The sequence below is a fragment of the Topomyia yanbarensis genome, chromosome 3 (genome assembly GCF_030247195.1).
Source record: "Topomyia yanbarensis strain Yona2022 chromosome 3, ASM3024719v1, whole genome shotgun sequence".
Taxonomy (NCBI): Eukaryota; Metazoa; Arthropoda; class Insecta; order Diptera; family Culicidae; genus Topomyia; species Topomyia yanbarensis.
The window spans coordinates 73,257,459-73,401,637 of NC_080672.1; the positions used below are offsets into that span (position 1 = coordinate 73,257,459).

Here is a 144,179-nt window from a genome sequence, read left to right on the forward strand (position 1 = left end):
TAAAATTGTTACCGAAAAAAATGAAACTTTACACGTTTCACGGACACGGAAGACTAAACATTTTCTACAGTCAATAAGATTTTTTTGACGCAAGAGTAATTTGTTAAAAAGGCGTAAAAGTTTCTTCTGGTAGCATTTTCGATAAAAAATGTTCGATTACCATATTTTATACAACAAAACTATCTGAGAACGAGTTACAGGGAATGAATACTACTGTGGGAAAAAATATGCACCGAAAAAAATGTTGTGCGATTTTTAACAAAAACTAAAATTTAAGTTAAAAATTTAAATTCCAAAAAAACTCATTTTTTATTTTTTATATTTTATCAACAAAAACCTAAAGAGAAATAAAACATTTTGAATGTAATTGCATGATGGAGAACTTATCGGTAAAAAAGACTTGGTTGTTTTCATAAAGCTTTCAAATAATTTACAATATCGCCTTGCTGTCAAAATGAATGTTCTATGGGTCTTTTGAAAACCCTTATGTAGTTGATGGACAAACACGTATCACTTATGATAAGGTCGTAATAAAACAAAATAATTGTGTTGTTAAACTAAAATTTAAAATATCTCTCGAACTGCTGCATTTCAGATTTTTTTTGTTATGAGAATTTTGATTTAAAATGGCGCTTTGAATCATATTCAAAATGAAAATTGTATTTTTGACTCCAAATAATATGAATTGTAAAAATATGTCAAAATTTGTTGTCAAGTAAGCTATTTCATTAAAAACTTCTCTATGATCCAAACACACTGAAGTTTCGTTTCAGTTTTTAAAAAGATAAACATTAGAATATTGACATTTTGTGATGGGGTAACGCGAATAACTTTCAAAAAGGGTGTTATTACACGACTTAATTGTTTTTGTTGGAGCAAAATTACAAATATTCCGACAACTATCGCATTTTGGAAGATTTTTGTTAGATGTATTTTGATTTGAAATGATACTTAGAGTTATATTCCGTAATTAAATTACAGTTTTGTATGTCAATTAGTATGAACTTCAAAAACATGTATAAAATTATCGCTAGAAAAACTTTTTTAGCTATAAGATCTATATCATGCAACCACACGCAAATTGTTTCTTTTCTCTTTAGGTTATTGCTTACAAAATATATAAAAAAATAAAGAATGTTTTTTGCAATTTAAATTTTTTAACGTTAATTATCGTTTTTGTTAAAAATGGGACAAAATTGTTTTCAGTGTAATTTTTTTGTGCAGAATTCTCTGTAACTCGTTCTCAAACAGTTTTGCTGTTTAAAATACAGAAATCGAACAAAAATTTTTTGAAATTAATGCACATAGAAACGTCTGCGCCCTTTTGAAAAAATGCTCTTGTATCAAAATAATGCAATCGGTAGAGAATATCATGGAGATTCATAAACCGAACACAACTGCAAAATTTGGTTCGCATCGATGATGGTCATATTTTGCGGTCGGCTGGCTTCTCTTGGAATTCCTCAAAAGAGAAAAATGGAAAAGTTGAAAATTAGAATTTAAAAATGTAAAATTGAAAAAAAAGTTAAAAATTGAAATGGAAAATAAAAAAATGAAAAATAGACATTAATAATTGGAAAATGAAAATCGGTAAATAGAAAGTGACAAATTTAACGTTAAAACATAGCCATATTGAAAAACGATAAATTAGAAAAATTAAAAAAATATATATATCGATTATAGAGGTTTTAACCTTAAGGTCATTCACCTATTCGAGTTAGAAAAATCTCTTATGAAAAATTTCTAACCCTATGTGCGGGATCGGGACTCAAACCTAGGCGCGCTGCAAAAAAAAAAAAATTAAAATGGGATTTCGAGAAAAAAAATGAAAAATTGAAGACAGAAAAATTGAGTATTGGGGAATTGATAATGGAATGGAAAATTGAAACATGGACCATTACGAAAATAAGTGGAAAACTTAAAAGAGCAAAATAGAATATTGAAGAATGGGCATGTACGAAATGGAAGATTGAGAATAAAAAATATGAAAAATGAAAGATTGAAAAATGGAGTTTTGAAAAGCATGTGTTCGAAAAATAAATAACTGAAATGCAACAAAATTACTTAAAGTATCTTAATGCCCGCGGATCATCTCTGAAATGGGTTGAAGTTCGCAAAATGTACATTTACTGCCTAATTAGCTTTTTTTGATTCTCAATGAAATTTAACATGATTTTCCTTAAGTTGAAGTTCCCCTCTGGAATAGAAGAGACAATATAAACTGACGTACTAAGAACCTAATACCTGAAATAAGCAGAAACTTAGTTTACAAAAAATGAAACAGTGATTATCAACTAAAATATGGAAATAGTATTCAAGACTAAACAGTAAATCAATTATAGTAACAATAGTAATAATAATGTGAAATTATCGGGAGAGTATTACTCGAACACGATTCGTAGAACAAGCGAGCTTGTAGAAAATACTTAGAAAATCGGTGAAATTTTAATTGAGTTTTATAAACTCCAGAAAAGCTGCAGAGATGTTCTTTGAACTGTGGAAAAATTACGCAAAAATCTACCACATTTGGGAAGGCACCTCGAATTTCAGGGAGATTATGCGTATTATAGAAAAGATCTTCATATTTCTGCGTATTGCAAGGATGATCCGTGTACTTTAAGAACTTTCTGTAATCATAAAAAATGTTCTGTGAATTAATAGTAGAAATACTCAGCGAATTATACGAATGTTTAGCGAACTGCATGAAAATGGCACAAACGGCCGGATTGTTCGGATAACTTGACCAAATTTCTGAGAATTTTAGCGAAGTTTTGCGAACTTCACAAAAGTTCTTCAGTTATAAAGCAAACTCTTATACCTTCAAAATGTTCCGTGAACTTTATGGATGTTTTGTTAGTTGTCGAGAAGTCTGCAGGCAATTGGAATTTTGTTGACTACATTTCCTAAAGTTTGCTGAGTTTCTTTCAAATCGGAAAAAAATTCCCTGCAATTAATTGAACTTCGTCGAATTTTCCTGTAGTCACTTTCCTAAATTTTGAAAGATATTGAATGAATTTCTTTCAAATGGAGCAGTTGCGTTGCGTTGCGTTGTGACAGTGATTTTGGCGGATTGCATACTGACGTCATCATGTTTGACTGCTGATTATCTAATAAGAGTTGCTTAGGAAGTGGTAAGTAGGAAATCATACCAATCCGACCCATACTAAATCCTCAATAGCATGATAGCCATCATTGCCGGCCGATAAAGGATAAAGGATAAGGTAGACGGAAAGTGTTGATGCTTCACCTACTTAACGGAAGGTAGACGACTCATCAAACTCTTCCATAGGTGTCGTGCAGTTGGTGGTTTGGAAGGGTATAAGATCTAGGATTCGCTCCAAGCAAGCGATGCGACCTGTTAAGCATGGTTTATTATGTAGTAATTTTGTTGATTTTTGAGTACACGATCACTCGAAAAAGAAAAGATGTTGTTTAGTTTTTGGTTCTTTTTAAACTCTGGGTAGTCGGCTACCGAGAGTATCCTATGTTTTCTAAACAAAAGCAATTTGAACTCCACACAGCTGACCGTGGGAGTTTTGCCTAGCAAAGCTAATCTTATCTGCATAATGAGCCGGATCACTATTTATTTCGACAGTATTCAAACAAATCTGGCTATTCCTTCTCTACGATATATTTATTGGGTTGAGGTTGGTAACACGAGATATTATGAATTAAGGAAAGTATTTTCTATTGTCCATAGCGGATTGTTTGTGACATACACGCATACGAACAATAATATCGAACATTGAAGGAAAATACAAAGGATCGTTAACCTGATGCACGGGCTTGTTAGCAATAACGGAACTTGAAATTAGATTCATAAAAACAGACGCGGCGAATTTTCGGTACGTATTAACCCGTGATCATCGATACTAGTTATATTAAAGTCTTATTGAGGCTGATTTCCGAATAACTATTTATTGAGAAAAATATTAATCGAGGGTTGTATATAAACCGAATCTACATAAGGAAACCAAGAAATACTTTTGAGCTGCCCAAAATAACCAGTAACAGTACCGAAAGATCCACTCTGCAAAACCGATACACTAGCAGTTTCACGCACGCGTCGTTTGTCCCCCTTTCCTGTCAGCATACGACCACAAATCCTAGCCGATCTTCACTAATGCCACTCCCGCTCTATTCTATTCTATTCTATTCTATTCTAACCCTTACACAGCCAGTATTGAAAAGCATCCTGGAAAACACTTCAGTTTTTCTGTAGTGTCTTTCTTGTCAACATTAATATTTGAAGCATATTATAATTTATCGCAAATACTGGCCTACTGTGCAGAGTTGGGTTTGAAGATGTTTTAATATTATACGTCAATTGAATTATTCATTTAATGAACAATTCAACCAACGAATCGTTTTGAAACTTGAATGAGGAAGAAACGAGGACAACCGTACCGACCGTTTCAGTTTATAGGGGGTTAGAATAAAACGTTGGGAGTGATTTTGATAAGAAGGTTAATGTCACTCCTTTGGTCCTTTGCGATGGGACAAAGGTTTTTACACCTTGTTCTGGATCATTAAGCCTAGGTTAAAGCGCCTTTACTCGTTCTCCTCCAAACTAGTCCTGACTTCGGACTTAAATCTGAGTCGTCCGAGGTCCGCTCTAATATTTATTACAGCCATATAAAAATGACAATACAGAGCGACTCCAGTCCAAAAACGAAATCAGCATTAGCATGCACCTGTGTCACGCGGTGTGCGAATAGTGTTAATGCTAATGCTAATGCCACTCCTGCTCGAAACGAAACTGAAACAAGCTCCAATCCGTCAACCTGTCGAAGTGAACGAACTGACAGCGATTGGGGATAGAACCCGATCCAGTCCCGAGTTTAAGCAAAAATTGCTAAAGGTGGCCTGTACCCCGGTTGGCACCGCGAGGAGGTAAGAGATAGGAGTTCTGTATCAGAAGTGAATGGCGACATTAATTTGCCTCATGTTGCACGATAATACAGCTTTGCCAACCCGAATTTCTTTCAAATGGAGCAGTGTGCAGAAACTACTCGAACTTAAAGTGGCAGAAGATCTCTATAGTTCACAAAATTTACCTGAATTTTCAGAGTTCTCTTACATAAATTTATTGAAGGTCGTAGAACTTCATCGTAATTCTATGGAACTCTGAATGACAGACAAATTTCCTAAAATTTGTAGTACTTTTTTAAAATTTTACAGTCCTTCAATGAAGTTCCGAGTGCTGACTGCAAATAGCCATACTTCTTTTAATTTTGAAGTAATTTTCCAAGCTTCACATGTAGTTCGCTATACTTTTCTAAAGGGCATTAGGATTATTTAAAATATCCTGAAGCTCGCGAACCATCTTGCAAAACTCCGCAGTTTTCGTAATATCCCTGATGTTAGCGTTATTTTCAAAATTTTTCTTAAGTTTGCAGACTTTCTACATAGTTCTCAAAATTGTCGTTTTGTTCGATTTGTTTAGTAATATAGATCTAAATGTGTTTAAGAATATAGATTTAAAGCTGATTTTTCTTGACCAGTGTAAATCTTGAGGACTTAAGTACGAAGTATGAAATATTTCTGAATCCTAAGAATTGCTCAACTTCTTTGTAGTTTTCAGCATACCCCAGAATTTTGCAATACTTTCCTGGTATTCATGAAATTACGACGAAGTTCGCAGCTCTTCTTTGAAACTCACAGAGCTTCCCTGAGATTTACTGAAGTTTTCAGAGATTGCCTGCGATTCGCTGAACTTTCCACAAGTTTGACTATTTTTCGATCTTCTTCGAAGTTGACAGTGTTTCTCTTGGTTTACAGTACATTTCTAAAGCTAGTATATTTTCCTCCAAGGTCACAATATATCCTTAAAGCTCATTACTTTTTTCCTAAAGATTCCAGGCTTTTCTGGCGTTCACAATACTACCCAGCAGTTCACTTTTTTTTAGAAAATGAATTTACTTGATTTTCGCTTAATACTGAACTTCATAATGCTTCTCTCAAATTCACATAATTTCCCTGAAGTTCGCAATGCTTCACTGAATTTCATAACTTCACTGAAGTTTTGTCGAGTTTTCCAGTTCCTCCCTGTAATTCGTGGAAAATCTTAAGGAAATTGTTCAGAATTTAATAAAGCTTTCCTAATGTTTATATAACTTTCCTGAAGTTCGTTGAACTCTACTTAAATTCATTGAACCTTACAAAACTATTCAAATATTCCTTGAAGTTTGAAGAAATTCTCAGAAGTTTGAAGATCTGAAGTTCGGCAATGTTCATCAGAATGTATTTCTTTGTAAATTTTTTAACACAGTGTACTACCGACTTAACTTCATTTGATTCTGTATTTCAACTCCTAATCCTAATTCACCTATATATTCGAGCGTACACAACAATTTCACCGCTTCATTCACGCCCCTTCGTTTCGATTGCACACCACATTGCTCTCCAAATCGCACTGATGCTCGTCTGGGTTGAACATCATCCCCTCAGAGCACTCCATGACGTTTGGCTTCCCGGAATAGCACAGCACATATTTTCTACACGTTTCCGGATGTTCGAAAAAGTGCAGACCTTCGTCCGGACAGTTGAAACACTCGTCAACCGTAGCCTGATAGCAGGCTTGCAGCGCCTCAATAAACCGGAAACCCGGCGGACAAACCTTCGGGAAGGCGACCCCTTGATAGCAGGTAAAATACTTGTTGCACTGTCGGGGATCATCGACAAAGTGCGTGTCCGTGGGGTGACAGGTGATGTCGTCTGTGTTCACTTCGGCAGTGCTTCCGGCGAGGACCGCCACTAGTAGTGTCAGTTTGAGAGCTGAACCTGTGTGTAATTAAACAAATAGAAGCTTAAAAACAATATTACAAACTAATTCTCTACTAACTGGTCATTGCGTCGTTTGAAAAAAAAAATCCTATAAAAACATTCAGCTATCGCTGTTGCGTATCAACTAACCCGGTTGGGTTACGGCTCGTGTTTTTAATCGTAAAATATCCAATCGGTTATCTGCACTAGATAAAAGGTTATCTTATTTTACTAATAATTGGGTGACAATTTTGATGGGCCATACCATTGCTCGTGTTTGGGTTTCGTCGCGATTATTCATATACAAATACACATACACACAAAACATTGTTTGGTATAAACTTGAAGCTTAACTATACAAATATTGAGCGTGCTTAGTTTCTTCTGGTAAATTACCAAATAGTTCAATACATTGTGTAATTTGTAATATTTTGAGCATTCACTAAATCAATACTGTAGATTTGAAATTATTTGATTAATCTACAAAAGTGGAGTGTAAAACATAAACATATCAATGTTTTGAGTGTACGTTTTATGGACTCCCAAAAAAATTATCATTTGGGAAGCGAGTAGAACGCTGTTATCTTTACACAAAATCCCCCAATCTGTGACTAATATTCGCCATTATTTATAAACAGTTGTTATTTTTAACATAAATTGCACGCGATTTTTCTGTTCCTTCTTTCCGAAAAAATTTGATTGTTTTTCTGTCGATGCCTGGTTTTTAATATTATACTAGAATGGCGAACTGTAATTTTTCTTTATCTTCTTCTACGCACTACCCGCCAAAAGAGACAAGAACTTGCAAGACTGAATTTTTTTAGTCTGATCTTCAACTGTTTGCACGTATGGTGCTACCGGAAAGAGAACACTTGCTGACTCAACGCGATAGTTCGGAAAACCTTAATTACTCTCGCATTTCGTTTTCCGTGCAAAGCCATTGCTCTTAATCAGGGCTGATCTGATTTCTCACAGTTCATTTCTCATTCGTCGTGGTGGTGCGGCGTTTGTGCAACCCGAATTCATTCCTTCGCCAGCATCAGGCAGCCGCTTGTTCGGAACAAATAGAAAAGTGTTCGAGCGTGCGAGATCCAATTAATTTCGGAAATTTTGCCTCTCCGCTATGTACATACAATCATACCTACATGCTGGTTAGAGTATTTTATATATTTCATACAGGTTGGGGGATGAATCGAAAAAAAACTGCTGGGAGATCAATTTGGGTTTTGCAAGATCAGTAAATGCTGGATTGCTAAACAGGCCAAATACGCCGTACTTGCTGCAATGGGTTGTAAGAATTTTAATTTGATTGATTAGTTAGCTGGAATTGTTTTGATGTATATCTATTACTTTCAGTTACCGTTTTTTATAATATCCAGCTGAATTTTTTTCTCCAAATTGGATTTCATTTTTATATTCAATAAATTAGCAAAAGTTCTGTTAGATATTGTAGAAAATGGTGGAAGTGAGTAATATTAAACTATTCATTTTCAATTAATAAATCACAACACAAAGCTGATGTGTATCACATCTGCTGAATTTTTTTTGTGGGATAATACAAACTTGGTCACAAACGCAAACATGCAGTTGCGATCATCCACGCAAATCTACGCCCGTGATCTCGCAAACATGAAAACGCCCCTGTATTTAAGTGAACGTTTTAACTCCTACGAATTTATGAACGCGATTTTAAGTGCGATTATGCCAACGTCCGTTCCCACGCGATCATGAATCGGTCACGTCCGGAGGGTCCTACCCTCTGTAACTGAGCGATTTTTTTCTGTTTTTTTAATTTTTTATAGCGCTTTGAAGTCAACAATCCGATTTTCACTAGTAACATCGTTTATCTTGTTATTGTAATGAAAAAAAAAACAATATTTTTTCAAAAGCTCCCGTAGTTACTTCGGTAGTTATATGAATAAAAACAGTGTAAATTTCAAATCAATTGGTGCAGTATACTTGCAGTTATGATGTACACTCTTTGTGTCGTAAAACAATATTGGAAACGGATTTTTTCATTGAAAATCAAAATAACGGCACGTGATTTGCGCCAACATTCAAGAACCCACACGAAAATGCAAATGACCATATCGAATTTATGCATGCAATGTTTCATACACATATGCGACATACAAGGACCCACGTTATTAAACACATGCAAACGATCGAACCCCTCACGATAATCCATACACACACTTTCGCCCGCGATCTCTTAAACATAAAACCTCCCCGGTGATTAAGTGAACGCTTTAGCGCCTATTAATTTACAAAAGCGTCTCCAGCGCGAACATATAAACGCTCGTTCCCATGCAATTTTAAAATCTCCACGTCCCCACATCTGAACCGTACACTCAATATTAAAATCCGCTGCAATGTGCTTAACCAGTGATTTAGTATGTGATTTCCCGTATCATCCGCAATTGTAGTTAGTGATTTTTTGTTTTCGATTATAGAGCTTTTAACCTTAAGGTCATTCGCCTCTTCGGGTTAGAAAAATCCCTTATGAAAAATATTTTTGCCAGAAATCTGTAACCTTCTTTCATTTCCAAAACATATAGGAGTTTTCTGATAACTAGATCCTTCGATAAAACTTAAACACCATAAAATTTAATAACGCTGACAAAAGAAACGAAGAAAGAAAACGCAATTGTTAAAAAGGAAAACAATGAAATCACAGGAGGTTCAATGTGACTTTATTTGACAACTAGCCTGGTAAATTAGGTAATCAAATAATGTGATTTTCAAAAATATTTTAGGACTTTCATTTAAATTTTGTTCATAAAATTATTTTTGTTAGATTAATTATGTTATCCATTGTATTTATTTTGTTTGTTTTAATATTTTTTAAAATTGCACCAATTTATTCGCTTTGTTAATTTGTTTCTTGGATTCATTTTAGTGATATTGTTTGTTCTACTATTTTATTATTTAATTCATATTTAAAATACTCTTCATTTACCTCGTTTCATATTATTATTTCATTCATGTTTATTATGACAATAATTTATTTTATTACTATTTTTTGTTCCCTATTCACTTTATTTTGGTGTATTATTTATTTATTTATTTCGATTATAGAGTTTTTAACCTTAAGGTCGCCTCGTCGGGTTAGACAAATCTCTAATGAAAAATTTCTAACCCTATGCGCGGTGTCGGGACTCGAACCCAGGTGCGCTGCGTACAAGGCAATCAATTTACCAACTACGCTACACCCACCCCTAGTGTATTATATTTAATTTATTCTATTCATTCCGTTCAAGCAATCAAAATATGCTAAATACTTCTATTCATTTTATTTATTTTAATTATTTTAGTCATGCTGTTAATTTTGCTCCTTTGTGCTAATTATAATAATTTTCTAGTTTACAAATATCATTTATTTAATTTGATTTAATTAATTCAAATGTATATAATAAGCTTATCGATTTACATTAATTTTGATCATTACATTCATTTATTTCATTTACTTGATATTGTTGAATTAACCTACGGTTAAAATACTATAATCGAAATTTAAAAAATCATTCACTTCTTTTTATTTATTGTATTTACTTTATTCATTTTTGTCATTTTATTCATTCACTTCATTTTACACACTTTCGTGCATTTTACAAACTTTTTTTACAATGTTATATCACATTCGCTTTATTAGCAATCATTCTTGTTTGTTAATTTAAGTTTTTTTTAATTATTTTATTAATTAAGTTAAGTAAATTGTTTGATTCAATTAATTCATTTAGTTCATTTTTCTATTTTTGGGTCTATTCTGTTTATTCATTGTAATAATTATATTGGTTTACCTTCTCTTGGTGGTATCCAACGGGCAAAACAGATCGAAATGGTGAGTTAAACGAAACCAATTATGTGAAAAAATCTCCCCCCGAGCCAGGATTTGAACCAGCAATCCTTGGGACTCCGGCCCAATGCACAAATCCTTATGCTATCTCTGCTGGGCTATGATGACGTCCCGGGAAGGTCACACGATTATCGCATTGGCGACAGGGATCATACCCTGCCTTTAAAGCGAGATCACACACAATCGCAGCTGCCACCCAAGCTCTGTCATTTACCCGAAGTCTGATGGATAATGAGCTAAATTTTTACACTAGACGATAATAAAACTGTTGGCTTTGGGAAATTCAACAGATCAAAAGTGTTGGGTGGCAGCTACGATTGTGTATGTGTACGCTTTAGAGGCAAGGTCGATAATGTGGCAGTCATGTGTTCTCTCTGGGACGTCATCATAGCCCAGGGATAGCATTAGGGTTTGTGCATTGGGCCGGAGTCCCAAGGGTTGCAGGTTCGAATCATGCATTTGGGGGATTTTTTTCATAATTGCTTTCGTTTAACTCACTATTTAGATTTGTTTTCCCTGTTACCAGGGTTACCCTGATACCATCAAGAAAGTCTTTAATAAGTCGTTGGCACTTACGTCGAAAACACGAAAAAAGAATTATTTGTGTATTGGTATTATTTATTTCACTAATTTTATTTCTTTCATTCATTTATTTCATCTGCTTATTATTAAATCTGTGGAATTTATTTTAAACGTAATTTTCTTTATATTGTTCTTTCCATCAATTTGTTCTTTTTAAAATGATTTTGATTTTTTTTCTAAATTTTATTCATATTATGCATGCTAGAAATTTTTAAATATTTTCCATTTTACTTATTTTATTCATTACATTAACCTTTTTATTCGCATTTTTTTATTGCTTTGGTTTAAATTATGCTTTCTACACATTTCATTCAGGTTAATTGTTTTATACATATTTAAATATCGCTGTCAATATAATGAATTTCATCATAAAGTACAAAATATACGGCATAAAGCCCTGATATTTTTTACTAATTTTAATAATTGAACTCAATTGAATTTTGTGGTATTTTATTATTGTTACTAGGTAGTAGTTCTATTCGTTATATTTATTTTCTTTATTTACACTTTTCTATTAAATATGTTCATTTTATTCATTTCACGTATTTAATGCAATTTAACTCATTTTCACTATTTCATTATTTTGATTGTTTTATTGGATTTATTTGTGCACTTTGTTCATTCGTTTTGGGGTTTAAAGCATTTTATTTATTTTATTCATTTTATATATTTTATGCATTTTATTTATTTTATATATTTTATTTATTTTATTTATTTTATTTATTTTATTTATTTTATTTATTTTATTTATTTTATTTATTTTATTTATTTTATTTATATTATTTATTTTATTTATTGTATTTATTTTATTTATTTTATCATTTTATTGTATGTATTTATTTTTATTTTATTTATTTTATTAATTTTATTCATAATAATCATTTCACAGTAAAAACCTGTTTTCATACACCCTTATCTTTTTACCCTTTCATGCCGAACATTCTTCCAATATATTTTTCCTTGAAAACGATGAGGTCAACAAACACGAAAAATCTTATTCCATAAAGATAGGTGCTGGGGGTGGGTGGAGCGTAGTTGGTAAATCGATTGCCTTGTACGCAGCGCACCTGGGTTCGAGTCCCGACCCCGCACATTGGGTTAGAAATTTTTCTTAAGAGATTTTTCTAACCCGAAGAGGCGAATGACCTTAAGGTTGAAACCTCTATAATCGAAATAAAAAAAGAAAAGGTGCTTCCTTCGCAGTGCTACAAGCTGTTCGATTTTTACCTTCCAATGCTCAATACAATTATCCTGGAATATTAACAATAGTTCTATTGCGTGGAAAAGGTAGTCGAAAATAGTTTGAATTGATAGGTTTTATCAGTTTTCAATAATATTTTAAAACGAGGATATAATAAAAATTAATTTATCGTCGTCAACGGAAACTGTCCTTGGCAGCACTGCTCCATAGAAGTCCAATCAGACTAATTACAATAAGCTCAGTGCTAAAGCTGATACTTATAATTATTAGTGCTCAATTGAAAGGTAATAGTCACATTTATTAGCCTTACCTGTTTTTGTTAGCAAATCTTGCCCGAATCAAAAGTTAAAAACGTTGTTGTTCATAAACAAGCTGGGCATGAAGAGGTTAATAAACCGACGCAGTTAACATATTCTTCTTTGATTCTTAGACGTATTTATAACATTTTCTGATTATATAATGTAAATTTTCCTTCAAGTGAAAAACCTATTTGTTTTTTAATTTTTTAAAATTTTACATCTTGAAAATAAGAAAAAGTGTGCCCAAGAAATAATTTATTCGAATTGTACTTGGTTTATTTACTTGAGCCCATTAAACGAATTCTCATATAAGGCTTGCAAATTCGGGACAAAAATCTGACAAAATCGGCGGTTGAAAAAATCGAGGCAATCAAAATTGGAGGCTGATACCATCTTTACTGTATTTTACCTATTTAAATAATTTGATTCACTGTTTTCATTTTAGTATTTTTTTCAAATTTCATTCATTTTTTCATTTAATTTATTTTATACTTTTTATTCTTTACATATTTAAATAATTTTATTCATATCTTTTATTTTATTTTCATTATTCCATTAAATAGTTTTATTCATTTGATTCATATCATTCATCTTATGCATTTCTTTCAATTTATTCATTCATTCCTTAATATTATTGCTTTTATTTATTCTATTCATTTTATTCATTTCATTCCTTTTATTCATTTTTTGCCTTTCTCATGGAGAAAGTTTATGCAAACATCGTCAACCTAATCCCGGAGGGTCAAAGATTTTTTTGTGACTAATATAGGTTTTCTGTATTTGAACCGAGGCGTAGTTAGGGGTATGCGATAAGCGGTTACCCCCCACATTACACACCAGCCTTCAAATTTGCCATCTTGAAAATAAAAATATGCCCAAGAAATGATTTACTCGAATTGTAATCATTTGCTTGAGACCATTATACGAATTTTCATATGAGCTTTGCAAATTAGGGTAGAAAATCTGACAAAATCGGCTGTAGAATAAATCGGGGCAGACCAAATCGGAGGCTGATAAAATTGAGTCTTCACTGTATTCATTTTGTTCAAATCATCCATTTTGTTCATTTTACTTATTTCATTCCTTTGATTTACTTTTTGTATTCTTTGTATCTTTGTTTTTTATTGATTTTATGCATTTCTGTGTTTTATTTAGTTCATTCATTTTATTTATTTTATTAATTTTATTATTTTTATTCATTTTATGCATTTTTTTATTTCATTCAGTTTATTTATTTTAATCATTTTGTACATTTTTTAGCTTCATTCATTTTATTTGCATCATTCATTTTATGCATTTAATTCATTTTATTTATTTTGTTTATTTTGTGTTTTTTTTATTTATTTCTTTCTTTTTATTCATATTTGCATTTTTCATTTTATTCATTCCTTAATTTTATTAATTTTAATGTTTTTCTTTATTCATTTCTTCATTATTTCAATCATTTTATTCCTTTTGTTCTTTTTAATCATTGTATTCATATTCATCATTTTATACATTTGTCATTTTATTTTTTTTCATTCAACATATTTCATTCATTTGATTCCCTTTATTCATTTCTATAAGTTGCTTTATTTTCTTAACTTCTTTATTTTATTCGTATCATTAAAATTAATGATACGAATTAAATAAAGAATAAAGAGAATCAAATGAATGAAATAAGTTGAATAGATAAAATAAATAAAACGACTGAAACGTATAAAGTAATGAATATGAATACAATTTGTCGTTTTATTAGTATTATCAATTTGATTACTTTATTTATTTTCTTGATTTTATTTGTTTTATTTGTATTTTACTCATTTCAGTCAATTTGTTTATTTTAGTCATTTTATTTTTGATTGTTTTCATTTGAGTCGTAATATTTATATTCTTCGGGTTATTAGTTTTATTTTTTATCGCTTTTAACGTTTTTCTGTCATTTTGTTACTTTGATATGTTCAATTAATTATCGACATTTTACTCGGGCGTTTTTATCGATCAGAGCTCGAACCTGCGTTTTTCCCTTTTAAGTTGGTTGCATATTTTGTCTGAATTCTGCAAGCTAATTAATAAGCTAATATTGATGGCGGGGTCTAGATTGAATAAATCGGAGTTTTCAACATTATTTCGAATCTATTTGGTTTTTTAAATTATTTATTATCTCATTGAAATATTTCATGGATCGTGAACACTATTTCTTGGATTTTGAATTTCATTCTATAGATGGAACTTTATTCAACTGCGGTCAAATTCAATCAAGTGTCTTGATCGGAATTATCTTGTTTCCTGAACTACTAGCTATGCCAGAATTTACAAGCCTTCCTATCAATTTCATGCTTCCAGTCATTATTTTGGTTCGCTCGACATCACGTTCGTACCCACATCATTGATTTGATTTCATGAATGATATCCATTCCCCATTAACAGTACGACGAAAACCGCTCAACTAACAAGTGATCTCACTGCTCATCGTTGAAACCCGCTCGCTATCGTAGCATTTCGGTGCATCGTTTTCCAGGTACCTGCCTTCGCTACAGCAAACTAAAGGTTACCCATTGTGTGATTTTCCGAAGACGTACTCGGCATTAGATGACCCTTCGTATGTTCATCTACCGTAACCATGATTTTCCGCAATTTGCCTGGTTTCCCTGCTGGGTGGGGAATGGTACCGAATGCAGTTTCTGGCTGGCGATGCACTGTGGTTTCTCGGAAGATTGAACCAGTATCGAATAGGTGGTGTTTTGCAGGTCGGTGGAATTATCCATAGTTAATGGATGGTTGGAATGATGCCTTTTATGTGAAGTTTCTTGACCATATACTGTTCTGAAGTCAGAAATTCTAAAATGGTTGTGTTGGGGGTTTGAATACTAGAAGGTGTCCTCATCCGAGGTTATATTTAGACTTTAAAATTACAACATATGTTGCTGGTCTCGTTTGGAAAAGCAATCCTCACTCCACTTAGTTGTACTCAGGAAGACTCATTTCGATAAATGAGCAACGCAATACAAAAAATTGTCTAAATTTAACACTATGCAAATAAATAATACTGGAACAACATAGCACCCAAGCGGCGATATATTCAAACATATATGAACATCCAGGCATAGAAACGCATTCAAAACGGACCAATTTCAGCAGTTGTTTTGTGTGCACTGCTGCTACACACAATTGGCTTCGGTTCGGTGAGTCACCCATTTTTCATCTCGTTTTTTTTGGTATTTTCGTGCATTATTTCGCTCACTCCAAACTCTTTCGGAAGTGGAACACCAACTGTTTCAACAAACATACGAAAATCGTACCGTACGTTATTCGACTCCACCGCAGAGTGGTGCTGCTCCCGTTAGATTTGTCTGTACGCGAACAAACAGCAGCGCGTATAATATTGCATGCGATGAAAGATAGAATTGGCCAGGGGATTAGGGTGTTGAAATAGAACACCAATGGCCATCAGCCGTTTGTGAAGTGACAGATTTAAGCTGCCGAGATTCGTGATAATATAGTTACTGCATGGATGAAACAATACTGAGATTAACAATTTTATGATGAATCGTTAAAGAAATAATTCGGTTTTTCTCATGAAAAATAAATTCTAGAGAAGGTGTGCGTACGCCAAGTACATTCATCCCTGAAAAATCTACCTCACAAGCGAACAAACCTTTGTCGACGAAGCCTCCCGTTCGGCAATCCATGTAGAGTTTCCACACTCACCAGCGGCATCTTGCGAAAGTGCCTTTTTACTGGCCCCCTCTTTCGAAAATGCATCGAACCATCTTTTAATTACCATCGAAAGCCAATTTGGACCAGTCGGTTAAGCAAAGACCACCTCCCTTCGACAGGGCTCATGATTTGGGAATAGCATTTGATCCGTTATGTACCGGGGGAGCTAGCGTGCCTCAATTCGTAGCTCACGCAAGCGTCGTGTACACTTCTTTAGAGCGTTACTCTAGCAAGCTCGTGGCAGGCTGTTCACGCAAAACCGAAAGTGAAAATCATTTCTCACCAGGTTGGTTTGTAACGAACTACAGATGCTAAATTTAATGGAGCACGATTTTTGCGTGGCGTGAGAGAGAATGCGATGTTCATTCACTGTGCTTAGCGCAATGCGTATTGACTGGATTTTCAGCTAAAACTTCGCACGGTTAAGGTTCAGCTGACCTTTATTTTCATGCAGCAGCTGATCGTTCGGTTTGAGGGAAACCGATTCGAGTGTTGATGTTAATGAGAATACGATGCGCTGTGCACAAGATATTGCTAAGTTTGCTTCGGGAATGAAATGAAAGTCAAGATCTGGGTAACTGGAACCAGAGAATACTAATACCTGTTTTATGCAATTAGGAGCGAATTATCATACATATAAGCGGTCAAAAGCATACTAAATCTTTGCACGTGGTTCCAAAAGGGCTTCCTTATTAAACTTTTTCTTATTTTAAAGTCTTTATTATAAATATGTTAAATTGTTTTTTTTTCGTTAAAAAAAATTCCTTCGTTTGGAAGGTATCAACGCGCAAAGTCGATATGCTTTTTCAATTAACGTCCCGGATTGGAAGAGAACGGCTCAATCGATGTTCATGTTATTGCTATAAATGCGGTAAAAATAGTTCATATTATGGCATAATGACAGCATAAGCAGCAATAAATAATTTTGGCCAGAATTTCACCCCAGTTACTCCTCTGTGCAATGATGGGAAAAGCTAATTCAATATTACGGCGTCATGCAATCACCCCCACGTTATTTTCTCCACACGCTCGGACCTTTCTGTCAATGAGTTGTGTCTTTTCAAGACAATGTTCAATAATTTAAATTATGTGCTTATCATCCTTCCTTTTATCATGAGCTGTTCTTTTTGATTATGTATATATAATATAAAACATTCTATGCATCCGGCTCTATTACGGTACCCTTTGACCCAGACAATCATTAACAGCTTTATCATTTCCGGATATCACGAGGTTTTAAAAACGACAATTAATTGAATGTATGAACACCTACTGCACCAATGGTTTCTACACTGCTTTAAGTCTTGCGGCTTTGACGCATAACCGATTCCAAGGATCAGGTACAGCGCGAACTATTTGTTTAATTTCAATATTGAACAGGAAAAATGGCGGAAATAAACCAAATGTTTAGTAATAAGGGATTCCTCTATTCCAGAGGCCCAAAATTAAACTAGTATTGGGGAAATAAATTGCAAATAGATTTCGACCGTTCGGTCTAACGACCGTTCGGTCTAACGACCGTTCGGTCTAACGACCGTTCGGTCTAACGACCGTTCGGTCTAACGACCGTTCGGTCTAACGACCGTTCGGTCTAACGACCGTCTAACGACCGTCTAACGACCGTTCGGTCTAACGACCGTTCGGTCTAACGACCGTTCGGTCTAACGACCGTTCGGTCTAACGACCGTTCGGTCTAACGACCGTTCGGTCTAACGACCGTTCGGTCTAACGACCGTTCGGTCTAACGACCGTTCGGTCTAACGACCGTTCGGTCTAACGACCGTTCGGTCTAACGACCGTTCGGTCTAACGACCGTTCGGTCTAACGACCGTTCGGTCTAACGACCGTTCGGTCTAACGACCGTTCGGTCTAACGACCGTTCGGTCTAACGACCGTTCGGTCTAACGACCGTTCGGTCTAACGACCGTTCGGTCTAACGACCGTTCGGTCTAACGACCGTTCGGTCTAACGACCGTTCGGTCTAACGACCGTTCGGTCTAACGACCGTTCGGTCTAACGACCGTTCGGTCTAACGACCGTTCGGTCTAACGACCGTTCGGTCTAACGACCGTTCGGTCTAACGACCGTTCGGTCTAACGACCGTTCGGTCTAACGACCGTTCGGTCTAACGACCGTTCGGTCTAACGACCGTTCGGTCTAACGACCGTTCGGTCTAACGACCGTTCGGTCTAACGACCGTTCGGTCTAACGACCGTTCGGTCTAACGACCGTTCGGTCTAACGACCGTTCGGTCTAACGACCGTTCGGTCTAACGACCGTTCGGTCTAACGACCGTTCGGTCTAACGACCGTTCGGTCTAACGACCGTTCGGTCTAACGACCGTTCGGTCTAACGACCGTTCGGTCTAACGACCGTTCGGTCTAACGACCGTTCGGTCTAACGACCGTTCGGTCTAACGACCGTTCGGTCTAACGACCGTTCGGTCTACCGACCGTTCGGTCTACCGACCGTTCGGTCTACCGACCGTTCGGTCTACCGACCGTTCGGTCTAACGACCGTTCGGTCTAACGACCGTTCGGTCTAACGACCGTTCGGTCTAACGACCGTTCGGTCTAACGACCGTTCGGTCTAACGACCGTTCGGTCTAACGACCGTTCGGTCTAACGACCGTTCGGTCTAACGACCGTTCGGTCTAACGACCGTTCGGTCTAACGACCGTTCGGTCTAACGACCGTTCGGTCTAACGACCGTTCGGTCTAACGACCGTTCGGTCTAACGACCGTTCGGTCTAACGACCGTTCGGTCTAACGACCGTTCGGTCTAACGACCGTTCGGTCTAACGACCGTTCGGTCTAACGACCGTTCGGTCTAACGACCGTTCGGTCTAACGACCGTTCGGTCTAACGACCGTTCGGTCTAACGACCGTTCGGTCTAACGACCGTTCGGTCTAACGACCGTTCGGTCTAACGACCGTTCGGTCTAACGACCGTTCGGTCTAACGACCGTTCGGTCTAACGACCGTTCGGTCTAACGACCGTTCGGTCTAACGACCGTTCGGTCTAACGACCGTTCGGTCTAACGACCGTTCGGTCTAACGACCGTTCGGTCTAACGACCGTTCGGTCTAACGACCGTTCGGTCTAACGACCGTTCGGTCTAACGACCGTTCGGTCTAACGACCGTTCGGTCTAACGACCGTTCGGTCTAACGACCGTTCGGTCTAACGACCGTTCGGTCTAACGACCGTTCGGTCTAACGACCGTTCGGTCTAACGACCGTTCGGTCTAACGACCGTTCGGTCTAACGACCGTTCGGTCTAACGACCGTTCGGTTTAACGACCGTTCGGTTTAACGACCGTTCGGTCTAACGACCGTTCGGTGTAACGACCGTTCGGTGTAACGACCGTTCGGTGTAACGACCGTTCGGTCTAACGACCGTTCGGTCCAACGAACGTTCGGTCTAACGACCGTTCGGTCCAACGAACGTTCGGTTTCCATTCCTTAAGGGAGGCGGTCATAAATCTATTCAATGCATTTCTATAGTAAATTTGGGTCGCTGAATTCAAATTTCGCAATAAAAAATCGATTATATCCACCTAACAGTGTGATACGGCCTTTCTTATTACATTAAGGATCAAATAAAAAAAAATTTCCAAATTTTTTTTTAATATTGAATAGTACAAGTAGTGCTGCGCTGGTAAAAAAATGAATAGTTATTCATTGGAAGTTCTCTAAATTTTAGCTTTTGCACCTGAACGCAAATATTATGATATCGTTTTCGAATGGTGTTGCATTGGTGTTGTTCGTAATTATTATAGGAAGTTAACGAAAGAATTTTAAATAAATCGTGTATTTATTCTTTTAAAATTATGGTTATCGTCAATAAAAATGTGTTTTCCTACAATAAAAATTATCCCATAATAAAAAAACCTCCGTTAGCGCACCAGATATTTTAAAATGGCAAAACGAGAAATAGTTTATGATTTCAATTTTATTCGCAAATATTAATCACATTGGGCTTTTTAACGCACTTGAGAACGTAGTTTTAATACGAAGTAAACTGAGACATTAGCCTCGTACATTGAATATTCCGTAGCGACATGTGTTTCCAAGAGAAGTGTCAAAAAATTAATATAACTCAAGTTCTAATGATTCGGTCGATAAGAAATTTTGGGAAAATAATAATTGAGTTATACAGTTTCGATATCAGTAGTAATTATTAACGTATTATTATTTGATAATGTGATATAAAGTTTTTTGTCTTGCATCATCCCGTTGAACATATACAGCATCTTAGATTCTCTAGGCAGTCTGGGCGCAGAGATGCGCGGCTGAATTCTAGTTTAAGTGAAACTGGACAGCCTAACGACCATTTTGAAAAGAATCTCGGGAAGGATATCGAGGGACAAAGTTAGTTTAAGTCATATTTAAATTTTTAGGTTAATTTTTCGATTACATATACCAATAAACCAATTTTTCTGCTCTCCTTAAGCTACAAAAACTGAGTTTTATCATTCAATACATAGCTAATAGAAGTGTTGTCTGAAAAAAATATGAATATTAAAAATTACAGATCGACAAAAAAAAATTCTGGCGAGCAATCGATTATCGATATTATTTACATTATCGGTAACCACCCTATGCATTCTTCTATATACTAAGAATACCAGTTTATTTTTAACAAAATTTATCATGAAACTATAAAATATACATCCAGAATGATGTAATCGCAAGATAAAAACACGCCTTTGCCGAAATATTTTTTTGTATCATTGGCCTATGGGGTGACTACTGTGGTTCGGTCTAACGACCGTTCGGTCTAACGAGCGTTCGGTCTAACGAGCGTTCGGTCTAACGAGTGTTCGGTCTAACGAGTGTTCGGTCTAACGAGCGTTCGGTCTAACGATCGTTCAGTCTAACGACCGTTCGGCGTAATGACTATTCGGCGTAATGACCATTCGGCGTAATGACCATTCGGCGTAATGACCATTCGGCGTAATGACCATTCGGCGTAATGACCATTCGGCGTAATGACCATTTGGCGTAATGACCATTCGGCGTAATGACCATTCGGCGTAATGACCATTCGGCGTAATGACCATTCGGCGTAATGACCATTCGGCGTAATGACCATTCGGCGTAATAACCATTCGGCGTAATGACCATTCGGCGTAATGATCATTCGGCGTAATGACCATTCGGCGTAATGACCATTCGGCGTAATGACCATTCGGCGTAATGACCATTCGGCGTAATGACCATTCGGCGTAATGACCATTCGGCGTAATGACCATTCGGCGCAATGACCATTCGGCGTAATGACCATTCGGCGTAATGACCATTCGGCGCAATGACCATTCGGCGTAATGACCATTCGGCGTAATGACCATTCGACGTAATGACCATTCGGCGTAATGACCATTCGGCGTAATGACCATTCGGCGTAATGACCATTCGGCGTAATGACCATTCGGCGTAATGACCATTCGGCGTAATGACCATTCGGCGTAATGACCATTCGGCGTAATGACCATTCGGCGTAATGACCATTCGGCGTAATGACCATTCGGCGTAATGACCATTCGGCGTAATGACCATTCGGCGTAATGACCATTCGGCGTAATGACCATTCGGCGTAATGACCATTCGGCGTAATGACCATTGGGCGTAATGACCATTGGGCGTAATGACCATTCGGCGTAATGACCATTCGGCGTAATGACCATTCGGCGTAATGACCATTCGGCGTAATGACCATTCGGCGTAATGACCATTCGGCGTAATGACCATTCGGCGTAATGACCATTCGGCGTAATGACCATTCGGCGTAATGACCATTCGGCGTAATGACCATTCGGCGTAATGACCATTCGGCGTAATGACCATTCGGCGTAATGACCATTCGGCGTAATGACCATTCGGCGTAATGACCATTCGGCGTAATGACCATTCGGCGTAATGACCATTCGGCGTAATGACCATTCGGCGTAATGACCATTCGGCGTAATAACCATTCGGCGTAATGACCATTCGGCGTAATGACCATTCAGCGTAATGACCATTCGGCGTAATGACCATTCGGCGTAATGACCATTCGGCGTAATGACCATTCGGCGTAATGACCATTCGGCGTAATGACCATTCGGCGTAATGACCATTCGGCGTAATGACCATTCGGCGTAATGACCATTCGGCGTAATGACCATTGGGCGTAATGACCATTCGGCGTAATGACCATTCGGCGTAATGACCATTCGGCGTAATGACCATTCGGCGTAATGACCATTCGGCGTAATGACCATTCGGCGTAATGACCATTCGGCGTAATGACCATTCGGCGTAATGACCATTCGGCGTAATGACCATTCGGCGTAATGACCATTCGGCGTAATGACCATTCGGCGTAATGACCATTCGGCGTAATGACCATTCGGCGTAATGACCATTCGGCGTAATGACCATTCGGCGTAATGACCATTCGGCGTAATGACCATTCGGCGTAATGACCATTCGGCGTAATGACCATTCGGCGTAATGACCATTCGGCGTAATGACCATTCGGCGTAATAACCATTCGGCGTAATGACCATTCGGCGTAATGACCATTCAGCGTAATGACCATTCGGCGTAATGACCATTCGGCGTAATGACCATTCGGCGTAATGACCATTCGGCGTAATGACCATTCGGCGTAATGACCATTCGGCGTAATGACCATTCGGTGTAATGACCATTCGGCGTAATGACCATTCGGCGTAATGACCATTCGGCGTAATGACCATTCGGCGTAATGACCATTCGGCGTAATGACCATTCGGCGTAATGACCATTCGGCGTATTGACCGTTCGGCGTAATGATCGGTATTCTCGGAACTATCGGTACCGGTATTACCGGTACCACTACCCTAAAAATGACCCCCACTGCGAGCCGAGTCCACAAACACTGTCATTAAGCTGTTGAACATTGTTTGCAAACACAGCCCACAGCAAAAGCCAATCCACGGCAACCGGCCAGTTGGCCACGCCAGTGTGCACAGGTCGACCGTTTGTTTAGGCTGGTGTAGAGTATGAAAAAACACAAAACATATAAAAGGTCCATAAGCCTTCTCGATCTCCTCGATGCACCACTATCGAGCCATAATGCAATAATCATCTTAAAGCAGTTGTCCGAGAGCGGTTCTTTTAAACTGATGCACAGATATGCTTGATAATGCTTGCAATACCGTCAAATCCGTCAACCTAGGGGAGGGATAATACGGGAAGTTGGGGTATTAGGTAATTGATTAAAAAAATGCAGTTTCTAGACTAAATGACAAAGAATATAATATCTCTGAATTTTATCGGTAACGAATCCATTCCTATTTTTGTTCCTAAGAACTTCTTACGTTCAACAAGACACATTTGATGAAAATTGATGAAAGAAAAATAGAGATATATACACGTGAAAATGTTAAAATATGATATGAATGACAATGTACCCTAACCCCAACTTCTCGTATTCTGACAAAAACTGCAAAGGCTCCATTCATTTTCTAATTTTATTTTACATTAGAAAAACTGCAAAATATATATGATTTGCAGCATAGAGCGGAATGGATATTAAGAATAGAGGATTTTTTAGCCTAAATGTTGCAAAACTCCAACTTCCCCTAATTTTCGAGTAGTGTTACTTCAAAAGTTATATCGATTCAGGACCATTGTGCGGCGCCCTCGTATTGGTACCCGATCCTTTATCAGGACCATTAAGCAGCGTTCTTTTGCCATTATCTTTATCCCAATGACTTTTATCTGAAACTAACTTGTCACAGTCTTGATATACATTTGACTAGAATGCATAATGATCAACATCTAAGTATTAAGCAAGATTGAAATAACAAATTATTTATTACGACTGCAGCACTTTCCATAGAATAATAATTACCATCAGAAGGCCACTCCTTTTCCGGACAGAAAGAGGTTCTCATTGACAATTCCGCTTAGCACCTCAACCGATTTCATTCAACCGATCGATCGTTTGATTAATGGAAGTATAGAAAAATTAATAGTTCCGTCGATCCTACACGTAGAACAATTTTCCCATTTTGGAAAGGTACCTACACGCTTCGAATAGTGCAAAATTTGCATCCAATATACAAAACCGATCTCCACCAGAGTTTTTGTTTTCTATTACAACCGATGGGCGTGGGATACGCGGTACAAACCTTCCACCACCGCCCACACCGATTAGCATTTAATTGCACTCGATCAAGTTTTGAAGCCAAGAGCTAATCATGTCGATTCGATTGAATCAATTTTTAACCGCTCCAAAGCTCACGTTCACTTTCGCCTGAACGATCACGCTTATAGAAAGAGATCACACGGTCCATCACACAAATGCCGTTGATTTTTTCAAACTTAACATAATGCTCACTTTTAGTGCGGTTAATCAAATTTCGGTCCACAAACTCGGACGGCAAGCTAATTGCAACATATTGGTCCGTTCCGTTGTCTCGCTATCCGCGAATAGCGCGACCGTCGATCAAAACAGATCCAGCGAAAAAATGAACACGGTCCAGTGAAACCGTAATCGAAAGTTTTCAACAATTCAACATGGCGCGATGAATGCTGGCTGACTGAATTGCTTTCAGAGGTAAATGTACCTAGTAGATGCCGACTACAGACCCACCGGTGGTCGTCGTCCCCGTTAACTCGGTTATGGAAGCCAGCATCAGCTAGCTTTTAACGGTGTTGTAATAATCACACCAGCAAATCATTACTTGTTTACAAAGGTGTAAATTCAATTGAAGTGAAAGTGGTTGCAATTTTAGAGTAGGACTTTGGTAGTAGGTTCGTGTTTGAGATACCGATCCAGATTCGTCGATTTGGAGTTATTCGAATGGTAAACACATTTTTCGCAGGCACCGCTGGTTATGGACTGCCGGTGAGTGAACTGAGATTGTCGGCCACGGCCCGGCAAGGTCGTTGAATGCATTTCTCTACATATTTAGTGCCACACTGTCGATGGGTTGCGCATGCCATGGCACAACTGACAGGTTTTGCTTGACGTGGTACATTGTTGTGAAACGGTTGTCTAGTAATGAAGGTTGCACTAGTAATGGTTCCAATGGCGACTGTAATGTACTATTTTAAAGCTGGATATTTCTTTAGGTGGATGTGAGCTCAAAAAATGTACCACTAAATATCGATGTCTGGAAAGGAATTTCCTAAATGCTGAAACCGTATTTAAATTTGGTCTACATAAATTGTTTCGGGTCATCGATTTTAATCAAATTAATAGCGTTTCTAAACGAAATCCAAACCATCACCAGCATCATGCATTGCACCACGCGTTTTTGATTTATGAACCGCCATCCAGTGCATATGCCGATGACGCTTATGATTGATAGCCAACACGTTCCGTTATTTCACCAGCAGCACCGTTGTTTTTGGCTGAGCGCGGATCCCAGCAACATACCGGTTGATATGCTGTGTCGTCTCGGGGCAACGGAAGAACCAGGCAAAGCGATGCACTTTTGGTCACTATCATCCCGGACGACGGGTGCATGCATGGCTTTGGCTTGTATCAGAGTCACATTTTCGACGGGTGGTATCAACCTGTTTGATGACGATATGCAGCGTTATGCTGGTTTGACAAGTGACCCACTTAACCCCGTGATGGTAAATGGCAAAGGCGACGGCGCTGCTGCTGCTGCAGTAAGTTTGTTGCCTGCGCGGTTCGAATATAACTATGCAGTAACGTGAAAGATGTAAGGAAAGTCAAGGTGGCTTTTAACGCTCTCAGCGGGTGCCACTTAAGTGACTTGTGGTAGAAGTTCTGAAAATTGTTACTTAACCATCCGTGTTATTGATCTTAATTCTATGTTCTGTTCAGACGATAATGGGGAAAGAAATATGCTTCAAATATATGTTTGCTATAAACAGCTTACATTTGTGATCCCCAGGAAAGAAAAAAAATTCAAAAATCTCAATCGGCTCCGCCGATTCTTTTCCACCTCTTCCACTTCAAATCGAACAAATCTAGTCACCGAAGTGTTTGAAGTTTGCATGAAACTTTTGGACAATTTATAGGGATTCACTTAATTAGTTGTGTCACGGTTGCTTCAAATATATCAATAACCGAATCAACCGTAACACAATGACGTTCCTAATACAAAGCAAATTATAATTTTCAAAAAAGCAGTTAGGGAAAGTGAAATTAGTGCTAATGCTGAGGATACTTTCCGCTTACTAAATTGGACATTTACGGTGTTCTCAGAAACACATAGAAGACAAACAAACGTAGACTATTATTCCTATGAAGAAGACACTATAAATTGTCGAAACGTCGGAAAACATAAACACACATCGTTTGTGCTGCATTATGAGACTGAAATAGCCGAAAATTCACTGAAAAATACACAAAAAAAGTCGACAGGCTTAATTGTTTGAATTTTATCGCCATCATCTTCATCGTGGCGGAACATTTTGAGTATTCCGAATCATGACCGCTTTTCTCCAATCTCGTTGGATGCCCGCCACACGCGCATCTTCCTCGATTGTACAGGGTCAGCAGGTGCGGGGTCTGTCCCGAAATCGACGGAGCTCTTTCCGGATTTGTGCTTTAGCTGATCTCTGTTCCGGTATTCGCGCTACATGGCCAGCCCACTGTAGTCTGCAGGGCTGTCTTCCAAAGGGCCCCTGAGAGACAGTAACCTACCGTACCGCATCGATTTCTCGGAACCAACACCATTCGGACTGCCTCACTGTATCTCAACTACTATGTACTTTGTCTTGGCAGAATTTATAGTTAGTCCAAGAATTGCCTTTTTAAACGGCACAAAGGCCTCTACCACTGCTCTGCGATCAACGCCAATGAAAATAATATCGTCCGCGTAGCCAAGGAGTATGAGATCACCATGATGATGGTTCTGTTTCCTTCTGATCGTCATATCACACCGTCGAGCGCAATGTTAACCTATAGATTAGACAGTGCAGTGCCCTGCTTTAATCCACTTATAATGTTACGAACTGCATCTATTTTGACGCTTGATTTTGACCAATCCTGCATCATACGAATCATGTTAATCAGATTTGCTGGTGAGCCATTTTCCAGAATTATCTGTTGCGTTTAATTGAATCATACGCTGCTTCGAAATCTAGAAATAGATGGTGGATCCGTAGGTTATGTTGTCGGAAATTACCCACATTATTCGATCTTGACCATTGAAAACGTTTTTGAACATTTATCCCACTTTTAAAGTTCAAATTCTTTGGCTTCGTTTACAAATTATATAAGAAAATAATCTATAGAGCTTTAAAAACTGTTCTATATGGATTCTCTTTGTTTGTAGACTGGAATGACATTTGTTAGATTACTTATGTTTCTGAATTTTCAATATGTCATCAAACTTATATTAAATTTTAGCATTTTCAAAAAATCAACGATTTTCATAAAAAAAACAAACCGAATTTTTGGCTACGCTACTGAACTATCGATGCATAACGATCATTATTTCTGTTTTTCAGACTGCGCCTGTTGGTGGGTTTTGAGAAGAACGGTCAACGACAGACCAGATGTTTACTCTGTTCAGAGTAAACATCTGGTCTGTCGTTGACCGTTCTTCTCAAAACCCACCAACAGGCGCAGTCTGAAAAACAGAAATAATGATCGTTATGCATCGATAATTCAGTAGCGTAGCCAAAAATTCGGTTTGTTTTTTTTTATGAAAATCGTTGATTTTTTGAAAATGCTAAAATTTAATATAAGTTTGATGACATATTGAAAATTCAGAAACATAAGTAATCTAACAAATGTCATTCCAGTCTACAAACAAAGAGAATCCATATAGAACAGTTTTTAAAGCTCTATAGATTATTTTCTTATATAATTTGTAAACGAAGCCAAAGAATTTGAACTTTAAAAGTGGGATAAATGTTCAAAAACGTTTTCAATGGTCAAGATCGAATAATTTCGGAATCATCAACTTTGAAGATTTAACAACTTCGAAAATGTTTTCCAACATAAAACAGCGAATCTTTTGATATATAAACTTTAGTGATTAATTATCATAGAAATAATTATGGAGAATTAACTTTTCAAAATTAATAAGAGACTTGGTGCCTCCAGCAAAGTTGTTGATAATGTCATTTTAAATAATTTTGTTGAAAACATGAATGCAGCATATCGAACTATAAAACAATATTCAGGAAAAAAAAATTTAAAGTCAGCTCTCTTCAATATAACTTTTTTGTTAGCTTCAGAGACTCACCTTGATTGCAATGTGATTTTTTTTATGAACCGCAGAAGAGATTTACTAAAGACAGTAATATCAGAATAACTTGTTTTAAAGATTTTCTCTTACATATTGTCTACTATATTTCGATACTCTAAATATATGGAGTTTTCCTGTTTTCAACAAAGTTGTTTGAAATAGCATGTTTGAAAACTTTGCTAAAGGCATTGAGCCTTGAGCTGAATTGGCTTGAAGAATAAATTCTCTATAATTACTTCTAGGAGCATTCACCGCCAAAATTATTTTAGCAGAAGATGTGCTGTTTTACATTGTAAAATTCTTCAATTATACTTAACATCGAAATTTGACAGATTCGAATGAATGTGATCGTGACTGTGAAAAGCTATCGAGCATTTATTAGACTATTCTCCACTACATATTCAAGCTCACAACTTGACAACGAGTCCTAGTACCTAGTACACGAAATTTTATTATTCCCTTCAATTCAGCACTCAAATGTACACCATTAATAGCAATTAACTTGAAATATATTAATTTTTTATTAATTCTAATCCAGCTTAGAAGCTATTCATCTTATTGATATTACAATAAAAATCGAATGCTCAAATTCAAAAATCCAATTATGACATGCTGGAGACAGAAAACGTCATTTTTCATTATTATATGCATCTACTTTCCCAAATGTTATTCTCCTAATTAAAGTCATTGAGTTTTGCTCTCACTACGCATTTATAATAAAATACATTTTCAGCACATATTTAAAGACAAACTTAGCTGTTCAAACTTTGCTACCCATTCGAAAAATTGTTCCTTATCCATCTTTTGGAATATCTTCTCAACAAAGAGCTCACAATAATTTAGACACTTATTTTATTTGATATTGATGTAATTTGACAAGTATGGGATCTCAACTAAGAGATAAGTTACAAGATCCCCTTCCCACAATTTTCCAAAAGTTCTCATGCTGCTTAAACCAATAGGTTCTCAATGTAGTGTTCAGACAATATTCTTCCAAAAATATTTTGCTTAATATTTAGTTAAATTAGTCAGCATCAATATTTTTTTCAATCCAATTTATTTTGGTTTGGGGGGTTATAACCCCTGTGCGTGATATAGTTCACAGAACCAGATATCGCCAATGAGTCTTATTTTTATGATCCAGTTCATATTGTCACGTTATTCTGAGTAAAAATAATAGATCACGATAAAATGAAGAATCACTCTACTCATGACTAAATTATTACGATAACGTGAATAGAAATTACAAACATCGGATCGTGATCTTGAAATCATGAACTTTAATCCCGCTAACATCATGACAGTTCGCAAGAATCGCAAATAAGCTCTTGAAATCCTGAACAACGTTTGACTGTCGACTGTGTATTCCCAAATCATGAACAAGAATCACAACAAAAACTAAACATGTCCAGGCAACAACAACAGTAACCAAACCAAACATTCTAAAGTAACGCCATGTATATATTCTGTGCGAACTGGTTTTTATAAAACACAAATAGTTTCATAAATACGAGGTTTATTACTCATGATTTCAGGAACTTGGTTACGGCTTTCGTAAATCGTTCAGTTCGTGACCTCACGAATTTATGTACGGATTTTTTCGTGTAGGATGAATATTCCTTTCTCATCTTCCAACTTGCACAACTTCTTTAACCCGTTCATAACCAACTTTTTTCTAGTGCATGTATGGTTTCAAAACTGTTTTTCCATGAAAACGGTGGGGTTTAAAAACACAATAAACCTTTTTTTATAAAGATATATGCTTCCCTCGCAGTGCTAGAAGCTGCTCAATTTTTACCTTCCAATGGTCAATATAATTCTCCTAGAGTATTTACAATAGTCCAATTACGTGGGAACGTAACCAAAGGCAGTCTAAATCGATAATTTTTATCAGTTTTCGATGATATTACAACATAACGGAAATATATGAAAAATTTATTTTCCGTCGTCAACGTAAACTCTGTCTGGCAGCACTGCTCCATCGGAATCCAATGAGACTAATTACAATAACTTCAGTTCCAGAGCTGATCCTTGTAACAGTTAATGCTCAAATGAAAGGCAATAGTAACATTTACTAACCTTACTTGTTTTTGTGAGCAAATATTGCATCATTCAAAAGTTGTAGATGTTTAAAAACGTTGTTGTCCACAAAAAACATGGGCATGGGGTTAATATTCAAAACTTTCAAGACTACAGCGGATATATTTTTCCAGCAATATGCTGCCAAAATATTCTAAATTCCAGAAGAAGGCTTCGAACAATTAGTGCCCGTAGAAAAACCATGATAATCGGAAGATATGTAGGCTTTTCCATGAATCAGAAGATAGATAGTAAATGATCGATTCAAGCAATATCTATTTAGCATTAATGGTCGTTTATCAAGGGAATTTTATGAAAAGTTATGTGACTATTTTGTGGATTTTACCCCTTCTCGCAGGTATACAGTGCGGGGGGAAATTGACGATATGATCAAACATCTAGGTCTGCCAATACAAACAATTTAATAAGCATTTGAATGATATTTTTAGTATATTTGATTGTGTCGGTTTATTTTGAGAATTTCATATGACTATTATTGAAATCGCATCCGATTTAAATAAAATTTAAGTTTGTATAGGCCAGACCAAACATTTCCGAAAAAAAACCCTTGTCATCTTTACACTGTACTGTTGCTACTTCCTCCGGAATTGCAGGAATCGACACGAACGATTAAAGTAGCTGAAGATACTTTTTAGCCATCTGGCAACTAGGGATATTTTACTCTCCACTTGTACCACATATTTGTGAAGAGTGGTTCAACCACCTTTGCAAATCACATGCAAATTTATTTCTGGAATTTGATCCACTCCTGCACTTCTGACGACATCGTAAGTTACCACTGTAGCCAAATACTTTTTGATTATGTACTAATGACTTAACAATGAAATTACAAGCAATTTTGAATACCCTTCAATAAGAGTTTTTATTATTTATCCATCGAGGGGTGGGCGAAGCGTATTGGTAAATCGATTGCCTTGTAGGCAGCGCACCTGGGTTCGAGTCCCGATCCGGCACATAGGGTTAGAAATTTTTCATAAGAGATTTTTCTAACCCGAAGAGGCGAATGACCGTAAGGTTAAAACCTCTATAATCGAAATAAAAAAAAAATATCCATCGTAGTAGTACAGGTTTATATGAGTAAACCAACTCTTCAACGCGTATCTACGGAACTAGAAATCCAAATTACATTAAATTCAATAGGATTGTATGCGGCTAATGCACGTTTCGTATGATAATGAGCATGTTAAAATCGATATAACTGTCTTTGAGAACCGATTGGGAAATTACTTCGTCCAGAGCCGGTGAAGGTGGCTAATATTTAGTAAGAAACATTCATATAGGCAACAAGTGACCCAGAACTACAAAGCAAGCAATTTGGCACGCATTTTAACAACATTTTTTCCTTTTTCTATGTGATCTAGAAAAGGAACGACGGCTCCGGTGGTTGAGTGGTAAGCGTGACCGCCACTCATTCCAGTTGGCCTGGGTTCAATTCCAGCCGAGGTCGTTGAGATTTTTCTGAGGTGAAAAAATCTGTGGTCACATCTTCCTTCGGAAGGGAAGTAAAGCCGTTGGTCCCCGGTCCATGAAATTGGTGGATCGATATCTAGTCCAGGTAGTGGAATCACCTCTCTGGCGTCGGTAAAGAAGAAGTATATCCAACTTCTATACTCTACTAACAAAAATATCCTCCTCCCGTAATACTTGTGGAGTGCGCAGTAGTATATACGGCCTCTAGCAAAAAGCAAGTATCGGACTAACCATTCCTTCCCTTTCCTTCCGAGATCTACGTTCGGGCCTGGCCGGCGCCGGTATTGATCAGAAACACTTTAGGATTACCAGGAGTTGCACATTGAAAGATGTTTCTAATCCCAAGCATAATTATCTACTGATTCCCTGTGCAACTTCAGCTAGTCCCGATCGATAACGGAGTAGCAGCCAGGGGTGGTCGCACAAGCTCAAGCTCAAGCTCTATGTGATCTAGAAAGGGAAGTCTAATCGGTTTGAAATTCAATAGCAGCCAGCCAGGACATTGTACATTTTGTCCGAGAATGTTAATGTACTCTTCAACTCGTAACTCCGGAACTGGAAGTCGGATCGAAATGAAATTCAACAGCATGCAACCGATGGTAATATTGTACCTTTCATTTGGGGCTTAGTTAGTAAAAATTGGTTCAGCCTTTTCTAAGAACGCACAAACTCTCGCACACAGTCATTTTTCGATCTCAACGAACTGAGTCGAATAGTATATGAGACACGTCCCTCCGGTATTTTGAACAATTGCACAACTTTTGCATATGAGAGTCAAAATTTTAAAAAATGCTCAATCTTCCTATAAACCAATCGCAGTTTCCCGTCATATTCCTTTTACTTCCGAAAAAACAAAGTTTTGAATTTGTGGTCGATTTGTTGTTATGATTTAGGAGCTTCCGAAAAAAAGGTTTTTAGCTTGTGGTGCATTAATAAGACATATTAACGATATCCCAAAAGTAATCAAATGTAACGAAGTTCTTCATAATCATATTCTCCTCCGCTTCGGTTGGAAGGAGGTGTAGCTTCAGCCGAACGCAAAAAAAAATCTCTTCTGCTCGTCCCGTTCCAAGATGTGCAAATTTCTACAAAATTGCTTCCGGGCATGGGAACCTCGTACGGAACGGGTTTATAGCAGGAAATCCAACCACCTCACAATGGTTCTGTGTCGAACAAATACCCCGTCGTGGTGTGGTATCTCCAATGAAAATACGTTTCTCACCGCCACGGTCCGTTTGGCCGCGTTTCAGATTTTCCTCCGATGCGCGTCGCCAGCGCCAGCCCATCAGGGTCTATTAGACGCAGGGTGCGTTCTGTTGTGCCTTGAAAGAATCAACCAAGACCCACCACCGCAGCCGTCTGGTATAAGTTGTGGGGTGCCTGAAATCTCGGCATTCTTCGTTCCGACTGGGTGCTTCGGTAAACAATTAAGTTGCTGCACATACAGCCGTGAGGTGAGCCGGCGCGGGCATTCGATTGAGGTTTGACTCGATCGTTGCCAATTGGCGCTGCGAGTAACAACAACAATGCAAGACAGGTGGATGACTGGAACCGGCTGTGGTGGGTTGCGTCCGTCTTATATGCAGGCCAAGGTGAAGAAGCGGAAAGCTGAAAGCTAAAAGAAGCAATTATCAGGTTATCATCCGTTGATTCCGCGATTCGCTTTGGTCAGGTGGACAGTAAATACAACGCGGAGCTTGGTACGTAGTGTTGCTAGTTGTTTTGGTAGAGTACAAAATTAATTTATGTATGTATGTACAATGTACATGTCTGTCACTTCACATAATTGTAGTTTGTTAAGAGTAGTTATTCAATTTCATGTTCTTGTATGAATGAGCCATTATTGAATGTTTAATATTGCAGAACTCTTTCGTCGGCTTGATTTTAGAGCCCACTAGTGTTTATATTAGTATCATAATTTCCATTGCCAATTTCTCGCATAGTCTAGAGTTGAAACTTGTTTTAAAAGAAACAAGATGATCTTTAAACACGTTTTAACTCCATGGTGGGGAGGTAGCATGATTTTGAGTTAAAAAATTACCGCGTCGCATACCCCAAGCAGTGACCAAAATATTCTATTTGATAAAATACTGGGCACGTTCACTCCTAATGCTAATTCTTGATTTTGATTTCGTCTGTTAACATTATTCAGGCCATTTGGAATGCTGTTTCTATTTTAGTACCGTCACTATTAAAACACTAGATCTGTAATTGTTTTTCTTATGAAATTGATTTCCGCTAATGAAATGTTGCTAGTGAAAGTAATATTTGATAGCAAATATGTAATTGAATATTCCTGTAACCCCTTGTCAAACAATATTTACGAAAAATTGTCAACGCTTATCAATATAGTCTGGTTGCGACTACCTTTTTAACTCATTCTGACCATTTGAAATGGATGACAGTAGTTATAAAAATTACCGGATCTTTTAACACTACAAAGAAAGCTCTGGATTTGAATAGTGTTTTGAGTCCGTGATTCTAAGTTATTCACGGAGGACTAATTTTGAACCCTACAAATTCGAGGAAAACAGGCACGAAAGGATAACTATACTCCTAACAAATTCTGCTACCAGAAATTCAATTGGTGGGTCACCTATATTGGAATCTTGTTTGAAATAGCTCGCTATACTGTCCAACATTTCTTAGAACATATACCCAAAAGAACCGGTTTTTGACAAACGGTAACACAGTCAAAGTTTGCTCAATCAATCCTAAACTCACGCAAATCAGCAACGAAAATAACCAATCATTAACGTTCTTTCTACGATACAAACAAAAATTCACTACGAATTTGCATTGCCTCAGTGTCGACTTCTGTTGGCAGACAGAGTGAGATAGCCTTTAACCGGATCTCAGTCGTAATATGCATTCACCACTGTACCGAGCAGGCGATGGCAGCCATTGAGCATGTGGGTGGTTTCGGGTGGAAAATGTTCGTTCGTTTTACCTAAGTACGGACCTGAGCGGAAGAGAGAAAGAGAAGACTATTGTCACGCTGTCGTGACCAGCGTTGAGATGTTCATTTTCCGATTGCAGAAAAAGACAGGTAATCGGTAGTTCATTCGATTCGTTGTTAAGCCCCGGTTGCACTAGTTGTTATTTTTCGTACAGGGTGGCCATACATATTGTTTTATTGATAGTTGTACCCGTTTCTAACTTCTAAGGGCAAGAGTAATCACTGAACAATTAATTTTTTGATTTTTAATGTTCGACACGGACTTCTTATAGTAGATTAATCATTAAACTGCAGGCAACAATTGGTTTCCAGGCTAACAAAAAATAAAACCATAAATTAATGTGCATTTTTCCGAGTAAAAATAGTATTGAAAATAAAAATTTTAATGTTTAAATAAATACTTCTATTTTACTGAAAAAGTCGATTTACTGTAAACGTCATTAAAATATGTTTTTTTTAATTTTAGCATAACATTAGACTTTGCTGTACAGTCTCGGGCCATATTAATATATTTAAGAAACAGTTTTTTTCAAAACTGTTTTGTCGCTAGTCGAATAGATGTTTTCCGTTTTGAATGAGAATTTAGATTTAGATATTCTTTCAGAAATTTTAGCCGAAATCAACTGCATTCGATTGATTTATAAAAAGATATAGGTCATTCCTTTGAATTCGACGTTATTCACCAACGAAATGAAATTTCCGTATTGCTACGTATTGTTAGTCTTTTTTGTAGAAAATGTTGAAATAAAATTTTTCTTTCAGAAACTGTAGCTGAAATCAATTACAATCTATTGGTACATAAAATAGTATAGGCTATCTCTTAGCATTCGACATTATTTGCCAACTACATGAAATTTCTGTACATCTACGTATTCCTCGCTGTGTGCAAAGTTTATCCTGCGTTTTTCATCACGCTGTGCGATTTGAAACTTTCCATCTACATGATCGAGTATGCAATGCGGGTGGGTTTTGGATTGAGTTCAACACGGTGATTATGTGTGCTGCTCGTGAGTTGCGTTGGGATAAATTAATTTATTTTCCGTTTGTGTGTGCGTTGGGTTGATACTGATCTTTACGTTGGTTTGTAGGTACGTAGGTTATTGAGCCTAGTGACACACACGTTTCGTATTTCCAATATATGTGATGCTTCATGCATTTTATCACTAAGGTATCTGACAATTGGATTTGCGCCCACCGAACTGCGGATGTTAGTTGGATATATTGGCGGGCGAGGAGATTGAGTTATGTTAGAGCAGTTTCAGTTTCAGTCTGTTTCAAAAAGTTTCGAAGCTGATCCATAGCGATTCTTGGTAGTCAATCCACAATTAATGCCATCCGACCAAGAGAAAGCAATGATTGGTTTTTATTGTTATCACAGGTTTGCAAGCATTAGTATTTTATACCAATCAAATTTCTTAGGGTATATTCAGCAGCGTAGTGTTAAACATGGGAGTTGTGGAAGTGAAACGAAAACAATCGCATCCCCAGCAGCCGGATTTGATTGATTATTATGAACAGTTTTGTTTCGAACTTTAAAACTGATGTACGGTCATGTTCCTTTCATTGTTTCATTTGAAACAAGTGTGAAACTGAGTTTTGAATATATAGGGAATATTCAGCACATTCACTCAGGTTCGATAGATTGGAGAAAATAATTTCGAGTCCAGTAACAACCCAAGGACAGCTTCTAAAGCGGTTCAGTTTTAGATCCGTTTTAGAATTTTGACATCTCTAACATAAAACTAAAATCTTCAAAACTAGAAATTACTCCCCCAGCATTAGTTTGAGCGGGTGTTCTTTTTAGTTTAAAATTCATGCCACGTCATGTTTTAAGCTTTACTGGATCAGAGGGTTGTATAGCATATCGAAGCAAATGGGAACATGAGAGTAAGCTATACCGTAACGTAGGACGTTTTTACCGCAGACTGCATCTCCAACCTTGAAATGGGGTGATAGTTTCGATAGGTTACAATTTATTCGCGAATTATAGTATACGCTCTAGCAAAAAGCAACATTTCCATTGTCACCGTGGTCGTGTCCTGTACACCACTTTTTAATTTTAATTAATTTAAATCCAAATTTCGATGATTTCTCAACGAGAATTCAAAAAGGAATCAAGAAATTCAAAATGAATCTAGATAGTGTGCGTGAACCTTGCAGAGATAATTGTCTTTTATTTTAGAGAAATAGTTTCATTTTTACCACATAAGTAAAAGTAAAAATATATTTGGGACGAACTTGCGTCCATTTTTGTTGTAAATAATACTACTATTATAATAGGTACAGTCCTTGCAAATAATGTCCTGAAAAAAATGTTCATATTTTAAAAGTGCTTGCATATTCCACAACACGCAATGATATTTTTTATATTAAAAAAAATCACCCCAACCAACTTATTTGGAAATTCCGGTGACAATTTACGGCGAAAATTAGAAGGGATGTGGTTATGGTTTTAAGCTTAAGGTTATATGACGAATATTTGAAAAATTCTTAACTTCTTAGTGTTTACTGAATCTTTCTTATCACACACCATAATTTTATAAACTAAATACAATATTGTGTTTCCCTACGATTTAGGAACAATTTGATATAATAATAGACGAATTTCGCGCCAACTCGAACAAATGTTGGCTGCGCCCTCTCAGATTTTAATGAAACTTTCTGTACATGATCACTTTGTCACAAAAAGCCACTTTGCATATTTTGTTTTTCAAAAAATGATCTAGACTGCCTTTTGAAAAGGGCCAAACTTTTTTTTACCATTTTTTTCAAATGGCTATAGGCTAAAAATGACAAATCCTGCAAAAAATGTTGTAGGAGTGATTTTCACAAAATTAGTCAAATTTTTGAATAAAAATATTGAAAAAATTCTTCATTGACTCTTACACTGAAAAAATCGATTTTAAAAAGTCGATTTACAAAAAAACATTTGTTATTTGGATGAAATTTTGTTGCAAGATAGGTAATTATTCTCCCTACCTACCGTCAAAAATTCAAGTTGAACACTTTCAAGGAAATAAAGTTATTTGAATAAAACTTTTCCTTGTCCAAACTGATTTTTTTTAGTGAATTTTTATCGAAAACTAAACCAATGAAAGTCATAATCATCTCAGAATCCATTTTTCCAGCTGGTTGTTGCCTGATACATGCAAAAAGTATCAGTAACGAATTTGGTATATATCCATAACAAACTTGAATGAAGACTGGAAGATTGGAAGACTGGAAGATTGGAAGATTGGAAGACTAAAAGACTGGAAGACTGGAACGCTGTAAGACTGGAAGACAAGAGGACTGGAAGACTTGAAAACTGCAGTTTATTTGTTCCTCTCAAAACTGATAAATTTATTTAAACAATTGACAAACTTTTCTTTAATTTATTTTATGTCTGATGGAGCAGCAGCACAATACAAAAATAAGAAAAACTTTGCAAGCTTGTGTAGATTCCAGTCAAAGTATGAATTAAGCGCAGAATGGCATTTGGTTGCAGCATCCCATGGAAAAGGACCCTGTGATGCTATTAGTGGCACTCTCAAGCGAATGGTAAAAAGAGCCAGTCTTGCTCGCGACTATGGAAATGCCATAACCAGACTGGGCTGTTGAACGAACTGATAAAAATATCACAAAATTAATTTTCTGCTACATATTCACTGAACAGTACAACAAAATGTCAGAAGAACTCTAAAAGCTGTATAATAACGCCAAAACAATATCTGAAACTCAAAAATTCCACAGTTTTGTGCCTATTCCTGGGGGCAAAGTAGAGACGAAAAGGTATTCTAATTCAGAAGATGAACCAAAAATATTTTCCTTGTATAGAAATAATATAAAATAGCATGCATGAAGATAGTTTTAAGAGAAATGTAATATATAAAAATAAATAAATAATTATGTTAAATTCAATACATATTGTTGTGATAGTTATTTCTTTCTCTGATTCTTCTTCAGCACTTAACTAGAAAATAAAAAAAGTAATAATGGAATATTTGTTTAACGACATAAACACTTTTCAATGGGATTCTTGATTAAGGGGTTACCTTTTAGTGATAAAAATGTCAAGAAAGTTTGAATTTACGCAAATGAATAAAGCAATGATTTCATTACATCAAACTTATAATATTTTGGTAGTACATTTTTCAGTAAAATGAACAAGGATATGTTTATAAAAATAAATTGATAATTGGCGGAGTTATTGCTTTTTCCCCGAAACCCTTTTTTATTTAAGGGGTGTGCGGTGATCACGGAGACCAATAGAACATCTAAAATCCCAAAACTCAAAAAATACATTAGTATATGAGTATTCCTCGTACCTTAACGATTAGTTGAATAAATTTCTGCAATAGTTCCTGCATTCGAGAACGTTTTTAGTAAAAAATCGCTGTTTCAAGCTTAAAAATTGTATTAAAAAATTCTTTTCCATGAAACCAAAATTTACGAATAAAAAAGGAATGGTTAAAGTGCAAAAAAATTAATTATGATCAATTGAAAAAAAATTAAGAAAATGGATTGAGTAGTTTTTCGGCAATCGTGATCACGGAAAAACCATTTTTAGTAAAGCGACATTTCGAGATAATCGAGTTTAAAAATTTCAAACTACCACTGCTTTTGTTAGACGAAGCGCGCTTGGAAGCGCTGTAATTTTCAATCTATTTTTCGGATTTTTATGAAAATTTGGGAAAACATTCTCAAGGAGTTGTACTTTCTGATAAAGTAATAAAATCGATTTCATGAAAAATGAAAAAGTAGTTAACTTCTTAATAGAAATATGCTTAGTTGCTAAATTTGACAATATCTTCTCACAAACTGAGTTTTATTGGATTCTGAGATGATTATGACTTTCTTCGGTTTAGTTTTGGATAAAAATACACAGAAGAAAAAAATTCAGTTTGGACAAGGAAAAGTTTTTTTCAAATAACTTTTTTCCTTAAAAGTGCCCAACTTGAATTTTTGACGGTAGGTAGGGAACATTATTATTTATCTTGGAACAAAATTTCATCCAAATCAAAAATGGGGTTTTATTATAAATCGACTTTAAATTTTTAAAATAGATTTTTTTCAGTGTAGGAGTCAATAAAGAATTTTTTCAATATTTTTATTCGAAAGTTTGACTAATTTTGTGAAAACCACTCCTACAACATTTTTTTGTTGGATTTGCCATTTTTAGGCTATAGCCATTTGAAAAAAAATGGTAAAAAAAGTTTGACCCTTTTCAAAAGACAGTCTAGATCATTTTTGAAAAAACAAAATATGCAAAGTGGCTTTTTGTGACAAAGTCTTCATGTACAGAAAGTTTCATTAGAATCTGAGAGGGTTCTGCCAACACTGAATACGATTTGGCGCGAAATTCGTCAATATCCATAGGTAATATGTTGAACTGTTGAGTAAATATGTTACTTTTCAAATCGCAAAGAATTTCAACCAACCGTGTGCAACGTACATTGTGAAAATCATCAAATCACTTAGAAATCACCCTGGGTTTCTGCGGACCCCCACGGTTAAGCATCAATTTTGTATGCTATTAATAAACATATTGATAGCATACAAAATCGATGTTTATCCGATTCAGTTAGTTACGAAACAAGACTTGTAATTTCAATATGCCCCCTAGGGGTCCGCGGATCCCAGGTTTAGAATCACTGGTCTAAACCTTAAAAAACAATAGAGATGTTTGAAAATCTTCTATCTACTGCATACATAACAAGTTCTGAAGTTCTAAGGATTTCACTGGTTGAAATTGGTTGACGAATGGCCCGATTTGGCTCATTTTGTCTGTACTGATTTTCAATTATCTTTTGCCTTTCTCATATGCAAAGGATATGCAACCACTCAGTTCGTCGAGATCAGCAAATGTCTGGATGTGTGTGTATGTATTTTCTAATCTCACTCATTTTTCACACTCCCAAAAACGCGACGCGAGACAGGACACAACACTTATTATCCTTACCTTTTCGTCGACCGGTTTCGGACTCGATGTTGCCCATCTACAGAACCACCCCGTCCATCACTCATACCCTCCTTACTCTCAACCCCATCATCTTTATGCCATCGCTATATCACAAGGCATCCCATTCGTTCGTAGGTTTTCACCCTCCTCACCGCATGACAAAATTAGTTAGCAGGAAGACAACATTAAACTGATGCTGATTAGGTATGATATTTTTTGTTTCAAGTGTTTCTCCGTCAACACGTAGCCCATCAGGTTTCTTGCTGGCGAGCCATTGTGTGAAAGTGCAAAGTGTACTAAGAATGTACTAGATATTTTCACAATTGAAACGAACATAACCAGCCATGGAATCATAGTTTGAAGAAATGAGAAAGGCACAACCACCACTAGGATTAAAACAAGTTTTTTTTCAATTTCTTCGGTTGTTCGCCATTGTTTTTTATCACCGTTTTGTCAAAGGTATACTTACCCAATGGTGATGAAAAATTTGAAATCGGTGAGCAAATAGTTAAGATAGCGTTCCCTTTTTTCGCTGACTTTATTTTATTCTTTTTACTATAACGTACGGTAGGGAACTTTATTCTTCTATTTTTAGAATTTTTAATGCGTGTTTACAAAGGACTTACTTTGTGAAGACAGATTTAAATTCGATATATGACCGCTCAAAATAAGCGTTCGCACTTTTTTGACCCCCTTGGTATTCCGAGTGTTATGAACGGTCACCATACCAGTATATGCTTTTTCCATGTATATTTTGACAACTTACCATACAAGAGCTATACAGTTTATGGTGAAGAGTATATTTTAGAGTTAGCAACCAGCCCTCGACAGTGTCTAGATATTTCTCGATATTGATGTTGACATTGGCTCCAGCATTTGTACCGAATTGGATCAGAGATTTTTTCTAATCCGAAAAATGGCGAATGACTTCAAGGTGAAAATTTCTGTAGTCGAAATAAAAAAGGATAATTGCTACCAGGTGCTCTAATATGGTTCACTGAATTGACGGCGATCACCTAATTTTTATCGGTTATTTATTTAAATGTTAACAGAAGTATTACTTATTTATTCGAATGGATTTTTGGTTTGTTTTCCCGTATAAATAAATATCATTCCAGATACCTTTTGAACTATTGCCAAATTATTAAAACACCATAATGCTTTCAGTTACCATTTCCATAATCTTCCGAATATCCTATATTGCATACTACATACATAATACATTGTACTTTTGTGCTAGAGGTTAATACTGCTCTGGTGGTCTTTGTTAGTTGAATATCGGTTTACCATGCTTCATAAACCTAAAGATGACCATGATCAAAAACCTCGTCTTACAGTATTACGGCGACAGCTCAATTAGATAAAGTGGCATCCCACTTAGTGTGTCAACCAAGTTTCATTCAAAAACTGGCATATAAGAAAATAAAACTTCATCAATCCTTAGAATTCAACAGGTGAAATAATAATCAGGCGTCGCGTGATCTAAAATATGTATACTATAAATCTTTTTTTATTACATACATCGATAAAGCTCATTTTCGTGATTGCAGCAATGTTTTTTCCAACTCAGGAAACGTGAAAACAAAATTTAAATTTAAAATAAAGAAATATGTTGACAGTCTGGATTTGACACTATCAGAAGCATTTGATGCCCTGTCAGAAAAAAATGCATACATGTTTTCCCGGTTTTCCCGCAGGGTGATTTTTATTTGACATAAACACTATCCAATGCATATAGTTTTTTTTTCATTTTGGGTGTTGTCTTGATAGGCCAGATGTAAACAACCGCAGTTTTATTATGTATGGTTGACAAGTTTACATAAGATTTATTTTAAATAACAAAAAAATCGATTCTACGTATTATAACGATTTTTTTTTGAAATAATGTTATTTTATGTACATTGGACCTAAAATTTATCGAATGGAACGGAAAACTATATATAGCTTAATGAACCAATTCTCAAATGCTATGTTGTCAAAATGTGTATGTTAAAAATCATATTCTGGTATGGTGACTGTTCTTAACAACCTGTTCTTTGTATGATCGAGTGTGGAAAAACGATAATGCATATGTTCGATATCATACCAGGCAATGGTTATTGCATCTTTGGACGAACCATATTGGATATGGTTTCTAAACGTTCTAATGGTTGGCATATGTTACACATTTATGCGGGGGGCCAGGTCCACAAGCTTCTTGTTTTTGTGAGTCGCCTATACACACTTGTGCGATGGCAAAATAATTTCAACCACTCACTCAACGTCTTTGGCCTGTAATATAACATTGGTGCGCAGGTTATAAGTACAATAAATGCATTGTTCTCAGATTCCTGTCGGTATCGTAGTGAATACACGCTCACCCCGATTTCGCCCAAACTTGAGGCAAAATAAACTAGTGTAGATCGGTAGGCGTTGCGTAATCCCTATCGATGTCAGAGCTGCCATTTATACAGATTTATCTGTATTGTACAGATTTTAAGCGCAGTTACAGACCTGATACATAATACAGATTTAATACAGATTTTCAATACACAATACACATTTGAATAGATTTTTTTGAAATTTTAATTGGAAACATTTTGGCGGTTCCTCCCTGCTGCCGTGTTCATTAACAATAATCTATTAATAAATTAATTGTTGTTAGGTGATCCATGCACTGTTTATATTCAACAATATTAAAAACTGATTAGTAGGAAAATGTACAAGTTGCTTTAAAGTACTCATTTAAAATTCGTTTTTAATGTTTGAATTTATAGTCACAATACTTCAACTTTTAAATGTGAATTAATTACTAAGCTTCCTTTTCTTCATTGAACACAGACAAATACGGATTTTTTCTTAAGGATTTTCTACAAAATTATCTAGCAGCTCTGATCGATATTTCAACTGCAAACCTTGTGACCACGGCTTTATATTTTAACTCAATTCATTCGAGGAGTTCATTTGTGACAACACTTTGGGTAGGGTAGTGGTACCTCAAACAACTTTGGCTGGGGTATTTATTTTATTAGCCTCGATGCAGATGGTTTATTTTCCTAATTGAATTGCCATTGCTTAATATTTAATTTGGCGCGTCTTCTAAAAACACAACCCAACAACAGGTACACCACTCACCGGTATAATGCTATTCCCATAGCAGCACGCATCTTTCTTCTACTACCAACGCAGGCGGCGAGACGTTCATTTCACGCTCCACCGGTGACGATGCTCCGATCAACAGCAGGAGAATGGTAAACGTGAGTGTTCATCAGAGCGTTTCGACGTCGCTACACGGCCATGCTTCCTCGCCCGACTGTGTGACTGGGTGTGTGTGTGGTTGTGTAGGGCGTCCGTGTGTTTCCTGGTTGCTTCGGGTTTACTCGCTGTTAGGGACCATTCATAAATTACGTAACGCAAAAATTGCCCAAAATTGACTCCCCCCTCCCCCCATGTAACAAATTGTCACAAATTTTTTCATCCCCCCCTCCCCTGTTACGTAACAAATTCCAAGAAAAAAAAAATTTTCTTCGATGAAAACATGTTACGTAACGATCTAGTTAACACCCCCTCCCCCCTATGTCACAACTTGTCACATCTTGTCGTACCCCCTCTCCCCCCTAAAAGCGTTACGTAATTTATGAATGGTCCCTTAGTAGACACGCTATAGAGAGGTGTTCGACATTGCCGCCGGGAGGGTACGATATCTACAACTGGCTGTTTGTTCATCAGTTTTACGCCGGGTTCCGTTTCGATCGGAAGTTTTTCCTGTATAGTTGTCGTTGATATCGTCGTGGAGAGTGTTTTTAGAAGATTTGGGGGGCAAAGTGCATCCCAGTTCTTAAACAGCTCCAAGATTCCCACCTTAGTTTTGAGTATTGGTGACGCACGGAAAGAAATCGCGCGCACCAATTGTGTCACTTGATTTGGGCTCAAGGATAGAGGAATCCTTCTATGAGGAATTAGAGGGAGTGAGTGCAGTGCGGTTCGGCGGTGATTTGTACGAGAAAAAATCGATTAGGACTGTCGTGTAGAGAGGTGAAGCGAGAAGTGAGTTCGCTGCGGGGGGAACCGTGGGAATTCGTCCCGAGTGTGGCGTGAAGCCAATTGTGATAAGCATTGTGCGAGGGGTGGGGAATGGGGTATTTTCCCGATGAATCATGCATGCTTGATGCGGGCGAAAATAGCCAACAAACATAAACAAACCATAAAAAGGTTCACCGTGGAGGCGAACAACAAAACAGCAATAAGCGAAGGTTAGGAATTTGCTTCGGGAAGGGAAAGCGTGCACCGTCTGGATAGTTATGTAAAACGTGTTTGTTGCACTCCTGGGTGTGATCGCTACAGATGAACTCGGAAGCGACTGTCTCATTTTGATCGAATTTGAAGTGATTTTATGAATCAATTTGTAAGTCAAAGTATCTATTACGGGCGGATGTAATAGATGCCAGTCAATTGCTCTGTTTTGAACGTAAAAGGAACTGCACATAAGGAAGAGGTCGAGGTATGAGTAGATAGACAAGTAGCAATTGAAAATGCCTTTCAGATACATATAGGAAGTGGACGTTGATGAGAGGGTTGAAGACTGAGCGAGATCAACAACAGCAAGCGGCAATCGTACCTGTTTGTCAATGTGTTTCCTACCACTATCTACTGGTTAGTAGTAGTTCAATAGTAGATGGTTAGGTTCGTTAGATGACCGTCAGAGACAAGCCCCTCTCCGCATCAGCATGCTGGTGGCCGATTGCACGTGAATAGCCGAGGAAAGCGCAAAGTCGCAATTTGCATCGCCGTTGTGGTGGATCTATCGCCATCATGAGTGTGTTTTGGGATTATGATTTGATTATTGTGTTGTGTGTCTGTATTTGCTTCCTGCGGTTTTGGGTTAATTTTGCTATGGCGAATGCTGGGATGGTTTGGATGGTTGAGATTGATTATAGTGGAAAGGATTAACGATTTGTCACATCCCATTGCCGCCAATTAAATACGAATTATGGGTATGCTTTAGTCAAAATTTTACTCGTCGCAACATTCAGGATACGTCGAGCAATTTGTTGTACTGAACCTCACATCTCGTACTTGCCAGGGTAGTTTGTATGCTTTTTGACAGTATTTAAAAAAAAATCTGAGGATGTTAAAAGAGATATTGGAGTGAAACTTTTTGTATTTTTTTTTGTTAAAGCGTCAATCGGTATGCAGGATTGTGTCTGTTCTGATGACCTGAAATCAAGAATTAAATAATCATTTTACTTGATACTGCAACAAGATCATGATAGCTCATTTTTTTAGAATTTAGCTTTTTCACAAAAGGGTGGACAGTTTTTTAAAAAGTTTATTTTTCCCACGTTTTCGTTCTTTATGCAGTAGTTAATTAGCAAAATATGATTTGCCAAAAGTGAACGATTCGGGCGTTGTCATCTGTCGATATGAAATTTATCTGCAATTCTACAGGGTGCTTGGTACATGTTTAGGAACCTCTCGAGGGCTGATTGACTGTCATATTTGGAAAAAAATCGTTCTACACATACCATCAAATCTTAACCGTTACAGAGTTATTGAGCTTTTTGCGTTGAAATCTTATTTGCCTTAAAATACCGCTAACTCAAAAGGTATACTTTGTAATTCAAATCTTTACGGTCCATTGGGAAGGTAAGAAAATTTCCCATTGAGTGATGCCCTCACATGTTTCAGCTAATGAGTTTAAGTAACCTTTTCTAAGTAATTTTTTAAAAATTTAACAATTTTGATCGGTTTTTCGTTCATTTCTTGAAAATCTTAAAAGTTAACATCACCATTATAATAATTCAGATTGTTTGTCTTGAAGAACTGCATAATTCGTTCTTTGACATGATACACTTATCTTTTATTGCTTTCATGTGATTGAGTTATTCAACTTTAATATTTGCCGGCGAAACACTTTTTCCCCGAGTGGGTAGTAAGATTCGGAGATATTTCTACTCGTAGTGACGACAGTTCGGACATGGTGTATGTAAGTGAAAGTGAAAATTCCCAGATAATACCTGGTGGCTATTTGGAAATACCCTTTGTTAACGGGCTGTGCGACTGACGGCTCACCGAAAATGTGTTTGTTGACTAGTTGACTAGCACTACAAATGTTCCACAGTTAAGTACCAGTTACTCTATTCTTTTAAATTTCGTTGCCTTAATTTTCTTTTTCCTCCGATAAAACCTTCTTTGCGCGGGTACTGAAGCCCACATCATAGTGTTTACTAATGAGAAGGTATCTCCGACAACAGACAGCCCCTCTAGCTCAATGGAGGTCGATTTGAGTATTTATCTGATAGCAAAATAATGCTGATAAATCTTCTTTTCCATATAAATTATATTCATCTAATGCAACAAGCCCCTGGAGGTCTACTTCTGGACCTAATATAACCCATTTAACATCATCGGTATATCGCGTAAACTAACTAAACAACACTCGGCCGTGCACGAAGAAGTATCTGGCCTACGTACCCGCCTGGGAAGTAGAGATTGATGGTGTAGTCTCCGACAGGGGTCTTAATTGCGAAATATGGGGTTGGCTCCTTCCAGAACCCTTTGCTTCAGTCAGTGAAAATTCCGAGTTGCGAGCAATGGCGTTCTTCCAAACTTTGTTCTTTTGAACCGGGCTCGTCTTCATGTTCGCCTTTTTGTGCCTCAGGGCATGCCGTCATTGAGAACAATTGGACCATACAGCTACCCAGTGTAGAAACCTAGAAACTACGACTAATTTCTACGCTCCCTTGTCCACTAAAGAGCGAGAGTCTGACAATTCTATTGAGGAAACAGGTTCTAATGTGCCTATAAAATTTCGAAAAAAGAAATTCATTCCCTCTCCTAAGCTACATCGTAAAGGCCTGAGAGTGTCCTTTGATGGGTGCTATTACTAAACCGAAGTAAGTGGCTCCTCGTCTCGGAAATCTTAGAAACTAATAGGAATTTCCTCATGAGACATCAAAAACTCCATGTGTTCCTATATTTCATTCCCATGGATTTTTTAGGTTTAACACGAAGTAATTGGTTAACTTCCGATTTAGATCTTCCACAATTTTAACATTATACGCCAGAACCGAGTTAATCCTATCATATCCATATATCTATAAGATATTGAAGTTGTCGGTTGTCAAGTCCGAGTCAAAGGCATACATTGCTCCCATATAGATCGCACCTCAGCTGATTCAAGAATACTTCAACTCCCACGGTATGCTAAACCCTAAAAAATTTTTTTGGCTGATTTTTGTATGGAAAATGTCAAAAAGCATGATAAAGTAAGCTTACCCTATTCATAGGGTTGTTCTTAGCTTTATTGTGCATAGTTTAGAGAGTTAAAAAAGTGCCTGTTCGTAAATTTTGGTTTGCACCTTTCTTTCTTATATGTAGTTGAAGTTGGTGTAAAAAAATGTAAAAATCTCCAATTACTTTGAAACAAATGAGTATTTTTACAAACAGTCTTCGACAATATTATGTAGTTTTGTTAGCTACAGATTTGTCTAGAACATAGTTTGCACGAAAAATCACAATGAAAAAGTTATATTAAAAAAACTAGATTTAAGGGAGTTGCCATAGAAAACGCCATATAAATGGATAACCTTTACTCCTACAAGCTCAAGTTCTTAAACTAAATTGTTAACTATGAGCATTCCAAAAACTTTGTCGAAGACATCATCTTTCTATCTCGTCAATTAAAAGGTTAATTTTTTTAGTTCGATCATAGTAAGCCATGCCTAATTTCAATTGTTATCAGATTATGGGGAATATTCATACGAACAATTCCTCCAGAGGCATCCTGTGAATAAATTCGATGGTTTCGCCTCTAGTGAAGTTCACGTTTTCGGCGTTTCCGACCACTGAGGGTTGTATTTACGTTGATAACCGATCTATCTTACTGCTTGATTTTCCCGACAATTTCAATATGATCATGACTACTTCACCACCGCGGCTAAGTGCGTTGGATTTATCTTTGTAGTCGACGAAACGAGATCTGGCGCGAACAGCAGTGGACGGTCTCCCACTCAGAATTGTACGCGAAAAGGTCGTATAGGGACTTTTTAAATGTAGGATCGCCTGATTTTTTTTTCCGAATATACGCAACGTTTGAAACGCAAATGAAAAACTTAAAGAATGTTGAAAACAAGGTTATTGTCATCGTCGACGGATTATCAAGAGAAATAATGTTTCATCTGGTGCCTAGGTCCTACGTTGTGTATTCCATTCAATCGTTGATCGGAATACACGGAACCAAGAATCCCTTTTTGGCGACAACAGCATTCCATATAGATCTACACTCAAACAATTGATGTTTCGCGATGAAATGATAATACTTTATTTAAATGTAATGATTGCTCTTTGAACACACAAATTTATCTGACAGCAAAAATTCTCGCGCTAAGCATTGTAGTGCGCATATCACTGTAGCGTTCGTTAGATGATTACAGCTATGTATCGCTTCTATGCTAATCATTATGACAGTAGTGGTAAGGGTAATCATAAAAGAGGCTGTGCTCCCCACAAAACTGATGGTTTATATCTACCCTTCAACAACCATATCCACATCGTTACAGTTCCAAGGAGGCTCTCCATTCGATCGAGCATGCATTTTCAGGGGAAAACATGGGAGTTCCTTAGTTCTTTATCTGAAATCATTCTTCAGTATTTCTTGTCAGAGAACGCTCGAAAATTGACATATTTGTTGGAACAATGGAAGTTTGGGAATCCCGAAGGCACAAACTAGCCTTGGTTCAAAGGGATGGATAAGGTTCGCGACTTCATTTGGATGATATCTCAGGTCATGTCTAGTCATTATACGTTGGATGAGCATCTTCGGTGTAGTGGAGAGCGGTCTCTGCGCTTATGGTGACGATTATCGCAACATTAAACATGTTGTCTGGTCGTGCGCCTAGTGCCCTAGCGCCAAACTTCCATTAAACGAATCTCTTCGGCCTCGTTTCAGTTCTAAATGTGCTAGCTAGCCTTGATCTCCTTATACGTCTCTCATATTCAGATTTTTAAATACAATAGATATCAATTTAGTTATCTCTTCTCATATGGCTGATATGCTAACAGTTACCTGGAAATCTGGTCCCAAAAGATTTGCCCAGCAGATCCAAGGAGGGCACTCGGCGATCCAGTTCATGATGTCCTGTAGTATTCTTCCGTTTGCCAAAAAGATGCAAGTTTAATTTCTTCTTTTCCGTAACATTGTTGTCCACCCTCTCTTCACTTTCCCTGATACGGTCTATGCTCCTCTGAAGTTCAAATCAATTCCTCTTGTGTATATCTTTTGTCTTCCATACAATAAGTCTAATAGTGTTTCTTCTTGTTTAAAATAATAGTACATGCTAAAAAATAACAAACTATATATCTAGTCACTGAAAATTTTTCTAACCATTTCTTTTAACCTGAATAAAAATGCACTAATATTTTTCTCTTGTCGATCTGAATTTTGAATTTTGAGATGTAGATGTGTCAAAATATATTCCCCTTGGTATTACTAAAAAATAAGTTGAAATTTTAAACAAATCCTTATCTTCAAGAAATTTAAATTGTAAGCCAAAAGAAATTTGTATCTCAAAAAAAAAAAAAATGAAATTATTATGCATCGAGAATTTCAGACGCATGCATTTTGTCCGCAAGACAAACATGCGGTTAATTTCAGGTTTTAGTTTGTTCCAAACTTTGGAGTGGGTATTTCCCCTCTCGGTTATTTTCGAGTGGGCAGTACTACCCAAGGGATCCGCCGGCCCTGCCAAATGTAACGTAACGATACATTTTGTTGATTAATAATTAGAATAGTTACAAAACTCTCCAAAAAAACTCAAATTTTGAGTTATTTTACTAGTAAAAAGCCATTCAGTACACTTAACTAAAAGATATTTGTACTTACATTGATAGAAAATTTTCTCAGCTTTCCAATGAAACCTTGGAAATAACGATATAAAGCATATTCTTTAGATTAGTCTTTTAAGCACTTGCAAGTCGATTACAGGACACGTTTAGTAAGGAAATTACAAAGAAATGAGAAGAAATAGGAATATGATGTTCAAGAACAAATTATGAATCGTCCCGAAACCCAACTTTGGATAACAGATATTGCTATAATCATACTTCATTATTTTGAGAAAATTAACGAAAACCTCCTCAAGAACACTAACTTTTAACTACTTTACAACTAAAAGGTAATTAAAACTAATTAACTGAAAAATATGAGAACACCATCCAATAGGAAATTTTCTCACCTTTAGAAGGGAACCAAAAGATTTAAAATACAAAGAATGCTGTTTGAGTTGCAAGTATTTTTAGACAAATAAGTTTTTTACACAAAAACGGTAACGGTTGAGATTTGATGGTATGAGTAGAACGATTTTTTTCATGAACCAAACACCCTGTATGAAATTTATTAATCCCTTTTGAGGGCTTGTTTCTATGGTTCCCTAGATTAGTACCATGCAAATTAGAAAAAAACGATATTTTCACCCTCGCGTTAAAATTTCAAACCCCTTCCCCTCTTAATTTAAACTATTCGGTCATGTCTCTGAATCGGTTGCTTGGCCTTTTATAATAACAGAAAAATCTCAACGTCTGCACACAGTGTGGCATAATGCTACTTTCGGCGAACAAAATCTCTATCGCTCTGGGTATCTTGGAGGTTTAATGTCTTTGAGAAAGCACATTGGGTAGAATTGAGCATTATTTTGACAACTTTGATTTTTATTTTGGTGAGTATCAACTGATCTGCATCAGTTATATTGTTCGACAGCGTTCGGACAAAGGTCGTAAAAGCTCCACTCGATTCTTGAGTTTTTTTTGTTCGAAAAGGTTGAAGAACTGCTTATAGCCTTTGGTTATTGTGTAAATATGTTATGATCTCTTAGTTACCGAAATAAATAATATTTCTCTCAGGCCCTGATGATGATCCAACAGTGGGATCGAAACGTGGGCGAAGATCACACAGTAATTGACGCAATCGCTTTATCGATTAAAAAACCATACCACATCCGTATATTTTCAACAGTCGCTACGCACCTCTATTCAATTGAATTAAAAACTGTTGCTAGAATCCATTACTAGTCGCTAGCAGCTGGACAAAAATATTTTCTAAAAGGTTTTTTTTAATTTTTTTTTTGCAAGATGGAATTAAACACACAAAAAATCGTCAAAAACAATTATTTGTTTATTTTGCTAGGGTCTCAAACATGACGTATCAAGAAATAGAAGGCGACGAAAATATTTAATGTTAAGATTTATGCCGAAACGTCTCTTAGGTAAATCCCAAGCGTACTAAAATCGCTGTGGACTTCTTCCAAAAGTTGTGCCGGCCGGAAAATGCTGCACATCAGCCATCTTGTTACAAGGTTATTTGTAAGAATATTTTTGTGCTTCTCACTCAGTTCTATAAATTTCATTTCACAGGTTCACTATTCTTCTCTTTAATGTGCCAAGGAAAATTTCAGAAATTGCCTTATTACTTATGAAACTTTCTACCGAATAATCTTTTGCTCGTTTTTAACCTAAATGGTTTCGTGTAAAATGCGAATGATCGTGTTTTTGCAATGTGATCTTAAATAAACTTTCGAACCGATTGTCCGGCGGATCGCATTTCTCTTATCCGATCATTCTCCACCAATGCAATGTATTTCCCAGGCATTCCGTCGTCATGAATTATACCATGCTGCCTTCATCCAATCTCTGCTGCAAGAAACGACGATGCATTTTCTGGCAATTAGAAAACATCGTTTTTCTTCCCCACTGACAGCACAGTTCCCGCTACCGGTCGGTTGCAACTGATGCTTTACCCAAACTTAATCACTTCGCCTACCCTGCCACGTGCCCGGCCCACCAGCCGTGGGACGTTGCCGTCGTCGCAGCGCGCGAAACAGTTTGAAGACGTGCCAAATTTAGCGATGATCTCCACCCAACCGGTATCTATCGGCATTAAAATCCAAACAATATGCTTTCCCCTGCGGTCGTCGAAGATGCTATACGTACGGAAAACTGGATTTCGACTCAACCGGGAACCGGGTCCCGTACGCGCATCCACATACCGGAATTATCAAGTTTATCAAAACCTGTTCTGGTTAAAATGTCAAAGCGTGTCAGAATCGGGCGGTGGTCCCGTCATCAGTTCAGATCTCTCTTCAACCGGGCGGATATTTTATCACGGGTAGAAGAGTTTTATGAGCTCCCCTGCATAATTGTCAATGGCGGAGTACCGCCTGCCTATGTATGTTGCTTTACATTCAGAGAAACTGTCGGTCCGTAACTTGTCTCCAACGAGCGTAGAAATTTCATAATCATGCAAACTACATAGGAGGTAGTACACTAAGGCTGCGTGTCATTGGAAAATGTTGGTGCCCGGTGGTGGAGGGAAAGACAATAGAAAAAGGTATTAAAAGTTGCTTGAAGCGTGGAATAGCGTAACGGGCAGCTTTGATTAAATATTTTGTGAGGGCAGTCAAGTTGAGCAACCGGAAGTGAGGGAAAAGTGTGCTGAAGAGTTGGCACTTTTTAGAGTTTTAACGGATTCATTGAATGTTTTTTATAAACCGCAGGTGTTATTTTTTTAGGAAAAAGGTAATGAATATAAAGCAGTTTAAACTAACACTAGGTCAGCAAGTTATTCTACTGTCAGTACAGTATCGGAATGATGTTAATTGAAGGAGTTTGAAGGCTAGGATTACATTGGTGTGGCTCAACAGCACAGCACTTTTTGAGTTCCTTTTATGGTCCCAAAGAACTAAGTAAATTTTGGGGGGATTGGTTGCTTCTCGGATTTGCGCATTGCGTTCGAAGTTGTCCGACTTTTGTTAGAAGGTCCGCCACTGTGCGCCGGCTAGTGGTAAGTTGCTACTTGTTGGTGGCAATTCAAAACAACACATTGAAAACTTTACTTGTATGCCAGTTCTCAGTTATTTTATGTCATAGGGCAGAATACTGCGTATCATTATCACTAATTTCAAATGGCGGTAAAAAGTTTTGGTTAGGTATATTCTTGTAGATCATACTTTTTTCAACATTTTTGATAATATTTTAAAGTGTACCGTAATGCCGATAAGTCTCCCTTTCGATACAAATTATATCAATCTTATACAATATGGGTGGTCTAATTCCGGGTTAACGATGAGCCATTTAATGTCATCGACATCTCGAATGATCTGACTAAACAATACTCGATCGTGATCGATATCATCACGGTCCGACCAGATGAACGTATGTTATGTGTGAGCGACCTTGTACAGGTAAATCTGATTGCACGTTGTGAGTTTTTTTACGAAGAAGGATCTTGTCTATGTACCCGCTAGGGCAGTAGAGATTGATAGTGTGGAGTCCGACAGGGGTCTTAATTGCGAAGATCTGCTGATATGAGGGGTTGGCTCCTTCAAGAGCCCTTTGCTTCAGTTTGTGAAAATTCTGGATTGCAAGCAATAGCGTTCAGCTAAAAATCGAGGAGTATTAGAAAACAAGTTATTTTCCATCAGCCTCATTCTGGGATTTTCGCCGGATCAGCTCTTCCAAACTTTGTTCTTTTGAACTGGGCTCATCTACCTGTCCGCCTATTTGTGTCGCGAGGCATTAACTACATATCCATTGTAGAAACACGGCACGGCGTGCAGGGCCGGCGGAACACGTGGGTAGTATGGGTAGTATTACCCACTCGAAAATAACCGAGGGAGGAATTACCCACTCTGAAGTTTGGAACAAACCAAAACCTGAGATAACCCACGTTGTATTGCTTTACAATTAAAATTTCTTGAAAATATGGGATAATACTTAGGATTTGTTTGTAATTTGAAAATATTTTTTATATTAAAACTAAGGGGAATATATTTTGACACATCTACTTTTTAAAACAAGGAATTCCGATCGATATACAAAAAAAATTAATGCAATTTTTTTTAGACTAAAGGATGCAGTTAGAAAAACTTTTAAATACTAGATGTACAATTTGTATTTTTTAACAAGAACTACTATTTGATTAAAAGTTGAAATAAGGAAAAACGCGATTAGGCTTTTTATAAAGAAGGCAAAAAACACGTACAAGAGGGATTGATTCCAACATAAGAGCAGCAAAGACCATAGCGGACATATAGGGGAGGTCAAGAATAGCCAGCACATTGCGGACTGAAACGAGGCCGAGGGGATTTTTTTAACGGAACACCAGGCGCACGGCCAGAAAACATGTTAAATGTCGCGATAACCGTCACCACAAGCGCAGAGACCGCCCTCCACAACCCAAATACGTTGGAGATGTGCATTTAACCTATATCGATTGGACATGACCCGAGATATCATCCGAAGGAAGTCACGACGAATGCGAGTTTCATGGTACACAAATTCATTTACAATTTCAAATATTTCCCCATCTAGCACCACTACGACTACGGTACCCACGTTGTTTACCAGCGACTTCGTTTTCCGGTATTAATCATGACAGAGTATCGTCCTGCTTCAATCCATTCGAAGCATGTTGAAATTTCACCCGCATTTGCTATAGTTCATTTCGTTTCACTGAATCGTACGCTGTCTTGAAATCTATGAACAGATAATGCGTCTGGAAGTTGTACTCCCGGAATTTATCAAGGATTTGTCTCAGCGTAAACATTTGATCCATCGTTCATCGACCCTCATGAAAGCCGGCTTGATATTCGCCGACGAAGCACTCCTCAAGCGATCTCAATCTGTTGAACGGAATATTGGATAAGATTTTGTAGGCCGAATTAAGAAGGGTTATTCCTCGGTAATTATCGCACTCCAGTCTGTGCCCTTTCATAAAGAGAGGGCAAATAAGGCCGTCTAGCCAGCTAGCAGGTATTTCTTCTTCCTCCCATATTTTCGACATAATATGGTGTAGAACTTGACTTGCCGCTTAAGAAGTTCAGCCGGGAGCTGGTCCTACCCCGCAGCTTTGTTATTTTCAGCTCCTTGATAGTATTTCTAATCCGATTAGAATAATAGCACATTTTGATACACAAAAACGCTCCTCCATAGTGTTTTCGTGGCCCTGGCGAATAATATTAAAATACCAGAAGATCTACGTCGGATGTTAACCAGGTTTTACACAATATAAATGCATTCTGTAAAACCTAGGAAAATAATAGGACTGAAATATAGAGACTTGGAATTTTTAATGTCCCAAGAGGAATATCCGAGATCATGGTCCACTTACCCAGGACCGATCAAGGGACACTTTCAGGCCTTTACGAGGAAACTTAGAAGAAGAAAAAAATATCAGAATCACGTGAACAGGGGAGCATAGAAATTAGTCGTGGTCGGTGCCGTATCCCTTTTTTAGAATTTCTTTTCGAAGTATTTCTTAAAAGAACGCTTCAGTTTTTCCCCGTATAATTTATATGTGGGATATGTCGATAGTTCATGCGGAGTCTCTCCACAAACTTTTCATGATTCTCTCCGCATTTTCCATGCCTTGTTTCTACAATGAGTAACTCTATGACCTCATTGTTTGAAAAAAAAAAAAAGAACAAAGTTTGGAAGAACAGCTCCGGCAAAAGGTTCAAAATGAGTCTCAAGGAAAATAAATTGTTTTCTTATACTCCTCGATGTTTGCTGGACGCACTTGTTTGCATAACAGGTTTTTTACTGGCTGAAGCAAAGGGGCTCTGGAACGAGCCAACCCCACATTTCGTAATTAAGGCCCTGCTCGGAGACAACACCATTAATCTCTACTTGCCGGGCGGGAACGTATACGAAATACTTCTTCGTACACGACTGAGTGTTTTTTAGTTAGATCGCGTGATATATCGATGATGTTAAATGGCTTATTTTTGGTCCGGATGTAGACCATCCAGGACCATCCATATTTGATGGATATAATTTGTATTGAAAAGGAGACTTTAGAGATCGGTTTTATTTTCGCTATGGGAGAAATATTCAAAACGACCTCCACTAATCCTGAAAGGATGTCGGTCGTCGAAGATACCTTCCAATTAGTTAATACTATCTTTCGGGCTTCAGTACCCACGAAAAGAAGGTTTTATCTAAGTAATTGTTACTTAGCTGTGGAACATTTGTAGTATCAGTAATCAACAAACACTTTTTCGCTGAGCCGTCAATCATATAGCCCGTTAACAAAGGGTGTTTCCAAATGGTCAATATCTGCTGGCAGGGAATTTTCATTTTCACTTACTCACGCCATGCCTAAACTTTCGTCAGTCACTTCGAATCTTATTATCCACTCCGGAAAAAAATGTTCTGCCGGTCCTGACGGCGTGGAAAATACGGAAAGAATCACGAAAAGTCTTCTTACTGTGTTGAGAATCCGCATGATCTTCCGACATATTTCGCGAACAAATTATGCAGGGAAAAACTAATGCATTATCGCTCCGAAAAGAGGGTTACGTCACCGGCCACGACTAGTTTCTACGCTCCCTTGTTCACTAATGAAGAGTGTCTGATAATCCCATTGAGGGAACATCTTCTAATGCGCCTACAAATTTTCGATAATATCCTGACTCCTGCGTGTAGAAGACAAAAGGTCAAGTCACCGGGAAGCTCCAGTGTAAAAAAATCAGTTTTTTTGTCAATTTTTTTAGAAAGATGGGTGAAGCGAATTTATCGAAACTTTTGTAGATTATACTACATCATTTCAACAATATTCTGTAATTTCTTAATGCAAAAATATCAACTAGCGACTCGGTGACGACGCTTTTTGTGGAACGTCTCTGGAAAAACACGATTTGCGGTGTTAACTGCCATTCAAAAATTACTTGACCGATTTATTTCAAACTTTGCATACACATTTTATGTAAAAAATGCCTAATTCCTACGTTGAGTTTTTGGGATAATTTTTCAATTAAGGGGGCTTTTTACTCGCAACACGGCGAAATTTTTGTTGAAAAACAGCAATTCCGCCATTTTATTTTTTATTAAATTTTTATTGAAAAACAGCGATTGCGCCATTTTATTAGTAAAAACCGATTTAATCCACCTATCAGTGAGATGAGACATTTCTTACGCATATCACTGTTGTATTATTCATTAGTTTGCCGATCACACCCGAAGTTGGCAAGCACTAGATGAAAGATAAGCACAGTTTCGAGTCCTACACGAATAACACTTCGAATAAACTGAATAAGCTAAAGAAAAATAATAAAACAAAAAAAAATAATTATGCAGCAAAAATTTAATTTTAAAGAGAATTAAAAAAAAAGTTATTCATAAAATGGATATAATGATTAACATGATTCAAATTAATAAAATAAATAAATCAAATTAGCTCAAATGGAAATTAGACAATATTAAAAAGGTTACGAAATCAAGAGAGTCAATTAAATTGTTTCAAGATAACAAACTGTCATACAATAACAAAGAGAACTGACTAAACCGAATCGATAGAATGAAGAAACCGAACAAAACATATGAACTGGGAAAAACTAACAAGTTAATTAATTGATTAAAGTAAATAAAATAAATAATATGGATAAAATTAACCTTTTCATGCCTAATATGTTTCTAGCACATATAAGATTCCAAAACCGTTTTTCTTAAAAGTGTTACAGTAAAGAAACACAAAAAGCCTGTTTTGATCAAGATAGATGCTTCTCTAGCAGTGTTAGAAGATGCTGAAGTTTTACATACCAATCCTTAATATACATCTCCTGCAACATTTTCAATAGTTCCATTGGGCAGGAAAGGTAGCCGAAAGCGGTCCAAATTGATAAGATTTATCAGTTTCCAAAAATATTTGAAGACAACGAAGATATATAAAAATATAATTTTTCACAGACAACTGAAAATGTTTCTGGCAGCATTGCTCCAGTGGAATCCAATCAGAACAATTGCAATAAATTCAGTTCTACGGATATTTCTTGTAACTAGTAGCGCTCAAATAAACGGTGATAGTCACAATTATTAGTTTTACTTTTTTGTGAGGAAATCTTGTCTAACCCCAAAGTTATAGCTGTTTGAAAACGTTGTAACAGGGTAAACACAGGTTTAATAAAATCTATAAAATGAATAGAATGAACAAAATAATTAAATGAAGAAAGTGATAAAATGAATAAAAATACTTTCTGTCTATACATTAGAATAGAATTAATAGAAAAATTAATAGAAAAATTATATTGCGTCTAATTAATGTTCTAGATGAAATGAATAAAATGAATGATAGAGTTACATTAGTCAGATTATTAAAATGAATAAAATGTGTGAACCGGAAAATATGATAAAATTGCATAATACGCAAAAAGTGAATAAAATAAGTTAAATGAATGATTCGAATAAGATGCATGAGATAAAAAACTGATCGGATTGCATACAAAGAATGAAATGAATACAATAGATAAAATTAGGTCAAATAAATAAAATGAATAAAAAGAATGCTGTATGAAAAAAATCATTAAAATGAAATGATTTTATATTTAAAATTAGTCAAATATTTTAAATGAAAAACATAAACAAAACGAATATAATCCATGAAATCCATCCACTGGAAAAATGAGCATATAGAATAAAATTTAAAGAAATTTATTTAAATGAAGTAAATGAATAAAACGAATTTCACGAATTTCATAATATTCTGAAATGTTTGTGAAAATCCGATTGCAAAGAGCATGTTTTCGTTCTTCTTTTCTTGACGGCGTTGTTTTTACTTTATTTATGGGCCTTAATTAGTCATCAGGAATTTTGATTTTTGGAATTAAAAGATATCTTTTTGGTCACAGATTTCTGAAAAAATGATTTTTGTACAGAATAGAATTTTCAGGGCCAGTATTTTGACACCTAATTGGAAATAGTAAACTGAGATAAGGTCATCTGTGAATAATATTCATTTGCATTGAAGTATCTAGAAAAGAGTGTCGAGTGTCTAGGCTATGTGGGCAATTATATTATTGTCGATGGCATAAAAGCCGTACATTCAGTCGATTACAATGAAGTCTCTTTCCATCCATCCTTATCACTTGAGAATTTTCGTTTCATTCGGAATTCTCGTTCGGGAGATATGGGTTAATGAGTCCTTTACAAAAAAATACCATGACAAAGAAGCGGTTCGAACTACCAGAATAAGTATTTAAATTCATCGAAAATCTAGTGGCCATTGAAAGTATCCCTGGACCGCTTTTAGACACAAACATTCTTGAAATTACAAGTGAGGAATGGCAAATGATGGTTAGTGCTGTAACATTATTTTTTATATATAAGGCGAAATTTTGATTCCTTACATCTTTATTATCAATATTTCAACTGATAATTTTTACGCCATAATTAGTATAACATAAATCTTTCAAAGGAAGATAAATTTTCACTAGAATTTTGTTATTCTAAAATACAGATGCTCATGGTGATGTTACGAGTATAATATGAATATGAATTATATTAGAAATCTATTTTCTCACTACTAAGAGAATTACTTGGTGATGTGTGTATTCATATACCATCCAACGTCTATCTCACGACCAGAGTCGGAAAATGTTTTTTTCATTTGCCAAAATCAGGCGAAACTGACGAAAGAACGAAGCTTCTTTCCATACCACTAGCACTTTGCGAAATTGAAAATGAGACAACGGGCTAGGACAAAGCAAGCATGTAGCAGAGCGTTTTCATTATTCTCTCCGCACGCTCTTTTTCGCTTTGAGATTCAGAATGATATTGGTAACTTCGATATTGAACTTACTGCTGGGGAAACGAAAATACACTAGCAATGATATTTATTTGTCGATGCTCGATTCTGTAGATTTGCAAGCTAATGATGGTATTGTAAGACGGAAGCCTGATCGGTGTGCATATAACTCATTTTAACTATGTTCTAGTTGCATTATTAGATGCACATTGCATTAATTTCATTTAATGAATGAGAATCGCAAATTACTGAGCATGCATCAAAACGAACTTGTTACTTCGGATTGTCATAGGAAAACGAAAGTCGCTGCTGCTGCTACTCGTTTTCGTAGAATCGAGAAAGGAGGGGACATCGCCTTTATTGTTTTATTTTTTCATGCATTTAGCGACGAAAGAGGCAGGGAAAGGACGAAGATGAATTCTCTCGTTCATTGAATAGGTATGAGAATTTTAGGCTCTGCTCACGACTGAACGCATTGTCCAATCCAACGGGTAAATCAACTCCGGACAAATTTTCACTTTGAAGTGAATTTACACATTATTTGAAATGAACTTGCGTATTAATTTTTGAGAAATAGTTAATTTTCGGAATCCAATTCCTTGAATCACGCAGATGTGTTTTCATACCCGGATATTCAAAATCGGTTTAGTTTTGCCCCTAAAACACCAGTAAAGCAATACTCTGTATGAAATGATTTCATTTTTAGTTATTGAAAATTAGTAAGCGAAGATTAAAAATACAAAATGTTTAATATCTCCGCAGTTCGTGAACGGATATTTACAAGCTTTCTCATTTCGTACACATAACACGATTGCATTGCTTCGTTCAAAAGTTATTTGCTTTAAACCCTTTGTGTTTTGACTAAATCATTCATATCTCAGAAAGTAAACAACATATCGAAAAACAAAAATAGTAGTGCCAAATGGCCAAACGTTGGGCCTTTCTTTTGAAACTAATTTTGTTAAGATCGGTTCAGCGGTTGCTGAGATAATTACATGACATTAGTCCACAGACATACCCACACACACACACCCACATACAAACATTGTCCCAATTTGTCGAGTTGAGTCGATTGGTATATGAGACTCGGCCCTCCGGGCCTCGGAAAAACTTTTCAAAGTTTGAGCGAGTCCTATACATTTGTTTTGTAAGAAATGTAAAATCCCTTTAATTGAAAAATTATCTAAAAAACTCAACGTAGGGGTTAGACATTTTTTACATAGAATGTGTATGTTAAGTTTGAAATAAATCGGCCAAGTAATTTTTGAATGGCAGTTAACACCGCAAATCGTGTTTTCCAGAGACGTTCCACAAAAAGCTTCATCACCAAGTCGCTTGTAGATATTTTGGCATGAAAAAATTACAGAATTTTATTGAAATGGTGTAGTATAATTTACAAAAGTTTCGATCAATTCGCTTCATCCATCTTTCTAAAAAAATTGACAAATAAGCTGATTTTTTTACGGTGAAACCCTTACCACCGCCCCTCCCCCCCTCCCCTTAAGAAGTTTCAATTGTTCAGCACAGAAATTGGCGAAATTGTTGCACATCGAAGATTTCAGGCGCATGCATTTTGTGCACAAGACACATACGTGTCCAAGGTTTTGGTTTCTTCCAAAGTTTCGAGTGGGTAATTACCCTCTCGGTTATTTTCGAGTGGTTAGTACTACTCATGACACACACATTGGGATCCACATAATTCTCGTAGCGGATGTAGGAATGATGATCATTTGTTTTATTTGCTGCTTGGATTTTTTGCTACAATACTACAATGCACTTTGTGTGTTGGTGGTGCTCGTCTCGACCAGAATAATAAAACGAAATAATTGATTTTTCGACTACTATTTTTTTAAATAATTCAAAGTCCCACTGTGAAAAGTTATAACTCATCTAATTGCCACGATCATTCACTATTGGCTGCCGAATCATCTTACAAATTGGCTGTTTATGAAACGCCACCATTTATCGCTTGATCAATTGTTTCATTCATTACCAAGAGGCGTCCATCGTATTCCTCGGTTCGAATTAATCATGCGAAAGCAACAACGATTGACGTCAGATCGATTTGAACACCATTCGTTTCGGTCCGAAAGAAAACCACCCTATTGCTGCTAACACCCAATCAAACGATTTTCATCAAACAAATTCATTGTAAATCTTTAAATACGAAGCAGCAAAGTCAAACGATTGTTTGTCCGAAAGACGAAAACATATTAATCTTGCATGATGAATTCCCACGATTTGTGCTCACCCTGCCAGTATCAGAGGCGGACTATAAACAAACAAGCAAACAGTTTATCACAAGTCGATGACGTCATTGCTGTGAGAAATAGAAAACGCTGATTGGATGAAATTGGTGGAATAAGGAAACCACGTCGCATTCGGCGAAATGTTTGCGATCCATTTAGGTGAACTGTGGATCCTAGCTCGGAGGCGCGGGGGGAAAGATTTGAGTTCCGTTCGTTTAAACAGTTCAGCTACGGGCAGTGGCGGCGCTAAGGGGGGGGGGGGGCGAAGGGGGCAGCCGCCCCGAGCGGCAAAATTTGGGGGCGGCAAATGCTGCTCAACATAATTATCTATTAGTGATTATCATTGTTCATTAATCGCGATAAACGAAGAGTGTTGATGATCAGAAGTACGACGGATCTGACGGAACACAACAATATATATCTGAACCTGAACCTCAAACTTAACGATCTTAGCAAATCCAAGCGAAAATTGTTTTTAAAAAATTCTTTATTATTAGCTTAACTATTTTTGATAGTTACCAAAAGGAAGAATAAAGGTGAAAGTGCAGTTTATGTCTCACAAATAAGTAACCAGAAAAATTGGATTCTTACTGCTGCAATTGAGAGTAAATTTGATGTTAATTTTTTTCTTATGTTTATATTAACACTGTCTAATTGTGGCAAATATATCCCACACGCTGTACGGCGTTTTATTTAATTTCAATAACGTTTCCAAACTTTTGGGAATTTCCAACACTTACAATTGCAATTGGTTTTTGATAACGGCGAAATCTTTGCACTAACCCCTTTAACTCTCTTGTTACCTACCGTACCAATACTTTGCTATATCAATATGTCGTCTCTAGCTCACTCCGTTAATTTCCGTTTGTCCCCAGCTTCGCAGAGCACGAGGACTCCTCAGGTTCCCTCCATCGTGGTCGACCTACCTTGCTCGTTGTGACTACTTGTGCCAGACTGATTATTTTCAGGAACCATTTTACCCGTTTGTCGTCCGCGACTTTGAGGACGTGCCCAACTCACCACAGCCTCGTATATTCTGCTGTGTGAACAATGGATAGTATAGTCCCAGAGCCACAACGTGATCTTCTGATGCCCTTGGAGGAGTCTCAGTGGTGTGCCCTGAACACCACTGAGACTTTCCTTTTTTGTTCGACTTTTGAACAATAATTGAGTTTGTAATTGAAAATTGCACACTTATCGTGACTTACTTTATGATTTATCTGCACTTAGTTTATAAAGTAAATCAATATATCTAAATATGAAGACTTTTATAAAAGAGCACGAAAAAAAGCACGAAAACTATTTTTTAGAAAATCCTTGGAAAGTGACACGGAAAATCGAAACTATCAATATTGAGTACCAACAGATCACTAAAGTTTGAAGACATGTAAAAAATAACTTCACTGCAGATTTGTTTTTCGAGGTTATGTGCTTGATGCCGAGGGCCGGAGCATTTTTTAAGGAGATATTATGATGGACTGACTTCATCTAAATGTCGGTTTACATAATTGAGATCGACGGTGTCGTTACCGTTTCGATTGCGTGTGACGAAGCGGTTGGTTGTTTCAAGGACCGTTTTCTCCAGTGAGTGAAGATTTTGAATGGAAATCGCACAGTAGCAGTATTGCTGTGTTGGATTTGTTCTTCACAAGGTTTGTACCGCGCGTCATGTTTTGCACTAAATAAAGGCAAATAGGCCATTTTAGTAATACAATCGCGAGTGGCAAGTACGCAGAGAATCAGAGAATTCAAAATTTTTTACGGAAATACTGGAGAAAGCCATGTCTCACCACGACAAATCGTTGTGCTCTCTTGGCTTGGGAAGAGTATGACTCTGACGATCCCCATCGTGAGATATCTGTTACTGCTCCTAAAAACTGTAGTCGAACGCGATTTATTTGTTAAAAACATTTGTTATTAACGGCCGAATATAACAGCTACAGGAAACTCTGAGACAAAGCCGAAGCAAACGGCTCCAGGTTTTGGAAATTTGAGAGGTTCCACCGTTTCAAGAAACATAAAAAAGGGGTTATCTTCTCGCTGATCTAACTTTCTTCATGGTCTTTGCTACAATTTTAAAGAGGTGGCCTGCTTTCCTGCCCATGATCAAATATTTGTCCCTTTTTTGTTGCTATGCAAATATGAAAACGAGCGTTAAGTTTGCAACAATTTTCACTATTTTCAATTGTAAGTCATTGCAGTTCGTTATTTAATCTTCTATCAACTTTAGATTTAATTTCATTTGGTTTTTTTATTATTCTTCAACCATATGATTTCCTTCTGATACTCAATTAGATTCGGTGTTGGGAATCTGTCGTAAGCTGCGCGCGTCCACTATCATCGTCTACTGATTCGCCATTTAGATGTTTGTCATAATACTGTTTCCACCTATCGATCATTTCAAACATATCTCCTGACACATAGCCTTCGCAAGAACGATTCGCCATCTTCCTTGTCTTATTATCGTCTTATAGCTCTATCGCCACGTTATCTGGATCTACCGTATTTTTCGTCCGAATACTGAGTTTTTTTTTCTGATCCGTGCTTGTTTGTATCGTTTCTCGTTCACCCTCATATGGTGCTACATCATTCTCGCCTTTCCCGTTATCTTCTCTTTATCTCAGTAGTGCTACCTGTGGTGCTTCATAAGTTGCTCCAAGAGTACTCACATCGACCTATTCTTCTGTTGGTAATGCCGTCTCCAGCTTCTGCACGTATTTCTGCAGCACCATCGTAGCTGCCAGATGTTGAGCGTCGGCGTCCATGCTCACGAGTGTTGTACTAACGTTTCTGTAGTGTCGTTTGTAACGGAGTGTAGACTGTCCGGTTCGTTCACCGGTTTGTACCTGCTGACCTATGTGGGCGTTTATGTCGCCGTAAATCAGCTTAACATCCCATCGTGAGCAGCTGTAGAAACGCTCCAGATCCGCCTAAAATGCATCTTTGTCTTTCGCTGGTCTCGCTTTGTGTGAGCAGTGAACGTTGAAGATACGGTAGTTGAAGAAATGGGCTTTTGATTGTCACTACACACATTCTCTTGCTGTTACTTGAGCACTATATAACCCAGCTTGTTTGTTGTGCCACCGCTCTGGTAGAATGTGGCTGCTCGATGCTAGCTTTTTCAAACCTTCTGTCCTGCTGAGCAATGCTACGACCCCGAAGTTACGAGTTTACAGCCCGTCGTGCAAAATTCGGTCGATCCCCTGGAAGCCAAGCGACTTACAGTTCTAAATTTCCAACAGCACTTTTTTCGTAGCATTACTTAATTAATCTGATCTGTACGCAAAGCTGTGTTTCCAGACGGCTTATTACAGCTGCACAAAACTCCTATCAGGTCGAAGGCTTTTAATTTCACTACGATAATTCCGGGTGACGATAGCCCACAGTTTATCCGTTGTGTGTCCAACAAAAAGAAAACAGGCCGACCCGGGTACCCGCAAATTCAAAAGTTTGTAGCTTTGTCAATTTTTGATTGATTTAGGACACTTTTGGATGTTTTGAATTCAGGAATTCATCCACTTTTAGAAACAGTGAAATTGAACACGACGAATATATCTGGTTAATCACGCCAATCCAGATTTCCGGAAGGATATTCCAGTACTGAAAAACAATTTGGATTTATTACGGAGGGTTCTTATCGTTGAGGGATCATATGACGATTTGACCTAGGAACGGTCACTCACTGGATTGGAACTTACCTCCAGAAATCCAAATAACCGTGAACCAGATGCATTTTTACAGATTCTAAAAGTGGTTGAGTTCTGGAATTCAAAACATCCAAATGTGTCTATATTGGAGAAAAAATGCCATAGCTACGAGTATTTCGGTTTTGGGGGTACTCGGGTACCCTGCCGGGCTGTTACGGGTTAAAAAAATCCAAAAGCTCTTCCTCAAACCCCCGATCACCGGATCATTAGTTTTTTCCCACAAAAGTAATGCTTGGTATTATTCTAAGATGTCACTAAGTTGCAATTTCCCGTTTGGGAAAGAGTACTGGAAATTCATGAATTAAAATCTGCAAAGTAGTTCGCTGTCGGACACATATCGGTTAAGTGCGACCTTGTGAACAGAGTTGTAATCTCACTTTGCTCACCGTGATTAATACGCAACACTGCCGCAAAGCTACTTGGTCAAGTTCGAATACGTTTTATTCTGTTGATTCCAAATGGATAAAAAAATGTATTCATTTCATTATTGAAAGTTTAATAAAAAAAAATAAATCGTTTTAAGTGAAATTTATGCACCACCGCAGAAAACTCTATTGATGAGATAGTTTGGTTAGTCAGAAATATGTAAGGGGCGGCAAATTTAACTTTTAGCCCCGAGCGGCAAAAAGCCTAGCGCCGCCACTGGCTACGGGTGAAAGTGACAGCGTTAGCATTTAATATCCATATCTTTCATGGAAGAAAAATTTATATCCACAACCGTTTTATGGCAGAAATTTTAACTGTTATTTATTCAACCGAGCTCTGAATCCTTTTTCCCCCTGAAGACGGTGGCAAAAAGTTTTTTTTTTCCAGACGCTGCTGAAACACAAAAGATTTACTACCATTACCACCGCAGCTGGTGGTCTGTTGGTTTCCGGAAGCGTGTACGGTGACTGCAGTTTAACTGCAAAGTAATTTTCCGCTAAAACCATTTGGCTAATGATGCAGCCAGGGAGCGACTTATTCGAGCTATCCGGGCGAGCGGGGCTTTGTTCCAGCACAGCAGTTCTACGACAGGGCAACCAACTCCTTTTACGTTCCAACAAACTCGCGTACCGCTTACGAGGAGTGACTAACTCTACGATGGTAAACGCGGGAACCGGGATAGCGATGTAGGTGCTTTGTTCGCGTTCTTCTTATGATAATTATACGAGCTCGACAAAGCAGTCTACCGACTGCTGCTGAAACGCTGCTGTTAATGCGGTAGTGAAATTGTACCTGAAACGCACGTGTTATGTTGCAATGTTTTTTTGTTCTTGTCTGATCACGAACTCCGGTTGCCTCTCCCGATAGGGGCAGTGAGCGTCGATTTAGTTTTCGTATTACAAAACTGACCATCTGTGTGACTAACTAAATTGAGACGAACTTTCAGATGATGCAACGTTATTGGCGGTGTTACATTTTGGTCGTACCAATTTAAACCAATTAACTGGTTTGTTCAATATCATAACAACAAGTTTTAAACCACTGAAACCGGTTTCGAAATAGACTGCAGCATACCGTAGCCAATCCAAGCTCGGCAGTACCCGCCCCATAACCGTGACACACTCAAATCAGAGAAGCATTGAAGTACAAATCAACTGTCAGTTTCCAGCAAACTGGAAGTATCATTATTTTTAAATTATGTCTCCCACCTCTGTCCGAATAACAATCATATTCATCATTACGAAATTACATGTAGTAAACACTACATTAAAATATAGTCATGTTTTGCACTGCCTGTAGTTATAGTTATGTTTTAATAAACAACCAATGGTGACATGTTCTTTCGTTTGCATATATGTACACGCAGATGATAACCTCTAGAGAGCTATATAGGTATACCTAGAGCCTACAATACAGTCTGACGATACAACTACATCTAGGCTGGACATTAAGTGACATTTTATGGCGACATCGGCAGGCATTCGGCCGGTACTAATTGCAATCGCACCGAGCGACGGCGGACCCGATGCGACCGTCGCGTCGCTGGATCCCCAACCGAAACGGTGCCTGGTGGAGGTGAACACGAATGTTGTATGAGAATGGGATGTACATATTCTAAAAATACCTGAACATCGTACGTCAACTTGCTGCAGCTTCCTGTCGCACATACATGCACTGTCCTCTCGGCTCGGCTCGGCTGGTGTTGACTTATCAGATCAGCTGCAGCCAGTGACATACAAGAGGAATGTTCCCCCCGGTTGTGGAACAGGTTTGATTTTTTTGCTCATAACGTCTGATGGGATTATCCAGTTGCGATTATTAAAATGCCGTTGTAAAGCCTTATTCAATACTTAACGCGTCGTTGATTTAATATTGAATATTGAAATTGTTAGAAACAGAACAATAGTAAAAAATAGTCGAAAAGCTAGCTTTGTGGTAAATTGTGAAATACTTAAAAATCGATTTGAAATATAAAATAAAATAAAATTCAGATATTGTTTTCGAGAATTGTCCTACTGGAGCTGTAGAGCTAGTGTCTGAATGTGATATTCGTTGTACGGTTCATCAGGATCGCGTGTATTACCGCGAAGGGATCGAGCGTTTGTACGTTAACGTACTCGATCGCACGTGCGTTATCTGTCGCGTGTACTAACGTGTATGTAACTTCGCGTGTATAAATTCGATTTCATGACCGTCAGCCTTTCGCATATTCGCCTGTGTTCTTGGATAATATTGTGCGTACCTGAATCTAATACTTAATTTTCGGTGTACGGTTCAGATGCTACAAGGAAACGATTTTTTACATTTCACTAGAGTTTCCAGTCATGTCGCCATCGAACGTGTAGTCTAATGGATATGAGCTTTATTTTTTGATTGGTCCAACTGAATGTATGGACTTAAGTTGTTAGGCTAGAGGGTAAAGATTTCCGAACGTGACCGAGTCATGATCGTGCGAACGGATGTTTGTGTGTTCGTGTTTTAAACCGCGTTTGTAACTTCGTAAGTACTAAAACGTACACCTTAGTACCGTGGTTTTATCAAGTTTGGGCGATCGTGGGCGTAGGTTTGCGTGGATGATCGCGAAGGGTTCGAGCGTGTGTATGTTAACGCGTTTATCGCGTGTGCTCGCGTGTATGTGACTTCGCGTGTGTAAATTCGATTTTGCGATGCGTGTATTATTTTAAGTTTGTAACGGTCATGCACATATTTACGTATGATCTATGATGGTCGTCCCGCGCGTACCGCCATTCTGTTATTTAGTTTTCGGTGTACGGTTCACATTCTGACAGGGAGTGAGTTACCCTATATCACTAGAGTTCCCTGTTATGTCGCCATGGAACGTGTTCTCCAGTGGATATGAGAGCGCTTTTTTAATTGGTCCAATTGAAGGCGTGGTCATAGACTGCTGGTACCGAGGATAGAGACTTCCGGAAGTGGCCGATGAATGATCACGGGAGTTTGTAGGTTCATACTTAGGACCGCGTTTGAAAATTTATAAGTACTGAGTCGTTCACCTAATCATCGGGATGTTATCATGTTTGCGAGATCGCGGGTGTAGGTTGAGTGGATGATCGAGAAGGGCTCAAGCATTTAGGGATGATCCATAAATGACGTAGCATTTTTTGAGTGATTTTTAACACCCCCCTCCCCCATCGTAGCATTTCGTCACAAAATTCCATATACCCCCCCTGATAATTACGTAGCTTGACGGTAACGCTCACCCCCCTCGTTGTCCCCGTAAAAGATTTAAAAAAATCAAAAACAATGTTAGTTAGATGAAACGGGCAAGATTGTCGTGACATCAGGTCAACCCCTATTCCCCTTTAAAAAGCTACGTAGCATGACATGACCCCCTACCCCCCCTGTCGTCACACATCATCACAAAATACAAAACTCCCCCCTCCCCCATATAATGCTACGTCATTTATGGATGGTCCCTTATATGTGGATGTTTTTGTCACGTGTATGTGACTTCGCGTGTATAAATTCGATTTTATAACCGTGTGTTCATTCGCACATTCGCGTTAGTTTTTAGACAAATGCGTGGACCGTGAGTCTGATACTTAGTTTTCAGTGTACGGTTCAGATACTAGAAGAGAGTGAGCTCTCCCATATCACTCCTGGAATTTTGGGTCATACCGCTATGGAACGTGTTGTCTAGTGAATATGAGCGTCATTGTTTTATTAGTCCAGCTGAAGGCATTAGTCTAGGCTGCTCGAATCGTGGGTAGATACTTTCGGACGTAACCGATTCATGATCGCGCGAGCGGTTGGTTAATGCTTGAGAAAGCGTTTGTAAATTGATAAGTACTAAAACGTTCACTAAATCAGCGGGGTGTTTTATTGTTGGCAAAATCGCGGTCGTAAATATGTGTCGATGATTGCAATTGCATGTTCGCCTTTGTGACCAGGTTTGTGTTATCGCGAAGGCCACGAGCGTTTGTTCGTTTGGAATGGGAGAGATTGTTAGTGTATATGAGAAAATATGCAATTGATTGTGTTAGTGAGTGTTAATATGAATCTAATTTAAGATATAGTAATTGAAGGAAACATAACATGCCGAATAAAGAAACAAAAAGCAAAGAGATTGATTGGAAATGTAAAAATTGACCGATATTATCTTTGGTATACATGAGTAGTGGAAAAGCAAATGGATAGAAGTACAACAAAAACAGACTAATGAAGTAGAAGAAAAGTACACATGTAACATGCAAACAAAGTACTTGAACTCGTTTAAATGCCAGCAAATGCTACTTATTTAACCCTTTCCTGTCCAACTTTTTTCTAGTGCACGTAGGATTTCAAAGCTATTTTTCCTTGAAAACGGTGGGGTCAAGAAACACGAAAAGACATTTTTCATAAAGATTGGTGCTTCCCTCGCAGTGCTAGAAGCTGCTCAATTTTTACCTTTCAATGCTCAATACACCTCTCCTAGAATATTTACAATAGTCCACTTACGTGGAAAATGTAGCCAAAGGCACACTATATTGATAAGTTTTATCGGTTTTCAATAATATTGAACAATAACGAAGATATATGAAAAAATCATTTTTCGTCGTCAACGTAAACTGTCCCTGGCAGCACTGCTTTATTGGAATCCAATCAGACTAATTGTAATAACTTCAGTTCTAGACATGATCCTTGTAACTGTTAGTACTCAAATGAAAGGCAATGGTCAGGTTTATTAGCCTTACTTGTTTTTGTGAGCAAATCTTGCCTCTATCAAAAGTTATAGCTGTTTAAAAACGTTGTTGTCCACAAACAACATGGGCATGAATGGGTTAACGATAATTGCATTCTGTTAGAATTTCATCATGCTATGCTATGTAAAACAATATGAGAAATAAGATCAACTTTCCCGGGCGGTTCGTCGGATATTGTGCACGCAATTTGCTAGTGCACTTGCCGGCCTTCTTGCGCGGTTGGAACACGTTTGTCCCTACGCCAACTGCATCTTAAGGAGTAATTCACTTTTCCCTTCGGGTATACGTCCACTTAATCGTTGTTATTGCTGTCTTAATGCTGATAACTAGATATTCTTCTTTCATTCTAGTACTTTTAAGCAATTGCTTCCTCGCTGATGGTGCTGGCTATTGATTTGGAGGTATTGGCTGTAGCTTTGGCGGTTATCATTTTATGCCGAACAGTAGCTAGAAATTTGGTTTCCGTTTGTGATTCACCTGTATCGAAGACTGTCGGATTTGTTTGCCGTAGATGAGTGGCAAGACTGAGAGCAAGAGCGGATTAAATATTCACTCTGAGTAAAAAAGGTATACCTTTTATTAAGAGTAAATCCGGTTGAAGTACCAATAAGAGCAAAATTATATAAAACAACCTCAGTGCAAAATTGGATTACCCAAATATACCACTGTTACCTCGAGATTTCATGTTTGCATAATTTCAGATTTTTTTTATTTCGATTATAGAGGTTTAACCTTAAGGTCATTCGCCTCTTCGGGTTAGAAGATTTCAGAATTCATCTATCACGAAACTGGTGAAAATCATCATCAATATGGTCATTTGAAGTGGGCTAGTCAGTAGACGACGGAAATTGATCATTGACTCCATTTTTAAATCCGGTCACAATAAAATGTTAGAAATTTGAAGGTATGGAGTAAATAGATGACGAAAATCCCCGTTTCAAGTTATTTTGAAATCATTGATGGCGTCTTCCGGTTATCTTACATCGCCTACTGAAAACTGACAACTATATTGATGAAATTAGTTTTCAAAATGACATCAGTCATCAATTTTCGCTATCTACTGACACCCTTTAAAATTGAATTCATGATGATGGTGTTCTCATTTTCGTGTTAACCGGAAGCCTTGTAATTGGTCCCCTTATTAGTAATGGTTTACAGTATTTTAAAGTAACCGGAAGTCACCATCTTAGATTTCATTGAAGCGTCAATAATCATTTCAAAGATCAAATTGGTGACTTCCAGCTCAGTCTCATTCTCTTTAAACACAGTAAGGATATTTTCGGATGGGCTTGTGGAGCAGGTGGCGTAAGTCAATGTCTTACGCCGTTTTGGTATCCAAGATGGCGACATCTACTTTCACTGTTTACCCAACAAGCCAAATAACACATTCACATTCCCCAAACAGCAATACTAACACATTCAAATCTTCTCTGCGTCGCATTCATGTTTCTTCAATTCTTATACTATAAATATTAACGCTTCGGATTGTCTGGAAGCGTGTAGCACTTCACTAGTCATTGTATTGTGCATCAAGCGAAGCAAACACAATGTGGATTAAAACTAGTTTCGACTTTCTCTACATCGACACATACGGTATTTGAAGATCGACTCACACTCAGCTAGCTTCAAAGCTGTCGACTTGGAATAGTGGTGGGGTGTTTCGGTCGGTGTTAAATTAAAATTTCTTTTCTATCACGGACCTCAACAGCAAGGTAGCTACTGCACAAAACATGAACATTCCTTCCCGTCATGCACGGAAAGCAAGACTTACGGTTTAGATCCACCGAGGGTACGCATCCATACACTTGTCTGGTTCTAAGCACCAAGTCTGGGCCTGGTTCAGGCCTGGACTTGATAAGGGGAAAAGGGAAATTGGCTAGATCTAGCGACTATTCCGGATCTACGGACTATTCCGGATTTTACGTCACGAAAATGGGACCTTGAACAAAAATCATGAGTTTTATAATTTTTGTTCAATTTGCCTTCAGTAACGGTAGCATAACGTTTTATAAGTGGAAATATTGGTTTTGTTCTGTGAATTTCAGTCATGGTTTCCGCTCTGTCACTACCAAATCGATTTTCTATACGTGAACTAGTTCACAACTTTATGAACATTTTTCATAAAACCAAAGGTTAACTCATGGTGTTATTCATATATTTAGGAACATTAGTTCACAAAATCTGCATACTTCTTGTGAACTATTTTACGAAATTCTGAATTTTATTCGTGAATCCATTCAATCCTCGCGTTCGTTAAATAGTTCACAAAATCATGAAGTTATTTTCATGAATTTGTGATTTCTAGTGAAATAGTGACGACCATGCTTGCCTGTGAAATAAATCACAAAATTATAAAATATTCATGTATACATGAACCAGTTCATGAATCCTAGTATAAGAGCCACGACTTACCAATCGTGATCGTGAAATAGTTCACAAAATTATCAAATATTATTCTTTTTTTAGCATTGAAAATGCTTTACTCCACTATATGGGGCTGGGACTAGGTGTAAAACTAAAATCTAAAATTCGATCCGCGTCACGAAAATGTGGCATAATTTCAAACGACTCTAGCGCTGTTAATTGTTGATGTTGCGTCATTTATATACCAATCGATTCAGAGAAGTCCAACTTAAAAATTAATTGCAACTTTTAATTTGTTTTTCAACTGCACACTATTAAAAATCCGTATTATTGTAAATCCATTGAGAAAATGTAAGGAAACAGACAAAGTTTTCACTTACGTTTTGTTAATTGTTGATAGATTTTCATGATTCAGAAAATTACCAGTAAAAATTGTTTTTAATTTTATCTGTGTATTTTATTAGCACGCTATTGAAAAATCTGTAAATCCACAAAAAAAATAAGGAAAACTTATACAATTTTCACAAATTTGCACAACATTTTCCCTAACACATGCCTCATCTCGACACTTATAAACATCTTACATATTTCATCTCTTGCGTAACGAATGATTTTTTTTAGTCACGTAAAAAAAATCATCACTTGATATAAAAGGAAAGTTTCTGACCGAATTCTTTCATTGCCATACCTACTCTGCTGATAGAACGAGGTAGGTTATCGCTACTGCTGGTAGGATATCTGTTATATCTTTCATTTGATAGGAGCCACGGAAGAGGAGTGTTTGTGTGCACTGGAAGGATATTGCTCGTAGTTCCAAGTGACGATGGCGGAACAAAAGCGAGATGGCGAATTGCTGGTTTACGCAGTGCGTTTAGTCGTGCAGGAAAGGCTCAAATCGTTTCATAGGAGTATCACAAGATAGTTATTAACATTAGCATGGTACAGGCGAAAGAGGGCACTTCTGAGAATGATAAGAAAAATAAAAGGGGTAGTTAAATTTGCATACTGATGGTTTTTAGGAAGGCGTATACGAGGGACATATAGAGGAGATGCCGGATTGCCAGCTCATCTCGGACTGGGACGTTGGTTGGTCTTCCTCGGGCCCGCAGGGTATCCATTACTCGAGAACTGGCGGAACTATACTCGGTGCACGTCCAAACAATGTGCTCGATGTCGTGATAGCCGATACCACTATCTAATGAAAATAGTTTTATTTGTCGTACAAAAGGATGGTCTTCCATCTGTACCAAAAAGTTGATAAAAGAGATCACCTTGTTTTACAAAGAGCTTATTTGACATGAGTTGCGAAAGGGGAATCGTTTCAAAGGATTCTCGTCCCGTATTACCAAACATAGTTATCAGCAAACTGTCTTTATTAGAACGAATACATTATGGAAAAAGAAATCAATCATTTTCTTAATTTGTATTAAATTTGCGCTTGTTAATTCTGTACTTTTACCAGTGAATCATAACATAAACAAACATTCACACATGATGCAAAAATCTCTTTTATTAACTGGTCTTAAATTTGTGCTTGTTAATAATCAATACTGTATCTTTACAAGTGAACAATAATATTAAACATAATGTCGCATTTTCAATGTCGGTGGTCGTGTCTTGTACACAACCTTCTAATTTTTTGTGAACTGGTTCATGATTCCTAGTACAATAGTCACGTCTAACCATTCGTGCTGGTCAAATAGATCACAAATTCATGAAACGTTATTTATAGATTTGTGAACTAGCTTCCTAGCTAGCTGATTCCTAGTACATGATTTACGATCTGTTTTGTGTTCTAGTAATATTCAGAATATATTCCTAATCATTTTCAATTTCATGCAACATGGTAATGTAATTTTCACATAAACTCTTTCACAAAATTTAGGGTATTATTCGTGGATTCATTTTTGTTTCATTCACTTTTTCATGAAATGTCCAGCTGCTAGCGACCAGTAATAGTTACGAGCAGTAGATATTAAAAAAAACTATTATAACCTCGAACATCGTTATTTATTCGATATTGTTCAGTTTGATGTCTTGACAGAAAATGAAAACTGAGCACCACAAATCGTGTTTGCGATATAGTTCACAGAATAAAACTGTTGTTATCATGAACATGAGTCACTTTACTTCACGTGTCAAATACGAAAGTGAGCTAGAATAAAGTATTACGATAACGCGAACAGAAATTACGAAAATCGTGACTATGATCTTGATATGATGAACAGAAATCACACAACTCGTGTCAAAAATGTCAAAAATCGTGACTATGATTCTGAAATCAAGAACATAAATAAACATAAATCTCTACTCGTGACTAAAATATCACGATAATGTGAATAGATATTACGAAAATCATGACAAAGTTCCTGAAATAATGAACATAAATTTCATCACTCGTGATTAAAATATCAAAAATTGTGACCAAGATCTTAAGAACATGAATCACTCTACTCATGTCTACAATATGACCATAACGTGAATAGAAATTCGCGACTAAGATCCCGAAATCATGAACGTAAATCCCGCCAGTCTGACATAAAAATCCGATTGCAAACTCATGAATAAAACAGCATGGTAACGTGATAGGAAATCATAAAAATCACGAAAAAGCTCCTGAAATCATGAACATTGTTTAACTGTCAGCTGTGTATTCAAAAATTATGAACAAGAATCATAACAAGAAAAACATGTTCAAGGAACAACAAGAGTAACCCAACCAAACATTCGAATATAACGCCATGTATATATTTGAGGCGAACTAGTTTTTGGAAACACAAATAGTTTCATGAAAACGAGGCTTATTATTCACAATTTCAAGAATTTGGTCTCGATTTTCGTAAATCGTTTAGTTCACGAAATGGTGATCTTTGTTCATGAATTTATGAACGGATTTTTTCCGTGTATACTTCCTAAATTATTCTTCGCTTTGGATTGTGCAGACAATGTAACTTACAGGTATGTAACACTATAACACACTTTACTAGTGCTAAAAACGTGGCTATGTTATTGGTAAAATGAAGTGCCTGGAATAATCATCCTACATGTATTCAACATTGAAATTCCTCAATTTATGACCACTCATTCAATGAAGCACACTTTTAAGTTAAATAAGCACAACTTTTTGAATTCAAACTTGACCGTACGGAACAAAATTACGCCTCCCCACCGAACAACCTTGAATTACAAATAAACAAACTTTCATCTCGCTTCCAATTTAGAAAACGAACTGATTGTATACGTTTGCTCCCTAATAAACAGCAGCTTCCCGACAACTTCGTGCAAACTGTGAATGAAATCTCACTTCGCCCGCCATTCGACAATGTTCAAGCACAAACACATACACACACACATATTCATAAATAAAACACCCTCCGTGGGTTCGTGTAAACATCAAAACGCAGTGCGGTAGGTTCTTCCGATCAGCTGCTGCTAACTATCAGGAAAAAATGCCACACAAGTTTGAATCCTGTGAGCAAGGTGGATTTGACAGGAAACTTTAAAAAGTTTGCAGTCTCGCTGCTATCCGAAATGAGACTGGATCTTTTTTCTTGTTTTGGGTATAACAATGGAGGACGGGAAAAATCTGAAAATAAAAAATCTAACTTTACACGCTGTTGGTTACCCGGAAAATCGAATCAGCTTCCACCCGAACTGGTGGATTGAAGTGGAAAAGCGGTTGCGATTCGGTTGGTATTCCAGTACGTGCATGTTGAATGGTTTCAGCTTTTCAACGGGATTTGAGGTTAATAACCGCATACCTCTCAACCTTGGCCGCTCGTAGAATCGAATTCTGCCGTCGTCGTCGTCGTCGTTGGTAGACACACTTTTTTATCCGTGTGTCAATTAAAACTAACTGACAATGTACTCAATTGAAAAATAATGGGATTGGAACGTTGTCAGTGCACTCATCTGTTGTTGCAACCTACGACGCGACGTGGGCAATTTCCCTAATGGCGCTCTAGCTAGAGGTATGGTAGGAGGAAAGTGCTCTAGGTTTCTAGCTAATTGAATTGATCAATATCCGCTCCGCGATGAACAGCAGCCAGTGCCCGGTGTGCTGATGATGTTTGTTCTGTGCCAGTCAGGCAAAGCTGCGTTGGGCGGAAACCGGAAGAACAGGCGGCAATTAGCTGCCCAGCAACTAGTTCGTGTAAAAGTTGTATCATTTTTGTAGGTACTGTAGCTACGCTAGGAAATATTTTCTGTTGCACGCGAAGCGCAACATGCTTCTGGCATTTCGTGGAAACGAAGTAGATGTCAAGATGTTTAGATTTTCTGTTGTGAATCGGTCGGTTACACAAGAAGAGTCTTTGGTCTTATTGGTTTCCCAGAATGGCGAATTCAAGCGTTCAAATTACATTGATTCTATACTAAGCTAACTATATATTTTGATTGGCTTTTCTGAATATAAGAAAACGTTCTTTTCAAAGCTCAAATATCCTAAGCTATTACAAAGAATGGGTTTTTGATTCGTCATCATATTACAGGACGGCGATATATTGGAAGGAAACTGAAAGCGTATATGTTCCGGAAAACGATATGCTGTAGCAAGAAATCAGAACAGATGTAGCGGTTGAAAAGGAAAATTCACCAAGAAATCTTGTCATATATGTAGGCTATTGATACTGTACTAAAAATATATACCAAAAAGTTTCTGCTATAGTGCATTAATCCACCTTAGTCCTACTATTGTGATTTCACTACACGTTTCTCCGCTCGTCAAGGAAATCCTGTTTCTTCTTTCAGCACAGACTCTGGATAAAGGTATTTACGTTACTCTTCGTACTACTATACAAACACCCACATCTGGTTCCGTTTATCGAATGCCAATCAGCCGTTCCAACGCTGCTGCCGCCTCCATCCGCTGCATTCACCCAGATTTGGGCTGATGCACTAAAACTGGAAGATGCAGTCCGGTGTATGTTTACTATGCCAGTGGTATGTGCATATATTTACTGGGGATGTTGATAGAATGGACAAGAAGAACCTAACATATGGACGGATTGTAAATTGGATTTCCTTGAATTGGATTTGAGTTGATAATCAAATGGTTACATAAATATCGAACCAACGAAGAATAGTTAAACCCTCTAACTTTAGCTTAATACATAGGTTGCAAATCAATCGCGTTCGTGATGACTTCAAACGATCATCATCATTACTTCTAGGATGTCACTTTGAACAATGAATCGACGCTATTCCTCTTTTTTTCTCAAACTATAGTATGCCGTTAGTTGTACTTTGCCAAAAAATCAACTAATTCTAACATTTTCACTAGTAGCCGCATTTAAAGCAAGTCAGTTCAATACGAAGTCTTTCAAAATCCTAAAAAAGGCCTCACTCCATAACTGGATATCGTACTAAGGCTTTACCTTGCTTCCGCCAAGGGCTTCTCTACTGAGCGGCTTCGTTACCATTCCCGGAACGGATTAGATTCAATCCTGCGATACCTAGCTTCTATAAATTATAGATTCATTTCATTTGCTACACATCACGTGGTGCATTTGGTTATGCAACCAATCTGACCACAGTCCAGTAGAACCAGTGCCGTCCCACACGACAATAATCAGGCTCACGCTAGCCTGTTTTTTTTCCTAGAATTGCATTTCTATTGTTTTCGATGAAACCGATATTGTTCGATGACATGTCAGTACCTACTCCTGTCGAGTGCGGACGGTTGGAAAATTTAGCATTCTAATGGCACATGTAAACGACAAACGTTTGGTAACTAGGGTGAATGATCGCTTTGCGGATTGTGGTGAAAGTAGACATTTTTGATCGAATTTTCCCACCTAAAAGAAATTATTTTTAAAAATTTTACAAAACTTTGGTTTTAAACTGTGAAGTCCCGTTCCAATTATTTTTTTAAAAATTTCTTCACACTGATTTAGTTTAGAACCCCTAATCCCTGCCATCCTTTTATTTGTTCTTCTCCCAAGCCCAGTTCCCAGTTGTTTTTTGAAATTATAAGGCATTACGATAAATTTTTTGAATTTATCATTTTTTTCATATATTTCTAAGTCCTTGGAACTAAAAAAAATGGTTTTAGCGATTTTCGTTTGTTTTGACGCTAGATGTTGATGTTTCATGCTATTTTTTAGACATATTTCGACAAAAAAATTCCGATTTTTAACATTTCATGTCTCACTGGTCCTATGGATTTTTTCGAATATTATGAAATCAATATTCAAACGCCGCACCTCTTTAATGAAGTCCGATTGAGCTAAAAAATTGCACAGATTACTTTTTCGATTTAATAAGCATTTCAATATAAGTTCTTCAAAAGGGGCTAAAAAACTTTTTTTGCTCATTATTCCGCTGCCGAGGAGAGTTTCATGAAAAATACACATTAGTCTACATCTTTATCCTTGGAAGAATCAATTTCAAATGTTTTCTGTGTTGAAATTATAACAAATGAAGAGATATCTGCAAAACAAAAGTTTGTTTACACATTTTATTAGCCCTATTCAAAAGTTGATATGGATTTTATGGAAGAGTTTAAGTGAAAACGTAAGATGACGATTTTCATTGATATCTTCCCTGTTAAACACCACTAGTTCTCCATACAAGCTTTGGTTTTAATTTGTGCAGCCCCGTTCCATTTTTTTCGAAAACGCCAGGGGTTTCCTGAAACTCCAAACTTTTTTTGTTTTATAGTGTTATCCGTTTCAATATAGTGACCCGTTCAATAGATTTGAAAAAGAAGTGATAGATTTTGACCGTTAACCGTTGAAATTTGATTCTTCCATTTCTTGTATTTCTTGCGAGTATACAAAAGCCAAAAAAAATTATTATTTTTATTTGTAATTATAAGTCTTTTGAGTCATATTTGTATTTCAAATTTATTATTTAATTATACATACCTTTCAAATTTTAATCCATGAAAGTTCAGTGTTCACTCTAAAGCTGGAAATTAATAATTAGTGACATCTTAGATCATCATCAAGCATAGCTGTTGGGATATTATTGTCAATTTTAATTGAATACTCCCCTAGGTTTATAGGTTTGATGGTATTGCAAACGTCATCAAGCATATTTCGTGCATCAGTTCTAAAGAACCTCTAACGCACAATTGCTTTAAAATGGTTATTGCATGACGCCTCGGCACTGGTGGTGCATCGAAGAGTCCGAGAGGGTTTATGGGCTTTTTTATGTTTTCTGTTTTTCATACTCTGGACCTGCCCAAACTAACGATCAACCATTAAAGAAATGTGATAATTTTTTAGTTCTAGTGTACAATTATGATTTGAAAGTCGCATGCCTGTCTGTGTATGGGTTCGTCTGAGCATTTGTTACAACTGGGTCAGGGAATGGATGCAGAATATATGATAGAATAATGGAAAATAAATTAAAGTACGATTAGTTTACCGACGCCCGGGAATCATCCATTCCCGATTAGCACAGCACAGCACGATAAAATTCTAACAGAATGCTATTGTCGTTAATGGTAAATCAATATCGTTTGCTGGCATTTATATTAGTTCAAGATGTTTTATTGCATGTTTGTTACATGTGTGCTTTTCTTCTACTTCTTTAGTCCGTTTTTTGTACTTTTAGTAGTTCGCTTTCATTGCTCATGTATACCAAAAATAATATCAGCCAATTTTGCATGCTTTTACTTAATATCCTTGCATCTTTTTTTTTTCTTTATTCGGAATATTATTTTTTTATTACTACTCCCAATCTCTCTCTTTCCAAACGTACAAACGCTCGTGGCGTTCGCCGTAACACAAACCTGGCCACAAACTCTAACATGCAATTAAAATAATCCAAACATACTTACGCCCGCGATTTCGCCAACGTGAAACTCCGGTAAAGTTAACGTTTCAGCTCTTATAAATTTACAAACGCGTGCACCTCCCCGCAACGCCTACTCCCGCGCAACACGTTACCAACATAGTATTACCTTCCTGACACGGGGAAAACGCGAACGGAAAAACACAAAAGTCAGGTTTACGATTCTAGAAAAAGATATATTACTCCTATTTTTTTGTACACATCTGTATAGACTACCCTGCACGCGATTCATTCGCGCCTAATTATTCTACTACTTAAAATTGATCTCGGTTGTTGGCAGCCAGAGGTACGCACAGTACATGGGGCCCAGCCTCGATCGAGTTAATTGAAAAAGGAAAAAAGCCAGCCCCGATTCTAACTCTTCTGAAGTTTATATAGTAAATTTCTTGATTACTTCAGCAAAAATTACAATTATTAACTATCTATCCCTATTTCGCATGCGATTGACATTATATTGTATTGGTGTCGCATGGCTTTCTATCTTTCTCCTTCGTATGTAACTTTTGTGTTAATATATTCCTATTCTCCTCTATCCTAAGGTAACTCTTGCTGTCTTCTATTATTTTCCGAAGATCCCCGAACATGAGTACTTCCTAATTGGTGTAGTGTTAGTGAGCCTTCGGCTCTCGCTAGAATCTCGTGTTCTCCTGTTCTAACTAAAGCTATTCGTAAGTAGTTGAACGCTCTATTTCCCGAACATAATTATGCATTTGTATCGATGCGCTCACAATCATGAAAACGCCACGCCTATGTAAATAATTACTTTAATTAATATTGGCACAGCCAAATTCTATACAATCATAAAAACACCTGCAGCCGGTGTCATTGGAAATCAATTATTTACCGCGGATACCTATAAATAATCATTAATTCTTCGAGCAACACAATGACTCACGTTTGTTATGCTATGTACACCGCGACTTAAGCCGCTGCGTTTGCAAATTCGCTAGTGGCGAGTTCTTTCAGATCAACCTTAGAATTGTTGGTTGCGCAATTTTAGGTGTTTACCATTGTGGGGCTGTTCACGCGGTCTCAAACATTAACTGACCATTCGCGCGATCATGAAACGGCCGGTATGGAACCCCTACTCCTGGTCCCAGCAGCTTACTCATGCCTTCAGTTAGACCAATAAAAAAAATTGGCTCCTATCCAATATACGAATACTTGTCGAAAAAGTATTCTCTACAGCTGTGAAAGTACCAGTACACTTACTTTCTGAACGTGCCTCGTATAAACGCAGTCTCAAGCGGGAACCTTTAAACGCTAATGTTCGCGCGATAATGCATCGGTCACGTTTTAGCAGCCTAGGTCCATGCCTTCAGTTGGACAAAAAATGACACTCATATTCACTAGAGAACGTCGAATGTAGCCAGGGGGTTCTTTCAATGCAGCCAGTCCATTCAAACTATGTGAGGCAAAAAGAGAGAGTATGCGAGACGAACGATAGAATGAACAGAAAAAAGAAAAAGAAAACATCAATCGGCAAGTCCCGTCCCAGGATAACATTAGACTTTTCATAATGACATAACTGGGTACTCTAGTGATATGGGGAAATTTACTCCCTTCTAGCATCTGAACCACACACTAAAAATTGAGTATCAGATGCACGGTCCGCACGCGATCATTTCAGAATACACTCGAATATGCGAATGGCCACACGGTTATAAAATCGAATTTATGCACGCAAAGTCACATGTATGCATATGCGACAAACACGTAAACATACAAACGCTCGAACCTTCACGACCATCCACGCACACCTGTACATACACGCTAGCATACGCGACACACAAACGCCCACGCAATCGAACACGTTAACGTACTAACGCTCGAGCCCTTCGCGATGATACACACGATCATTAAGTTCCTGCGCCTTATCTAAACTGCACAATAAATAACACATTCTGATTCACGGCCCGTTACAATTGGCCTTAAGCAATGTTTTTGTGGGTGACATTTGCTGTCTTGTCTGTCATTGTAGTGAGTATTTGTAACGAGGCGCCCCTCCGAGACCTTAGCTCTACAGCTTTAGTAGGACAACTCTCGTAAAAAAAAATTGAAACTGGCAATATGGGTATGTATATAGGAACATTTGGTGATTTAACCGCGGAACGGACATTCCGGAGTAGGTTTCAGTACACAGTGGTTTAAAATGTGAAAAACCTTCTAAATGATTAGCTAAAGTAATACACTACCTTCAGAAGAATTTATGATAAAAGTCTCTTCTTTCTGTAGAGTTGTAGTAAATTATTCCACAATAAACTTTGCCGAAGGGTGTTATGTCATATCTTTAATAACCTTTCAGATATAGGGTATTGTTTAAGAAAATACCGACGAACCACCCGTACTATGGTTAAAATTGTTGAAGGGGTTAAAATATTCTCAATAGGGAACTGGGAAATGTCGGGCGAACTTCCCCCTATATGCTGCATTACGCAGAGGAACGTTCGGTCTACACACCGAAATTTTTTGGCCTATGATCGACATCATTTTGCCGGATTTTTGTTGGTTGGAGGTTTGGTGAGACTTTCGACTGATGGTAGTTGGTAACATATCGTAATCCCATATCTACAAAGTGGGACCACTTTTGGGAAACGACTTGAGTGACGTCGTGGATACGATAAACTCGTTCTACATCGTACTGTTAAATCGACTAGAAGAACCGTTTGGTGGAGCTGTCTCTAGATAGAACGAAGCTATTAGGCTAAATAAAATACTCTCGAATCGAAAGATCATTTTCAAATGAACTTTTTGAAAACCAGAGATCGTGGTTATGTGACGGACGAAAAAAAATGTGCCTAATCCTCAATCCCGAAAGCATTCCGATAATTAACAGTTTGATTTATTCCCAAACGTGGACGTTCGATCTATGAAGAAGCCAATAGTTTTAGGCCTTTCAGCCTAAGTTCTTTTCTTCTAAAAGCTTTGGAATGGATAATCAGGAACGTTAGCTTAGTTGAATATCTACTGTGCAGAATGCAACATGCATAGCAGTGTCGCTCTGCTTCACGATGTTGTTTACAACATTGAAAAGGCCTTCTCGCTCAAGAAATTTAGCTTGGGTGTATTTTCGAAGTTATTCTGTAAGTGATGCGCGGTTATAAAGTTTCTATCTGTATTTCGGGTTGGACAAACGCAATGCTTAGTAACCGCATTTTTTGCTCGTCACTGAAACAGGCAGAGATAAGGAAGTTGAGTATTTATTATTGTCCTCAGGGTGGCGTTCTGATACCTTTTGCTATGGAGCTTGTTTGCCGATGGCTTGTTCAGTAAACTACGGGTTTGCTGACTATTACCAAATACTAATTGCTTAACTTTGCATCGGAACAATTTTTATGCAACAAGCATTAAGAGCTGTTGAACAGTGGTATCAACAAGTTAAGTTGTCAATTAATCCAAACAAAACTTCAATTATTTTTAACGAAGAAGCGAATAACAACCGAAGTTCGTCTCTTACAGGTGTTTGACTCTGAGCTACTGTGTGCGGATCAAGTCAAGTACGTTATATTGTATTTTGGGCTGAACTGGTCTGCTCACATTGAGTTTAGAGTTAAGAAAGCGTATATGGCCTTTAGGTAGTGCAGACGAGTTTTTGGAAAGACCACGGGTCTCAAACCCAAATTCATTTACACGACAATTGTACGTCCAATACTGTTATACGAATGCATTGCGTGATGACAAAGGGGAGAGGTGATAATGGTCCAGTCAAAACTAAAACATCTGCAAAGAATGGCGCTCATTGCGTTGACTGCTGCTTTACGACAAATCCGACCGCTGCTCTTGAAGCCCTTCTGAATATCAAACCATTATACACACCTTAAACAAGAAGCAGTATCATGCGCAGTGCATACAGATTGCAGGTTACTGGTCTTTGAAAAAGTAACCACGCTGATTTGGCTACCATTCATACACAACTGTTATCACAAATGGTTAGTACCTAAATGACCCTAGCCAATTTTTAGCACTATATAGTTTAAATTTTTGAAACATGAAAAAATCCCAAATTTCGGAAATCGTAAATTTCGACCTATTAAAAATGACCATTAAAGAACAAGAAATGTCGTAATCTATAATATCAAGTAGCGTTGAGAAACGGGGCGGGCATAGCGTAGTTTGTAAATTGTATGCAGTTTATCTGGCTTCGATGCCCAACTCAGCGTATAGCGTTTTTCTAAGAAGAATTTTCTAGCCCGAAAAAAGAGCTGAATGATCATAAGTTTAGGACTTTATAATTAATTAATAGAACTAATAAATATTCTTGTGTGTGATCTCGATCTCGATAGAGGCAATTGTATGATCACTGTAGCCAATGCATAATCATGTGTTAGTGCATCGGGCCGAAGACTCACAGGTTGCTGGTTCGAATCCTGCTTCTTGGCCAATTTTTTTCTCCCAAAATTACTTTCGTTTAATCGTCTGACATTCGCGCTAATACACTGAGTGCACGTCGCTTTGAAAATACAGCGAAATAATTTTAACCCTTTTATGCCTAACTTTTTTCTAGTGCACGTAACGTTTCAAAACTATTTAAAAACGGTTGGGTCAAGTAACATGAAAAGCCTTTTTTCACAAGGATAGGTGCTTCTCTCGCTGGGCTAGAAGCTGCTCAATTTTTACCTTCCAATGCTCAATACAATTCTCTTAGAATATTTACAATAGTCCAATTGCGTGAAAAACGTAGCCAAAGACAGTCTAAATTGATAACTTTATCAGTTTTCGATAATATTGCAACAAAACGAAGATATATGAAAAATGCATTTTCCGTCGTCAACGTAAACTGTCCCTGACAGCACTGCTCCACCGCAATCCAATCAGATTAATTGCAATAACTTCAGTTCTAGAACTAATCCTTGTAACTGTTAATACTCAAATGATAGACAATAGTTACACTTATTAGCCTTACTTGTTTTTGTGAACAAATCTTGCCTCAATCAAAGGTTATAGCTGTTTAAAAACGTTGTTGTCCATAAACAACATGGGCATGAAGGGGTTAAGCACTAATGGTTGTTAGTTCAGTCATTTACGCAACCTCTGGAGGGACTTAACTCGGTCTGTTTTTCCATTGGATTGATAATTGGATCTACCGTATATGTTATTTTTTCCTCAAAAATGAATATTTTTCAAAAATAGACTTTGCGGAAGCTGTAGATGATTTTCTCGAAAATTGATTTGGTTTTCAATAGTGCTTCAAACATGCTATCTTTCATTTTAGAAGCATGACTTTTCGAACAAGTTAAAATTACATCATCTATTTCATATTTCAATAGGGTCGATAAAATAGGGTGCAGCTAAATAAATGGTATAACTGTAGTGTAGTGGAGTTTTCCTGCGTACTCGCCGATGTCATATTTGGCACGTCAAAAATGAGTGCACCTACCGTACGAATACAAGCTTTGACCAAAGCAAACGGACGGTTGGACAGATGTTGTACGATTGGAAAAGAAAATCCGTAGAATTATAACTACCACCCACTTTCGGGATTGAAAATTCGTGTGTGGAAACCTCGTGATACGATGGTCACTTCGCACGTGACCTTTTCCAGCGAAATCTATGCTTGGCATTGGTGTGCCTCTTGGATAACCATACCGTTTAGAGGGAGGGTGAGGCCAAATACCCGTCATTGTCGTTGAATCATCAACGTCGTTTTGCGGTCGATTTGTGGTCGCTGGTTGTTTACTTTGCTTTTCTATCGGCAAGGGTTTGGTATTCGTTTGTCAACAAGCAACTCTCCACCATTATGGGCAATTAATTATTATCGCTGGATTCGCGTGGAATAATCTCCTACCCCGCTCATCCTCTCGCACAACTCAGCTGAAAATTTAAACATTCCTAACCTATCACCCCAAAATAGGCAGCTCAATTATCGATCGATCGTTCGTGGGAAGTGCTCATTCTGAAAAATGAAACATATTAAGTGAAATTAAATAATTAGACCAATCGAGTGGAAAAACGCCAACGCGCGCCGTGTGTGTGAGTGTTTCGCTCGATGTTTTGCCCGAGTAACGAAACGCTGCAAAACCTGACGGAGAAAACGAAACTTCTAGCGCAGAAATGTTCCCAGCAGATCCGGGTGGCAAGCTCCGGTGCAGGTGGTGGTGGTGGTGGTGGATCGGACTCTTCCGAACCAACGGATTTGCAACCACTACAGCAGCCGGCTGTCAAGAACCGAACCGAGAGCGTACCGTCCCAGCATAGTATCGTAAGTTCTGGCCGTGAGCTGGGCTCAAAATCGCTGAGATGTCTTTGTCCGTGCAAAGGAACGCTGAGTAAGATCATTGCCAAGAAGGTCGGCGTGGCGGTCGGGCGGGAACCCCAGCGAAGGACGTCCACCACCCGGTGGTACGTAAAGGTAATACAGATGGCATGTAGACATTGTTGTGTTGTGCTTTGTCGGGTGGGTCAAGTTTTATTTTGTTTTGCGTGGTCCAAATTTTTGCTTTGCTTTTATTACAATAGAACACATTTTTTCATGAAATATTTCAGTAATAGCAAAAGGTAAACAAATTACTAGTACAAATACACTCATCTAAATATTTGAACATTTGAGGATTATCTTGGAAGATCCTCCTTGTCGAAGTTTCACCGCCCGGCTCAAACCATTATCAAGTTCAATTTATTTTCCGAACCGGAAAAGTAATGGCACAGGTGTGAATCACTATACCCGCACACGTTATGCGATTCGAGTTGTGATTGATGCTTCTGTTCTAGATACCGGTGTGGTTTTATTTAGTAAACACCGTGCCGGATGCAACATCGGTTCAAGTTTTTCTACACGCTTTTGAGGGGACTGGCATTGCGTTCTAGCACTTTTTCCCCTCCTCATGGTTGCACATTAAGCTTTGTTGGCGAATCTGGACAGCGTCGGAAGGGTCGGCATACCAGCGGACAGGCAGTTGTCGGTTATTTGTGTCAGTTTATATTTCGGATGTTTGACGGAGAATTGCCAATTCGATGGAAAATGTTTGGCGTCGGAATTGATTGAGGTATGAGCAATTTGTTTTTTGTGGTTGCGATGTAGACTTGGGAAAAATATACTTTTTTCAGGTGTCAAACTTTTCTTAAGTGCACCCTGCTACGGTGGCGTAGATTATGCGATTTTCGCGGATTTGGCGCGTTTTATGTTCTTAATTTGACACATCGTGCGGTTTTAGCGCGAATTCAATTTTAGGCAGTTTTATTTTATCAGAAGTTCTCCTAACATGCTCTTTTATCAATTATTAACTATCACTCCAATGAACAGTGGTCCAGAATGCAAATTTAGCGGGAATTTTGAGATTTTACTAAAACTAAAAAACTTAGCCTTATCAAGTCTTTAGAGAAGTTTTTCGTAATTTGTGAGAACCTTCTTTTTGTTTAAATAACAATCAGGGTGGTTTTAATTAAGACAAGATCAAAAAATAAACTTTTTAATCATTCTAGCTAGAGCCAAACGACCTTCAGCGAAGCTGTAGAATGACAAATTTCGGAAAAAATGGCTGAAGACACGTAAGCTCTATCTGTCATACTTTTCATTTCACAGCAAATTTAAAATCGAAGGTTTGAGTTGTTTCTTAAAAATCAGTTTTATTCAAATAACTTTTGTGGTAATTATTTAAAAATGAAGTTGTCTTCAGTTTTAAATCAAGATTGTTTTAAGGCAAATAATTCACTTCATGACACTACATATCTAACTATTTTCGCTGAAAAGTTATGAGCACTTTTTCACCAAATAAGTGGTTCTTTGAAATAACATTGTGGCAAACAAAAGATGATTCTTTTTCAACTAATGCTATGGTCATGATTTGAGTTATAATTGAGCAAAAAATGGCGAATGCGATATTTTTATAAATTTCATAAAATTAATTTCCAAAAACCAATTTTTTATATATTTTTTGATACATTAAGATATATTATCTTTTGAATAATAGAAGCTAGAGTTTTGATGTGTTAGAAGAAAATGTTCGTCTCTGTACTCAGAAAAACATCTGAAGGATATGTTGTGAAAAAATGAAAACTCGAAAGTTACATAAAAAATTGGTTTTTCATGAATTGACCCTTTGTAATATGCTTAAAATATTTTCACGGTGAACAATATAAAAAATATAGTTATTTTTTTCATGATAAAATATTGCACTTTGCAATACTAATCTTTTATTTATATTCATAGTGGGTAGGGTTATTTTAATTTTTTTTTAAATCAGACAATTAACTTTTTAATGGTTCGAGATAGAGTTTCACTGTCTTCCAGAAAATTGTAGAAAATAATTTTTAAAATACTTTGCCGAAGACATTCTATGTCTTTTCATTTTACAAGAGATTTACCAAAAAAATTAGCGTGTTCCTTGAAAAATGGTTTTCTTTAATTATCTTTTGCCTATTTTAATTTTTCATTAAGATCACTTTAAAAATACTTTCAGATATTTTGAAGGAGAACAATTTGTCTCAGTGTGCCGAACCTCTAGCTTCTCTCGTTAGAAAGTTATAATTACTATTTACAAAAAATAAACCATTTTTTTGACTAAATATTGCATGATATAAAAAATATCGTGTTTGGCATTTGTTTGGTCATCTATACTACAAAGCATGCTATTTCAAGATAATGCTATTTGAAAAAGTTATATTCTATATATAGAAGTCCTCATAACTTTGAAACAATAAAAGTTTAGTAGTTGGTGTTTTAAAGCAAATTATGCGCTTTAATCTTTTTTTAACAAACTGCCTTTTAAGGGAAAAGAAGCAGGAGCGGATCCAGAAAAAATTTCGGAGGGGGTCCGAAATTTCGATATTGAAATGTTCATTTAATAATACGTAATATGTAATTCCCTCATTTAATTAAAATCAGTTTTGGTGGTCGAATCTGGTTTGGAATGATTTTGAATTTATAACAAAAAAAAAACTAGAAACTATTTTAAAATTTCTCAAGAAGTTAAAAAATTTCGGGGGGGTGGTCCGGAAACCCAGAACCGCCCCCCCCCTGGATCCGCCACTGAAAAGAAGCGAATAATATTTTATTTTATTACGAGATTAAAGTTAAGTGGTGCCAGATCGTGCAGTCGTACCTCGATTTAATCATCATTCATATATTCACGAATGCTGACTTTAACGTTGTCGTATTTGACACCGTTCTGGATGTGGTTTCGCTTGATGAACGACTCTGAGTAACATAATAAGTACATTATGTTTGATATGGTCAAGTGTCCTTAAGACAATTTAACCAATAAGCAACGGATATTACAATATCCCTGAAAAAAGACTTCAGAATAAAAATATGAACAATTTCACATAAACAAGGGACTCCCACTTCACTTCGATAGGACAAAGTTCATTCGTGAATCAGGAGGATTAGTAAAAGTATCGCTAAGCTTGCTGTTTCCTGTTATAGGTAATTGGAATGGAGTTTTGGTGACTTTACAAAGCAGTTTCGGTTAAAAACGTCTTGAATGCTTCCCCTTGCAGACTCCCAGGATTATTATTTCATCACACAAAGTGCACAGCAGGCGAAACGTACCAATTGCGAAAAAGAAAATATCAATAATTTAAAGAAAAGAAGAAGAGTGAAATTTCCTTGTCAATTTCGAGTAAAGCCATCAATATGGAGCACTAACAGTCCACTAAAGTTTTGTGAAATTTTAAATATAAGTTGACTGCACATTTGTCTGCAATATCATTATTGCGGTGTTTATCGGTGACGAACGAAGCCTTTTCTCGAGAGATTTTTTGAAAACAGTTGACGCTAGATGTTTGAAGGCGACGGACGGAGTATTTTTCCGGGAGACAGTAAGTCGGTTTACTAAGCAGATTCGTCATCAGACTTCTGCTTCTCGTTCAAAATAATACACATTGAACTCCATCGGACCATATCTGATGTGTAATTGGATCAAAGATCTTCCGCTAAGCATCTCGAAAGTTCGCCCAGATATTCACAGATTTGTGATAGCCTGTCTAAAGAAAGCAATTAACATTACTGGCGACAAGGACCTACATGCCCACCCACGAAGTTGAGATTGACGGTGTGGTTACCCAATCGAGTTTTTTATGTGTTGAAGCAAGGAATTGGTTGTTTTATGGATCTCTTGCTCAAGTGAGCGAAGATTTTGAATGGCAACCGCACAGGACGGGTCAAAATATTATGTTCCTACAAACTCGTATCGAGTGATCTTTAGTGGAACTTTTTGCCCCCTTTGGTGGAGTCTCATATTTGGGCCCCTTTGTTGATTACATTGGTTTGATTTTCGAACAATAATTTGAAAATGGCACACTTATTCTTACTAGTTTTATATGATTCCACTTGTTCTATAATGCAGATCAAGATTAGGCTGTCCAACCCGGCCATCTGCATACTACGGATCTGATCTCAGTAACCAAGCAGAATTTCAAAATTCCGAAAACGTTACTTTGTAGAGATTTTGCAAACAAATATCGTAGCATATCTAACTCAGTTTACCCCAAAATGGTGTTTGTCATAAGATAGCACAACGGCGAGGATTTGTCCCACTTTATATGGGATTTTCTATCTTTTTAGCACTGAATTTCCATCATAAGCAGTGAACAGCTGTAGGATAAGATGATCGAAAAATGATTCCCAGCATTACGAAATCGTTTCTACTTCATGCCACCCTGAGACTCTTTTCCAAATTTGTGCCAAATCAACCAACCGTATCTCTCCCAAGTTACCATAAGAATTAAGACATTGCATAATATTGGATATACATTTGCACTAATGGTGCATAAAGCTGGTATAACGCATACATACTTCAAGGATCTTCTAAGCATGTATGCTTTACATTTACATTTAGTGCCATTATAGAGCAGATATAAAGCCGATATAATGCAATCGTGAAGCTGTGGTTTTATTTGTTATGTAACTCCGACTCCAAAATTATATTTGTCATATTTCATTTCATTTGCAATCTAGCCCAGGCAGCAAAAGCAGCGCATTTACCGTGAAGGACGAGACAAGGTACCTCTGTTCAAGACCTACTAACCTAGGTAATCTCCATAAAACATTAATCATATCGTGTGAAATTCTCTTATATTCATTACAATGAATTAGAAGTCAATAACGGTTCTAAACAATATTTTAATATGTACTCCTTTTGTTCATCATACTGAAAAGGAAACATAATAAATCGTTGCAAAACCATTGCGGAAAATGACAACCAATTGAATCTCTTGACAGAATTTTCAAACTTTGTCCAATTTTGACAATTCCACCTCTGTTCCCCTGTGTAGATAGACTTCTATATTGACTAGTGCACTGTCGGTCTGCATATTTAAGTTTAACGAACTAAAATTTCTTTAAGCCGAAAATAGTTTATGTGGCGACTGGTACTCTTTAAACTGCCTGCCGGAGGCCTCAATTAATGCCAACTCCGCAGAAAAAAAGTAAACCTAACGCGCACATACCCGCAAAAGTTCAAGTTCTCGGTCAAAGTACGAACACGTGACACGCGTTTGTATGGTTTTAATTACCTCGAAGAATGAAAAAAGCAATGACGTTCTACTGACCGAGCAACTAAAGCGGCTCGGTCATACTGCCTATCTTCCCTTCAGTGCGGCATGAGATTAGAATAAAGAACGCGATTCACCAAGACGTTGCTTCAGTGCTTAGCCAGCCACTTAGAGTGATCACGCACCTTGATACGGGACGCCCGTCGCGTCGTCGTCGTCGTCGTCGGAGAAATCATGGTGGCTTCCTGGGGCATGACCGGGCTTCGCGTCGTTTCAACGAAATGTTCCGTCAACAAAAAAAAAACCAGCGCACAATAGCGTCTTAGAAGCAACGTACAAAAACACCAGCCCATCTGTTGATGAATTTGAAATTTTATGGTTCGGTACCACTATGCATACATTAAGAAAAAAGTGCCAACAAGAGAGCATATATACTATAGGTACTTCAACCTTCGGCGTAGTACGACGTATTTGTCATTTGTAAAACGACACATTAGCTTTGTGTTGTTTTGCTACCGATTCAAAGCCGTGGTTTCCTCCACAGTTTTTTTTGTAGTCGGGATTCTACACCGAATACAATGAACAATCAATTCGGAGCTGAAACAACCACGTCTTGTTGGAGAGGAAACACTGATATCCAGAGAGGTGCTAGAGGGCATATTGGAGGAATGACTATGCTTTCGTTCCACTGAACGAGTCTTGTCGTCGTCTCGTTGTTAAGAATAGCTGCCAAGCGTGTTTAAATTATCATTGCATTCTTTTTTTTAGTATACACAACCAGCATAACGAAAATGACTCATCTGAACACGTATTTCTTGGATGGTGTTAAATGTGGTAAACTACCAAATAGCTTTTATCTTTTATTCTTAATGGGGGTTATTTAAGAGAAATGTCTAAAAAGGGAATCGATCACGTTTGAATGTTGTTAATTTTGATAAATAGAGCTCTCTAAGAAGATAAGAACAAGCAGAAGATCAGTCTCCAATATCGTACTAGCTCTTTTTAGTTTACTTGAATTTACAGAAATGCGGTACATACAGTTCTGTATGATTTAGCCGAATGCCATTTACCTGCAGCAAAGTTGTTGGGAATGCATTTGAAAATGCCTTAGTAGAAGACATCAATGCTTTATATGGTCGGTGTTAAGTCAGACTGGACCAAGTCGCAAAACATCAAAAAATGAGATAATGATAGCACTGGATGAAATTCTTTAGTCAGCTACATCCGACTTCTGCCAGATTTGAAATATGTAACAATAAACAAGAGTTATGGCAAAAACTAATTTCCAATCATAATGTAAAGGATGCTGCGATTCAAACTTTAAACTCGTTTTTCTCGAAATCAATATTTTGTCATTTAGTCCGCTCTGACTTAACACCGACCATATATTCAGGGTATCGAGATATATTAGGTTGTTTTTGAAAAATTCTTTGAAAAAAGTGGATCTAAAATTGCTGTTCATGAGAACGCTTATATTTGTTTAACCTTCTGCAAAATTATTCAGAACAATGAAGTACTAAATTTTTACACAACGTATGAGTCTTTAAAGCTTATATTTAAAAAGAAGAAGAATTTCGCTAATATCGTCTTACATCTGGATATGGTGCATCCATAATGCTTTTATGTCTTCAACAAAGTTGTTTCATATAACATTAAAGATAACTTTACTGATAACATCAATTCTCTAATTTTTTTTTAAGTTAATATTCCGTAATTTCTTCTAGCAGAATCAATCGCCAAAATTATTTGATCGGAAAATACGCTATGTTGTATTGCAATACATCTCCGAAGAAGATAGAAAGTTTTTGAACGTTTATATAATTTTTCTTAATTTTAAAAGTACAAGCAAAATCTAATTATGCCATTCAGCCATTCAGCGCTCTAGCACTAAAATATACAGAATTTAATTGAATTAAATAGTACTGCCTTTTTAAATAATTGATAATCCAAAAATATTCAAATGCTCACAACAACCGATCCTGGCTCACTAAAGACAAATACGATTGTCCATTTTTCATTGAATTTCTTCTCCCTTGCGAAAAACGAAATGCCCTGTCACACAGCCAGGTTGAGTTGGAATTTTCGCGTTTCGGACTCTCCCCATCAGTAGCTAATTTTTGGAAGTTTCTTTTTTGAATATGTTTATGACAACTCTTGAAATATGAGAAATTAACTAAACCAGCAGATCATTACTGCGAAATAAAATAATTAAAATATTAGAATTTAGTTCACTCTTGTTAAATAATAATCCACAGATGGCAAAACACCTTCGTTAAAGGAAATCAAATAATTGAGATTTTCTATTCTGGCTATCATACACTATTTGCCTTGAAATGATTTGAACTGCTTATATTTACAGATTCGAGTAAATTTGATGTATCACTTTGAATGCAATTTTAAGGGGCCATAGAAGTTTTTTAGTCTGCTATCATCAGTAACTAACACCGTGCTTTGGGCCAGTTGGACGAAAAAGCTAAACTAGCGCCAAAATTAGTACTAGTTCGAAGCTGAACACATATGGCGTCTAAACAACTCGTCTGTTCCAAGTTGTGTTTCGGGTAGCCAAGAACAGAAGTTCTTGTTTGCTAGTGAGGGATTCCATGAGAAACCGGCCGACCGCAAAATATGACCATCGTCGATTCGAACGAAACTTTGCAAGTGTGTTCACTGTATGAATCTCCATGATATTCTCTGGCAATTGGAATATTTTGATACAAGAGCAATTTTTCAAAAGGGCGTAAACGTTTCTACGTGTATGAATTTCAATTTTTTTTGTTCAATTACTGTATTTTATACAGCAAAACTCTCTGAGAACAAGTTACAGGGAATGAATACTTCTGTCTGTCAAAAATATACACTGAAAAAAATGTTGTGTTATTTTTCAAAAAAACAAAAATTTATGATAAAAATTTAAATGGTGAAAAAACCCATTTTTTAATTTTTTTATATTTTGTTACCAAAAACCTAAAGAGAAAAGAAACATTTTGATTGTGATTGCATGATGGAGAAAAAATCGGTAAAAAAGTTTTTCTAACAATAACTTCGTACATGTTTTTAAATTTCATACTAATTGACATACAAAATTGTAATTTTATTACAGAATATAATTCTAAGCACCATTTAAAATCAAAATGCATTTAACAAAAATCTTCCAAAATGCGATAGTTTTCGAGATATTTGAAATTTTACTCCTTCAAAACAATTAATTCGTGTAATTATGCTCTTTTTAAAAGTTATTCGCGTTACCCCATCAAAAAATTTTAAAAATTTAATGTTTATCGTTTTAAAGACGTAAAAGCAACTTTTTTAGTGTATTTGGATCCTGGAGAAGCTTTCAATAAAAAAGTTTTCCTAACAACAACTTTTGACATTTTTTTATAATTCTTACTATTTGCAGTCAAAAAATACAATTTTCTTTTTGAATATTCTTTGAAGATTCTAAACGCCATTTTAAATCGAAATGCTCTTAACAAAAAGTTTCTAAAATGTAGTAGTTCTCGAGATATTTTAACTTTTGTTTTAACAACACAATTATTTTGTTTCATTACGACCTTTTCATAAGTTAGTCGCGTTTCTCCATCAACAATAATAGGTTTTTCAAAAGACCCGTAAACTTTCGTGTAACTTTCTTTTTGACATTAAGGCGATATTGTAAACCATTTGAAAGTTACATGAAAACAAGTTTAGCTTTAGTATGTTTAAAATTTGAATAGGATTTTTTTACGATAATTTGTTCTCTGCCATTTGGCATCGCATTTTCCAATATTTTTCTCTTTTTAAACTACAATTAAATCTTATTGAGTTATATGCAGATTTATACTAATATTGCACGGTATTCTTGTAGACATACTTAATAGAGAGGTATAAAAAGAGCAGCTCATGCACAAAAGAAGGTAGGCATTCAGCCGAACGTCATTCAGCCAGACGGTATTCGGCTAAATCTGGCGTTCCAACTATCAAAGATTCCCATTAGTTTCCGTTAAACAGTGCCGCATCCTTTCTCGATTGTTCTATTCTGCATCTGGCCGGTGTTAAATCAGACCGGACTAAGTTGGAACTTTGAACTCGTTTGTTTCTAAAAATCAATGCAATGTTACTTAGTTAGCTTTGACGTAACACCGATCATCTATTGTTACATTTTTCGTGGTTATTTCGTTGGTTTTTCGGTTTGCCGCATTGACAGGGCTGCGACACGTAGCCTCGTGATACCATCTTGTATCATATAGCTAACGAGGCATCACATTTATTCTTCAGCCGCCCGTTTCTGGATAAACGATATTTAGAGTTGCTCCTAACATGGAGAAGAGACGTTTTTTTCCATTTTCACCTTCACTAGGAGTAACAAGATTAAACATACATGCACTATCAGATCTTACGTTGCACATGATACCGCTTCAAGTAACCAAATAAACAAATAAACAAATAAATAAATAAACAAATAAACAAATAAACAAATGTACAAATAAACAAATAAACAAATAAACAAATGTACAAATAAACAAATAAACAAATAAACAAATAAACAAATAAACAAATAAACAAATAAACAAATAAACAAATAAACAAATAAACAAATAAACAAATAAACAAATAAACAAATAAACAAATAAACAAATAAACAAATAAACAAATAAACAAATAAACAAATAAACAAATAAACAAATAAACAAATAAACAAATAAACAAATAAACAAATAAACAAATAAACAAATAAACAAATAAACAAATAAACAAATAAACAAATAAACAAATAAACAAATAAACAAATAAACAAATAAACAAATAAACAAATAAATTAACAAACCGCAAGCTACTTTTTGAAGTAAATTGTTCAAAATGTCTACACAAATTATTGGCGGCAGTGCTGCCAACTATGCAATTTTTTCAGTTAAAAGATTAAAGTTCATTTTTCTCGCAATACATAGGGGATCCCCGGGTTTTTAAGACCGTGGAGGTAATTCGGACCCCCTCGATTTCTCAGAAAATCGTAAGACTTTCTGACTGTCGTACATATTCGTGGAACCGAATGAAAAACATTAATTTTGGCAGCTGAATCTAATTCTTTGGATTTTTTAGAAAGGAAACACAACGTGTTAATTTTTTTTGCCATTCTCGAAACAAAAATCATTATAATGGTAAAACTGTAATTAAAGAAAGAAATAAGAGTGAAAAAACAACAGGTAAGTGTTTTGGAAAGCTTGAGGTTTCTACTTTATGGAATGATTTTTGTTTGGGTGAAAAAAGATATTTTCAAGATGCTCACCACTTTTGTGCGAAATGAGCGTACGGGGCTATTCGGACCCCCTGATCCATCAACCACCGTTCAGCGGCTTGTGACTACGCACACGATTGCACATGCCATAGCTAAGAAAATGCACGATGCGTCAATCGACGTCAATAACTATCACATAGGTTAATATAATTCCACTGTAAAAAAAACATTGTCACTTTGAATTGCTCCGTAGCGAGGTCCGAATTACCCATACATTGAAAAAGGATAGAAAAACGCAGAGTTTTGCAAATCGTCACCTAGCGCTGGCAGGAAGTGGTGCAAATGAACTTTTATTGTACAAAAATGTAACTGAGGTTGCAATTAGAACCTATGGCGATTTGATTAGGTAGTTCGTAATAGCCCCGGGTTCCCCTTTGTTCTACTTCTGAAAATTTTAATTCTACCGTGTGCCTCAGACATTTTTACATAAAAACAATTCTAATTTCAATATAATTTTAGCTTATCCTGAGCTACATTGTTTTGAAGCGACAAAACCACACTTTCTCATATAAAATGGCAACTGCACAACGATAAAAATCCAACTTTAGTATACTAGGTTCACACATAATTTATCGTGAAGTACACGAGAAATGATGAAAAACTACATTTTTGTTTTCCTCTAGCAGATCAGGACCACTTGAAGATTTTCTCAATATTTGTCGATAAAAATGAAAGTTTACATGGTGACATGCAAGTTTTTTCCTTCGAAACGGTATATCTCGGGATTGGCTCAAATTATATTAAGATTAGAAGTATTTTTAATGCAAAAATGTCTGAGCAACACGATGGAATTAGAATTTTCAATATTAAAATATATGTATAGCGGGAAAAATGAACTTTTTCGTGAAAAAATAGCATAGTTGGCAGCACTGCCGCTAAAAACTACTAATATTTTTTAGACTCTTTTAACAATTTCCATCTAAAAACATCTTGCGGTTTGTTTAAGACTGGAGGTATAATCAATAGAAAATTAAGGGTTTTAGCAATTTGACAAAGGGGGATGGGGGTGCTCCCATGGACCAAGGGATGATTTAATTGACATAAAAATTTAGATTTCTATATATTGGGCCTGGATGAATAATTGCTCCTAAATTGGTTCAAATCTGTGAGGGTCAAGTTTCTAACTTTTTTTTCATAATTTCGCGTGGAATGACCCATATTTTATTACGTTTGTTCATTTTATTAATTCGGTCTAGCCAGTTCTTTTTATTATTGGATGACAATTTGTTAGCTTGAAACAACTAAATTTACTATCTTAATTTTACAACTTTTTTAATGGTGTCTAATTTTCATTTCATCAAATTTGATTTATTTTATTTATTTTATTAATTTGATTTATATTAATCATACTACCCATTTTATGAATAACTTCTTTGATTTTTTGGCTTCATAATTATTTTAGTTTTGAGTTGATGGGAATCAGGGTTGTATATAAGTAGTAAAACTATTCATGAGACGAGATTGAACCATGATTGGTATGTTTAATTATATATGAAAAAACTAGCTATAACTCTGCCACTACGGACCGTTCGAAGCACATTAATGCTCAGCTGACCTGCATTCTTATGGAATTTTCCGGAGATTTCCATTAAGTTTCAGAAGAAAAAAAACCCTCAGACTATGCAAACCTAATTAACGATTTTCTCATTTCGCCCTTGTCCTTCGCATTGCACCCGATTTGATGAGAGAACTTTCATTTCTTCCCAGCAGCCCACCTGGCGACTATGGGGCGAGGAGCGCGAGGAGGACGCCATCTATACCGTCTACTTGAAGAAGGTCCGCTACCACCGGCCGACACCGAGTGCCAGCAGCGTAAGTATCCACCGGTTTTTAATTCTATTAAATAGCTTCTTTTTTCATGGTGCTCTTGCAAACAAGTTCTGCCCGGAAGCGCAAGATGGTATAGTACTGGTAGAGAAGATGTTTATAGCAAAATTCTCATATTTTTCTTACAATGTCTCATAACTTGTATACATTGTATACAACCGGACCGGAACCTTGGTAGATTTATTCTCTTGAGTTCGGAAATTTTCTCTGCAGCATGTTTTCCACCCGTTGGCAGCACCTCTAACGAGATGTGGAGGGACTAATTGAGATCATCCTCCGTTTTGCTGCCTAATTAAAATCGGAGATTAGTCTCTTCATCCGGATCAAGCTCGGCTAATCGGTTAAGTTACGGGTGCTGATGAGTGACCGACGGATAATGAAGATTTAGCTGATTTAATACTGAGGGGTGAGACAGTGCACAAATTGATGATTCGCTATTCAACCTACATGCAAAGTGAAATGAAAATGTTCGATTTTGATTTTGGATTCGTGCTATTGGAAACCGATCCCGTCGACATACATACCTTGAAATCTTACATAGATTAATTTTATGCATTATTCGTTACGTAACATATCTGTCTAAAAATTCCCACAACTTTTTCCAGGTGTAGCAAATAATACTTCAACTACAGCTGACCGCGATGACAAATCACCCAGCAAGCTCCACTTAGATTCTATAGTGCATTGTTAGGCTGTGAACGGTTCACATGCCATCGACTGACCACCTATACCTACTAACGGCTGGAGGCCAGATTTCCCACGCGTTTGACGGCTAATTTATTTATTTTTTTATTCGAAACAATAGCATCCCTGATTAAGTGTGCCATTTAGATCGGGCCGGCTCCAATACACTGTGCAAGTTTAAATGGGGATGACGTTCAATCAATAGACTTATAGTATACCTATCTGGTTTTGACGCCACGTTCGTTTAGTACACGGGTCGCTCCTATTTTGAGAGCATTGTTCCGGTCGTTTTGCTGAGGTTTGGCGAGATCTGGTTGAGGTGATTCAAGAGATTGATGGCTTGGACATTCCACACGATTGGATTCATGACAATAGAGTTGTTTATTATGGTCAACGCTACAATCGAAGCTCTTTGTTGGTACTACATTCCGTTGTGGAGTTTGACCTTCTAATGCGACAGATTTTGCAGATGATTCTAGAAGATACATGACACACCTGCCGGGCTCGTGCCACGATCTTACTTAAAATCTTTCCTGGTCGATACTTTTAACGATTACTATTTAACGAGTGGTTTTGTGAGACCAATCCTTATCTGTACCGACACACCAAGGCATATAATCAGTCGCTGACCTGGTCCAGTTCAGTACCTGCTTATAAAATCAAACGTTAGATATTAACTTTCCGCTGCGATGTAATTTGTATTGATCAGTTATACGACTTTAAGGTTCGTCTGATAAACCTCGAGAAGTGATCTTTGCAATTTATTTTTCTTTACCGTTCGCCAAAAGCCTTCGAAAAGACAATATTCCTCCTTCATTTAAGACTGTTGTTGTTGTTTAAGGTTCAAGTTACCTTTTTTAAGCATGTGTTAGAGTTGAACGCTTGGTAGTGTGCGTAGGAAAATTTGTGTCCAGCTTTGCCACCGGATTATCCATTTAAACTTTTTCAATGCTCTAAAAGAAGAATATAAGTCGATTTTTTAGATCACCACGATTCAAACCATGCAAAATACCTACTGGAAAAACCATCGGCTTAGCTGGATGGTGCTTTTGAAAAAGTGGCTGTGGTTTTTTTTTATTGCGCAGTTGTGTTGCGTACCCCAGCTCGGTGTGATAGTGTGACAAAAATCACAGCCACTTGATTCTTCTAGAGCTTTGAAAAGGTTTAAATGGATAATCAGGCGGTAAAGCTGAACATAAATTTTGCTACGCACATTACCAAGCGTTCAACTCTAACACATGCTTAAAAAGGTAACTTGAACCTTAAGGATGCTTAATAAAAAACCACAAGCATCCCTTCGGTATCCGGGGAACAGTCTATGGGCGCTCAATTTCAATAAATCGGAACTTTTTAATACTCCTTTCACTTCAACTTTGGTCGAATACCTTACGCTGGTAAAATCACGTCAAAAGGCTAAGTACTAAAACAAATAGATGAAAATGTTAGAGATAATCCCGATTTAATCCACTTAGCGGTGAGAGAAGACCTTTCTTATAAATATCACTGCTCGCTCATTCATTAGTTTGCAGAACTCTTGCGAAGTCGGCACCCAACTAGAGTTGAGATGAACACAGTTTCGAGTCGTGTACCATTAAAACCTCGATTAACTAAATAAATTATAGAAAATTAATGTTTGTTTTGTTTATTATGATACTTTACACCAGCAGGGTGCATTCTTATCGGAAGACATTTGTTTCAAAATTCACTGACATTACAATAACGATTAAAATTCAACTTTTTCGCATTTTCTTATACACTGACACCTCCCTTTAAGGTTCAAAGAACATTCGGTGAGCGTCTACACGAATTGAACGCTTGATAGTATTCGTTGGAAAAATGCGTTCAACTTTGTTACCGGTTTATCCATATAAAGCATTTATTAAACTCTAGAAGAAGAAAATCAGTCGATTTATTAGATAATCAAGATTCAAATCATGCAAAATAGTTGGCGGAAAAACAATTGACCGGGTGGAATTGTGCTCTTGAAAAAGTGGCGGTGATTTTTCGTCACACCACCACACTGTTCCGGGGCACGCGACACAACTGCGTAGTGAAAAAACCACAGCCACTTTTTCAAAAGCACCATCCCGCCCGGTCAATTGTTTTTACACCAACTATTTTGCATGATTTGAATCCTGATAATCTAATAAATCAACTGATTTTCTTCTTGTAGAGTTTAATGAATGCTTTATAGGATAAATCGGCGGCAAAGCTGTACATAATTTTTCCTACGCATACTACCAAGCGCTCAATTCTAACACGTGTTCAAAAAAAGTAACTTGAGCCTTAAGAACTCTTATTACCTAATATTCCGTAATGTTAGCTTTTTTATAATTTCGATTATAGAGGTTTTAACCTTAAGGTCATTCGCCTCTTCGGGTTGGAAAAATCTTTTAAGAAAAATCTCTAACCCTATGTGCGGGGTTGGGATTCAAACCCAGGTGAGCTGGGTACAAGGCAACCAATTTACCAACTACGCTATGCCCACTAGACTGGTTCAATTTTTAACTTTTAGCTACACCAGGCTCTACTGAGTCCCTTTGTGGCCCTTAGTAATTGTGCTAATTTTAGTACTGATCGGTTGTGCCTACGGACCCTCCAAAAATTTCAAAGTTTATATGGAAGTTTGTATGGAAAATCGGTTAACATTGAAAAGAAATTCATAAAAAATCACCTCATCATTAAATTAAATAAAATACAAATAAAAGTAGGGTATTTTCGGAATGCGGTAGACGGGTACAAGAAGGAAATCTATGTTTTAAGCCATTTTGAAATCCAAGATGGCGCCTACTGGTTTAGATAAATTCACTTTAACCTTAATAATTTGATATTTTCCGAATGGGGCTGACGAGTATATGACGAAAATCAATGTTTGAAGACATTTAGAATAAACATGGGCGCCGCCGCACCACTCCGCTGCCACCGGCAATTTTCACCATACACCGACGTCGAACGGGAGACTGGCGGTGCGAAGCATTTGAACCATGCCCACAATTCGCCAGCCCGGGGACAACTTGACTGGTAGTGCTTGTTTCATATATGTACCACTAATTTGATGGTGGCGCTAGTATGCCTTCTTCGTACGAGTACCACGAACAACGAAACGAAATAGTTTCAAGAGAAAAACGTGTTTCGTTACGTGTGTTATGAACGCCGTCAATGCAGCAAGAACAACATTTAGAAAAAGCGTATTCCAAAATGTGGATAAAGAAAACAATTATTAGAGAATAAATTTATCCCTAACTGGAAACTGTCAGCAATGTACATAAATCTTATTATAAATTTAACTGTTTTGTTTGTTTTATTGTTGTGTGAAGTGTGTAATCGGTAAATCATTTGTGCTTATTGCCCGAGAAATATGAATGAAAATCATTTTGGCCAATGAAAGTAAATCACCAAGCCTAAAATTCGTAAACATATGACATCTTGTTTCGAATTAATTAAGAACGTCAAGAATTCTAGAATTTTGTTTGGGAATATAAACGAAATATGTAGGATTTTCTACACAGTTAGCAAAATTGGTTTTGGATAGAATTTATGCGCTTTTACCAGAATTCTGGGAGCAAACCGGTAGTGCCCGGTTTTAGAATGCTGCCAGGAATAGGGGCCATGCATAAATAACGTAGCATTTGGGGGGGGGGGGGGGGAGGGGGAAGGTTGTATATACCAAAATTGTGACGAAGTGTGACGAGGGGGAGGGTAGGGTCAGAAGTTGTGCGACGTAGCATTAAGTGTAAAACCCATTGTTTAGAGAAAACAATTTAATGATCCTCCATTATTCCCAAGAGAAATAAATTTAAATTCAAACAAGTTACTTTTGATGCGGTTTTTCATGAGGTAAATTTTACGGTTCGCGGAATTACAAGTTCACAAAAATACGAAAAGATTTTGTGTGCGGATTTAACTTGCTACATTAGTTAGTTAATGTTGCTAACTATTAAACTTAGTTTGGAAACTGATTTAAATTTTCACTTCGGATTCAACCAAACAAAATTTAGTAATTTAGATGAACGTATGCTTCTTAGAATTATTGGCAGCTGCAGGATTGTGAACTGAGAGAACTTCTCTTTAAAATTCCAAACAAAACAATCAACACTATATTTGTGATGAAATGGGCTGATTTTGCACGCAATTTGCTGTTATAATGAAAATGTTGATAAAAGTCGTCAATCATTTTGAAATTTAAAATAATTGAAAACCATGTAATTTTTTTTTCATCACCCGGGGCGTTTTGCATGGGACGAGGGGGAGGGGGTAGGTAAATGCTACGTTATTTACGAGGAATTTTGTGACCAAATGCTACCAGGGGGGAGGGAGGGGTCAAAAATCGCCGAAAAAAGTTACGTCATTTGTGTACGGTCCCATATACAATTATGTTCGACTCTTGCCAGAGTTTTATTCGACTTTTGCAATAATTCTGTCCAAAAGATTTTGCGATGGTTTTGGTACGGATTCCTTCAGAATTCATTTCGCATATTACTCAGCTCCAGCCCGACAGAAAACTAATTGAAGGGCGTCTACCGGAGGATGTCATGTTGGTTCGATCTCAAAGATTTTCGGAAATTTCAATATAAGTGGAAGTGGCTCGATTTTGAAAGCAATCTTCTTGTATTTCTGAAAATCGATTTATTTTTCTTGGATTTTTTAGATCCAAAATGGAATCTATGTTTCTGTTAAGGTAAGGACAGTTTTTAATTTGAACAGCGAAATAAATTTGGTGATACAAATGCTTAAATTGTTAATTTTTTACAGCTATAGAAAATAATAGATGGGATGCGCCTTTTTTAAATTTTGTTCCATTCGAGCCGCCATGACATCACCAAATCACCACAAAATTTGCTTATGAGTTCAATATATGGGAGCTGTCAAGTTGTCCCCGGGCTGCAATTCGCGAACTCGAAAATTTCCAAAAAGGTTTACTTTTACCTTCTTCTTCTTCCAGTTCTGTTTATTTTCCGTCGGCCTATTTCCGCTAAGAGGCCAAACACCGACGCCAGAGAGGTGACACTCCCACTATCTGGACTGGATATCGACCCATCAACTCATGGACCGGGGACCAACGGCTTTACTTCCCTTCCGAAGGAAGGCGTGACCTCAGATTTTTCTCACCTCTGAAAAATCTCAACGACCTCGACTGGGATTGAACCCAGACCAACTGGGGTGGGTGGCGGTCACGTTTACCACCCAACCATCGGCGCCTTTTACCTAAACAAGAAATACTACCATGATATCGGTTCACTCACTTTCCGATTGTTCGCTTTGCTTCAGGTGCTTTTCCAAAGCCAAGGACGGAAAAAATGTTCTCAAATTGGTGAATAATGTGCCATGAATTCTAGAACAATCACGTTTTTACGTAACGAAAGCAAGCAAAAATGTGTTTTATAATTGCGCACAATTTGGGTTCCGTAACGTCTGTACAACGCTTTCATGTGTGGAGATGTTTATTTTGTTTATGAACTATGCTATGCCATTGCCAAACAGTTTTTCTGTCCGTGAACTAGTGCACCATTTTATGAGCATTATTCATAAAAATTTTATCCAGAAATGCAGGAACATTGTTTATGGTCTGACTATACGATGATTTATCACAACTTGATCATGATTGAGTTTTTAGTGGTTATGAATTAGATCACAGAATTAAAACAGTCTTGATGTTTTTTTTTCGAAAACTGTAGGGTGCGCCATCTGGATGTACCCTATTTCAACATTGAACAACTCCGCCATTTTCCAGCCAATTTTGACAGATAAGCACAATCCTGAAACGTCATTAAGTGCCACTTTAGTTATGAGTCGGCTTTCCAATGTCATGAAAAATGCCCGCAAAAGTGCTGCTTTTTGTCTATCAAATGGGGGTGGTCATTTAATTGACGTTGTATTCTAAACCTGTGTTTATAATAAATGACATAAAATATCCTAAAAACAACTTGTTTACTCGTGAAAATCGGCTGGAAAATGGTGGAGTTGTTCAATGTTGAAAAAGGATACACACAGCTGGTGATATTGTTACAAAAAAATTACCGATGCATATGCAATTACATTCAAAATGTTTCTTTTCTCTTTAGGTTTTCGTTGATAAAATATAAAAAGTTTAAAAAATGTTTTTTGCAATGTAAATTTTTAACATTAATTTTTGTTTTTGTGACAAATGACACCAATTTTTTTACAGTGTATGTTTTGTTCGTGAAGAAGTAGTCAACACGTGACACTCGTTCTCAGATATTTTTGCTGCATAAAATAGAGTAATCGAACAACAAATTTTTGAAATTAATGCATGTAGAAACGTCTACGCCCTTTTGAAAAATTGCTCTTGTATCAAAATATTGCAATTGCCCGAGAAAATCATGAAGATTCATAAACCGAACACAACTGCAAAGTTTCGTTCGAATCGACGATGGTCATATTTTGCAGTCGGCCGGTTTTTCATGGAATCCGTCACACAGTTCTAGTCCTCAACGAATAAAATCTCTAAGAAACTGAATAAATAATAGAAAATTAACGTTTTTGTTATTGACAGCTATTTTGGTTAATGACGTCTGCTTCAATTACGATCTACCTGATCACTCATTAGTTTATAGAATTACGTACGGGATGGTCTGAACACAGTGCACAGCCCAAGTAACAATAGAACACTACAAGTGCAATCTAGGTTTTAGGAAAGTTTACAATTATTTCTTGGGAGTCCAGAATGTGAATTTAGCATGAATTTTAACTTTTCACGAAAATTAAATGACTTAGCTTTACAATATGTTTGGCAAAGTTGTTATACTTTGCACGGCTCTTCTTTTCATCTAAACAGAAGCTATGGTAGTTCTAGTTTTAGCATTATTTAAAATTGAACCTTTTAACGGTCCTAGGTAGAGCTTGACTGTCTTTGATTACGTTGTAGAATGACACATTCCAGACAAATTTGCTGAAGACACGCAAGCCCTAACTTTTATACTTTCCATTGCACGAGCAATCCAAGTGTAAGCTTTAGGGTGTTCTTTTAAAAAAAGGTTTTATTTCTATAAGTTTTGCAGTTTTTATTTTACAGTTCCCTTTGGACAATTTCTCGACAAACATATGATTACGGCTTAAAAGTCAACTGTCGAAATTATCAGAAAAGAAATTCCGGACCAACTGTTACTGGCCAAAGACAGTTCACAGCAGTTAATGAAAAAGGAAACTTTTCTCTTTTGTTTACTAGCAACATGTGTGATGGGCGAGTAACGGTTCGTCCGGAATTTCCCATCAAAGTGAATTTTGACAGTTGGCTCTTACGCCCTAGTCGTATGTTTGTCGAGACTTGAAGATTATTTTAGGGCGCATAATTTGCTTTTAAACAGCAAGTGCTAAATTTTTTTCGTTTTAAAGTTATGAGTTTTTATATAAGAAAACTAACTTTTTCACATAGGGCATTTAACATTAAATACCGTTGCTGTCATATAAAATAGCATGTTTTTTAGTATAGATCACCAAAAAATGGCAAATGCGATATTTTTTGAATCTTGCAATATTAACTCGAAAAGTAGTTTATTTTCAGTAAAAAGTATATATAACTTTCTAACGAGAGAAGCGACAGGTTCGGTATATTGAGACAAATGGTTCACCTTCAAAATATCTAAAAGTGTTTCTGAAGTGATCCTAATGAAAATCAACACTGCAAAATTTATACAAAGAAATCCATTTCTAAAGAAACACCCTAATTTTTTTGCTAAATTTCTTGTAAAATGAAAAGTACATGACATAGAGTTTCAGTGTCTTTCATAAAGTCTTTTAAAACTTTGTTTACTTCAATTTTCTGGGAGACAGTGAAATTATATCTCAAACCATTAAAAAGTTAATTTTCTGATTTTCTTGATTTAAAAAAATAGAGCCACCTTACCCATTATTTAAAATAATAGAAAAGTAGTAAAGTTCAATATTTTGTCATGAAATCGAAACTATATTTGTTATATTGACCACCGTAATTCATAAAAACCGAATTTTTAACATAACATAATAGAAAGGGTTACAAAGGGTTATTGCGTAAAACCAAATTTTTAATATAACTTTTTCAGTTTTCATGTTCTGCCTTTCTCATATAGAACGGTTATGCAATCACTCTAAAAATCGTCAACGTAATCCCGGCCTGGAGAGCCGGGAGTCATATACCATTCGACTCAGCTCGTCGAGATCGGAAAATATCTGTGTGTGTATGTATGTGTGTATGTGGAAAAAATGTCACCTCTGTTTCTCAGAGATGGCTGGACCGTTTGCACAAACTTAGTCTCAAATGAAAGGTACAACCTTCCCATCGGCTGCTATTGAATTTATTTATTGATTGGACTTCCGGTTCTAGAGTTACGGGTTGATGAGTGCGTCCACACAGCAAATTCCCATATAAACTGAAATGAAAAATTCTCAAAGGGGGGTGTAAGGGAAAAGTTCAAAATCGAATTTGCATTTTTGATGCCAAATGACTTTAAAATGCATAAAACGTTGAGATTTGATGAAATCTCGAAAAAATAAATTTTGACCAACATTGACTTTTTTGGACTTTGGCACCGTTTTGCCTTTCTCATATAGAAAGGTTATGCAATCACTCTAAAAATCGTCAACGTCCCGGCGGTTTTTTTTGACTTATTTAGGCGTAGGTAGGAGTATGCAATGAGGGGTTGCTACTTTAAAATTGAAACTAGTTTAAAATTTATTAACAAGTTGAACATTTTCGGCAGAGTCCGGACCCCCCGGATCCTCTTCCTTGATCCGCCGCCGCATGCGATGTTCCAGTGTAGACACATAGCATCTCAAGATCGTGGCTGTCGATCCATTGTATGTGTGTGCAAATCGTACTGAACATGTAATATTCATTTTCACCGTTGTATTGAACATAACCAGACATGGAATCGTAGTTTGGACAAATGAGAAAGGTACAATTGCACCACTAGGTGGATTAAAACAGGTTTTTTCAACCTTTCTTTCAGATGTTCAGGAGCTTTTGAAGTCGAACATTTTCTTCTAACACATCAGAGCTCTAGCTTATATTATTCAAAAGATATAAGCACTTAATTTATCAAAAATATATTTTTTTAAATCTGTTTTATGAAATTTAAAAAAATATCCCATTCGCCATTATAACTCTAATCATGACCTTATTTTTGGTAGAACAAGAATTATCTTTTGTTTGCCCCAATGAGTGATATTGTTATTCCAAAGAACCCCACTTTTGACGAAAAAGTGGTGCTCACAACTTTTCAGCGAAAATAGTTCGATATGTGGTGCCATGAAATAAATTATTCACCTTAAAACAATCTTAAAGTTGGCTGAGGATTACTTTAGCTTTAATTCAATACCGCAAAAGTTATTTGAATAAAACAGTTTTTCTATGAAACACACTAAGGAACATCTTCACATTCGATTTTGAATTTGTGAAATGAAAAATATGACAGATAGAGCTTACGTGTCTTCAGCAAACTTTTCCAAAATTTGTCGTTCTATAACTTCGCTGAAGGTCGTTTGGCTCTAGCTAGATTGATTAAAAAGTAAATTTTTTGATCTTAGTAAAATTAGAACCACCCGATTTGTTGTATTAACAAAAAAGAAGGCGCTCACAAACTACGAAAACTTCTCTAAAGACTTAATTAGGCTAAATATTTTAGCTTTGGTAAAATCTCAAAATTCCTGCTAAATTTGCATTCTGGATCACTGTGCAGTGTTGAATCCTGCTCGAATAAAGAATCTAAAAAAGTGACAATATGCTATAAAATTCATAAAATGAGGAAAAATACAAAAAAATGTGAAATGCAAAACAATGAAAGAAAATTAAAATTACAAAATGATTAGAATGAATAATATAAATCATATAAATAAAATAAAGTGAAAAAAATCAATAAAAAGGGCATAAAGAAAAATATATACATGAAAACGAATATGTACAACGATTAAGGGAAATTCGATTAATAAAATGAATAAATTCATTTAAAAATGAACAAAATGAGCAGTTCATTTAAAAATGAACTAAATGAAAGTTTTCTACTTTGTTGGGCCAATAAACGAACGATGTTTAGATAATTTACGTTAGAAAAGGCACAAAACATATGTCATAGAAAGTCTGCATCACTATCAGCAGTGAAAAAATTGTTTCTCGAAAGTCCTCCAACGCTCTATAGTTCAGTGATAGTTATTAAAATTTTCTGAAATGTCTAGATCCTAGGATGTGTGCATGGTTTCTCAAAATCTACAATGTTCTGAAAAAATACCACATCTCTTCAAACTAATCTAAAACCTAAACGAACCATTCGTGCCGTAAATCTCAGACAGCTCGGGTGTGTTGTAATCTCTGTGCAGTGTGTGATTGGACGCTTCATCTCGGGATTGCTTTGTTCTCTTTCTCAAGACCACATTCTTCAGCCATTTGTTCGCGCAATGAGAGGTAAACCATGGCCAGCTAGGTACGCTGGATCGGTACGTCGTTGGAAACCAGTTTCAAGATAGGTAGATTACGCGTTTCTTAACACATTTATTTGCTTTATTCCCGTCTGCGCGAGTGCTGACTCCGTGCGTTGACGGTGTCGATTGTTCCCTCCCCGGACGGTCAAATGGTGGCCAAATCGATTCCCAAGTCTCTTCCGATCCAAAAAATATCCGAAACTTTCAACCGTTCCATTGGTAGTCGTTTTCAGCCCAAGACTAAATCACTGAATCTTCTGCAGATTTCTAAAAACCTTACAGTTCTCAGATGTGACTGAAATTTGAAAGGTCTGTTCGGATAAGAAAACGATACTGCTTTCTGTGATCACGCGAGTTTATAATGCATATATTCCAGCTGTACGGGTAGAAACTGAAGGCGTCGTCAGCGATGAGAGTTTAACAGGCGAGAATCTGCTTGAAGTACGAGGTTGTCTGTTTTAGAGACCGCTTACTTTAGCCGGTAAAAATAATTGTTTGCAAGCGTTTGCTTTCATCAGTACTTGCGGGGATGGAAAGAAAACATACCACAATCAAGTTCATATCGGGTGACCTTCGCTGGTACCGCTTTACCGAACTACATCCTCTTGTACGAGGTCAGTCTGCTTGTCCGTCTGTTCGTACCGGGGGTCATGAATTGCACTAAGTGTTAACAATTTTCCACCCAGCCACTCATTGTAGCAATAAGGCCCGCTGTAGAAAATGCGGCGAGAACCATGTGGATTATTTGTGCAGTGGGAATGTTGAAAAGTGTCCTTACTGTGCAGAGAGTCGGCATGATATCTCGGCATGTCCCGATTACAAACTACGCGGGGACAAACTAAAACGTTCTCTTGCGGAGCGTTCCAAACGTTTTTTTTTTGCAGAAATGCTAAAGAAAGCTTCGTCACCATCCTCAACAAACCTCTATGTTCTTTTGCCTCCTAGTGAGAGCGAGGCTGTTGAACTACAAGATGGAACGTCTACTGGAGTGCCTAGAAGTTATGGGAAGAGCTTTGTATAGCTCGTATTCCCCCTTACACCGCGGTTGGGCACCGGCGGCTACACGGCATCGTAGAACCCCTGCTTGCACTGCAATTAGTTTTAGGAGACTTTAACTCTCACGGTGCAGCAATGACAATTTCAAATACTGGTGAAATGACGTGGATTTCTGCTCCAAATCGAATCCCCTCAAGTACTTCCTCCGGAGCAACATTAGAGGTTTTTGGTTGGCTGGATTCTTGCGAATCAAGGTGAGACTAAACCAGTACCCGGCGCGAACATCCAAAAACATTCTCCCAATCCGTGGTGAGCCAAAGAGTGCTCACACTTATATTTGAAGAAGGCTGCCGCGTATAATGTCTTCTGAGACAACAGATTACTCGCTAGCTACCGACAGTTTGCGATATTGGAAACACGAACGAAGGGTCTGATGCAAGCCAAGAAATGTGGTTACTGGCGCCGGTTTGTTGATGGATAACACGAGAAACATCGATGAGCACCCATTAGGAACGCGGCCCGAAGTATGCGAAACCCAAACATTACTAACGAACCGTTGGATATTCGATTTAGCCAAGAAGGTTTGTCCGAATTCCTCCCCGGCACATAAGTTCTATCACGTTGCGTCACATCGCGATACCGCAAACGGAACGCCTTTTTTGGTGGTGGAGTGTTCACTTAACTTCTTGTCATGCAACCATGAAGTACTTGGGCCAGACAGAGCCAACTCAACTTGTTGGAGAATCTGCCGGATGCTGCCAAAACACGCTTGTTGAGTTTATTTAATAAGTTTCTTGAGGGTAGCATTGTACCACATGATTGAAGACAAGTGAGTGTCATGGCCATCCAAAAATCGGGTAAAAACAGCTCCGATCAGAACTCGTATCGACCGATTCCAGTGGTCTCATGTATTCGAAAGCTGTTCGAGAAAATGATCTCGTTCCTTCTCGACAATTGGACGGAAGCAAACGTCTTACTGTCAGATACACAATTTGGTTTTCTCAGAGGCAAAGGAACGAATAACTGCCTTGCGTTGTTGTCAACAGAAATTCAAATGGCTTATGTTCGTGAAGAGCAAATGGCATCAGTTTTCTTTGTTATTAAGGGGGCTTTTGATGCAGTTTCTATCAACACTTTTTTTTGCTTAATTTGTTGTCGGAGAAGTACATGTACTTTTCGCATGGCGATTCGTCATCATTGACATTCAGCTACATGGGTCTACTTCAGGGCTCATGCCTAAGGCCTCTTCTGTACAATTTTTACGCCAATGACATCGATGAATGTCTTGACAATTCCTGCACGTTAAGGCAACTTGTAGCCAACGGTGTGGTTTCTGTTACGGAACCCAAAGCTGTCGACCTACAATACCTACAATACCTTGAACACTTTGTCTACTTGGGCTATTAGGCTGGGTATCGAATTCTCTACGGAGAAAACTGAGCTAGTCCTAATTTCCAGGAAGCGTGAATCAGCACAAATACAGCTTCTACTAATGGGTCAAACTATCGCTCAGGTCTTTAAACCAAGGCATCTAGGGGTCTGGTTCAACTTGAATGGTACCTAGGGATGCAACATTAAGCATCTGAAATAGAAGTGCCAACAAAGGATCACTTTTCTCCGCACAATAACTGGAACATGGCCACCCAGGAGACCTTTTTAGTCTGTATAAAACAACGCTACTGTCGGTAGTGGAAACCGGATGCTTCTGCTGACTCTTTAGCTATGGTTTAGCTTTAGCTTTAGAAGGTGATATTTATGAAAGATCAATTTGCTTCAACGAATTATTCAGTATTACTCATCAGGGATCCATCGAAAGCTAGCAAACTGCGTGAAGCAATGGTGAATAAGAAAGGTTGCTTCATTCCATAGTCTCGAAGGTTCAAGAGGATGGATGTCCGTTTTCGGCGTATTGGGCTCGTGGATAGTGGTATCTGCGCTTGTGGCAGCGGTTACCCCGACATCGACCAAATTGTATGGGCGTGCACCGAGTACAGTCCCGCCATGTCTCGGCTAATGGATATCCTCCGGGCCCGAGGAAGATCTCCCCTATATGTCCATCAGCTATCTTATAAGAATTTAGCTCCTCTCTTGTTTTCTCGTCCTCAGAAGTATATCTCAAGGATAGCATAAGGATTTGTGTATTGGGCCGGAGTCTCAAGGGTTGCATGTTCGAACCCTACCCCTGGGGGATTTTCTCACATAATTACTTTTAGTTTACTCACCATTTCGATTCTGTTTTCTGTTTTGATACTATCAAAAAGACTTAAACGAGGTATGTTTCTCAAAATCAACCTTGCAAAAGTTCTTCAAGGTGCTATAATCGAGCGATCAATATACAAATTTGATGAGATCAAGGGTGGTCCTCAAAAATCTAGAATGTTAAAAACATACGACATCGCTTCAAACTAATCTGTAGCTGGAACTAACCAACCACTTTCTCCCTTTCTTTTACAGCAAGACTCTGACGATGAAATATCGCACCTGGAATGGGAAACCGTGCGAGTTCGGTTCGTAAAGGCAGCCACCCTTTCGCGACTAGTGGACGCCCTGACGACGGATGACGGAGAATTGGAGAGTACCTTTGTGAATGTGTTCCTTACCACGTACCGAACATTTGCCCAGCCGGAGAAAGTTCTGGAATTGCTGCTGAACCGGTACGAGAAGTTACATTCGGAACCAACGGCACTATTGCCCTCGGAAGCGCTGAACGATCAGCACAAGAAAACTCTAGGTTTGTTCAAACGTGAACAGTTCAAAACATAGCTTCAGAAACTAACTATCTGCTTTGTCATTATAGTCTCTGTTCTGCACGTTTGGCTGGATGGATTCCCCGAAGACTGGGACACGGAAAACTTGCAAAGGCTTCTGGCGTTCACATCGAAGCGGTTGCCAAATTCAGAAATACACGTAAAAGCTTTACATAGGTGAGTTCGAATGGCATTTGTGATAAGCAGCACATCCTAATCATCATTTCTCTTCGGCCAGATATACAAATAGGCTAGACAAGTACAGTAGAATACCCCCGCCATTGCCATGGTCCAGCGATTATCATGACCTGACCGACCAGTTTGGTGGGCTCTGTTTACAACCTGCCTTCCGGGGGCCACCTTCGCATCTGCTGAACTCGTACCGATTCCCCAACATCCCCGTAAAGCACTTTGCCGAACAGCTGACCCGAATGGATATGGAACTGTTCAAGCGGTTGATACCGCACCAGTGTCTAGGTGCGATCTGGTCCAACAGGGACAAGCACGAGTGCGGATCGGTACTCGCCACCGTTACCCAGTTCAATGCGGTATCCTTCCGGGTGATATCCAGTGTGCTAATCGAACCGCGGCTGAAACCGCAGGTAAGACTAACTGTATTTTAACTAAATTTAACATCTAACGAGTTACTTTTTTTTACTAGGAACGAGCCCTTCTCATATCCACTTGGATTGACATTGCACAGGAGCTTCGACTGTTGAAAAACTTCTCCTCCTTGAAGGCGATCATCTCAGGGCTGCAGTCAAACGCCGTCTATCGACTGTCGAAAACCTGGGCCGTGTTGCCTCGAGAAAAACTTGAACTCTACACCGAATTGGCTCGTATATTTTCCGAGGACAATAATGCCTGGGCCCAGCGGGAAGTGCTGATGCGGGAAGGTACTGCCAAGTTTGCCGATACGGTAGGCGAGAACGACCGGCATCTGCAGAAGGTATTTCAGAAGCAGAACACGTTAATTAGCCATGGAACCATCCCTTATCTGGGGACATTCCTGACTGACCTGACGATGATTCATGCTGCCATCCCCGATACGCTACAGGATGGGTTGATCAATTTTGACAAGCGACGGAAGGAGTTCGAGGTGCTAGCTCAGATTAAACTGCTACAAGGTGCTGCCAATACATATCATCTGCCAGAGGATGCTCTGTTCGATCGGTGGTTTGCCTCGCTGCTGGTCCTAGACGAACGGGAAGCGCATACATTGAGCTGTCAGTTGGAACCGATGCCGGAGATGACCAAACGTCCCAGCCACCAGGGACACAAAAAGAGCGATTCGATCGCATCCAACAGCAGTAGTGGGGCTGGTTCTCAATTCTACTGTGATATCAATAGTGCGTCCAATCAGAGGTAAGTTGGCTGTCAGAAGTGAAACGTGTCTAAACTAACCTTGGTTTGTCTTATTTGTAGCTACAGCTCCCGTAACAATTCGCTAGATCGGGACGTCACACCGCCGAACGCTTCGATACTGTCGGCGGCCAGTAGCGTATCGTCTCTCTCGATGGAATCGACTACTTCGAGTAGTCAGAAATCGAATCACCTTAACGGTAGCGCTATCCGAACGCCTCAATCAAACCGAGAACGAAACACTACGGTAAACTCGGTCTCCAAGGGGCACAACAACGGATTGGATGCCCCCATCATCAACGGGCAGCTGAAGGACGATTCGCCACTGAAGAAGAGCTCACCGGATTTTTACATTATTAAAGTTACCTACGAAACGGAACATGTCGAGCTGGACGGAATTGTGCTTTATAAAAGCATTATGCTGGGGAACAACGAGCGAACACCGCAGGTCATCCGAAATGCGATGCTAAAGCTCGGGCTGGAGGGCGATCCGGATAAGTATACGCTGGCGCAGGTGCTGCCCGACAAGGAACTGCTGCTGCCAAACAACGCCAACGTGTATTACGCGGTCAACACGGCTTACAATCTAAACTTTATCCTGAGGCCAAAAAAGGACGCGGATAGTGGACGATAGAGAACGATTAGAAATCGAGGGACAATTTATATTGTAAATATATTTATTCGAGCAGGAATATTTTCCCCACATTTGAACGAGAAATCTCTTTGAAGAACTTACTGATATTATCGCAACGTTATATTTAACGGCATGCTGATTTTTTCTAGTGTAGATAAACTGTATAAAAAAGTTGTGACACGAAGGGATCCTGAGAGTCGATTATACAAGAAAGCATATTTTAGCCGCGTTAAACGTATTAAGTTTTAGAGGACCATAATCTATCAATGATAACAAAATAGACTATAGTAGCAGCTTGGTTGGATGTTCATCCAAGTTTGGACTTAATTCAAAACTGCACTGACAACAAATAGAGCTTTTCAGGATTCAGGAATAACCACTATTGGAATTGAAAATAATCTGTTTAGCGAATAACAAAACGAATAGTATTGTGCGTTGTTGATAACAGAAGTTGGCAGACTAATCTACAATACTTTAAGTGAAGATAGTGCTGGAAATAAAAACAAGATAAAATTAGTCTATTGAATGGGAGACAGTGATTTGAAAAAGAAAGCATTGCTGAAGCTCAAGGCCCACTAGGGTCAGTGGTTCAGTTACTTTTGATAGCCATCAGCTGTCGAGAAGGAATGTTTTCTCTATTTTTAGTTGGTGCGGTATTTCAGAGTGATTTCGAACCTGAATTGGGTCATTAAATAAAGACTTACTTTTATTGAATACATGGATAGCGATCGCCATAGGTACGAGAAAGATGTGCTATCGTAGGTCATCTTCATCTTCTAAACTTTTTCACTACTTTTTCTTTACTCAGACAACTGGGTCTTCACAACTATAATCACTTTCTTAATTAGATGAGATGCCTTAAAAATTTAAAACATTGTTTCGGCATACATTCCTATATAATATTATCTGATTTCAAAGATCCATATTTTACTGCATGGTTTCAAATTAAAATCAGCATAATTTTTTAAATCTTTGAAGGATTATCTTCTTGAAATTCTCTAATAGCTCTTCTCTAAATTCTAAATTCAACGAAAGCCGGATTTTTTTCAAACCGCAATCGTTGAGATAGGTTTAAATAGTGGTAGTTTTGATGTTTGATAATAATATTTACCTAAAGAACAAAACGGAACTGTTCCACACAAGATCTTTTAATATCCTTTTCATCCGAAAAAATCGCCGTTGTACACTTTTATTAGAAACATCAAACAATACCCCTCACCTGCGTCCGATTGGACATTCCAATACATTTTCCAGAGTCCTGTTGGAGCGAAGGGGCTGACTAGTTCACTCGATAATATTAGATTCGTTATGCGCACTTCCCTCGCCGCGATAGGGCATTCGTCGCTGCCAGGAAAATTGTGTATCATGCCTCTTGTGTACGGTTCATATTCAGGCCACACAAACTTAACAAAGTGGCACATTCCAATCGGTGCAACTTTCATCGGGTAGTAATTAAATTGCTGGTTTCCTTTTGCGCTATGGAAAAAATTCACATTAATCTGAAAAGGACTGATGTAATAAATAGGTAGATTTGTGCAATCGTCTGGGTTACCTTAAATGAATCATCTACGGGTATTTTAAAGATAAAAGTACCATCCAGTGCCGCCGTTGTGCGGTTGATCTTTTTAACTCGAGCGTCAGTTTCCAGAACATCAGTCCCATTCACTTGTTCAAAGTAATCGTACATGATTTCAAGGGTACTGGTCGCTTGCACAATTAACGCCAAAAGGATGGTTCGACTCACTGCTGCCATTATACTGGTCACCTGTTCGTCGCAATAGTTTCAAACCTATACTGAACATTGTGTTACAAACAATTACATTATATTCATTCAGCCGATAACTCCGACCCAGACAGTACGTTAAATCGAGATTGAACGGTGTAGTTAGTTTCGGGAACATGTCAGTAACAGATAATCGGATAACAATTTGCACGACATTTTTCGATCTGAATGAGGCAATGAGGATTGGTTTATTGCACCTGTTTAGTTCACAATTAAGTCGCAGCAAAGAACGGTTTTGGCAAAAGGTGTAACGGCAAGTCTTCATGGTCATAGTTGATAATGACCAGCAATCACATACACTGATCGTGATCAGAATGGAGTGAAAAGTCCTCTTTTATAGGGAAAGATCCGTGTGAGATCCTCATTAATAATAATCGCTATTAATGGCCAAGGAGTTTTTCGCCATATGGAAAGTTTGCATAGGCGGATCTTAAAGAAACATTTTTGACGTGGTGGTAGCTGGAACGGAAGAATACATATCAAATGACCGAGAAACTAATTTCAGTCTTCACTGGATGTAAGTGTGGCTCAAAAAAACTCGGAATTTTTTAAATCCATAAGGTGTATAGCTGGATGCAGGACGTGGATCAATGAAATACTGCACTGAGTTCGACTTTGGGGGGTTTTCATTATGGTCTTGGGGTTCCACTAGTCCCAACCTTTCCAAAATTCTATGAAAGTTGAAAATCATTTTCGCTGAAATCGGGCTACTGTCAACACGTGGGTCTCATACTGCGGAATTGATTTTCGAAATCATAGGGGGGTCCTAGGGTCCTAAACATTATTATTATCGAACCCAACAATATTCATCAATGTATAGTTTATTGAAAGTGTACTAATGCATAGTGTAGCGGAGTCTCATATACCATTTGACATAGTGAAAAATTCGTTAAAGCAAATTGGTCTTCCATAAATATCACTTTCTAAAGCACCCGCACCATAGCTAAAGAGTTCGCCTTCTCGTTGCTTGGAATGGAGCAACGAGAAGGAATCCAAACCAATGATTTGTCAGATAAAGCACTCAGTTACCGTATTTTCCCCAAAAAATACGAGGAGTGCTTTCCATGTTTCATCGAGCGAATAGTCTTAATGAAACTGAGGCTATCCGGAACGATGAAGTAATGATCTGCTGGTGAAATGTCAACGAGTCCAAGGGTATACTTAGGGTTGCCACCTCTGAATAGGCTTTGACCCGGAGATTTTCAAAGCGATTCCTCGGCATTTTAGAGCACTTTAATTGCTTGTTATTATTACCTTAGAGTAAAGCTGGAAATTGTTTACGTTTGAGAGCGATTTTTTCGGTTTAATCAGGTCAGGCCCGTAGCCAGGATTTTGTTTCGGGAGGGGCTTAAAAAAAATTGCATAAAGCTTTTAATTCTGACAATTTGATATAGTCACTAGAAACTAAATTAAATTTTGAAAAGCTCATAATGAAATGAATTTCAAATCTAAGACAATCCTAAAAATATGTTCATTGTCACAAGAAAGGTTATAGTACTTACTCTCGTTACAACAAAGTATATTCTAGAGTTCACAGTGTTTATGCGCTAACCGAATATGACAATGCTTGACGGTGCTGGAAAACACTAGGTGTTCCAAGCTACACCTTTAAAAGGCGTAGAAGATGCTAAACCGAAATGAGTAGAAAAATATCCATAAAATGTTCGAACGAAGAGAATGTCGAAATTCGCACAAAATCTTCTGATTTAGCGAGCGATTTGTAGATGCCCAGAGACGGTTCAACTTCTATTTTCTTTGTCTTGCGTTCTGCGAGTATTACCAGTTCTATTTAAATGAAACTATTTTCAAGACTAGCCTCGGTCTGGTAGATTAGAGATTAGAGGATTTTTGGTGATCAATAGGATCAAAATATAAATTTAAATGATTAAATAAACTGAAGGAAACTGCCCACAATTTAATTTATTAAAGAAAATTGTCTACAAATCGAACGAAAACACTGATTACTAATATCTTCTAATTTTCCTTCAAGTCGCCAGTCGCCGTGCATATTTCGTTCACCGTGCTGTTTCAAAATCACGAAATTTAAAGAACTAGCTCCTTGAATCTATCGGAGAGATCCAGATCCCAAATCCTCTCGTTTTATTGAAACATTCCAACTAAAGTTGAATCAAAATTTTAAATACATGGTAAGTTGATCATATAACGTGCACTGGTGCCAAACAAACTACTTATTCTCGTTTTGTTGCTAATAGTTTTATATTATTTCTAAATTGTGACGTATTTAGATAGGTATTTTTACGGTGACTATGAGAGCGGTTTTCATTTTGATAAAAAACAGAGTTAGAAGTCACGTCAAATCCACCTAAACGCACGGTAACTGGTGACTTGACGGTACGTGAAATTTGTTAAATGTATTACCAAAATAACTAGAATGTCTATCTTCTGACGTCGCAAAAAGCAGAAGCAAAAAAAATTGCTACGCTTTAGCAGGCTATAGGCACCAGTGAATCAAGCTAGCTATTGTTCTATTTCAGTGCACATACAAATTGTATCGTTGCTCCTGGCTGCGGAGTGAAATGAGTTTGCCAAATGAAGCAAAAGTGTCTATGCTACGGGATAACACGAACAGTTCAGGAAGTGGAACAATTAGTTAAAGTGAAAATTGAGCTTAATCTCGCTGAAGTTACCTACATTCAGCTACATCACGTAAAAAACTGTGTTTTGATCACGTTTAGAAGCTTAGCACAGGCCGAAAACTTCATTGCAAAGAACAACATGCAACACGAGGTCGAATTTAATAACACCAGAATCAAGATCTCCGTGCATATGGAAAACGACATGGTGGACGTGCGTATCCATGATTTGACCCGCGCACGAAGGAAGATTTCATCAAACGAATCATGTCGCAAATGGAGAAGTAGAATCTATTACGAATGATACCTAGAAAATTTTTTTCACCGGCATTCCCAACGGCGTTCGTATTGTGAGAATGCGAGTGACTAAACCAATACCTTCTTACATGACTATCGAATGCAAATCACCGAAGGATGGCGTGACCTATAAGCAAACAACGCTAATCACATATCCCGGGCAGACCCCAACATGCCAATTCTGTAACTATACAGCCTACTACGGAAAAACATGCGCCGAAGCAACTAGTCAAAACTCATCTACTACAGCCAACTCTAACTAGCAGCCACCGATACCTTCAGATAAACCTAAAACAACGATCCAATTACCCAATAATGCAGGTACAACGACCACGACAACCGCTCCCAAACCAACAACTAGCATCGCCAATAAAGAAGCAAATACCGATGAAGACGGATATACAACAGCGACCCATAAGAACAAGAAACAAATAAGAACCTCTGATCGTGAACAGCAAGAAAGCAGTACCGATGACGACATGGACGGGAACGATAACGCGAGAGAAGGCAGACTGAATGACCCCCAAGCGGCCTCACCACCAAGGAAAAAGATCTCAACACGCAGCAGCAAACTGCGTCAACAAGATCTGGCAGACCGACATTCTTAGATATTTTTTTTTAATTTTTACTTATTGACCCACGGCTCAGTTGTGCTAACGCATTGAACCGTTTCAAATAAAACTTTAGATTGGAAAAAAGAACTAGATATTATTAATATGAACAAGCTCAATAATTTCAGCATCTTTTTATTCCGACACATGGACGGGTATACATCGCACTTACTTCACCTCTGCCGAAGAGTAACGTAAGGCCAACTTTCTTTGACGATTTCTGTTGTTCTGTAGTTGAGTGCCCAGAAAATATAGAACAGCTGCTCTTGGGTCGATTTCAATTTATTTATTATTTTCTCTCTCTTTTTCTTCGTGATCTCTGCTCATCTCTCTCATTTTATTTCATAACGAACACAAATAAAACGAAAACATGAAATCGAAACATTAATCCCAACTTATTGACTGTAGACTCAACTAGTTACAACATTTTAGTCGCTCTTCGTGATAGGCTACTGATGTTTGTTCACTTTATCGTCACGTCGTTTTTAGACTTACATGGACATTAATTGGAAACCATCGAAAGAAACAGAAATGCTACTGCTTACAACATTAAGTTTATTATGACTGATTGACTAATATGTGGTTTAGCATCAATTGACATCCGTTGAAAAGTAAGGATAAAATTACAACAGATAGTCCTACCGCTACTATGTACGTTTCTGTATGTCAAAAACATTAGTAATATACGACGGTATACAATTCGTGGGTTGATGAACACCTCAGAAAAACCACTGTTTTACCACTTTTTGGCTTGTTTATTTTTTGGTGTTTTTCTTGCTTATTGTTCGATTGTTTAAAATATCACTAATTTGCGGTCTAATAATGTTTAAATACGGAACGCATTCTCCGCATAAAATGAAATTGAGTGTCAACCGAAATACTTTACTATTGCATTAAAATGACGCGAAAACAAAAACTGTCTTCTCGACTATATTGTCATCAACTAACGGAAATGTTTTTGTCTAGCACGCTTGAGTGAGATGCCTGATGTTTCTACTAAGTGTACAGTGCACTAACCTATTACAGAAATTCAATTTGCTTATGCTTTAACTAACTTTATTCTGGCTAATATATAACATGATATCTGAGTTTTGTTAGACACAACCACTAGCGATAAAGTTCTCATTTTGGGACAGTTTTTGAGCTCACTTTTCTATAAAACTTCTGCATTTTATTATATATTTCGTTTATTTTATTCGGTTCAATGCATTAGCTAAATGAAGCCTTGTGTCTTCAATATATTTCCATGATGTGAACAATGAAAGTGATAAAACGTAAATGGTTGTCCTACAGATCTCGTGCGAACAACTAACGATTGCGTGTGGAGAACTATTTACTAGGCTGGGAAATATTTTTCCTAACCAACAGTGTCGCGGTGGTTGTTCATTTCTATCTCGTACACTTCCTTATCATCATAGTGGTTACTGCCACGTCCATGTTCGCGAATTTCTGACGGGTCACGAGTGTCGACTTCCTCAATGATGGTGCCGACCATTGATTTTGAGATACTAGACGCAGTTTTTGCCGTCAATATTATCCGAACAGCAGCCAAAATTTGGCAAATGTTTGTTTTTCAGGAAATGGTTTTGGAGACTATGTATATGCAAAGATATAATGTGTAAAATAATACTATCGCATTCAGTTTTTACGTGCAGGGTCAGGTTGGAGGAAATATGTCTGTTCACCTAGATTTTCACCACAAAAACACCATTTAATATATAGGGAATTACTTCCTAGATGTGTCCTTTATAATAAATACCATTTTTTTTTCAAATGTGACAGGAGCCTTTTAATAGCCACGGTCCAAGTAAGTGGTATCAGATCTTGTAGCCGAGCAATGATTTTCTCATCGTCCATATATATATGAGGATCAACCACATGTTTCAAGTTGTTATGCAAAATGACTGGTTTCGCTGGGCTAATTTGTTAAATGGCATCAGTACTGAATGCCTGACAAGGTTAAACTCGTTAAAGGCGATGTTCGTAAGCATAACCTCCATATTCACCTTCAGCAAATATTTCACATCATGAATGTTGCTCCAGCCAAATACGGAGGCTATTGACTTCAGGTCTTTTCGCATAAGATCGATCTTATGCGAAAAGACCGGAAGTCAATAGCCTCCGTATTTGGCTGGAGCACTACTTCTTGCTTCTGCGACTCAATCATTCGACAGATCCCCACAGCAAGAATTAAAGTAACAATTTCTTTTGTTCTTCCGACGAGTCACACAACATGAAGGGAACTGTTTTATCACACTCAGCATACTGAGTAGATATCCTGACCGCTGTCTTCGGTGGTTCGAAATAGCAATCTTCCTCACAATTCTCGCATTAATTTGTTGAAACCAAACAAGATACATTTTGTTTAAGAGTCACCGAAAAACAGGTTGTTTCTTAAATTTATTTTTGAAAATTTTCGGGGGGGGGGGCTTTAGCCCCCTAGCCCCCCCTCTGGCTACGTGCCTGAATCAGGTGTAGTATTTCACTTCCCCGACTAAGTGTATAGAATATTGCTCTTCTCCACAACTAACAGGAAAAGGCGAGCAAAGAAGGCAGGCAGCGGTATCGTATGGGAAGCACTTTGTGGTGTCGGTTATTCATCACCAGAGGTCGCAACAAAGGGGTAAAACTCACCTTTCAAGCCAACAGTTAAAGGTCGCTGCAGGAGTAGTAACAACACCGAAAGACTCGATGTTGCTCTAGTCAGTTGGATTGGAACAAATCTGCCATACGTTAGTGCAGCACCACTAACGGTGAAGTGATTTGGTAAAATTGCAGCAAAATAACTTTTTTACACCATTTGGAGCGACTTAGTGGGATGCAACATTTTAATTGTAGCATATAGCGAAATATTACTTTCCTTAATTTGGAGTAAATTTGATTTATTTTTCATTCATTGCTTTGTGAAAGAAATCAGCAATATTTGGTGAACTCATCCTCGCCACCTTGAAACGAAGAGTTAGTCGGACAAAATAAATCTGAACCAAAGTAATAGTTAACTTAGACTTTTAAAATATTTTGTGAAGAATAAAATAATTCCACAAAAATTGAAATTGCGCTTCTTCCCACCAAACCCGGAGAAATTAATGTAGAACCCGGAGGCCCGGAGATCGCTTCTGAAAACCGGAGACTCCGGGTCAAACCCGGAGGGGTGGCAACCCTAGGTATACTGAATGGTAGCTAGTTCTGCTGCAAAAACTGAGTTACTGAGTTTGTAGAAAGCGTCGTACTTTTGTTTGAAAATACCTACAGCAGTCGACTTCTCGAAATTTATTATAAAAAATGTTAGAGATCACTCGTGGGCGTATTTGATCCGGTATTCCACGAATCTCATCTTTCATGATTGTGTCGAAGAAAACAGTAGATGCAGAAGTATCTATTAAACGGGCACGGTTGGGATCGTAAGATGAAGGGTTAATATTCTGCGCCATGTAGTCAAAGTACAAGGACATAAAGCGGGTTTGAGAATTGATCTTGACGAGCCTCTCGAAATTTTCAATCGTCACCGGATTCAAGTAGGGGGATGAGCAATTGATTTGAGAGTTCTGTCGGATAAGAAATCGATTTTTAAACGGAAGAGAGAGGGCCTCGAGACTCATCGTGTGGGTCGACTGCATGCACCCCAAGGCGATACACAAAGATTCTGAATTCTGTCGAGTATGATGAAAGCAGAACCATCCGTATTCTATTACCGGCAATATAGTTGTTTGATAAATACTAATTATGGTCTCCTGGGTGGGCAGTGCCCGTCTCCTAGCCAGCCTCTTTGATAATTCTCATTTTTATCATCGTTTGGATGCCGAAGACAACCCACGCACGAACACTGACCACGACACGAGATATTCGTTTAGAGATGGAACAGCTATCACCACAACAGTAGTGTTGAAGCAAAGAACGAAAACTACACAAAATCTCCCCAGTGCTGGTCGTTGTCGGCACTGGCGGCTTCAGGGAGGGGCACGCAGGTGCACGTGCCCCCCCCCCCCCCCCTATTCGACAAGATGCTGATTGGTTAAAAGATATTTGCATTCCCGACTTCAATACTTTATTTAACTTTTTGTAATACTTTATTTAACCAAGAAAAAGCTATTTAATTAAATTTGGTAACAAAAGCAATTTCGAATTTGTGCAATAAGCAAAGTATTGTTTCTTTTAGGACTAGTACCAGTAAAACCGGCATCGAAAATCCGGGTAATACTGATCCACTTTTGGTACCGAAATGTTGGTTCGGAATAAAAATTAGTAGGTACCGTAAACCGGGGTTTTTCGTAGATCGCTTATTAAACCAGAATAGTCTACCGAATCATTTTAGTTTGAAATGATTTTTACTCTAAACTTATGAAATACTTGTTTTGGTATACTTTTTGAGTATTTTGTTCGGTTTTTGGGTACAAAAACTACAAAAAACCGAAATTTGACTTTACCTTATTTTTCCGAAGCTTCATAAAGTGTCTTTTTTACATTTCTTATAAAAGAAATGTATAGAATTCGCTCAAACTTTCAAGATTTTTTCCGAGGCCCGGAGGGCCGAGTCTTATATACCAATCGACTCAGCTCGACGATTTGGGACAATGTCTGTGTGTGTGTGTGTGTCTGTGTGTGTGTGTATGTAACGGACAAATTCTCATTCGTGTTTCTCAGCAATGGCTGAACCGATCTTATCCAAACCAATTTTAAATGAAAGAACTAAAAAACAGTATGAACGCTATTAATTTGTTTTTGATTCTGATGTTTAGTTTCCAAGATATGAATGTTTGAATGCGCAAAAATGGCGTTTTTTGCAGTTTTTTTGAATTCTCTGCCGAAATTGACAATATAGATTAACAATTTATATGTTTTTAAACAGCTTTAACGAATACCTTTCGAACAAGCTATAGATTGTTGAAATCGGACTATTATCAAAAGAGATATTTAACATTAAATGCGGACAAAAGATTTTTATCATTTCCCATTGCCAGAAATATGACCAAAACATGTAATCTATTTTTAACGCCAAAACGGCTTATTTTGTGTCAATAGTGTCTTCGGTGAATTTAATGGAGGCAATATGCCCTTTCTTTTGGTATTGCGCTTTTGCTGATTAATCCCCCTATGAGTAAGATATTTACACAAATTTTCTTGGAAGTGATTATATCGAAATGATGCCTTCAGCAAATTTGTAGCTCTTACTTTTGCGAATAACTTTACTGAAGACTACTTCAATTATCTATTTTGAATATTTTAAAAGTTATGGCTTGTTGTTTGTGGATTACTCTTTGTCGCCAATTTATTGTTCAATATAGTAATAATCAATTGAAATAAGCCAAACATTATTTCGATAAAACGAATTTTGTATTTCATTTTTCTATCTACAACCGCTAGAAATAATCACCGAACACTTTCAAGTTGTCTGGAAGGAACTTGATAACTTATCAGTGCAAAAATGTTCATTTGTGCGAACCTTCTGACTACAATTTTTCTAACTTATAACCATCGGATCGATCTGAAACATATCGGAAAATGAAGAGCTAATTAAATAACTCCAAGCAACGGCGTAGCCAAGAGAAGGTTTTGGGGTTTAACACCATACAACCCACCCCCCACCACACCCAAAAAAATATTGGATTGAAGTTGAAAATTTATTGATGCTGACTGATTTAATTCAATATTACAATAACAATTATCTGATCCGTACATTGATATCTTGTTGTTGTAAACATCATGAGAACTTTGGATAAATTGTCGGAATGGGGTCCTGATATGTAACTGATCTATTGGTCTTGATTTCACAGTTGTCTAATTGCATCAATATCAAAATCCTGCCTGAAAACATTCCAATAGAAAATTCCAGAGTTCTGTAATCAATCATAATCCTCAGATTTATTTTCAAATTGAGCTCGTTTTTGTAGAGATGTACTGTAATAAGGGTCTTTATTTAATAGGAAGCGAAGTTAAAATTGATTTAATGTCTATGAAACATAGAACTGCGCACCAAAAAAATGCATAACTTTCAACATTTGCTAAAAATGTTTTTGCCTTTCTCATTCACTCTAAAATTCGTCAATCTAATCCCGACCGGGAGGGCCGAGTGTCATATGCCAATCGACTCAGATCGGAAAATGTCTGTGTGTATGTGGAAAATAATGTGACCTCTGTTAATCAGAGATGGCTGGATCGATTTGCACAAAGTTAGTCTAAAATGAAAGGTACAACCTTCCCATCGGCTGCAATTGATTTTTTTTATTGATTGGACTTCCGGTTCCGGAGTTACGAGTTGAAGAGTGCAATCACACAGCAAACTCACATATAATCTGAAATGAAAATTTTTCAAAACCAGATTTGTATTTTTGATGCCAAATGACTTTATAATGCATGAAACATCGAGATTTGATGTAAACTCGAAAAAAAATAATGTTGGACAAAAATTGATTTTTTTGGACTTTGGTACATTTTTGCCTTTCTCATATAGAAAGGTTATGCAATCACTCTAAAAATCGACAATGATACCGGCCCGGAGGGAGTATGCAGTGAGTGGTTGCTACTTTAAAATTGAAACTAGTTTAAAATTTCGTAACAAGTTGAAAATTTTCGGCAGGACCCGGACCTCCCGGATCTTACTATGTGATACTGAAACATCGCTTGAAACCAGCGGCGATCAAGCGATGTTTCAGTATCACATAGTATCTCAAGATCGTGGCTGTCAATCCATTGTACGTATGTACAAATCGTACTGAACATGTATTATTCATTTCCACCATTGTATTGCACATAACCAGCCATGGAATCGTAGTCTGGACAAATCAGAAAAGCACAATTGCACCACTAGGTGGATTAAAACAGGTTTTTATTTTGGGAATGCGTCGAGTTGAGACGGAAACGTAATATGATTAAGATCGAGGATAACACTTTTCGAATGTAGAGAGAAATTTATGAGAAATGACGATTTCCATTCGACTCAAGCAGGTCCTGATCGATTTTGCTGAGAATTTGATTTTTGTTGTATGACCAATTATATGTATAGGTCAAATGTTCAAAAACAGTAATTTAAGGTCAAGATAACATCATTTTGAAACCGCCAATTTTAGAGGTTTAGTATCTTCGATGAGTTTTACAAACATTAAACAGCGCATCATTTGATAAAATAATTTTGGCGGTATATCGTCCAAAAAGTATTTATGGTGAATTTTCTCAGGTTAATATTCATGACTACAATGAAGTCTCAACAAATTCGTTAAAAACACGAACTCTGTTACTATTTTCTGAAAAATTAATTCTGCATAATTTTAAAACTTCAAAAATTACGGTTTCGGAATTATGCCGTTTGGACAGTAAGATCGATTTTCACCAAACCCCCACCAATTGTAAAAATGGGTTTGTAAAAAAACGTAAGGGCGATACTTCAATGCTGATAGGTGGGACCGAAAAAGTAAACAATCGTCAAAGGGGCGATACTATCATTTTGTCAATTTCAATAGCAAACACAAATTTTAATTTAATAATTTCAAATACTTCATGAAGTTTTGGGTTTCGATCACTGAATCATGCAATCTAGGATGTAAAAAACACAATAGTTCTTAAATAGGAAATAAAACCAAGTCTGGAAATATTCACTGTTGATTTTCTTTGAATGGTGTCACTGCTAGTATCGCTTTTTTCCAGAAAAAGCGTTGATTTTTATGTCTCAGTCGCGTTGGAAATATGAGTAAAGTATAAACTTCATTTCTATTCAAAAAAAAAATTCGTTTTTTTGCCTCAGTACAATATACATGTATAGGTCAAAAATCGCCTTTAGGAAAATTCAGTTTTCCCACCAGAATGCATTGATTGAGGAATTTAGATATTTTATTAACAGAGCATTAGCAATAATTCGTTTGTATGTCTATTTTAAGGGCCATTTTTTCGCTTTCCCATTGATTTGGTTTGAGATTTATAGCACTGATGTTGTTCTATGCTGATTTGAGTGATTCTCTGAGTCCTGCCACTACCCCATGTAGTATGTGTTATCAAAAACATCGCGAAGCATCAAGTTCTAAATGTTCTCAAACGATATAATACCCGAAGAGAGTGATAAGAGTTATAAGAAATGTCTCATCACACTGTTAGGTGGATTAAAAGCGTTTTTATATAACAAATAAATATCAGATTTGAGCAAGAGTAATTAATTACAAGCGAGATTTCATTTTCCTTCAGAGTGGGATGTACCAAATTTACTTTTAAGAGTTTTTTTTATTTTAAATACAATTTTTTGTGAAACTAGTTGGCAATTATTTCAAATTTTTTTAAGCCAAAACTCGCAACTTTTCTTTATTGTTCAATATTTCAACTTGTTAAAATGGATGAAACATTTTGTACATTGATAAAGCACTGAAATAAAACAATTTTAGCAGTTTTAAAGGTTTTCAAAATCTTTTATTCTAGTTGGACACAAATTATGCGAATTTTGGTTACTCGAATTTTACAGTACATTGAATATTTTGTATAATACCAATTAACATTTAACAATGGGTATCTTTCCAGAATTAGTTTAAACAAACATTTGAATGAAAAAAATTGACATCAATAACATAATGTGGGTGAACATGCAGGTTATCTGTAAGCGGACAATTTTAGATAAAACCATCCAATCTTGTTCTCCTTACATCAGTACATGGTTTCAAAATATTAAACTTGAAAAAAATGTGTTGCGTCTAAAAATATGCAATGATTACTTCGAAAAGTAATCAATGTCACCCCGGTTTACGGTACTGGTATATTCGGTACCATGCAAAGTTTTTGATAAAATTATTTCTATTTTATATATCTAACGTAGAGCTAAAACTTGACGAGAATCAAAACACCATCGCCTTCAGAAATCTATCCGGTAATAACGGGAGTCACATGGCACACTCAACAGTAGATCTACTTTTACCAGATCACTTGAAAAGAACATTCAATTTTTGTTGTTTTGTAGCACCGTGTTATCATTATCAAGATGCTACACATGAAAGGCTAGATCTTTTAGACATGTACACTTTCAAATTCGTGTATTTTTTACCCTTCAATCAATAAACAGTCTAAGGTAGGAACATAAATAATTAGAGCTTATTTCATGGGAATAACTGGAACAATTAATTTTTCAATGCCATCAGCACACCTTCTTTTAGTCACTGCCTCGACCAACCGACTCCACCAATTCTCCATTTGTCCGACGTCACTGCTGACTGCTCATTTCATCTTCAGTTCGAGTTTCTTTATCACCCAAGATTTATCAATTGGATGGAACTGGTAACAATTTTGCGGATTCAGGTAGTTTGAGATGAAATGACTCCGATGTTTTTGTACAATTGTAGTACGCAGCCCATGCGCACTGTGAGGGTTTTGGGGCCTCAGACTCCTCTCACGGGGATTTAAAAAATGTCTTAACAGGAAACAATACTGCAAGCAGTTGAAACATAAATGTCATTTGAATTTAGACACTCTAGAAACAAGCCGTTGAAGAAATCAAAGAAGAAATATTGCGAGGGTAGCTGGAAGGGATGTAAGTCAAACTGGTGTGCATTTCCGGATCGGTTCCTGTTTCTACAAATTGCTATATTAGCAATAGTTGTCAGTAGACACAGCAAAGGTCGGTCAGCGAACTAGTAACTAGAGATAAGAAAAAACACGCACGAACGAAACGAAGTCGAAGAAAATTGGGACATCGTTGTCAGGAGAAATTTCACTGTCGATGATATCTCCGTCGGAGTGGTTGAGAGCTATATGGCTCACGAGAACGAGAATCGATATCGAGAGAAATACCGCCGCCGAGGAATTCTCAGCACCAGCTAGCATATAAATAGGATCTAGTTGCAGGGAGGGATTAGAATATTATTAGATTAGAAAAGTAGCAATGGAGAAAACATGAACGATTAACACAAAATAAAAAGAGCAGGAGCACAATCCATCCTGAAGTTATACCTAACGATGGATCCGGGGAACGAGGATTAGAATAAACAAGAGGTTTAGGTTTAGTCGGTAGGCTTAACTACTACAAACCACTGCAGTAAGAATCCGATACTACTATGAGCCAGCAGGTAGCGACGTTTGTTGAAGAATCCTTCTCGATAAGAGACATTGACTCAATTTGTTGAACTGAATCGATTGATACGCAAAACTCGGCCCTCCGCGGCCAAATCCCTGCCTTCCCTTGGGGATTTTCTGCGCACAGACCTGATAGCACGTCCTTGCTGTTGTTGCAGCTGACTAGATTTCGCCAACATGTAACTGGATCATCATGAAAATTAATGAAGCGAAAAATCCGTTTATTGAAGCACTCCCTTTTGAATACTTCCAAATTCATAGCCTAATCCATCACAAAAAAGCCGGTTTTCTTGCCGAAGGAACAGATCCCTCGCCAAGCCATTTTTTCCGTGATCCCACGAAAATAAATTTGCATCTTCTAGGAACCTTATCGTGAGCAGGAGCCTTGTAGAGTTTGAACCCTGATTTGTTTGAAATTCCCATAGACTTCATCGTCGATGAAGACACTTCAATCGAGTCAGTACCTCGGCGTACAAGTTTTTTTCGCCAAATCATAATCCCAGATATTGAGATCAGGTTTGATTTTTCGAATGACCTTCAACCACAGTTGACGGGAATGAATAGCATTATTGAAAAATTCCTTGTACTTTTTTTAACTCGAGCCAGAGTACATTCAGGATAATCAAACATTACTGTCAGTTCCCGAGTCGACACTGAAGGGTTTTCGAGTAACTGTTCATAGTTATTGTTATTTTCTCTTCTTAGATAAGGAATAACTCGGCACCATGTTGGTTTAAATCTGAAATAAATAGACTGAGCAAAAGTGTTTACAAAAAATAGAAGGCTCAAATTTTCTAATTTCTCGCGTATCTGCATTCCGTTGAACGAAGAATCTGCCAAAAATCAATGGAATGCAAAGGCTACTAATTTAAGGTGACTTGAATTTGTTTGACCAAATGGTAGATTGGTATTCTCCCTTTTTCAGTTCAGCAAGATATCAGGATACATACACGGAAGCAATATAGTTACATAACAGTACACGCCCTCATGTCCAATCATTATACTTTAGATGCGCATCTCCGTCGTATTGGGCTCGCTGAGGGTAATCATTGTGCTTGTGGAGAAGGTTACCATGACATTGAGCATGTTGTTTGGTCCTGCACTGAATATCGTGAAGCCAGATCACAATTAGTAGATTCTTTACAAGTCCGAGGAAGACCAATCCATGTTCCTGTTAGAGACATCCTGGCGTATCGCGATCCTCTATACATGGAACTTATCTATCATTTTCTAAAAACAGCGTCTGTCAAAATTTAATTAAATTCATCTCCTCATACTCTCATCCAAGGCTAATCATTCACCAATTAAAGTGTCCTAGAATATTTAGTTTTTAAATTTAGACAATAACAGAAAAAAAGTAAATAAATACACCCGAAAATACTAGATCAGTATGAAATACAACAATGTAAGGAAAAAAGCAAACAATAAAGTGATTTCAGTGTTAGTTTTAGACAAAGTACTAGTATAGTTAAAATTAGTCTTAAGGATTTTTGTAACGTGCTATGTAAAAAAAGAAACTGGCGTAAAAAGCTTTTGCAAATGCCGTGTCAAATAAACGTATGGAAAAAAAAAAAATAACAGTACACGCTGTTATTTACAAATTCTGAATTTATATTTGATATTGAGCGTACGTGAGTAAAGTCTGATAGCAAATTGAAAACTAAACTTGATGTTGTAATGTAATGTGGTTGATATCGTTTTGGTCGTTTTAGCGACTTTTTAGACCAAGCAGAAATATTCGTTTTGAAGAACAACTTGAAATACGTGGCTGAAGGTTACAGCATTGGAATAAAGATTCCCGTGTATATAGAAAATGACAGTATAGAGGTGAGGTTATATGAGTTTTGTGCTATCAACGCGTACCCCGTAAATCAAATGCAAAATGCACGTGATAATTTGGAGATGTAGAATCCGTTTCACCTGATATTTGAAGAAACTTTTCCCGAATATGGCTAATGATGTTCTTGTGGCGAGAATGCGGGTCGAAAGATCTATCCCCTCTTGACTATACAATTCAAGCACAACGGAACTATAATTGAACAAACCACGATATGCATCCGTGATGGGCAGATTCCTATGTGCAAGTAGTGTAATTAAACGGGACACACTTGAAAACCTTGCGCGGATGATGGTCAGGAGAATACCTCACAGTCGATTGCCAACTACGGCAAATCAATCCAACTACCATCACCTGGACCACATAAGGTTGCCAAATTTGTGGCAACTATTCAACTGAAAGTACAGCATCAAGCACCCCAACATCAACAGCCAACACGTTCAATGCTGGTTTTGTCACCTGTAAGTGCAAGAGGTAACAAAAAACATTTGATCGTGAGCACGAACACGGCATTACCGATTAGAGATGGGCAGACTAATTTGTGTGCAGTGAAAAGAACTAGATCACATGAACCATTTTTCGTTCAGTTGAATTTTTAATTGTATATAGTAAATGATTATCGAAACAGTCTGGAAGACACATGCAGTATAATTTCCATAACTCTCGTTGAGCGTTTGCCAGCTGAACAGTTCACACAGGTTCGTTGAAGGGTGGTTTGTTGTTTATGATAGAATGACAGAAATAGAAGGTGAGAGGAATTTTTCTATTCTTCTTGGATTTCGTTCTTCGTTCAGTTCCAAATCAAGAGAGCATCCAGGATAGTTTGTGGGACGGTAGGTCAGTTCATTGTCATTCGTTTGTCTAAAAATTCGTCCTTTGAATTTGGCGACCTGCTTTGGGTGAACTGACCAATTCGTTTCCAAGCGAATTAAGTAAGTACCACTGTGCTTTTAAAAGGAACTCTCGTTCACTCTTTCTGTTTGAAGAACCAGTTCCCCTGAACCGATCGCGAACGGATTTCCCATCTTTACGTGAATGATAAAATAAAAATAAATGAACCTCAAGATGTAGCAGGCGGCCAGACAAGTGTTTCCCGCGAAGGAAGCTATAGAAAGTAACACGTACGAAATCCGACGAGCACTCAATAACATTTGGTTTTGTTTTTAGTTACATTTTGAAAATATATAAAAGACCCTCGGCTCCGTTTAGAGACGGAAATGAGCCGCATCGAATAAAAGAATTATAAAAAATAGCGATTTCATTCAAGGATGGTGTTTGATTAACTAGTCGCCAATCCCTAAATATGAACCGTGTTAAGAAATGAGTTTGCAAAATTCTACGCTTCTAAATGCTTATTTTTTTAAATCGTCTATAAGAAATAAGCTGGAGCCGCCTATGGCTGTCGGTAGTTTTGGAAGTAATCGTGTAGTAGTTTCGACAGCGGCTTACACTGTGTAGATAGACGTCCCACAGGTCAGTCCAGTTTCAATTCATCTCCGAGCCAATTCTGTTGCGGCTTCTACCGTTACTGATGTGGCCAGGTATAACCGGTTTGGGAAAAAAGAGAAGAGAGTAGCATTCCCACTTCATCGTGAAGGGATCGACCGGGGGAAGAGGACTGTCCCTACCTCCCGGATATACAGTCCTCGCAATTTTCCTCCTGGCTTTCCGCCGGCGAAGATACTCCGCAACAACGGCAGAAGCATCAGAGCACCGATATCGCGGTTGAAATCAGCGCAACCACGTCCTGGTACCAACGGAACACGCCGGCGAGAACTCGCAGACAATCACCTTCGCCATCAACATCTTCTTCGTCAGCGACTTTCGCCAGTCGAGACAGTAGATACTTCGCACTTCAATGGAACATCCAGGGCCTGTGAACCGAACTTAAACAGCTGATCTGCGAGTACGGACCGAGTCAGATAGCGCTTCAGGAAACTAAAGTGGACAACCGAGTAATCACAGCAGATTTCATCGGTAACAACTACACACTGTTGCTAAAAACTGGGAGTTACTGTCAACAAGGAGTAGGTCTTGCCATTCGGATCGGAACGGTGAACCCCTTCGAGCGAATCGATGTCGTCTAGAATATAGAGGCAGTGGCGTAGCCAGAAATTTGGTTTGGAGGGGGTTTTGATGAAAATCTTAGATTTTTCAAAAATCTTGGCGGGTATATTGATGACATTTATTCTGTAGGCCGCGATCGACTGGATTCTACCGTGTTCTGCAGTAATAGCGAAATGGGATGGTGTGAGCGGGCATGGGCGCTATAACCCTACCGTAGGCAGAACTAAATACCTGTCACAGGTGTCAGTTATGTTGGGTGGCGGACAACGAGATAGGTTAGGTCAAGTTCAACGAGTGGCCCTAAAACACCACTTTACTAACAATCAAGCAGAAAAGGATGAGCTGAAAACTCGCAACTTCGAAACCGTAGCATTGGAGGAGCTTTGATAGACGGTGCAGAAGGTATGGAAATGCGGCGATCGAGCGACGGCACAAGAGCTGGGTAAAATGCGCCAACGCGTGATCGAGTGGCAGGCTATCGGCGAAAGGATGTGTGTAGTGTGGATCAAAGGTCATTTCTTGGACTAGAGCATTATCAATGTGCACTGACCTCACGAAGCCGAGAAAGATGCATTTTATGCGCAGCTGGAGCATGTCTGTGATAGCTGCCTATGGCGGAATGTTAAGCTGGTCATCGGTGACATAAACATCCTGATAGGCCGGGGGCATTGTATAAACCGATTATCGCACAGGATAGTTTGTACACCTTATAAATAATCTGCAGAAATTCTCACGATTGATAAGTATATTATGACGAACACCTAAATAGCGAAGCAGTGAACGACAAGAGTATTTCAAGAATCAGCTTGGAGACGCGCGCAGTCGACGACAGATTCGCCGGCAATGATCAACTGTCATGTGAGCTACTCAAACACAGAGTGGAGGAATTGGCTAGAGCACTCCACTGGGTGCTTTTGAAAATCTGGAAGGAGGAGATATTACTGAAGCATAGGATGTAGGGAGTAGTATGTCCCATCTATAAAAATGGTGTTAAGCGTGATTTTTGCAACTAATTACCGATTAATCACATTACTGAACTGCCCTTGTATGCAAAGGTGACGTAAATGCCATCGAGTATATTTTTAAGGAAATCAATTTTCAAATCTTGCATGGTGCGGGCAAAAGCATGCTTTCGCCACTTAGCTTTTCGCATTTCAACAGGTTATTTTTAATTTTTATTTGAAGTCGTTTGCACTGATAGATGCGAATTTTCGTAGTGAACTTAAAAATACGAAAAAGTTAAATTTGACCAAAGTGGTGTTGAAGTCACTTTTGCATACTAGGATCACAGAGAACAGACATCCATGATCGAACAAAAATATTTAAAAAAACCTGTTTTAATCCACCTAGAGGTGCAATTGTGCCTTTCTCATTTCTCCAAACTATGATTTAATAGCTGGTTCGTACAATATAACTTTATGGAAATGTCTTTCATTCTTATTACACTTGGTAAGTATATATAAGAGCACCTTTTTGCATTCATCGCGGTATCGGTTTGAATCGGAGTTTTCTATGTGATCGACCTCCACAACCCGTAACTCCGGTGCTGGAAGTCGGATGGAGATGGAATTTAATATCAGTTTCTGGGGACGCAACACCTTTCATTTGAGACTAAGTTGAGCAAATCTAGCCATTTTCGAGAAACCAATATAACCGTTATTCTGACTTTGGATGCTTCCGGATCCGTCGATGGTGGCCAGTGTGGCCAAAGAGACTTTGAATGACTGTTGGGGACCTAGATCTACAAATTCAACAGTTGTGTTTACATTTTGGAAAAAATCACCTTTTTACATTCATCGCAGAATTCGTTAGAATCGGGATTTGCTGCGTGATCGTACGTATCACCCTGTAATTCAGGAACCAGAACTCGGATCCACACAAAATTCAACAGCAGCTGATAGACATTTCATTTAAAATTAAGTTTGTCAAAATCGGTTCAGAAAATTCCGAGAAACCGATTTGGAAAAATCAACAAATTTTGTTTTGTAACCATACTCTTCAACTCGTAATTCGGAACAAGATGTCGGTTGAAAATGAAATTCAATAGCAACCTATGGGAATATTATACCTTTCATTTGAATCTTAGTTTGTAAAAATCGGTTCAGCCATCTCCGAGTAACCGATGTGGACATTTTGTCAAATCCGCACATACACACACATACATACACACATACACATACACACATACATACACACATACATACACACAGATATTTTGCGATCTCGGCGAACTGAGTCGAATGTTATATGAGACTCGGCCCTCCGGGCCTCGATTAGAAAGTCGGTTTTTGGAGCAATTGCATAACCTTTCTATATAAGAAAGGCAAAAGAATAATATTTAATTAGCTTAATAAGCATGAGTTCAATGTTATCTTCATGTGATTATAATTTGCAAAGGTTGGTGGAATGCGTTTGAACGTGTAGGGAATGGGGGTTTAGTAGAGTGGGTGTGGAGGATGCGTCAGAAATCCTTCATCTTATTTCGGTATACGGGGTGGATGAAGGAAATCTGAGGGTGATCCAAGAAGAGGGGAGTGATGAAGGAGGGAGGTGTAAGGGCAAGGTGGGGAGGGGGGGAAGGGGCGGCTACGCAATACTCAACTGCATATTTTGCCTTCCATTTGAGACTTGGTTTGAGAAAATCGGTTCAGTCATCACCGAAGAACCGATGTGACTTTAATTGTGGAATATGCCCGGAATTCCGGACTTCCGGAATCGTCGATAGTGGACAATATATTCAAAGAATGTTTGATTGGCAATCAGTGATCTAGATCTACGATTAGAGAAGATTTTTAGCCTCTGAGGTATTACGATTGTACCGATTTATATGGGAAATTCCAGTGTATCCTTACTAACACCCCTGTAACTCCGGAAGCAAGAGTCAGAACCGAATGAAATTCAGCAGCAGTCAATGGCATTACTGTATCTTTCATTTGAAATTAAGTTCGTAAAAATCGGTAGAGAATTCGTTGTGGAATGGGTGTGATATTAGCTTAGGAACTTGGCGGGTTCCCCGAGGGCGTCATGAACCGTCATAGGTGGCCAATGTAGTCAAAGCTGCTTTGATTGATCATTAGTGATCCAGACCCGCAAACTAGAGTAATGTTACATCAATTTTAATATGTTTTACATCATTTGAACATTATGGTGGTACCAGTTTATATGGGAATTTGCTGTGTGACCGCACTCTTCAACCCGTAACTCCGGAACCGGAAGTCGGATCAACTAAAAATTCAATAGCAGCTTATGGGAGCGTTATACCTTTCAGATGAAACTAAGTTTGCGAAAATCGGTTCAGCCATCTCTGAGAAAATTGTGTGAGTTTAAATGACACACACACACATACACACACACACATACACACACACATACATACACCCTCCGGGCCTCGGTTAAAAAGTCGATTTTTACAGTGATTGCATAGCCTTTCTTTATATGAGAAAGGCAAAACGTGTGTAAACATTTGAATTAATATACGATAAACACTAGCGCCGCCACACCAACCTATCCCAACTATCCGTCAAACCCATTTCGGGACCGATTCGAAATCCTGAATGGATTCAGTATGGAAAGAAATTTGCTCAAAGAAAACAACCGATTCCGACTCTATCGGTTGATGCATTTGAGCTGGAATTCTTGCTGGAAGTGCGAACCGGTTCCGGACTAGTTTGACTGGGTAGACGAATAACCGCTGTCAATTCTGTCGAACTCAGCCACAAAAAACGTGACGACAGTAGCGTACCTGGTTAGGATATCCCAACTACCTTCGAAACCGTTAGAGATTTTACACAATGCTGAATGCTGCGTCTGTTCTCTGTGCTAGGATAGTAAACGTCATCTACAAGGTGTTCTCCCAAATTCTCTGTTGCCGCCTATAACCGTTAGTAAGGGAATTCGTAGTGCAATATGGCCTATAATGCACAAATACGGGTTGCATTCATATCTTCAACCAAGCTATTTGCAATAACATTCTTGAAAACTTTGCTGAAGAACTAAGTCTCGAACTAAATTTGATTGGAATTAGTAATGCATCCAAATGGAAAAATTAATCAACAAAATTATGCTGCTAAATGCTAAACTTCCAAAAACTGATGGTTTCCAAATTATGGAATCTTGGCGCCATTCAATTCGATACCCAAATGTACATCATAAATAGCGAAAATCGTGAAAAATTTTCAATTTTTTTATTACCAATCTTAGCTAGTGGCACTTTAAATTAATGATAACCCAAAAAAATCAAATGCACATAAAAACCGGTTCTGACCTGCTAGAGACAAGCGTAAAACGCCATTTTTCATCAGTTTCTATGTAGGCGTTTTCATTGAGCTATTTTGCTTAATATTTACATGATTTATCAACTATAGGATCTTCACTAAAATATTAGTTACCCATTCTCACAAGTTACAAAAAGTCCCCATAACGTTTAAAACATTAGTTTCTCAATGTAATGAACAGCTAATAAACTTCCAAATTATCATTTGAATATTTAATAAACTAGTCAGCATTAAAGTTTTTTTTTCTCAATATTTTTGATTTGGAGGGGGTTTTAACCCCCAAAACCCCCCCTTGGCTACGCCACTGTATAGAGGCAATCGCAGTCTCACGGACACCCACAGCAGTGATCACTTTCATATTCTTGTTTCCATTCCCGGAATGTCCACTATTCCAACGAAAAGACAGAAATGGATTTACGACCAGCCAGATTGGACAGCCTACGAGCGCTTGACCGTCAACGCTACTCGACCGGGCGTGGAAATAGCAACCGACTATTTCGTTGACCGTTTGATTAGAGCAGCAAATACCGCGATGCCTCGCACTACCGGCAGATTTCATCCAAAAACAGTTCCGTGGTGGTGTCCGGAGGTGAAAGCAGCTATCAAAACCGGTGAAAAGCACTTAGAGCATTGAAGCGTATACCAGCAAAGGACCTACGAAAAGCGGATGCACTGACAAACGTTCAAGAATCACGGGCGGCTTTGCTTAGTTAACCGCCCGTGAGCTTTCCGTGATTGATCAAAGCCTGTTGAAACTGCATATTCAACCAATTGTATGATACTTGGCAGTAGTACATCATACTCCACGTGCAACCTAAAGATACTAAGATTAAAGTATGATGCAGGTCAAGTCTAGGATGGGAAGGAATGTTAGTGCAACACTTGTGACTATTATGACCGAGGAATTCTGTGTATCATTCACAAGAGTCGCAGGATAGGATTGGTGTTAGTAGGTAGGGAAATGAATCTGGATATATCTTGGTAGATATTGTGATTTAGTTAAGTACTCACGAGCTTTGTCTCTTCATTTTAGGACAAAGTTTTCAGGTGTGAGACCTCCAGTAGAAAATTGAATGCCGTTCGAATAGGTATTTTAATAATTTTTAATAATTAATCTTCCCCGGCGCGTTCGGGCAATCGAAACTAGCAATTTGAACTCCGAACAGCCAACTATCGCACAGTGTTTCCAGGCAAAAACGTAATCGAAATTGTTTTGACCACAAAAAAGCCATTTTCGAGATATAGTTTCTTCAGCAAAGTTTGACTATAAAATATTCCCTATATTATTAAAGTATTAGTTAAAGCTGATTAGCAAATTTTTGTTTGGTCATTTATGAAAATAATAAAAACTGTAATCAGCAAAGTTGTAGAGAATATAATAAGAAAAAACTTTGCTGAGACTATGTATCTATCTTTTGATTTTAATACACATTTGTGAGGTTTTCTATGATACACCTCTGAAAATCACCAACACGCAGCAGCAAGCTGCGTCAACAAGAGCCGATGGACAGTTGAAAATTATTTTTTACATATTATAAAAATCTTAAAAAACCCACGGCTCAGTTACGCTAACGCATCGAGCCGTGTCAAATAAACAAGAAAAAACCTGTTTTAATCCACCTAGAGGTGCAATTATGCCTTTCTCATTTCTCTAAACTATGATATAATAGCTGGTTCGTACAATATAACATTATGGAAATGTCTTTCATTATTATTACACTTGGTAAGTATATATATATAATAGCACCTTTTTGCATTCATCGCGGTATCGGTTTGAATCGGAGTTTTCTATGTGATCGCACTCCACAACCCGTAACTCCGGAGCTGGAAGTCGGATGGAGATGGAATTTAATATCAGTTTCCGGGGACGAAACACCTTTCATTTGAGACTAAGTTGATCAAATCGGTCTAGCCATTTTCGAGAAACCAAAATAACCGTTATTCTGAATTTGTATGCTTCCGGATCCGTCGATGGTGGCCAGTGTGGCCAAAGAGACTTTGCATGACTGTTGGTGACCTAGATCTACAAATTCAACAGTTGTGTTTACATTATGGAAAAAAAATCACCTTTTTACATTCATCGCAGAATTCGTTAGAATCGAGATTTGCTGCGTGATCGTACGTATCACCCTGTAATTCAGGAACCAGAACTCGGATCCACACAAAATTCAACAGCAGCTGATGGACCTTTCATTTAAAATCAAGTTTGTCAAAATCGGTTCAGAAAATTCCAAGAAACCGATGTGGACAAATCAACAAATTTTGTTTTGTAACCATACTCTTCAACTCGTAATCCGGAACAAGATGTCGGTTGAAAATGAAATTCAATAGCAACCTATGGGAATATGATACCTTTCATTTGAATCTTACTTTGTACAAATCGGTTCAGCCATCTCCGAGAAACCGATATGAACATTTTAACAAATCCTCACATACACACACATATATGCATACATACATACATACACAGATACATACACACATACATACACAGATATATTTTGCGGTCTCGGCGAACTGAGCCGAATGTTATATGAGACTCGGCCCTTCGGGCCTCGGTTAGAAAGTCGGTTTTTGGAGCAATTGCATAACCTTTCTATATGAGAAAGGCAAAAGAATAATATTTAATCAGCTTAATCAGCATGAGTTCAATGTTATCTTCATGTGATTATATTTTGCAATGTTGGTGGAATGGATTTGAAAGTGGAGGGAATGGTGGGTTAGTAGAGTGGGAGTGGAGGATGAGTCAGAAATCCTTCATCTTATTTCGGTATACGGGGTGGATGAAGGAAATGCGGGCCTGAGGGTGGTCCAAGGGGAGGGGAGTGATGAAGAATGGAGGAGTATGGGCAAGTCGGGGTGGGATGGGGAGGTACGGCGACGCAATACTCAACTGCATATTTTGCCTTCTATTTGAAACTTGGTTTGAGAAAATCGGTTCAGTCATCACCGAAGAACCGATGTGACATTAATTGTGGAATATACCCGGAATTCCGGAATCGTCGATAGTGGACAATATATTCAAAGAATGTTTGATTGGCAATCAGTGATATAGATCTGCGATTAGTAGTAATTTGGTGACCATTTCAATAGTTTTTAGCCTCTGAGGTATTACGATTGTACCGATTTATATAGGAAATTCCAGTGTATCCTTACTAACACCCCTGTAACTCCGGAAGCAAGAGTCAGAACCGAATGAAATTCAGCAGCAGTCAACAGTATTACTGTATCTTTCATTTGAAATCAAGTTGAAAATTCAATAGCATGGCAATAGCATATGGGAGCGTTATACCTTTCAGATGAAACTATGTTTGCGAAAATCGGTTCAGCCATCTCTGAGAAAATTGTGTATGTTTAAATGACACACACACATACACACACACACATATACACACACATACATACACACAGACATTTGCCGATCTCGACGA

General features: G+C 37.6%; 2 protein-coding genes across 2 annotated transcripts; one reads left to right on the plus strand and one right to left on the minus strand.

Annotated features, from left to right (window-relative positions):
• Nucleotides 1-6,281: 6,281 nt before the first annotated feature.
• On the minus strand, nt 6,282-6,949 carry LOC131687597 (protein obstructor-E-like). Its single transcript, XM_058971684.1, has 2 exons — nt 6,845-6,949; nt 6,282-6,783 (listed from the first exon to the last, which is right to left on the minus strand). The coding sequence occupies exons 1-2, from the start codon at nt 6,849-6,851 to the stop codon at nt 6,368-6,370; spliced, it is 423 nt and encodes a 140-aa protein (XP_058827667.1). The 5' UTR covers nt 6,852-6,949; the 3' UTR covers nt 6,282-6,367.
• A 37,831-nt stretch (nt 6,950-44,780) lies between these two features.
• LOC131687596 (ral guanine nucleotide dissociation stimulator-like 1) lies at nt 44,781-117,773 on the plus strand. The gene is made up of 8 exons (XM_058971683.1): nt 44,781-45,110; nt 87,737-88,234; nt 100,295-100,399; nt 114,959-115,235; nt 115,302-115,428; nt 115,490-115,853; nt 115,913-116,616; nt 116,677-117,773. Exons 2-8 carry the CDS (start codon nt 87,872-87,874, stop codon nt 117,245-117,247), a joined length of 2,511 nt encoding a protein of 836 aa, XP_058827666.1. The 5' UTR covers nt 44,781-45,110; nt 87,737-87,871; the 3' UTR covers nt 117,248-117,773.
• The last annotated feature ends 26,406 nt before the right edge of the window (nt 117,774-144,179 follow it).

What these genes read in the sequence shown, in the direction of transcription:
- LOC131687596 (XM_058971683.1), top strand. Translation starts at nt 87,872, where the DNA reads ATGTTTTGCCCGAGTAACGAAACGCTGCAAAACCTGACGGAGAAAACG. An exon ending in CCACCCGGTGGTACGTAAAG is followed by an intron (nt 88,235 to 100,294) that starts GTAATACAGATG and finishes ATTTCTTCCCAG; the next exon opens with CAGCCCACCTGGCGACTATG. An exon ending in CACGTAAAAGCTTTACATAG is followed by an intron (nt 115,429 to 115,489) that starts GTGAGTTCGAAT and finishes CTCTTCGGCCAG; the next exon opens with ATATACAAATAGGCTAGACA.